General features: G+C 41.8%; 1 protein-coding gene and 1 pseudogene across 2 annotated transcripts; one reads left to right on the forward strand and one right to left on the reverse strand.

Moving 5' to 3' along the window:
- Nucleotides 1–1,544: 1,544 nt before the first annotated feature.
- Nucleotides 1,545–84,335, reverse strand: LOC124526282 (ubiquitin-conjugating enzyme E2 E1). 2 transcript variants are annotated; one of them, XM_047099175.1, is made up of 6 exons: nucleotides 84,203–84,334; nucleotides 82,883–83,067; nucleotides 78,735–78,785; nucleotides 4,917–5,049; nucleotides 3,690–3,837; nucleotides 1,545–2,330 (listed from the first exon to the last, which is right to left on the reverse strand). In XM_047099175.1, exons 2-6 carry the CDS (start codon nucleotides 83,032–83,034, stop codon nucleotides 2,233–2,235), a joined length of 582 nt encoding a protein of 193 aa, XP_046955131.1. In that variant the 5' UTR covers nucleotides 83,035–83,067; nucleotides 84,203–84,334; the 3' UTR covers nucleotides 1,545–2,232. The 2 variants fall into 2 exon arrangements, with proteins under 2 accessions (XP_046955131.1, XP_046955132.1); XM_047099176.1 differs by lacking the exon at nucleotides 78,735–78,785 and having other exon boundaries at nucleotides 84,203–84,335.
- Nucleotides 65,575–66,636, forward strand: LOC124526485 (cell division cycle-associated protein 3-like; annotated as a pseudogene).
- Nucleotides 84,336–144,179: the final 59,844 nt, after the last annotated feature.

The following is a 144,179-nucleotide window of genomic DNA, read 5'->3' on the forward strand; positions in this document are numbered from 1 at the left end:
TTGAGGTAGGGGGTGGTGTAAGTATTTTTAAAGTGTTTGCTCTTTCTTTAGAAAACTGCTAATAAGCACTTAAGGACACTCAAGCTTCCATTTTCCACAAGTAATGCTGTCCCTTCTGCAGTCATGCCCTGGATACTTAGTCATGTGGAATAGAATGTATCATAAAAATATTGGACTGCAGGTAGTCTTCTGGTTAGATAGCTGAATGTGTGCTGTGTTATTCTTTGAAAATTCTGGCAATATCCGAGCATTGGGACTAACTGTATTTTGCAAGTTGGCAATATTGTAACTAATTTTAAAAGTAGGAAGCAAGCTATTGTTTTGACTGGGAAAGCAGCTATTTGATTTCAATGTAAAATATGAGGGGCGCACCTGAGTGGTTCAGTGGGTTGAGGGTCCAACTCTTGATTTTGGCTCAGGTCATGATGTCATGGTTTTTGAGTTCAAGCCCTGCGTGGGGTTCCACCCTGGCAGCGCAGAGCCTGCTTGGAATTCCCTTTCCTTCTCTTTCTGCCCCTCCCATGCTCCCTTGTTCTTCTAAGTAAACTTAAAAAACAAAAACAAAAAAAATGTAAAATATGAAATAAGCTGTTCAGCATTAACACATCTAGTAAACTGTAACTTAAAAAAAAAAAAAAAAAACTATCCCCACTGTGGGGCTTGAACTCACAAGCCAAAGACCCCAAGATCAAGTCTCATGCTCTACTGACAGCCAGCCAGATACCCATGAACTGTAACTTCTTAAGTGGAATACTTCTAAGGCTGGGCTCAGTGAATTTAAAGTCAGTTGGTTCATTTCTGTGAGTTCAAGCCAAGAACTGCATATAAAAGATACAAAACTTGTAAATCAGCTAGTGTTGCTACTTAGTTAAAATTCCTTATCACAAATGTGTTTTGTTTTTTTTTTGCCAAAAAATTATTCAGATAATGGTTTAGTCATTGCCTGTTTTCTTTCCCAGTAAAGCTGATTTTCTCGTTTTCCTATGTATTTTTACATAGATGGATACTTTTACAATGACTTAAAAATAGCATTTCTCTGCAGTAGATGCAGAGAAACAACTGCTGGATGTATGTACACTTCGGTACCAAACTGCCCTCTAAGGGAGCCGCATTAAGTTAGCCATGAGGATCCATCTTCAAAAGATGGGGGGGGGTTCAATTAACCTTTTCTAAAACACCACCCCCCTTCCCCCCGCCCACGCAAAAATCTATCTCGCAAGGCTGACAGCATACCAATCCTAACCTAGGTCCTTGGTAATGATGCAGTCTGTGTTCCTTGTAGGTTGTTTAGTAGCAAAGCTCTTGAATCTGCGTGGGGTGCCTGAGTAGCTCAGTTGGTTAAGTGTCCGACTCTTGATCTTGGCTCAAATCGCGATCTCACAGTCCTTGAGATGAAGCACCACTTTGGGTGCTGCTCTGACAACATGGAGCCTGCTTGGGATTCTCTCTCCCACCCCTACCCCTCTTCGAGATAAACAAACTTACAAAGTCTGCAAACCACAGACAGACAAGATAAAGTAAATGAATACAGCAGTGTTAGGTGGTGGTTTTAATATTGTTTATTAGCACAGTAACAAATGCAGACTTAAGCAGTCCACAACATATAACCAATCCACTGAGCAACTCCTATTCCACACCTTACAGTTAACAGCTTAAGGTATTTTACTACAGGTTTTCACAAGTCGTGATTCAAACCTCTCATCTTGTCACAATAAAGTAGATTGGTATATAAAATAAAATACATAACTACTCATTTCCTATATGGTGTCTTATAGCCACATATCCATTTTATATATATGAGATGACAGTCTCTAAAAACTGTTAAATATCGATGTTCCCTCCCAAGAAGGAAAAACAAATTCCAATTTTTTTGAACAAAAAATGTGTAGTCTTGGAAGGACTTTACATAAATGGCCATGTGTATAACCTGTACAAAATTAAGCTATTTTAAATTTACAGACTACAAGCAACTGAACCCAAATGTCTATTCTCTGTACTACATTTCAGCTAATATTGCAGAACTAATGACAGTTTTAGAAGTTGCTATTACCAATTCTGTCTACTGTAGCAAGATACCTTAAGTTACAACAAAATCTTAGGAAATAAGACTGAATAATATCTGTTATAGAAATACCCTACTCTTTACCAACTCCCACCCTCCCCCACCCCTTCAAAATCATAAGCAGCTCTCTCTGTGACAGACAAATAATGTAAGAATTGTGAAGACCCAATTTATGTAGCGTATCTCTTGGTCCACTGTCTGGCCATTCTGTCATGTTCTGCTCTGTTGGTCATATACTGAGTGGCAATACTTCCCACCAAAGGGTCAGCTGGAAGAAAAGAATGTAGATTACTTTGGAGAAAGGGAAAGAAAGTTTTAAAATTTAGCAAATAAATTAGTGACAGCTTGGAAACAAATACACAGTTTTGAAATGCCATTCCATCATCCTGGGTACTTCTTCTAAAAGCCGTTATTGCGGGGGTGGAGCGGGGGGAGGGGACTTCTTAACAAAACAGAATGCTCAGGCTTTTAGTACCGGTGTGGCTTTACCTTCTTAGTTCCTTGTATTTTTCTCCCAACAACCACCACCTAATTGGAAGTGCTTTTGCTCTTATGTGTTAGGGGAAGGTCAATAAAAACTGGAAAGTTCAAGGTTAAGACGAACATCCAGCTGTGTTCACTTGACTGTTCCTTCAGGGCAATACTGTGGTCCTCTGGGCTGTTGCAGTGTAACACTAGTTACCCAGAAAAAACCAGGGTGCCAGGTCACAACCTGGACCTCAACAAGTAAGTGTAATGTTGCTCTGAAACCTAAATAGAATCTTTAATAATAGAAGGAAATTAAGCCCCTCCCCCCACCCACCCAAATCAGTCTGATAAGAATTATTTAAGCAAAGTATCACTTTCAAAATCGAACACCAGCTATGGAGCAAGTGAACTCAGTGAACCAAAAGGCACAGGAGAGGTGAGGCAGGTGACTCAACATTTAAAAGTATGTAGTTTAAGAGAACTGTATGAAAAATGTGAAAATCAAAGGCAAACTTATATAAATCTTAATTTTAAAATGCCTCATTCCTACAGCATAGAAGGGTTGCCTTTTTCCACTATTAGACTGAACTTTTTTTTTTTTTTAATTTTTTTAACGTTTATTTATTATTGAGAGACAGGAGACGCACAGAGTGTGAGCAGGGGAGGGGACAGAGAGAGGGAGAGACACAGAATCCAAAGCAGGCTCCAGGCTCTGAGCTGTAAGCACAGAACCTGACGCGGGGCTCGAACTCACAAACTGTGAGATCATGACCTGAGCTGAAGTCGGTGGCCTAACCAACTGAACCACCCAGGGGCCCCTAGACTGAACTTCTCTTGATTAAAACTTTCTTTGAAAAAACAAATCAGGGGTGCCTGAGTGGCTCAGCAGGTTAAGCTTTTGATTTTGGCTTGGGCTCTCACAGTTTGTGAGTTCGAGCCCCGCATGGGGTTATATGCTGACAGCCTACTTTGGATTCAGTGTCTCCCTCTCTCTCTGCCCCTCCCCTGCTCATGCTGTCTCTCTCAAAAATAAATAAACATTAAACATTTTTTGAAAAAAGATCAGTTTTTGTCCCTTGAAAGCTCTTTAAACTTTATCAAAAACAAGTATTTTTCAGGTGAGGAAGAAAAACAATAAAAAAATAATTATTAACCTTACCAGGATTACAGTCTGTAAGAAGGGAGCAGATAGAAAGAAGAACTTTAGAAATGGTTAGTGCTGGACTCCAATTATCTTTTAATATGTCCAAGCAAATAACTCCTTGGCTGTTAATATTACAGTGATAGATTCTTGTCCGAAATGTGACCTAAAAAATAAAACCGTGTTAAAATTTAAACAGCAAAGAATGAAAATTTTTACTAAATTACTTTTTCAGTTGAGTGGCCCTAATTAAAAATTTTTTAAAGAAACAGACATTTAGTTTTTAAAAAGATGAATAAAGAGTTTAAAGCTGAGAAGATACATTAAAAGACTAATAAATCTGAGATTAGAGTGTTCACTGATACAATCACAGTCAGGTCAAAAGTTAATCAACAAAAAGGTAATTTCAGTATTTTTCAAATTCATCTTCAGCAGTTTCACTGTTTTAAATATTTTCCTAACTTTTCAAGTTTGAAATAGCTGTTTGCTGACCTCTTGTGTTAGCTGGTAGTACTACATGGCCTCAAAGTAAGCTTTGTATAATAAATTCAAACTGAGGGACAACATAGTGGGAACATAAACAAAATTCTTCGCTGTAAAGGCTGTTAAGAAAACTGAAGATGAGATTTACTTCTGTTTTTTCTGACTTTTACATTATATCCTGCAGATAGCCTGTCTACCTAGGTCACAGAATTCACTATAATGGAGTCTCAACAGGTGAGGAGCCAGAATTGGGCAAGGATCACAGCAGTAGACAAATCAACACAAGCCATGGGAGCCTGGATTGCTTTTTTTTTTGGTTTCCTAATTCCAAAGTAAAAATTATCATTTAGTAAATGAGAATCATAGATTATAGAGTGTCACGGGAGATAGGATCCTAGATGAGAAAACTGAAGCCTGGAGATTAAGAATGTGACGAGACCAAAAAAGGACGAGAAACATGGATACTTTGACAGTAACTTCTTTTCTGTTGAGTGGAAAACGGGATTAATTCTGAGTTGCTATGTCACTATAAACAGCAGGATTTTAAGCACCATCAAAACAAAGCACATACTTCTAGAAATGGTCTCTGCCAAGTGGCGAAGCTGCCCCCCACCCCTGCAGTGTTTTGTGTCCACCCTAATGTACTTAGAGATTCATTAAGATACAACAGAAATCTCTTTTGTGATTAAAACTCAATTTTAAACACTTCAATAGTTTCTCATGGGAATATGTAAACGTGAATATAAATCAGGAAATTCTTACCTTTGGAGGCTTGAAGGGGTATTCAGGTGTAAAAGTGATATCAAGGAAGAATACACCCCCCTCATACACGGATCCTGGAGGCCCTAGAATGGTTGATCTCCATTCATAGATGTTATCGCCTTTGGGACCAGCACTGTGAAATAATACATCAAAAGGTAAGCAGATAGTATGGCACCATCCAAATTTTAGAGGATATTTAAGGAAAAAAGATGACCTCTTCTCTTCCTTTTTGTTTTAATGTGTGGATTCCCTCCACCAAACAGAAGTGTCTTTCAGACAGTCTGATTCTGGACTGCAACAAACCCATCAGCCTTAGGTCAAGTAAATGGAATGATAAAGAATGTTTAAACCATTCTAAGCCTACTTAGGCTGTGGATAAACAAGAAATTCCTCAATTCTCAACCCTCTCCTCAATACATCATAAAAAATGTAAATGATACTTTAAAAAGAAACACTTTTCAGCACACAGAATTAAATTAGTGAAATATTACTTGTTTTTGTTCATAGCTAGTAATTTCTGATGACCATTTTAAGCGCAAAGTTTCATTTCTGACCCACTGACGGGGGTTCTTGTTCCTTGCTCTATTTCCATAATCTTACCCTAAAAGGAGTCCGATGGATTGCAGTCCTTTTTACATTATAAACCATGTTGAGTGGGAGGAGCACAAGAATGACAATGTATCCAATGACAAGTTACTCAATTTGCATTTCAATATATAAAATTCTATAATCAGGTTCTCTAAATATTACAGTTGAGATGTTAATTTATCCCTTTCCCCATATTTACTTATACCATAAAATGGTAAAGCATGCAACAGGAACCCTGGAGAAGACTAAACAAGTATGGATCCCTAACCTCTAGGTCCTCAACCAGGGGACTTGGTGGGTCTAGTGAAGGATCTGAGCATCCACTGGAAGGACGAAGCATTGCTGCCTAAATAAACACCTTAGATACTTACTTTAAAGCTGTTACTGGAGGCATTCATGTAACTTTTTGTCATAAGCATTTTATTAACCATAGAATGAAACAAAAATTACAGGGGCCTGCAAGTCCTTTGCCTTTTTTTTTCCCCTCCAGGTTCTCACTTGAAAAGTTAGGCCTGCTGGTCTGGAAGGTGGGTAGAGAGACCTACATACAGTAGAGAGAGTGGTTTACAACTCTCAGAGGGCCACTGTGAAGGAGAACTGGGAGCAAGAGAATGCGTGAGACACGTGTACAGGGAAAGGTCTGTTCCAGCACCCCACCCTTTTCTCTATAAAATGACTAACTAGCTTTACCCTCAGGTCAGTATATTCTTTTATCAACCTTGTGTCCCCACCCTTGTAAGATACTATTTAGTTCCACAATAAGAAATAGGACTTCAGTTTCTAACACTGGTTGAACTGCCCTTGAGAATGGCACGTGATTTAAATTATTAATCAATTTAAGTAATTAGAAAGTATGGGAGATGGAGTTGAAATTAAGGTGAGATGGAAACAAAAAATACAGGTCCCTGTCTGAACATGTTGCAACATAACTGTGATTAGAATCTTGGCATGAGGCTGAGACTGAGAAGGTGAAAGGAGACCATGCCTTTCAGATTGTTAGAAAATTAATGTTCATTTGTAACAGAAACACTTTTATATGAGGCAAAAAGAAAAAAAAATTCTGCCCTTGATTCAGTCTTTTTTTCCTTCTAGTCAAAATAAATAGAGCTGTTGCAAACATTTTGAGGAATATAATCGGGGTGCCTGGCTGGCTCAGTCGGTAGAGCTCACGACCCTTGATCTCAGGGTTGTGAGTTCAAGCTCCATATTGGGTATAGAGCTTACTTTAAAAAAAGAAAAATAGTCGTTTCTACTCTTGACACAGTATTTTCTTATTTCTGTAATGGTTTCTGACGTCAGACACATTCATGTTAGTGGCAGGGATTGTCATGAATCATAACACTCTTGTGACAGTACAGGTGCCTGCTGACTGATGGGCACCATACCCCTTGAGTAAGTAACTCAATGACAAGGACTCTCATCTCCACCGGCCTTTCCCTTGATCCTTGAAACCCATGTTCCCTCTAGTGACCATGGGACAAGGCAGCTACAGATCATAGTTCTTGTGCCTTATAAAGACTAAATTGGTAATTTAACAGAATTTGAACAGCATAAAATGGAATCAATCAATACAAGCCATTTAACCTTAAAAAATAAACCCAATTAGAAAAAAATGTCATTAGAGCGGTCTTATGTATAATTTGATGTGCTCTCTGGACTGACTTAAGGCAATCACATAAGCTAATGTTTAAGCTTCATTTTTTTTTTCTTTGATGTGTATTTATTTTGAGAGAGAGAGTGGGGAAGGGGCAAGGACAGAATCCCAAGCAGACTCCACACCGAAGGCAAAGCCTAATGGCGGGGCTCAATCTCAAGACCACGAAATTATGACCTGACCTGAAATCAAGAGTCAGACGCTTAACTAACTGAGCCACCCAAGCTCCCCTTGTTTTGTTTTAAAATCATGTTTTTTATGTCCTCCCCCATTCCCATCCTCAATACTAACTTACTATATAGACTACTGCTCTTCCATTTCAACAGCAACTGAAGATGCATTTCAATTTTTAAAGAACATCCTGGAAGCAAGGTGAAATTATAATCAGTGCTTTTCACAGTGCTGATCAGTTTTTCACATTATTATTGGGAGAGATGACCCTTGTTTACAAACACAGAAGCCATAATTCAGGTCTTATTTTAGGCTTAATTCTAAAAACCTTGGTTATCTGCTCTCATATCCTAGGGGAAAATGTTGAGAGTAAGAGGTTGGGAAGATGAAAAGATAAGAAGTACACTACAAACACTTGAATGGCAACAGCATGAAGTAAAAATGGGACAAGTTAGCAAACGTGCCAGCATATTTCAAAAAAAGTAGGAACTCATGATGAATTCAGTTAGAAGCTCATTCTACCCACCTAAAAATCCCAAGTAATCTCTGACAGTTTCCCACGGTACAATGACTAATGCTTCCTAAAAATAAAGCACTGGCAAATACAGTTGATTGGCTAGTCCATGTCTTGTCTTTGTAGAAGCTTCACAATAAAGCAAACCGGTTGCTTATAGAAGGTGTATTAATAGCCTAAAATCCCCGCAATTCACACATTATAATTGTAGCCTTAGAGCAGTTCTCAACAGAGGATGATTTTGTCCCCCAGGGAGACATCTGGCAATGTCTGGAGATCTTTTTAGATGTCACAACTCGGAGGGAGTGTGCTACTGGTACCTAGGGGGTCGAGGCCAGGAGTGCTGCTAAGTAAACATTACCCAAAGTACCAGACAGCCTTCTACACCAAAGAATTCCCTCAACCCCAAAATGTCATTAATTCCAAGGATGAGAATTCTGCCTTAGAGAAATTGGCTCAAGGTTGGTTGAGCTAGTAAAGGTAAGAGAGCTTCACAGTTTTAATCCCTGTTGTCAGACTCTATCTAGTGCCAATCCTCTTATCTTTCTTTTACTGCTCTGTGCCTGGTACAGAAAAAACATTCAATATACAGGGTTATTGTTATTAAAAGTTACATTTGCATATGCCCTAACTGTTCTATACTCTTGTTACTCAAAGTATGGTCCCTGGACAGAATAAAAATAACATCAGCATCCTCTGGAAGTTTGTTAGAAAAGTAGATAGACTTAGACTCCCCCCCACACCTAATACATCAGAATTTGCAAAGCTAGCTATAGAAGACATTAAGTGGCAAATGAATACCAACTCTACCTTTTAAACTTCTAGATTTAAATTACCATTTACATTATCTAGCTCTCTCCTTCACTGCCTATAATTCTTTGCAGTAAGATACAAGTATCAACCCTGGTAAAGCTTAGTTGTGTTAAGACTATAAAAACAGTAACCAGAGAACTTAGGAAATGCTTATAGGAAGGGACCCACAATCAAATCTATATTCCCTACAACATACTATTCAAAATCCATTCTTAATTCTGCTAATAAATTCAAAGAGAGTATGAGAAAATACTATGAATGCTGCAATCTACCTGAAGGAATCCTCCTCTCCCACAATCATCACCCAACAGACACGCTCTCCAGGGAACGAAAGCTGTCTTCGCCAAGACATCTACATAGCACATAGAGAGGACATTTTATAAAAAGTAAAAAGCTTCTTGTCCTCCCATCCCTTCAGAAAACGGTAGCCATCTGTCACCTAGAAGTGAGTAGCAGGAGCAACTTGAAAAATCAGAAAACCTCAGTAAGGTGACTAACAGATTAGTTACATGGCTTGGTGAAGTGACATGGCTACTGAAAAGTGAGTCAGCCACTCTAATAACAAAGAGAGGCCTCCTCCTACAAGGTGGTACTGCTAGGGAGGTACCATTCAGGTAGGTCACCATTCTGTGGAAAGGACTTACAGTTCAAGGGCCGACCTAAAGGACTCCCCAAAACAGCTGGTGCCTAGATAAGAATTCACATCAGTGGTATCCAGTGTATCTAAACAGTTACTTTGGAACAGAGTGGGCCCAAATTAGGGGGTTACATTTCCCTACAAATGGGAGGAAAACTGGCTCAGACACTCTAGACCTAAAACAACATGATCCGTGTTCACAAACAGTGGCATTCCCACAAAGTCCCTCCAAATCGTATTATAACAACATTAAGGAAATGGTGTGTGCTGTCTTCCTCCAGAAGAAAGGGGATATACCTTCAAAGGGATTTGATGCAACTTTTCAAGAAACACAAGGCTGATTTTCGGCCTATGGAAGACCTAGAGTGCATTTTTGAAATGTGTTCCAAACCAGAAAGAACATAGTTGTAGGTATTTTACACAAACTGCTACAGCCATGTGGATATATCATCTCTCTTAGATCAGATTTTAAGTCTCTAGAGAACAGTAATTTTCTACACATACTATATGGGACTATTTTTTTTTTTTAATTTGTTTTTAATGTTTATTTTTGAGACAATGCGAGAGACAGAGTGCAATCAGTGGAGAAGGAGACAGAAGGAGACACACAGAATCTGAAGTGGGCTCTAGGCTCTGAGCAGTCAGCCCAGAGCCTGACGTGGGGCTCGAACTCACAAACCGTGAGATCATGACCTGAGCCAACGTCAGATGCTTAACCAACTGAGCCACTCAGGCGCCCCAGTAATTAACATTATTTAATTAGCTGGCCAAAATATGTACCACTGTTTAGAATTACACAACAGTGTTTCCAATTAGGTAAAATAACAAAACACCACAAAAGCTCTTACTCAGCTAGCCATTCAATTGTAGTTTTACCTTATATGTTGTTGCTTTAGAAAATAATCCAGCCTTCTGGAAATCTACAATCCAATCTTTAAAAAAAAAAAATTAGATGTGCACAGAGTAAGGACACAATTTTAAAATGAAAACTACTTTCAAGAGACAACAATAGGGATAGTGAAACAGCAGGCCTAGAAAACTGGACATCAATGGGTCCTTACTAGTAAGGAGGGATGGCTGAGTAATGAGAGTGTTTGGTAACTAAGCTAAGAATCCCACTTTAACTTCTGGACTATTGATATACAAGATATACAAGTGGGGGGTAAGGTACCAAGCAAGTGAAATGCAAACTAGTCAAATGTCAAGGGCCTAAAAGAAACAGGGGCAGGGAAGGGTAGAGAAAGGCCCATAGAAATGATTAGAGAGAATTAACTAAGAGATCGGTATCTCTTTTGTCTCAAAAATTATTTTTCCTATACTAGGTTATATAGAAGCTACACAAGCTTAAGAACAATTCCTTTTTTTTTTTTTTAAAGTAGGCTTCACACCCAGCATGGAGCCCAATATGAGGCTTGAACTCATGACCCTGGAATTAAGACCTGAGCTGAGATCAAGAGTTGGATGCTTAACTGACTGAGCCACCCAGGCATCCCCTAAGAACAATTCTAATTTGCTCTTTCCCCAGAGAAGTTAGAAAAAGAGGGTCGGAATAGAGTCAAGTGTAAGGCTATGGTGATTACTCCTCTACTGCCACTAACATAATCCAGAGCAGGTTATCTGCCTTAGAGTCAAGCGGCAGAGTCCTGATTTTTTAGCACAATGCTTATATTAGTGAATATAAAACTGGTATCTAAATGAGTAAATAGAAATCAATTATTAGTGTCTGGTTCTTACACTAATCAGTTCACAGGGCCTACAAAGCACAACCAACTCTTCTATTGGAATGATCGTTGGTTGTACTGTGGTAAGTGAGTAATGGGGGAAAACAGAATCTCTTGTGTAGACTTTTGGAGGGAATATGGTACAGGTGGTAACACTTAAATAAACACTGCACACATTTAGTGCTGATTCTCAAAAGCAACAGTGTCCCAAGGAAAGCTATTTAAGGGATACCAAAATTCTCAAAAATGAATTTATCAGGTTTTAACTCAATTCTAAGATGATTCTAGAACGTGTCTTTGACCATGAAATGACCATCGAAGGTTTCCTAGTCACTGACACTCACCTGCACAGCCTCCATACTGCAACTGCTACCAATCTCAGACTGCAGGTGAGGCAAGCAGAGGGTGGTGTGTGTGGTTAGGCAGAAAGGTGAGAAGTGACAAATGTAAATGCACAAGAAACAGAGGTTCAACATCCTGCCATAGAGCAGAGAAAGCTGCTTGCACTACCTTGCTGCGGTGATTTTTGGGGTCATTTAATATGTGGTATGAATTCCCTATTTTGTTATTTGATAAAGCTTTTATTTAATACAAAAAATTAAGGTTTTTTTACTGCCCCATTTTGCTCCTAAAAATATTCCAATTTGGATGTTATATGGTTAACCTGTTTATGAGGGCATCTCAGAACACCTTCTTGCACTGCCCAATCAGCTTGGAACCTCCCTGCCAATCTCTCAATTCTAGCAATTTTACAGATTCTTCGTCCTCAAGCTGCATCGTCCTTCCAGGGATTTGAGTAGACACCCCAAGCAAGGGTCTCTCATCCTAGGTTCAGCTCCCTACAACTTCCCTCAGTACAGAACTCACATGGATTTGGAGGATAAAGACGTTTTGTGCTAGAGCTGGTATTCACATCCAGGAAAGGTGACATCAGCAATTCTAAGACCCTTTCAGCAAGCCCACAGGTCAAAACTATTTTCATAATTCTAAACAGTACTTGCCTTTTTAACTCCTTCTCTCACATTTGTACTGCGAAGTTTTCTTGAGACTATATGAGATATGAGAGCAGATAATGCAGAAGCAGATAAGAAAATCCAGCTGTCTTAAGTCAGACATTAGAGCAATTTGCAAATATGTGAAATAGTGCCACTCTTCTAAGTGTTTTAGTTTTGGAAAACAAGCTATTTTCATTAAAAAATGTTAACATGCTTATTTTTTTTTAAGTTTCTTTATTTTGAGAGAGCCAGTGAGTGCCGTGTGCAAGGGGCAGGGAGGGAGGGAGGGAGGGAGGGAATGAATGAATGAATGAATGAATGAATATCCCAAGCAGGCTTGGTGCTGTTTGTGCAGAGCCTGATGCTGGAACCCACTAAGTGTGAGATTATGACCTGAGCCAAAATCAAGAGTTGGACGCTTAATCGACTGAACCACCCAGGCGCCCTTGTTTTTGTTATTTTAAAATGAAATATATATATATTTTAGAGAGACCCTGCTAGCGGGGGAGAGGGGCGGGGTGGGGAGAGAGAATCCCAAGCAGGATCCACGCTCAGTGCATAGCCCGATGTGGGGCTCAATCCCACGACCATGAATCATGACCAGAGTCAAAATCGAGTTGGATGCTCGACCAACTGAGCCACCCAGGTGCCCCAAATTATAAATCTTTTTAATGTTTCAGCTTTCATTTTGAATACAGTAAAAATCCATAATAATTAACAGTATCAACAAAAGCTCTTAGGCGCCCATCATTTTTAAGAGTACACGATGGGGTCCTGAAACAAAAAAGGTTTGAGAATGGCTGGGCAGGTTATTTTAAAACAATATTAGCATAACTAGCCAACGATTTTAAAAAGTGTTCTACTCTTATTCCCATCAGATATTAAAAAACAAAACAAAGTTTTAAACAGGAACTAGAAGCTATTCATCACCCTGTCCCCCCAAGTCCCCACACCTTGGAAACCCTAAATACCATGTAAGAAGTCGGACTACCCTGAAGACTACCTATATGAGAGACCATGTGGAAAGACTAAATGAAAAGTGAGAGATGAATGAGAAGCCCCAGGTGTTCTAGCCCTTAGTCATTTAAGTCTTCTCCACCCAAGGTACCAGAAATGGGAGTAAAGAAGCTTTCAGATAATTCCGGGCCCAGCCTGTGTAAATGCATGAGAGCCCAGCCCTAGTCAGCCCTCAAATATACCAGAGGTTATGATAAATGGTGGTTGCTATTTTACACCACTTAGTTTAGGGCGTTCTGTAAGGCAGCAATAAAGAATGGGAACACTCCCCAAGAAGAGCCTTCAACCAACAGCTGATGGTGGGGTGGGACAATTCTGAGGCAAGGGCTTTATCCAGTTCCCCAGAGTTCACCTTAGGCAACTTTCACTGTGGGAACCTGGCTTAATAAAAGGCATCCTTTGGGGCGCCTGGGTGGCGCAGTCGGTTAAGCGTCCGACTTCAGCCAGGTCACGATCTTGCGGTCTGTGAGTTCGAGCCCCGCGTCGGGCTCTGTGCTGACGGCTCAGAGCCTGGAGCCTGTTTCCGATTCTGTGTCTCCCTCTCTCTCTGCCCCTCCCCCGTTCATGCTCTGTCTCTCTCTGTCCCAAAAATAAATAAACGTTGAAAAAAAAAATTAAAAAAAAAAATAAAATAAAAGGCATCCTTTACTGACCGTCTTTCCTACCTTGTTTTATTTCCCATCACTACTTCTGTTCCTTATACCACTAAAAACCTACTTGTATTAGAATTCTCAACTTAAGGGTCTCCTTCTGGGGAAAGCAAAGCTGAGACACCACTGAAGTGAAACACACACAAAGGAAAAGATGAACAGATATGATTACATAAAAACTGAAAATCTGTAAGAGGAAGACAAAGAGATTACAAAAGGGTAGAGAAAAGACAACTGCAGTACATGATTAAAGGTTAATATCTTGACTATGAAAAAACTTTAAACAGACTAACAAAAATAGATAAAGGACGTGGGCATTCCTCAAAAGAAACTTGTATGGCCAGTTAGCAAATTCTCAATCTTACTCAGACTCAAAGAAATGCAAATTAAACACAGAGGCACATTTACCTATCAGACTGGCAAAAATGTAAAAGACTGAAAATCTTTGGTGTCTAACTGTGTGATGAAATAGGCATTCTCTTCCACTGGTGGTGGGAGAGTAAATTAGTAATCTTAGATTGTGATTAGGTATAATGTATTCAAATATAAAACATATAAATATAAATACCCTTTGACACAGAAATTCTGCTTCTCAAAACTTACTCCAAAGAAATAAGTAGACACTTGCACAAGGCTATAAGGATATTTATAAGAACCTTACATATAATGCAAAAATCTCTGCAATGAGCTAAATTATCAATAGGAGATAGGTTAAACTGTGGTACAACCATACAATAGTATACAATGCAATACTGCTCCCGTCCCCAACTTACAGCCCTGTGAAAGCCACTAGTAACTATATGGGGTTTAAGGTGTCCTGTGGCCACATTAAAGGACAGTTTGGGCCCTACTACCATATAAAAGCTTCTACTGACTATCGCCCTGTCCTGCCACTTCCTCCTGTCTCTCTTCAATTCAGATTCTCTTTCCTAACCTCCTTTTCTACCATGCTCCCAGATATGGTGCTGAGAGACAGACTGAATCCAGGAAGAGACTGCAAATCCTCCAACAGTGTAAATCAAGGGGGCTCAAGTTTACTCCAACGACAGCATACAAACAAGGCAGAGGGATCTGAAAGCCTACTCAGCAGACAGAATACCAACTGTTTGCTAAGATGATCTGTTCAATTTATCTAAATAGTCTAGATATCTAATAGTCAATTTATCTAATAGTTAAAACATGAAAAGATTTGATGTGGGTGAATTTAACTGTAGGTAAATTGTGCCTTAAAAGTAGATAAAGCAGAGGTGCCTGGGTGACTCACGTCAGTTTAAACATCCAACTCTTGATTTCAGCTCAGGTCATGATCTCATGGTTCGTGAGTTCCAGCCCCATGATGACAGCATGGAGTCTGCTTAGGATTTCCTCTCTCTCTACTCTTCCTCCACTTGTGCGCACACTCACCTCCTCTCTGTCTCAAAATAAACTTTTTTTTTTTTTAATGTTTATTTATTTTTGAGACAGAGAGAGACAGAGCATGAACGGGGGAAGGTCAGAGAGAGGGAGACACAGAATCTGAAACAGGCTCCAGGCTCTGAGCGGTCAGCACAGAGCCCGACGCGGGGCTCGAACTCACGGACCGCGAGATCATGACCTGAGCCAAAGTCAGCCGCCCAACCGACTGAGCCACCCAGGCGCCCCTCAAAATAAACTTTTTAAAAAAGTAGATAAAGCAGAGAAATTTGCAGAGAAATCAATCTTTTTTTTTTTTTATAACATTTATTCATTTTTGAGAGACAGAGAGAGACAGAGTGTGAGTGGGGGAAGGGCAGAGGAGAGGAGGACAGAGAATCCGAAGCAAGCTCCAGGCTCTGAGCTGTCAGCAGAGTCCTGCACGGGGCTCAAACTTGTGAACGGCGAGATCATGCCCCTGAACTGAAGTTGGATGCTTAACCGACTGAGCCACTGAGGCACCCCAGAGAAATAAATCATTTTTAATAGTTGTTTCATAAATGAATTTTTTAGGGGTGCCTGGGTGGCTCAGTTAGTTGAGCGTCCGGCTCAGGTCATGATCTCACGGTTCGTGGGTTCAAGCCCCACATCAGGCTCTGTGCTGACGGCTCAGAGCCTGGAGCCGGCTTCGGATTCTGTGTCTCCCTCTCTCTCTGCCCCTCCCCCACTCGTGCTGTCTCCCTCTGTCTCAAAGATAGATAAACATCAAAAAAACTATTTTTTTTTAATTATTTTTTTAACGTTTATTTATTTTTGAGACAGAGAGAGACAGAGCATGAACGGGGGAGGGGCAGAGAGAGAGGGAGACACAGAACCGGAAGCAGGCTCCAGGCTCTGAGCCATCAGCCCAGAGCCCGACGTGGAGCTCGAACTCACGGACCGCGAGATAGTGACCTGAGCTGAAGTCGGATGTTTAACCGACTGAGCCACCCAGGCGCCCCGAAAAAAAAAACAACTATTTTTTTTAAACAAATGAATTTTTTAATCTTTACCCAAATCCTTTATATCAGGAGAGGTAACAATATTTCAATTTTAAAGATGAGGAAACATTCAGGAGGTTGTGATATGTTTGTACAAAGTCCTAAAGCTAGGAAATCACACTTCTAGCCAATACAATCCAGGCTTTCCTATAGTGAGATTTTTTTCCAATACATCCATAGAGCTTCCAATAATATTATCTGCCTTTGGACTCCCCACCAATTTTGTTTAATCACATTTACTATTCCGCCTTTCCCACCTCATTATTCCATTTCTCTTTTACATTTGGATGGAAGCTGGGATTAAACAGGAACAAGAAAATCTTGTGACCTGCTAAGAGGTGTTATTAAAACTTCTTAAAAATTGATTCAGTTTTTTTTGTAGAAATGAATTAACTGAAAATACATACCACACAGAGTACGACTTAGTGTGGAAGAGAGGGGATTTAATTATAATGTGATAACTGCAAAAATGATGAGAACCCCAAGCTTAATGAAAACCAAAGATGGGTTTTGGGAAACAAGCATCAGTTCAACTGAGTAAGAGCCCAAATGTTATGCTCTTAAACTGCAAAAAGAACAAGAAACACGATTAAAAAAAGAACAAACTTTTTAAAAAAGGGGCTCGTTTACTCCAACAACAGCATACAAATATTTTTCAAAACAAGGCAGAGGAATCTGATTAGCCTACTCGGCAGACATATCCACCGAATACCAAGTGTTTGCTAAGAGAAAAAAAACAGGCTAAAAAAGGAGGTATAAAACAGGACACCAACTTCCCCAGCTAGTAAGTCACGGTGGTCCACTCCACTCCATTCCGTTCTAGTCCACAGTGGCACTGGGAGGTCCAGCCATCACTGGAATGACCTGCACTGAAATGGAGGTCAACCCCTGCGTGAGGATACAATATCACCCACTGCTCAATGCTCTGTGAAGCCGAGGCCTCTGCAACCTCTTGGTTCCCTCCCTCTCCATCGCAGGATCTACAGCTCAGAACCACCAGGAAATCACAGGGTCAGGAGGTGAGGAGAGCTATTTACTGCACTTGGAGAGTCACTGCCTTCTTTCTTGGCCCCAGCTGGCCAGGAGAGAAAAGAGAAGGCTGTTTATATTTGCAAAGGGCTGAGAGTGTGAATGAGGGAGGCTATGCCCTGTGTGTCAAATGCAGGCTACGCTTGGAGGGGAGGGTCTGCCCTGGCCCCTTGTTCCCTGCTAAATCTCCTCACCAAATCTCCGTCCTGCTGTCTACACACACCCTTCTAGCTGAGGAGTGGAGACAGCGGTTTTTTTTTTTTTTTCAACGTTTATTTATTTTTGGGACAGAGAGAGACAGAGCATGAACGGGGGAGGGGCAGAGAGAGAGGGAGCCACAGAATCGGAAACAGGCTCCAGGCTCTGAGCCATCAGCCCAGAGCCTGACGCGGGGCTCGAACTCCCGGACCGCGAGATCGTGACCTGGCTGAAGTCGGACGCTTAACCGACTGCGCCACCCAGGCGCCCCAAGAGATAGCGGTTTTAACAAAGCTAGGTGCTGCAGCAGCTGCTAAAGAGGCCCAAGGTGGAGCACCCCCATGTGACATCTCCCGGCTGCCCAAGTCTAACAAGTCTACTCCTAGCACTGGTAAGCAGACACACATGACGTTCTCCAGTGGCCACTGACCAGCTATCATTCTGGCTTGTAAAACATGAAAAACGCTCGCCAAGAACAGCTAAGGTATACACCTATTCAGGGTAAGGTTTATGGGAAAAGCCAAAAGGCAAGAAAAGTTCTGATGAAGAGAGGAGGGGGCAGTTGTTCCCAGCCTCAGGTGAGGAGTCTGGCTGAGGGGTACAAAATGTGGCTAACAGCCCACAGGCATGCTTGGAAAATAAGGTTAAAAAAGAGGATACGAATAATGAAGTAAGTGGGGAAACTTTAATCTCTGATTTTTCCCCCTTCTTAGAACAACAACAACAACAACAACAACAACAACAAAACCCAACCCTGATTTAAGTATTGGACCAGAGGGGAAAGACAACTATCTCCAAACACATACATAAACATGACAGATTGAATACATATGCCAACTTTTTTTTTTTTTTACTCCTTCTGCAAACTCTGACACGACATTGAAGATATTTTCTTTAAGGCATAAACCCACAAAGATGAGAAGAAAAGGAAAGGAGACAATATCAACACGAGTTCAGAAGCTAGGAGGCAAACGAGCAAATGGTTAAAGGACACAACATCCAACACACTGAAGACACCGAGACATAAACTGGTGGTGAAGAAAGCCAAAATCAAGCCAGATACACCATAGAACCCTCCCAAAGACAGGAATTTATGGTGCTGTGGGAGCTGAGAATCAGGAAGGGGAAGGTTCTAAAATAAGGACTGGTGAAAAGTCCAATTCCAAGACCCTGTGTGACAGGCAGAATTTTTGGATGGGCAGCATGATGATCTCCCCCCTAAATCATCCCCATGTGAGCGTGGGCGGAAGCTGTAACTTGCTTCTCACCAACAGAAAAAGGCAAAGTTGATAGGACCCCACACCCTGAATCAGGTTACGTTTTCTGTAAACTGTTATGTTCTAGAAGACTCAGTCGTAGCTGACCACAGAGTGAGAGAGAAGGGAGCAAGCGGCTATGATACACATTGCCCGTGGAGAGGGCCAGAGAACTGCCAGGGCCCCTAAGAGCAACTGACTTCAGTCCTACAGCTGCAGGGAAAGCAACTCTATGTCACAACTACATTAGCTCAGAAGAGAACCCTGAGCGACAGATGAGCACACAGGCTAGCTGGTTCCTTCACTTTGGCCCTGAAAAGACGCTGAACAGAGGTCTAAGCTGTACCCCAACTCCTAGCCCATGTGAACTGTACATTCTAAATGTGGGTATTGTTTTGAACTGCTAAAGTTGTGGCGGGTTGTTACACAGCAATAGAAATCCTGCCAGACTGGGGTTTATTTTCTGGAGAGGTTTAAAACCGGGGTCTCTGAACCAGGGGACATTAATATGGATGAGGGCAGAGGTGCTGTACTGACAATGAGCTTACGCATGCCCAACAATAAGATCCCCAGTTTTCTTCCTCAGCGCCCAGAACAAAGCCTGGCCTTCACCCTCTAGGCAGTCAGTCTCCTTTAGGGAATGTTAACAGCTCAGAGGAAAGATCTCAATAAACTTATATTAAAGGCCCCCTATGTAACAGATAACCAAGAAACATGGTTCTTCTCTAAAACAGCAAAGATCAAAACAAACTACAAGACAGTCAATTAGAGAAAACAAATTACAAAGAAGATTTTAAAATAAACTGAATTACTAATATCCAGAGAGACAGAAGATACTGCACTAATGAAACAAGAATATGGCCAAAACAAAACAGTATTCAGAAAAGAAGAGGAGGTGGGGGTGAAGTGGGATGAAGGGGGGTGGGTGAAGGTGGCCAAAAGGTACAAACTTCCAGGTGTAAGATAAAGAAGTTCCAGGGATATAATACACAGCATGGTGGCAACAGTTAACACTGTATCACATATTTGAAAGCTGCTACCAGAGTAGATCTTAAAAGTTCTCTTGACACACACAAAAATTCAATGTCTGGTGATAGATGTTAACTAAATTTATTGTGGTAAAGTCATTATGCAATATATACATAAATCATTATGTTCTACACCTTAAACGAATACAATGTTATAATTATATCTCAATAGAATGGGGGGGGGGGGAGAGGAACTTTTAGCAACTAAAAATGAAAGCAAACATATTTCAACATAATAAAGGCCACGTGTGACAAACCTACAGCTAACATCATACTGAATGGTGAACAACTGAAAGCTTTTTCTCTAAGATCAGGAAAAAGATGAGGGTCTCGATATCCACTCTCACCATTTTATTCAACATAGTACTAAAGTCCTCGCCACAGAAATTAGAGAAGAAAAAGAAATAAAAAGAATCCAATTGTTAAGAAAGAAGTAAAACGGACTACCCACAGATGGCATAATACTATATATACAATACCCTACGGACTCCACCAAAAAACCGTCACAGAATAAATGAATTTAGTAAAGCTGCAGGATACAAAATTAGTAAATACATAAAAATCTACTGCACGTCTATACACTAATAATGAAGTAGCAGAAAAAGAACTTAGGAAAAAATCTCTTTTACAATTATACCAAAAATAATGAAATATCAGGAGTAAATTTAACCGATGAGGTGAAAAGACCTATACTCTGAAAACTATAAGACACTGATGAAAGAAATTGAAGATGACACAAATAGAAAAACACACAATGCTCCTGGACTGGAAGAATACTGCTAAAATGCCCATACTACCCAAAGCAATATACAGATTCAATGCAATCCCTATCAACATATCAAGAGTATTTTTCACAGAGCTAGAACAAATAATCCTAAAATTTGTACGAGAACACAAAAGATTGTGGATAGCCAAAGCAATCTTGAGAAAGAAGAACAAAGCTGGAGGTATCATAGTCCCAGATTTCAAACTATATTCCAAAGCTGTAGTAACAAAAACAATATGGTACCGGGACAAAAATATACACATAGATCAATGGAACAGAATAGAGAACCCCGAAATAAACCCACGGGTGAATTAATCTACAACAAAGGAGGCAAGCATATACAATGGGGAAAGAAAGTCTTGTCAATAAATGGTGTTGGGAAAACTGGACAGCTACATGCAAAAGAATGAAACTGGACCACTTTCTTACACCATACACAAAAATAAACTCAAAATGGATTAAAGACCTAACTGTAAGGATCAGAAACAAACCATAAAACTCCTCAAAGAAAACATAGGCAGTAATCTCTTGGACGTCAGCCTTAGCAACATTTTTCTGGATATGTCTCCCCAGGCAAAGGAAACAAATGCAAAAATTAATAAAAATAAATAATAATAAAAAATATATATGTGTATGTATATACATATATATATACATATACATATATGTATATATACATGTATATACATACACATATATGTATATATATGTGTATGTACATATATGTATATATATATATAACTACACCAAAATACAAAGCTTCTACACAGCGAAGGAAACTATCAAAATGAAAAGGCAAACTGCAGAATGAGAAGACATTTGCAAATGATTATCCAAAGGGGTTAATAGCCAAATTACTTACGAATGCATACAAATCAATACCAAAAAAATGAATAATCTGATTTGAAAATGAGCGGAGGACCTGAATAGATATTTCTCCAAAGACGGAGAGATGGGCTAACAGAGACATGAAAAGATGCTCAGTATCACTCATCATCAGGGAAATGCAAATCAAAAGCACAATGAGATACAACCTCACCCCAGTCAAATGTCTATCATCAAAAAGACAAGAAATAACAAGTGTTGGCAAGGATGTAGAAAAGGAAACTCTTCTGCACTGTAAGTGAGAATGTACACTGGTGTGACCGCTGTGGAAAACAGTATGGAGGTTCCTCAAAAATTAGAAATACTCAATGATCCAGTAATTCCCCTTCTGGGTATCTACCAGAGAAAAAGAAAGCACTAATTTGAAAAGATACATGTACCCCAATGTTTACTGAAGCATTATTTACAACAGCCAAGAAACAGAAAGAACCTAAGTGTCCACTGACAGATGAACGGATAAAGAAGTGGTATATATATAAAAGAGTGTGTGTGTACGTACACACACACACACATACACACACACACACACCGGAATATTACTCGGCCATAAAAAAGAATGCAATCTTGCCATCTGTGGCAACACAGATGGACCTAGGGGGTATTACACCAAGTGAAATAAGTCAGACTGAGAAAGACAATTATTGTATGATTTTACTTATATGTGAAATCTTTAAAAACAAAGCAAATGAGTGAACCAACAGAAAACAGACTCATAGATACAGAAGAAAAGAAAAAAAAACTGGTAGTTGCCACAGGGAGGGGAGTAGAGGATAGGCAAAATAGGCAAAGGGGATTAAAAGGTACAAACTTCCAGTTATAAGACAAGTAACAGAGATAAGTGCAGCAAAGGGAATATATTCAATAATATTTTAATAACTTCGTATGGTAACTACATTTACAGTAAACACTACATAATGTATAGAACTGGAATCACTAATCTACATCTGCAATTAACATTTTATCAACAATACTTCAATTACACCATGAACAAAAAATTTTTCAAAAATACAATGAAGGGTAAAGTTGAAATCTCCCCCAAAAAAGTAGAAAAAAGGTTAAAAAAATAGAGAAAACACACAATTTTTCTGTTACAGACATGGGTGTCTTCTGCAAGAATGTAGCTGAAAATGGAACTGGAAAGACTAAATGGGAATAAATCACAAAGGGCCTTAAATGCCTACCAAACCATTTAGATTTTAGCAGCTTTGCACCTACAGGAGTGAAGCGAAGAAACAGTCACTGTTTTAAGAAGTAGACAACTTTAGGGGCGCCTGAGTGGCTCAGTCAGTTAAGCATCCGACCAGCTCAGATAATGATCTCACAGTACGTGGGTTTGAGCCCTATGTCGGGCAGCTCTGTGCTGACAGCTCAGAGGATGGAGCCTGCTTCGGATACTGTGTCTCCCTCTCCCTCTGCCCTTCCCCTGCTCACACTCTATGCCTCTCAAAAGTAAATGTAAAAAAAAGTAGACAACTCTAAACACCAAAAACATCAACCTATTCAGAAATAGGAAACTACAAACGCAATCTTCAATGCCTGAGGCAGAGAGCCTAATTAGGGTACTATAGAAATCCAACAACCTGGATTATTAGAGCAGGGACAGTAAAAACAAAATTATCCAGGAGGAAATCATAAGTACTTCACGGTAACAATCCTCCAGGGTTATCAATAAAGATCTTCTGACATCAATACATACACAAATAAGATGCCTACATCCAATTCTCGATGCGCAGGAAGAGACCAGAGGGGTCTCTCCGTGGCCTGGCTAATCTCCCAGCAGTATCGTCAACCAGATATGCCAAACAGCACCATACATGTAGCACTTAGTTTTCATTTGCTAAATAAACAAAATGTGAGCTTATGTACATAATCTTGCACGTTTAACATAGTATTAACATGACAAAAAACTATCAAACTGACTACCCCAATTTTAGTCCAGAAAATATTTATCATTAGTTATATGCTTAACTGGTATTTGTTGTTATATGCAGTAGTTAAAAAATATAATGTACATGCTATTTTAGGTACTGTCTAGGTTTCTTTAAGAGGTTAAAAATATTAGGCTTAATATTCTTTTGAAAAACACCATTTAAATAGGTTTATGGCTTTATTTAAATGGATTTAGGCCTTATAGCAAATAAAGATGGAAGTATTTTGGAAAGAAACATATCTCCCAATCGGTTTATCTGTCAGCTTGGTTGAGTGGTGCTGTTTCTTTCTTTTCTTTCTCTTTCTTTCTTTCTTTCTTTTTTTTTTTTTTGTTGTTTATTTTTGAGAGAGTGTGCGTGCACATGAGTGGGGGAGGGGCAAAGAGAGAGGGAGACACAAAATCTGAAGCGGGGCTCAAACCCATGAACTGTGGAATCATGAAGTAAGCCGAAGTCAGATGCTTAACCTCCTGAGCCACCCAGGTGTCCCTGGGATTGTGCTTCTTTTAAGAACCAGGGCTGAAAAGGAAAAGAGAAGAGGAGAGGGGAGAGGGGGGAGAGGGGGGAGGGGGGGGAGGGGGGGAGGGGGGAGAGAAGAGAAGAGAAGAGAAGAGAAGAGAAGAGAAAAGGAAAAAAAAGAACCAAGGGGAGAGAGGGGAGAGAAGAGAAGAGAGAAGAGAGAAGAGAGAAGAGAGAAGAGAAGAGAAGAGAAGAGAAGAGAAGAGAAGAGAAGAGAAGAGAAGAGAAGAGAAGAGAAAAGAAAAGGAAAAAAAAGAACCAAGGGGAGAGAGGGGAGAGAGGGGAGAGAGGGGAGAGAGGGGAGTGAGGGGAGAGAAGAGAAGAGAGAAGAGAGAAGAGAGAAGAGAGAAGAGAGAAGAGAAGAGAAGAGAAGAGAAGAGAAGAGAAGAGAAGAGAAAAGGAAAAAAAAGAACCAAGGGGAGAGAGGGGAGAGAGGGGAGAGAAGAGAGAAGAGAGAAGAGAGAAGAGAGAAGAGAAGAGAAGAGAAGAGAAGAGAAGAGAAGAGAAAAGAAAAGAAAAGAAAAGAAAAGAAAAGGAAAAAAAAGAACCAGGGCTCACAGTTTATAAAGACTCACAAACAAGCACATTCAACGACACATAAGCATGAGGTAAAATGAATTCCAATATAAACTCAGGCGAGCCACTAAAATCCAGTGGATTTTTAACCACTAATTACACCTCTACCAGAATTTAGTTAACTAAAAGCATTGTCAATATTTAGCCATTTTAGTGTTTTGTTAACGTGCGCTTACACTGTGCACCACACAGAGCCACGAGGAGGCGTACTAACTAAGACAGGGCCAAAGTGATAAAACAAAATCAGAGCGGTCAAGATTTGTTTAGCAAAACAACACCGTCGGTGAGGCACAGTCACCAGCACGGAGGAGGAGCAGCTGCAGCACCAACCCCCCAGAAACCTGATCAGAGGACAGAACGTTCATCCGCGCGGCCAAGGTGAAAGCACCCGGAAGCCAAGGAGCAGACAGCTGCTAGAGCGGGCAGGCTGACACAGGAATGCGCCTGAGTTCCAGTCTGGTAGAGCAAAAAGCCTTCGTCCGTCAGCAAGAATAATGTTAGAGCCATCCTTCACTTCAAGGGACACTTACACATCTGCTTTGTACAAAATGTACACACAGGACATGGTTCTGGAGAAGAATCACCTCCTCGAAGGAAAGTAAAGGAAAATTTCAGTGGCTCTGGCGGTTGTGGCTGATGGACACGGAAGAGTGAAAGTAGCATATAAAATAAATCTACACGTGTTTTATGATACTACAATAAGCCAATTAAAAAAATCCACTTACACTTCTGTTCAACATTACGCTATGTAGAAAATTCTTACAAGATTCACAAACACGGTACAAGTTACTAACTATCCTCCTAAAACTCCCCTCTAAGATGAGGGTCAACAACAATTGATTAGAATACAAGGCGGATTGTTAGAAGGATAAAAGGGAAGTGGAACAGGTGTGAACTCCAGTGAGGGTGGCTTCAAAATGGGCCAAAATGAACATATGGGAAATCCTCTTTCTTCCCTTCCCTCTTGCACACGCGTGCAAACATGCCAGCTTTCAACCACAAGAGCTCCCTTTCTTTCACTTGTGAGGTGAAGTGGGAGAAAAGAGGACAAGTATTTAGAACACATTTCCCAAAATGAACAGCCTTAGTGAAGTAGGTCAGTGATTCTTACAAGTCCAAAACCAAGCTTCCACCAAAATGTAAAGAATCAGGGGAAAAGGGTACAGTATTTGCTTTTCATAAACTTTAATTTATTTAATAAAAAGTCCTGTCTGTTTTGATGATCAAGGTCTTCCTATTTTGTGATAAAATTATCCTTCCTTTTGTGAACTGCTGATGACAGTAGATGGTGATTTTGTTTTCAACGTCCTTGCAAGACAAAATAAAATTAGCAACCCTGTATCAGCCCCCTGTGGGTTGAGATTCCAAATTTATTACTGTACTAACAGCTTTTGCCTGTAGCCCTGGGTGATATCTGCCCCAGCATTTCCACAGAGAAAAAGACTGGTCCCAAGTCTGGGGCTCAGCTAGCCCAGCACCTCTCAAGTGTCCTCAGGCTCCCAGCCTCTCTCCAGAGAACCCAGGCAAGGCTGCTGCCACCCTCCCACATCCCACTGGCCCCTCTAGCACGCAGACCCGTCCCTGAGAGGAACACACACTAGCGGCAGCTTCCATGTGCAGAGAAGGGTCACAAGTTGCTTCCAAACCACAAGTGGGTCCTGACTCTCTCACCAGACACCGCACTGATGAGAGACAAGTTCCTCCCAAGTGGCAGGTGCAGTGAAACCTCTTTGTGCCAAACTATTTCCTAAATAAATCCGGTGTAACTTTGTCTTGGCTGGTACACATCTCCAGTCTGATGGGCAACCAACAAGGTACACGTTTTGGAAAGAACGTCTTAAAACACAGAATGTGTCATTTTATTTACCTTGGCATCCCTTCCTCCCTCAAACTTCAATTCTCCCACATGAAAATTTCTATCTTCAATTCCTTTTTCCTTCTTTCCCCCCTTCATTTTAGATGTACATCTTTCCAAGACAAATGTGGTCCACCAAAGTCCTCTCCCACTTTATCAATGAATCAAACATTTGGTTATAAAAAGTTCAAACTCTGCCATGCAAAGAGAAACAAAACTAAACACAGTCTCCTCCTAAATACACTCCCAAATACCTCTACCCCTTCAAGCTGCCAGTCCAGCTTTCTCCTGCCTTTTAGACGTAACTTTCTGCTTCTATCTACATACAAACCCTTGCACCTGAGATTCAATCCTGCTTTACCTCAATATTCCAATCAACTGTTCTCTTAAAGGTACCAATGACCTTCCAATCTCAAAATCAAATGGCACTTCTGACTTCCTTCATCAGCCTTTTTATCAAGAACACTTCCTAAAACTTGCCAATCATGACCTTAATTCTCTGATTTTCAGCTTAATTCCCCTTGTACCTCTGAACTTCCCTCTCCCCTTTTTAAAGCCTCTCCCTATTAATCTGTCAGAGCACAGGGACAAATCCCTGCCCCTTCTGCTCAGGCCATGATCTCACAGTTTGTGGGATCGAGTCCTGCATCGAGCTCTGCGCTGACAGCACAAAGCCTGTTTGGGATTCTTTCCCTCTCTCACTGCGCTTCCCCTTCTCACGTTTTCTCTCCCTTGCTTTAAAAAAAAAAAAAAAAATTAATAAAAAGAGAGAGCTGCATTTCATGGGAGGGTTTGGATATGTGTGAGGTCCAGAGTGGCCTTAAGGGACAATGGAAGGAGAAAGGGAGAAGGCAAAGTCAGAATCTGATACAAGTTTAGTAGGTAATCTTAGCTTACCATCTAAACAGTTATTAGACCTTGACAATGCACTAGAAAAATAATGTCTGCTACAAAGCAGTGACTTTCAAACCATACTCCAGATGGAGGAATAAGGCTGTGACGTTTTAAATGCTTCATTTCCCTGAAATCTGTTTTAAGAAAGGGTCATAATGCTTTCAAAACCTTTCAAAGTACACTTAATAGTATGATAAAACTAAACACACAAGGAACCTAAAAATAAGAACAGCGTACAAATAAATTCCAGTTCAGCCCTCAGTTTCCTCATGTGGAAAGTGTAGCCAGTAATATCCTCACACCACCTCACTGAACTGTGAAAAAGCAAAGCAAGTAAAGTGGCTTTGAGCCCTACAGCACTATTTAACCCACGCAATTATTTTTAAAGCAATAAGTGCTAAATGTTCCAGAGAAGTAATGATGGCTTGAGTATTAATAACAGCTATCACAGAAATCTAAAGCTACATTTTGGCTTTCTAATAATCAAGTTAATCTTTTCATTTTAAAGATCAAATTAATATGGCAAAATTCCAGAAAGCTAACGAAGGTATTATACGGACATCAAATAAAAACATTAAAATCATATCAATTACTAAGGTATGTACTGATTTAATAAAATTTAAAATTTAAAAACATAAACTTGTAAGAATCGTAGAAGTGCTTCCTACAGAAGACTGCAAATTTGTAACCCTTACTAAGAGACATTTTAGAGATCTACCTTTTTAAGCCCAGACTGTTTTAAGAATGCTTTAATTTCACCACTACACAGTGAATTCTATATTTCTGTATTAGATACATACCTGCTCTGTGAATCTGTGAGTTGAAAAAATATTCCTCAATTTAATTTCACAGCTATAGTCTCACAAATAATTACTCTAAAGTAATAAAAATTATACTTGAAAATCCTAACCTGTTCAGAGAACAATTTGCTTTCATAAATGTGAAGCCTCTATCATGCATTTAACTCTCCCATAAAATAACACCAAGAAGTTAGAGGAGTAATTAATCCACATATTCATTAAAAGGAGGCATTTAAAAATTTACTTCTTAGTAAATCTCATTTAAAAGCAGTATCATGATCCTAGGTATTTAACAGAATTTCCTAGCTTTTGTAAAAGCCACAAGGTGCTGCTTCCTTCCACAGAACACACATAAAAGTTATTATTCTTTTACTAGCTATTAATGAAATAGATCCTAACTTACTTGAAATTCCTATGTAGACCTTTAATTGAGAAGGTTAATAACTTACTAGTTAGGATCTTTTCAGTTAGAAGCGCAGATACCTACCATAAATAAGCCTGAGCCCAAAGAAGGATTTATTGGCCCACATAATTTAAAAAACACCAAGGGAGGGCCGAAAGGAATAAATAGTGTCATTAAGAGCTCACCATCTCAACTATGGGTTGGCTATCCATACATGATGGCTTAGAAAAGACAGACATGAGGAATTTAAGACTCATACACAACGCACAGCTACCTCAGGAAAAGGGTAGCTTTTCCTTCCCTTTTTGAAGAGCCCTCCTCAATACTACTGCCATTAGGTTAAATACACTGCTTGAAAATGATCACTGTTGTTAGAAGCTCTGGTGGGCTGGGCTTGAGTCATGTACCACTCTTGGAGTCAGGAGAGACTTTTTTTTTTTTTTTTTTTTTTTAGAGAGAGGCACATTGAGTGGGGGTGGGGGAAAGACGGAGGCGAAAAGAGAGAGAATCTCAAGCAAGCTCCATGCTCGGTGCAGAGCCTGACATGGGGCTCGAACTCACAATGCTGGGATCATGACCTGAGCTGAAATCAAGAGGTGGACGCTCAACTGACTGAGCCACCCAGGCACCCCAGGGGAGACTCTTGATGGAATGAAAGGGTCATTATAAAATGAGGGGTGTTGATACCCTAATGGGATGTTAGGTGAACAAATAACTATGTTGGCCATGGGGTAGTGTTCCTCAAAAACTACCACCAGAGATTTCTGAGGAGCACTGACAGACTATCAAATGCAAAACTTATACAAAGCAGGACTACTACAGGTTTACATGCAGTTTTTCTCAATAACTTACTCCTTATCAAGAAACAAGTAGTTACACTGACAAATGCTTCCTTTCCCCTGCCAACTCTACTCTACCCATTTAATCTTAAAAGCAGAATCATGAACACAAATGTGTAACAGACTGAAATTTAATAGTTAACATTGTAAAACTTCAAGAAGAAAGCACAGGGGAAAATCTTTATAATCATGAGGTAGGAAAAGAATTCCTAGGACAAGAAAAGTATGAACTATACAAGAAAAAAGCCAACAAACTGAACTTCATAAAAATGGAAAAGTTTAGGGGCACCTGGGTGGCTCAGTAGGTTAAGTGGCCGACTTCGGCTCAGGTCATGATCTCACAGTTTGTGAGTTCAAGCCCCGTGTCGGGCTCTGTGCGGACAGCTTGGAGCCTGAAGCCCACTCTAGATCCTGCGTCTCCGTCTCTCTCTGCCCCTCTCCTGCTTGCATTCAGTCTCTCTCAAAAAAAGAATAAATATTAAAAAAATTAGATTAGCTCTTAAAAAGACAGTATTGAGAAACCCACATCTGACATCGTATGTTATGGGTGAGACACTGAGTGCTCTCCCCCCAAGATCAAGACGAACATGTCCACTGTTGCTACTTCTCTTCAAAACTGTACTGGAAGTTCTAGCCAATACAATTAGACAAGAAAATGAAGTAAAAAGCATTCAGATCGGAAAAGAAGTAAAGCCATCTCTATTTACAGATAACATGATCTTGTAGAGAGAAAATCCTAAGTGATCCACTAAAAAACTATTAGACTAATAAAGGAGCTGAGAAAGGTTTTAGGGTACAAATCAAAATATATAAAAGCTGACTATAGAGGCACCTGGATGGCTCAGTTGGTTAAGCCTCTGACTCTTGGTTTTGGCTCAGGTCATGATCTCATGAATTCATGAGTTCAAGCCTTGAGTCAGGCTCTGTGCTAACAGCATGTAGGCTTCTTGGCATTACTGGTCTCCCTCTCTGCCCCTCACCAACTCGCATTCTTTCTCTCTTTCAAAAATGAATAAACATTAGAAAAGAAAAAGGCTGATTTTACCACATTTACCATTTTACCAATGAATAATGGCAAAATAAAAAAAATTTTAATTCCATTTATAATTCCATCACAAAGAACAAAGAAGTGCAAAATGTGTACACTGGAAACTACAAAACAGCAGTGAAAGAAATTAAACAAGATCTAAATAGAACTGAAATGACATCTCAGGTTTTCAGATCAAAATTCAGTATGAAGATAGAAGTAGCTCCCAAATTGTTCCACAGACTCAATGCAATCCCTATAAAAATTCCAGCTGGATTTTTTTTTTACAGAAATTGATGAGCAGATGCTAAAGTTTATATGAAAATGCAGGGACCCAGAATTGCCAAAACGATCTCAAAAAAGAGTTAAGTTTGAAGACTCATATGTCTCAGTTTCAAAACTTACTACAAAGCTACAGACACTAAGGCAGTGTGGTACTAGCCTAAGGCTATACATACAGTTCAATGGGAGAGAACTGAGAGAAATAAACCCCCACACTCATTTACTTACTTTTTTTTATTTTTATTTTTTTTTAATTTACATCCAAATTAGCTAGCATACAGTGCAACAGTGATTTCAGGAGTAGATTCCTTAGTGCCCCTTACCCATTTAGCCCATGCCCCCCTCCCACAGCCTGTTTGTTCTCCATATTTAAGAGTCTCTTATGTTTTGTCCCCCTCCCTGTTTTTATATTATTTTTGTTTCCCTTCCCTTATGTTCATCTGTTTTGTAACTTAAAGTCCTCATATGAGTGAAGTCATATGATATTTGTCTTTCTCTAATTTCACTTAGCATAATACCCTCTGGTTCCATCCACATAGTTGCAAATGGCAAGATTTCATTCTTTTTGATTGCCAAGTAAAACTCCATTGTATATATATATCACATCTTCTTTATCCATTCACCCATTGATGGAAATTTGGGCTCTTTGCATACTTTGGCTATTGATAGTGCTGCTATAAACATTGGGGTGTATATGTCCCTTCAAAACAGCGCACCTGTATCCCTTGGATACATACCTAGTAGTGCAATTACTGGGTTGTAGGGTAGTTCTATTTTTAATTTTTTAATTTTTTTTTTTAAACGTTTATTCGTTTCTGAGACAGAGACAGAACATGAACGGGGGAGGGTCAGAGAGAGAGGGAGACACAGAATCTGAAACAGGCTCCAGGCTCTGAGCTGTCAGCACAGAGCCTGACGCGGGGTTCGAACTCATGGACTGTGAGATCATGACCTGAGCCAAAGTCGGACGCCTAACTGACTGAGCCACCCAGGCGGCCTTGTATTTTTAATTTTTTGAGGAACCTCCATACTGTTTTCCAGAGTGGCTGCACCAGCTTGCATTCTCACCAACAATGCAAAAGAGATCCTCTTTCTCTGCATCCTCGCCAACATCTGAGGATGTTGCCTGAGTTGTTAATGTTAGCCATTCTGACAGATGTAAGGTGGTATCTCATTGTGGGTTTGATTTGTATTTCCCTGATGATGCGTGATGTTAAGCATTTTTTCATGTGTCGGTTGGCCATCTGGATGTCTTTGGAGAAGTGTCTATTCATGTCTTTTGCCCATTTCTTCACTAGATTATTTGTTTTTTGGGTGTTGAGTTTGATAAGTTCTTTATAGATTTTGGACACTAACCCTTTATCTGATATGTCCATTGCAAATATCTTCTCCCATTCTGTCGGTTGCCTTTTAGTTTTGCTGTTTCCTTCACTGTGCACAAGCTTTTTATTTTGATGAGGTCCCAGTAGTTCATTTTTGCTTTTGATAAACCCCCACACTTAAGGTAAACTGACTGTCAACAAGACTGCCAAGGCAACTGAGTGGGGAAACCAAATGGTGCTGGCCCAGGAAGCCACATGCTAAAGAATGAAGGGAAGCTGGATCCATTCCTCATACCACGCACAAAAACTAACTCAAAGTAGATCACTGACTTAAATGTAAGAACTAAAAGTATAAAACTCTTAGAAGAAAACAGGAGCAAATATTTGTGATTTGGGGTCAGATAATGGTATCTCAGCTACAACTCCAAAAAAGCACATGCAACAGAAGAAAAAATAGATAAATTGGGACTTCATCAAAATCACAAACTTTTGGGCTGCAAACAATACCGTCAAAAAAAATGAAGAGACAGGGGCGCCTGGGTGGCTCAGTCAATTACATGACTGACTTTGGCTCAGGTCATGACCTCACGGTTCGTGAGTTCAAGTCCCGTGTCGGGCTCCGTACAGACAGCACAGAGCCTGGAGCCTGCTTCAGATTCTGTGTCTCCCTCTCTCTTTCAAAAACAAACATTAAAAAAAATTTTTTTTTAAATGACAACACACAGAATGGTAGAAAATATTTGCAAATCATGTTCCTGAAAGGGACTTTTATATGGAATATAAAGAATTTTTCAATCTCAGTCATAAAAAGACAAAGCAAAATTTCAAATGGGCAAAGGATACAGACATTCCTGCGAAGAAGATATACAATAGCTAATAAGCACATAAAAAGATGCTCAACATCATAGCTATTAGAAAAACGCAAATCAAAGCTATAATGAGACACCACTTTGCACTCACTAGCTGGCTATAATCAAACACAGATAATAACAAGTGTTGGCTAGATGGAAACACAAAATAGTGTATCCACTATGGAAAACAGTTTTGCAGTTCCTCAAAATGTCATCCCCTTTTGGCCTTCCATTTAAATCCTTCCCCAATCTTCCTAAAGGTCTATAAAATTTTCTCTGACTGCACTTTTATTTCTCTCATGTGTGACCTGACAGGGCAGTTAGTGATCTTGTCACATATTTGGGCATTTAATTAACTGTCCTGTTATTTTTCTTGAAGATGTGTTGTGATTACCCTCCTCTGAGCTCTGTAAGGATAAAGATATACTTGGGCAAGAGAACATGATGAGACCTAACATTTTATTAAGTATCTGCTTGGCTAAATACTTAATATACATTATCTTAAAACAAGTTTTTTTTAAATAATTTTTTAAGTTTATTTATTATTGAGAGAGAGAGAGAACACGAGCTGGGGAGGGGCACAGAGAGAGAGAGACACAGAATCCGAAACAGGCTCCAGACTCTGAGCTGTCAACACAGATCCTGATGCAGGGCTTGAACTCACAAACCGTGAGATCATGGCTGAGCTGAAGTCAGATACTTTAACTGACTGAGCCACCCAGGTGCCCCTTAAAACAAATTTTAAAGTCTGAGCTTGAGTTTCTTCACGTATAAATCATGATACTACTATAAAGGCCTGTTGTAAAAAAACAGAAGGAAAAGTTCAAGATACCTTAAGTTAAAAAAGCAAGGTGTGGAACAGTGTCTCTAACATATTACAAACTGTGTTGATAGAAAAATGGAGGTAGGGGAGGATGGGGTGTGTGTCTGTGTTTCTACAGATTAAATATACCTAAAGTAACTTGCACAGCAAATTGACAACAGCAATTGCCTTTCAGGCTGGAAACAGGAAAACTTATTTTTCTCTTTACCCTTTTCTTTTTTTTTTTTTTTTTTTTTTAATTTTTTTTTAACGTTTATTTATTTTTGGGACAGAGAGAGACAGAGCATGAACTGGGAAGGGGCAGAGAGAGAGAGGGAGACACAGAATCGGAAGCAGGCTCCAGGCTCTGAGCCATCAGCCCAGAGCCCGACGCGGGGCTCGAACTCACGGACCGTGAGATCGTGACCTGAGCCGAAGTAGGACGCTTAACCGACTGAGCCACCCAGGCGCCCCTCTCTTTACCCTTTTCTACTGTTTGAATTGTCTATCATGTGCCATCACTAGTTCTAAAAATTTATTTTTTTAATTTTTTTTTTTTAGCGTTTATTTTTATTTTTGAGAGCGAGAGAGAGAGAGCGAGAGAGAGAGAGCGAGAGAGAGAGAGGGCGCACAAGCAGGAAATGGGAAGAGAGAGAAGGAGACATAGAATCCGAAGTAAGGTCCAGGCTCTGAGCTGTCAGCACTGAGCCTGACGCGGGGCTCAAACTCACCAATAAGAACACCATGACCCAAGCCCAAGTCAGATGCTTAACTGACTGAGCCACCCAGGAGCCCCTTTAGTTTTTATTTTAGAGAGAGAGAGAGAGAGAGAGCGTGTGAGCAGGGGAGAGGGGAAGAGGGGAGAATCTTAAGCAGGTTCCACACTCACTCAGCAAGGAGCCCGACACAGGGCTTGTGACCTGAGACAAGATCAAGAGGATGCTCAACTGACTGAGCCACCTGGGTGCCCCCAAAATAAAACTTTAAAAAATTACATGTACACATACCCAAACACATACAGATGTATGAAATACATTTTTAAAATATTAAGGTAGGGGCGCCTTGGTGGCTCAGTCGGTTGAGCGTCCGACTTCAGCTCAGGTCATGATCTCACAGTTCGTGAGTTCGAGCCCCGCGTCGGGCTCTGGGCTGATGGCTCAGAGCCTGGAGCCTGCTTCCGATTCTGTGTCTCCCTCACTCTCTGCCCCTCCCCCATTCATGCTGTCTCTCTCTGTCTCAAAAATAAATAAACATGAAAAAAAATTAAAAAAATAAAATATTAAGGTAAAAACAAACTTCATTTCAGTTGTAATCATCCTACTAATATTTATCACCACCCTTACTTTCTTTGAAAGTGCTTATTTTGACATCATGTTCTACTGAAACATGACACTAATTTACTGGATGTCTTCTTTTCATGTAGGAAATTAAAAGACTCACCAACCTTTATGTTAATTAGTATTGTATGTGCTTGGTGAACGAAGTGACTACACATCCTGGTCTGCCCAAAATCCTGCTTTATGCCTACGGTCCTGGCATAATTACCAATGATAATTATATGGTCCCTCTACTAATGGACCAAAGGGAAAAGAACTTTACGCTTCTTGGAACATCAATCAGGAGAACCATTCCATCAACTTAGGGAAAAAAAGTATGACAATCTTTTATAGCAAATTCCTCCTTTGGAAGTACCAAGAAGGGTATAAAACATGACTAACATTTTGACCTCACACAGCACACCTGGCCCCTGCCCTCAGAGTATTTCAAATTGGTAGTTATTTGTTCATCCCGATAAATCAATGTAAAAGAAAAAAACAAAACAACAGCAGCAGCAACAAGCAGACACTGCACTACTGTTACCTTAAATAGAAAAAAAAAGGCCACTTCTATCTTTCAACTCTAACAATTCCATCTTAAGTGGTATTTTTCAGGATATAGTAAATATAACTTAAATACTCCAGCTTCCCTTTTCATTATCCATTCTTGAACATATTTAAGCAATTAAAAAGTCAAATGTTACATTAGACCGTAAGACATTTATTTAATCATTCTTCTTGATCATCGAGAACTACTTTCTCTTGTAAGTACTGGAAGTTTTTTATTATAAATCAAGAAATTTCCCAAAATTACACAGAGAACAATTATATCAGATAATCTGGAGCACTGATTTTCAAACTTCACTTAACTAAGGGACATTCTGGAGCAGGGCTGGTAAACTATGACTCACATGGGGCAAATCAGGCCCACTGCTTGTTTTGTTCAGGCAACAAGCCAAGGATGGCAAATTTTACATTTCTTCAGTAACTGGTAAAGTTGAAAGAAAACAGTATTTTCTTTTTTTTTTGTTTTAATGTTTATTTTTGAGAGAGAGAGAGAGAGACAGAGGGTAAGTGGGGGAGGGGCAGAGAGAGAGGGAGACACAGAATCTGAAGCAGGCTCCAGGCTCTGAGCGGTCAGCACAGAGCCCGACGCGGGGCTCGAACTCACAGACCGCGAGATCATGACCTGAGCCTAAGTCAGACACTTAACCAACTGAGCCACCCAGGCACCGCAGAACACTTTAATTTCATGTGATAAATTAATTTCATTTTACCTTAAGATTTGTGTTTTTGAAGATATGCTTAAAAAGTCCTTCCTAGCCTATGGGTCACATTTTCTTTTTTACCATCAAACCTCCCCTACCAAAGACACCGTTTTCTTTTTTAACTTTGTAGTTTACCTTTCACATGGAGACCTTTAATCTATCTAGAACTTTCTTCATATATGGTCATTAGAGTAGGAATCCTCCACATAGGGTAGGAATACCTCCACATTAGTGAGTCAGTTTCCCTACACCATCTATTAAACAATGTATCCTTTCCCCCACTGTTTTACTGGTACCATGGTAATATATTAAAATCCAAATTAACATGTGTGTATCTCTGAGCACTTGAAATCTACCTCATTTGTCTATCTCACTACAAGGCCAGGGCAATAAAAAGTGTACTACTGGGACACAACTTCTCATCTGGTAATGCAACAATCACTCCCTCTTAACTTACTCTTCTTTTTTTAAGACTGACCTAGCTGTTCCCGAACACATTCTCCAGACCTAGATTTGGAAATGGTTTATAGAGTTGCCTCAAAAAATAAAACCCAACTGGAATTTAGATTGGAATTGAATTAAATTTATAACAAAGAATTAATACCATCTACCTATACACTATAAGCTTAGCAGATAGTGGTCAGAGAGGGAGAAGATATATGCAAAATCTAAAACAAACATGTAACATATCCAAATAGAACTTTGGTAGAAACAGTAGGCAAATGATCTGATTAGGCAATATACAGAATAGGATACATAAGAATCTAACAAGTATAAGAGACTACCATAACAAGCGGTATAATCCAAGAAATACAAATCAAATTATAAGATACCACTTTATACCTACAGAATGATAAAAAGTTGAACATGAGACCGTGCTAAGGAGATAGAGGGATACAAGAACTCTCATGCCCTGCAACTAGTAGGCACAGAGAAGAATACAACCATTCTGGAGAAGTATGTGGCACAACTTAAATAAAATTAAACTTAGGTGCACTCTATGACTCCCTAAAATCTGGCTAAATTCTTAGAGGTCCATAAAAGAATATATGCTAGAATACTCCCTGTTGCTTTGCCAGTGGTGATGGAGAGCTGGAAGCAGCCCAGACTTCTGCAGACAGAATAGATGTATACCTCATGGAATATTGTGTAGCAGTTCACAGCAATGAATTAGACTTTTGCAGAGCAACAGGGAGAGCTTAAAACACAGTGTTGAGTAAAAAAGTGGGAAACAAAATGAGATAACATCACTTCTAGAAGTTAAAAATACAAATACACTAAATACACTGGAAAGAATACATATAAATAACGTATAGAAACACATTAGAATGAGTGCTTTGGGGGTTAATTGGAATGGAAAATGAGGATAAAATGGAATAAGTAGGAAAAAGGAGAAAAAGGAAGCTGGTTTACACAGTCTCAATTTTTATTTTTTGGTAGAGGTACCACTAACAAACACCAAGCTAGCCACTGTAGCCTTGGAGAGACCCCCCTCCTTTCAGCCACACACACACACACACACACACACACACACACAGCTCTACCACTGATTATTTTTATATACTCCAGTTTTACATCTAACATTAAAAGAGCCCTAAGCATAAAAAAATTATAAACAGTGAAAGAAATATCAAGAAGACATCTTGAATTGGTACAACCAGAAACCATGCTAAAGATGGCATTACGATAACCATTAAAGAGATAAACACAAGAAAAGCATTTGGGTGAGGGAACTAGGCTTTAGACATGTTTTGTTGTTAAGTTCCAGTGTTTGGTTGACAACACTGACTCCAGAGAGCAGTGGAGGATGGTTGGAGATAGATATGAGAGTCATCCAGATTGTCCACCGTTGTAAATGCCACATATTTATTAAAGGTGACTGTGGCATGGAAGATGTACAAGGTGCTAATGACATGAATGCTCTAGGGAAAGTGGAAAGATGCTGATTTAAGACCAAATAACCTAACAGGAAGCAGAGGTAAAAATGACTGTGGAAGGGAAGAGCGGAGAAGATACGCAGTAAATCATTATAGCTCTCATTTATTGAAAGGAGACTATGCGTTGGGGTGCCTGGTGGCTCAGTCGGTTAAGTGTCCAACTTCAGCTCAGGTCACGTTCGTGAGTTCGGGATCCGCATCGGGCTCCGTGCTGAGAGTGTAGAGCCTGCTTGGGATTCTCTCTCCCCCTCTCTCTGTCCCTCCCCGGCTCACTTTCTTTCTCTCAAAATAAATAAACTTAAAAAAAAAAAAAAAACTGAGAAAATTTATAGGGTCATTATGTGAATGGTGCTCCAGAGAGTTGTGCAATTCAGTGGCCCTCTCATTTTTTTATTAACGGCACAATGCTGTGCACAGTTCAGAATGTCCATAAATAAATATTTAGCAGAATTGCATATCCTGTAGTTAACAAGACTGGTATCAACCTCATAATTACACAGACCAAATCAAGGTATTATGGTAACCTCCCCTGTCCCTCTCTTTACCCCCAAACAAAAACCTAGTCTGACGCGATAGATGGCTTCCCAAAGTCAATTTTAATCTTAGAAATCTGGGGGCACCTGGGTGGCTCAGTCGGTTAAGCGGCCGACTTCGGCTCAGGTCATGATCTCGCGGTCCGTGAGTTCAAGCCCCACGTCGGGCTCTGTGCTGACAGCTCAGAGCCTGGAGCCTGTTTCAGATTCTGTGTCGCCCTCTCTCTGACCCTCCCCTGCCTGTTCATGCTCTGTCTCTCCCTGTCTCAAAAATAAATAAAACGTTAAAAAAAAATTTTTAATCTTAGAAATCTGAAGGAAGTTGTCTTCAAACTATGTTCTTGCCAGAAAAACAGCTTTAGATCATACTATATACTACTATAAGATATATTTCTAAATATTCATTTATATAGAATATATAGTGTATATACTGTGGTATATTACGCTAGTAAATGGTATTATATATGCTATTTAAAAAATTTTTTTAATGTTTATTTTTGAGAGAGAGAGAGAGAGAGTACGTGAGCAGGGGAGGGACAGAGAGGGAGTCACAGAATTCGAAGCAGTCTCCAGGCTCTGAGCTGTCAGCACAGCCCCAACACAGGGCTCGAACTCATGAACCGTGAGATCATGACCTGAGCCAAAGTTAGATGTTTAACCGACTGAGCCACCCAGGTGCCCCTATATATATGTACTTTTATATGAACAGTATATAAACAATACAATAACAGTAGATAGTAAACTTATACCATAACTATACTTTTATATGGTTCTCACTTAAATAAAATAAGGCACTGCTCTCCTCAGAGGTCAAAGTTAGATATCAAATAAGGAAATATGAGCATGTGAGTATCTATTCCAGAAGAGTCGAAGTTATAAAATGTCTATCCCATTTAGTGCTCTAAAATGAGGAATTTCCATTCTCTCAAAAAGTGTAACATCTTATGTATAACCTAAAAGGTCAGAATTTTAAAAATCTAAAAATACAATTGTAACTCATGGTAATGAGATTTCATATCACAAATCTGCTATTAGATTTTGATACAGAACTATATATAAGAATAGACTCACATTTATTTCCTCAAGCTCTGAATTCAGTTTATGTAACAAAAGGTGGCCTAAAACATCATTTGCCCGTCTCAAATTATTATAAAAGAATTTGGGAATATTTAAAGGAGATATAAGACAATTGAAATGAAAAGATCTATTCTAAAAAAGCACCGCAAGACCAAAAAAACCTCAGTGGGCCATGAAACAGTTCAAATGTACCTTCTTACCTGATCCTAACATAAAGCCTATGAAATGTGAGATTTACCACCCATTTAACTAAGTCAAACTAAAAGTTACATTGTTTTTTACTTTCCACCAGCACCCCCTCACCACACACCTCACTCCTCTCCTACCAGAACTCCAAACCACTATCACCCAAACCCATTTTCACAAACCAAAAAGATCCAGGACAATGACAGAAAACTGGGACTTGCAGCTGCATGTGGTATTTTCACTCACCAACCCGTAAGATTTCAAATTTGTGTCAGAATGGTACAGGGCAACACTGTGTTCAAAAGTCTCAGTCATATGGCTTTTTTGGTTAATGGTGACTACAAATGGTGGCTCCAGAATCCCAGAACTGAATGGCATTGGTTTAGAAAAGGCAATTTTTAGAAATGAAAAAATTATTAGATTTAAAATAGATGTCCAAATCCAACAGAAATTTGAAGTAGAAATGTAATCTGTAGCAATGTAGCCATTTAAACCCTACTATAATCAACAAACACAATATATTCTTTTAATGTGGCTTGACCTCTATCATATTAGAATATGTACTCAACACACACCTAATCCTAAACCAGTATGAGTAGAGGGATTAAAAAAAAAAAATCAAGACTAAAACGATTAAAAATTCTAACTACAAAGTGCAGTTGATATGGCCACAAATAGTTATCAGTCACCAAATGTCAACACGAATTTTAAATAAAATCTTATTTATAGCACATAAAATGTGAAACATAAACATTTGAGTTTAATTCCTGCCCACACTCATTATAGCAAGAATCCAGTAACTCCTTATATCCTTTCAATCTTTTCAGTTTGCCAACATTTCTAAAAGTAAATATTATCATTATAAATGTATAAAAGCTAGAATAACACAAAAATACTGTTTGCTAATGACTGATTTTTATTTACAAAAAAATGTCATGGGTCTTTTTAGTTATTTCAGCTTCTGGCCAAGATGGAATAACGGGGAACAAATTTACCTTACTACCTTAAAACAACAAAATAAAAAGAAACCATAAAAACTCAAAACGTAGGGGCGCCTGGGTGGCTCAGTCGGTTGAGCGTCCGACTTCGGCTCAGGTCATGATCTCGAGGCCTGTGAGTTCGAGCCCCACGTCGGGCTCTGTGCTGGCAGCTCAGAGCCTGGAACCTGCTTCGGATTCTATGTCTCCCTCTCTCTCTGCCCCTCCCCCCCTCATGCTCTGTCTCTCTCTCTCTCTCTCTGTCAAGGATACATAAACATTAAAAAAAAAGTTTAAAAACCCAAAATACATAAAACAATAGTCTGTAGACAGTGGCCATGAAGAAGCTCAACTCGGGCCAGTGATTACTGAGAAAGAAAACCAAAACACAGGGAGACCTACAATTGCCCCTGCAGTACAGGGAAGGGCGACCACAGTGCCTAGAGCTCACAAGTACTGGAAAAGCAAGAGTTGCATAAGGGTGCCTGGGTGGCACAGTCAGTTGTGCAGCTGCTCCCACTCTAGATCTCATGCTCAGGTCTTGAGCTCAGGGCCGTGAGATCAAGCCCACTGGTGGGCTCTGCGCTGGGCATGAAGTCTGCTTAAAAAAATAAATTTTAAAAATAAATAAATAAATAAATAAATAAATAAATAAATAACATTAAAATGGCAGCACAACAAGAGGACTCCAGAGATCTTAAAGGGTCCCCCCCCAAAGTATCTGGCTAAGTACTGATCAGTACATGCATGAGAAGACACAACACTATCCAATGCCAGGGAAAGAATACCCAGCAGGAAGAGAGAGAACAAGTTCCAGGGCTACCTCAGGGTTAAGAATAGTTTGTGTTCTTACTTGTTAGAGAAGAAAAATCTAACTATTCCCAGGGCATCGGGTAAAATACTCAGATTGGTACTGCCTCAGGAGACGTGAAAAGTTAACTTTCATTACTGTTCTGATCACTCTTAACAAAGCTTAAAAGCAGGTCTCAAAAGAATCAGACTATTTCCAAGTAACTTAAATCCATCTGAACTTAACTGCAAAGCTCAAGAATATATGTAAAAATACAGGGGCACCTGGGCAGCTCAGCTGCTTAAGCTTCCAACTCTTGGTTTTGGCTCAGGTCACGGGTTTCACAGTTCATGGGTTCGGGCCTTGTGTCAGGCTCCATGCTGACAGCACAGAGCCTGCTTGGGATTTTCTCTCTCCCTCTCTCTCTGCCCCTCCACTGCTCGCTCTTTCAGAATACTTTTTTTTTAAAAAATCAGCTAAATTCCTCTAAAAAAAAAAAAACCCCATAAAATAAAAATTCAAACATTAGTCAACACCAAGATTCACAAGGTATGGTATTCAATAAAAAATTCCCAGATATAGAAAGGAATTTAAAAATGTGAGGAGAAAAACCGATCAACATAAAAAGATCCAGAAACAATAAAGTAAACTGCTGTTGTAACTATTAGTTAAGTTCAAAATGATAAACGCCTGAGTGTGTTAGGTATAGTCACGGATATTATAAAAACACCCAAATCAAACCTTTAGATGAAAAATACAACATCTGAGGTGAAAAATACACTGGATGGGATTAACAGTATGTTACACACTGCAAAAAAAAGATGAATAAACATGAAATACAGAACAGAAATTACTCAAAATAAAACAGACAAAAAAAAAAGGTTGGAACTGAGCATCAGTGAGCTGTGGAACAACTTCAAACAGCCTAAACATACAAAGGGAGAAGGACAGAAAAAATACATGAAGGAGGCGCCTGGGTGGCTCAGATGGTTAAGTGTGCGACTTTGGTTCAGGTCATGATCTCACAGTTTTAGAGTTCAAATCCCACATCAGGTGAACATGAGTAAAACATGAGCCCCGCTTCTCTCTCTTTCTTACACACACAGTTTGTGAGTTCAAGTCCCACAACAGGTGAGCACAAGTAAAACACGAGACCTCCTTCTCCCTCCCTCTCTCTGCCCTTCACTCACTTGCACCCTCTGTCTTCCTCCCTCCCCCCCCCCCACACACAGTCTTCTCCCAGCAAACAATCTAAGCCAGAGGACAGTTAAGCAACATCTTTAAGTACTGAAAGAAAAAAATTGTCATCCTAGAATTTTATACCCAGCAAAAATGTTTCAAAACCAAAAGTAAAATTAAAAAAAATTTTCAGGCATACAAAACTGAAAGAATTCATCACCAAACCTGATTATAAGAAATATCCAAGGCAGTCTCTCAAGTGGAACAAACTGAGGTGTGTATATATATATGGAATTACATAAAAGAATAAAGAACACCAGAAGTAGTATTAAATTTAAAGAAACATAAATTTTTATTTATTTCTTAAATCTCTTTAAAAGATAAATGTTTAAGGGGTGGATGGCTCAGTCAGTTAAGCATCAGAGTCTTGATTTAGGTTCAGGTCATGATCTGCTGGTTGGCAAGGTTGAGCCCTGCACTGGGCTCTGCGAGGGGCCAGCTTGGGGTTCTCTCTCTCTCCCTCTGCCCCTGCCCCACTTGTGCTCACTCGCTCTCTTAAATTAATAAAACTTAAAAAAAAAAAAAAGATTAAGTGTTTAAAACAAAAACAGTAACAAAATACTGTAGTGTTTAAAACACAGAAATAAAATTTATGACAACAAAAGCACCTTGGCTGAGAGAAAGAAATGTTGAAGGATCCTGTACTATAAGGAAGGGGCATAATATTACTTGAAGGTACGATAGGCCAAAGACGTATTCTATAAACTCTATACCAACTACTAAAAAAACAAAAGTTATAGTTACTAATCCAATAAAACAAAAAGGACTATACAAACCTGAACCCCAAAAAAAGTGTGAAAAAAGGAAACAGGGTATAAAGAACAGATGGAACAGACAGAAACAAATAGTAGAGACAGAAAATTTAAATCTAATCACATCAACAGTAACATTAAATGTAAATGACTGAAACATTCCAGTTTAAAGACCGACTGCCAGATTGGAAAAGAACAAGTCCCAACTACACGCTGCTTAAAAAAACAACAAAACCCATATTAAATATTTAAAAAGGCACGTACCAGCTATCACTTAACAAATCACTAATCAGTATGAAAAGCTTCTCCTACAGGAACTTAAAACTATCAACTTGAGGGGCACCTGGGTGGCTCATTCGGTTAATCGTCCAACTCCTGGTTTCAGCTCAGGTCATGATCTCACAGTTCGTGAGCTTGAGCCCCGTGAGCCTGCTTGGGATTCTCCCTCTCTCTCTCTGCCCCTTCCCTGCTCGTGCTGTCTCTCTCTCTCTCTCTCTCTCTCTCTCTCTCTCTCTCTCTCTCTCTCTCAAAATAAATAAACTTAAAAAAAAAATAAAAACAAAACAAAAGCTATCAACTTATAGAATAAATAACAAGGAAAGGGCAACTTAAAAAATTTTTTTAAATGTTTTATTTATTTTTAGGAGAGGGAGAGGGAAGGGGAGAGAATGAATGAGCAGGGGAGGGGCCGAGAGAGAGAGAGAGAGAGAGAGAGAGAGAGAGAGAGAATCCAAAGCAGGCTCCAGGCTCTGAGCTGTCAGTAGACAGCCCGACTCAGGGCTTGAACTCATGAACTGGGAGATCATGACCTGAGCTGAAGTCAGACGCTTAACTGACTGAGCCACCCAGGTGCCCCAGAAGGGGAAATTTCCAACAAAATCATAAAGATTTCCAATTCTCCAAATTACCAGAGTCTATCTTCTCTTTAAAGTATATAGTGGAGTGCCTGGGTGGCTCAGCTGGTTAAGCATCCAACTCCTGATGTCAGCTCAGGCACTGATCTCACAGTCTGGTCCTGGGATCAAGTCCCACGTTGGAGCTTGCATAAGATCCTCTCTCTCTTTCCCTCTGCCCCTCCCCTGCTTGCTCACACTCTCTCTCACTCTTTCATAAAAAAAGAAAAAAAAGGGGCACCTGGGTGGCTCAGTTGGTTAGGCGACTGACTTTGGCTCAGGTCATGATCTCATGGTTTGTGAGTTCGAGCCCCACATCAGGCTCTGCGCTGACAGCTCGGAGCCTGGAGCCTGCTTCAGATTCTGTGTCTCCCCGTCTCCCCACCCCTCCCCTGCTCATGCTCTGTGTCTCTCTGTCTCTCAATGATAAATAAATGTTAAAAAAATTTTTAAAAAAGAAAGAAAAAAAAGACAGTATACATCACATATTGCTTAATTCCCTCTATGCTCAAAGTTCTTCAAAAAATTAAGGTTGATAAAAATGGTGCTTATCAAACAATTTTCACTCAAATCATATTTAAGCTTTAAATTTCAAGGTAGGATCAGCCAATGCTAAAAACAAAAATACAGAGTAAGTTGGCCTTAGAGGTAGTGGGCAACATTCCAAAATTTAGTCCCTCCTTTCTTGAGAAGAAAGCAATATACCAACAAATATTTTATAATTAACATTTTACTATCTGTCTGACACCAATATCTTGGGATGCTTAGAATTTTGAGAGCTTTCCTAGAACTGGTAGTAGGTTTGAAATACACTCTCTGGCTCAGCCCCCTAAATCTAAACAGAGCACCTGCTTTTAAATCCTGGCTCCCAAACTTTCTAGCTGTGTGATCATGGACAAATTAATTTACTTCTTCATGCTTCAACCTCCTCATATGTAAAACAGAAGGAGAAAATAATAGTGTAATTTTTTTTTGAAGAATGCTTTTTACAGTAATAACAGTTATTAGGTATGGAGTACTTACAACGATGAGGGCATTGTTCCTCCAAGTTATTTTATTTATATATATGTATACACACACACACACACACATATTTTATAATGACGCTTTTTTTTTAAGCTTATGTACTTGAGACAGAGAGAGCATGCACATAAATAGAGGGGTGGATGGGGAGGGAGAGAATCCCAAGCAAACTCTGCACTGTAAGAGTTCGAACATGGGGTTCAAACCCACAAACTGTGAGATCATGACCTGAGCTGAAATCAAGAGCTGGGGGCTTAACCAACTGAGCCACTCAGGCTCCCCAAGGTAAGCATTCTTAACCCCGTTTACAGATAAGAAAACTGAGGTAAAGATTTGTGGTCCTCTCAAATTTACTTATCTATTAAGGAGAGAGCTGTGACTCTTAACTCCATCTGATTCCAGGACGTGTTATCACTTTTTTTAATGTTTATTTATTGTTGAGAAAGAGAGAGAGCATGAGATGGGGAAGGGGACCGACAGAGGATGTGAAGCAGGCTCTGCACTGACAGCAACGAGCCCAACGTGGGGCTCAAACTCACTAACCAGGAGATCATGACCTGAAGTCAGATGCTCAACTGACTGAGTCACCCTAGGCGTCCCCAGGACCTGTCATCTTAATCCATACACTAAACAAGTAACAAACAAGTAACTCCCTCACAGATGTTTTTCTTTCCAAAACTGCCTTTTACTCTAGAATGTGAACTACTTAATTATAAAACTTTATCTTCTTCATTTTGAGTAATCTCAGCAATCTAGCGCAAAGACAACATAAAGCAGATCAATGAATAGATTCTGTGCATGATCTTGTTTGTCACATGTCACTTACTCTTGCATGGGCAGTAATCAGAAGACTGGTGTTCTATCCCCAACCATACCAGTCTTCAGCTGTGCCATTTTATGAAAGTCACGTCACCTCCCTAAATCTGAGTGTTCTCATCTATAAAATGAAGAAGTGAAGTAAATCTAAGTTCCCTTTCAGCTCTAAAATTTCCAAGAAAAGCCAATACTGCTCTTTTGGAGAAAGAACCAGAGAACTGCCTTTGACCAGAACAGAAGCACTTTGTAGTTTTCAGAGTAACATGTAGAGTCCCTTTATTTGTTTAAAATCTCTTGCTCTCCCAGACTAAGAGCTCCAATAAGGACTGGACATAGTCTGTCTTGTTTTTGGAGTTTGTTTTGTTTTTAACATTTATTCATTTTTGAGAGAGAGAGGGGGAGGGAGGGAGAACACGTGCACGCAGGTGGGGGTGAGGCAGAGAGGGAGACAGAATCCACAACAGGCTCCAGGCTCGACGTGGGGGCTGGACCCATGAACCGTGAGATCATGACCTGAGCCGAAGTCGGATGCTTAACCGACTGAGCCATCCAGGCACCCCTAGTCTGTCTTGTTTACACATATCCCCCAGTACAGTTCCTGACATGTGAAAGATATCTGATGTTAAACGAGTGAATGCATTATAGTTGAAAACTTGTAAGCAATAAGTGAAACGAGAACCTATTTTTTATGTAGTACTCTAAATCAGCTGTTGCCTAAATTCCATGAATGAATTGCTAATTTTATTACCTGAATATTCATTTTGGATATTCCTATTTACTTTAGGTATAAAAATTGTGCTTGAAACACTTGTGAATTCACAAGACTTTGAAATGCTTTAGTTCTTGACTGTTTCCACGTATTTCACCTATATCCTAAATAGCTCTTATTCCAGAAGGCCCATGTAACGTAAAAAGTAACCTCAGCATCTGTAGTAAAAGCTCAAAAGTTTTTTCTGAGATATCTATCTGGTATTTCCTACACAACTAAATCATAAAAGCAGCAGCTGAAAAGAGGTATTAGAAATAGCTTAAAACTCAGAAGAAACAGATGCTGAGCCCTTCCCTCCCTTTCTTCCTAATGCCTTTAAGTATAAAGCCATTACATGTTGAAATGAACCTTTTATTTTGAGGATTTCTGAAGATTATGCACAGAACACACTGAAATTTAATGCAGTCGCAATTCACCAAAGTTCTTCAAAACTATACTTATTTTGACCCTGAGATTTTCCTTCTAAAAATCTGGAAAATTAAAGTTTCTAAAATTGAATGACTGTTTTGTCTTCTTTAATAATTTATGATGATGTCATAAAAAACAGCAATTGACCAGAAGTATACAATATGCAAAACACGCATTACTTCCCTGGCCTCTGCATTTTATTTTAATGCAGATGCCGGAGATTCCCCTGCAGATGATTCAATGGGGTGGGCTCTGGCATCTGTTATTTTTTTTAAACTACATATAATTGAAACAGCAATCAAGGTCTAGAACCACTGCACTAAACATAAAACACGTATTGCAAGACTGCTGTAAGTGATTATTTCAACTAAATAACTCAATATGCAAAACCTTAAAAAGGCTAAGACACTGTACAACCAGTCCAGTCTTCTGTTCTTTTTCTGAATTTTAAATATGATCAGTTGGTGCAGTGATTCCTCACTCTGATTTGTATACATTACAGGGAATACCCCAAGTCTTAAAATTCAATATAAAGTCCTTTTAATTTTAAAAAGAAATTCCATTAACTTAAGAGAAGAGAAAAGGGACCGTACATTACTTTTTTAAAGACTTTAAGAGACTGGGCAGCAATCAAAGATGACTTTATAAAGAAATGTAAAACCAATAACTGTATCTAAACATTATTGCCTGCTCCCAAACTGAGTTTATCATATTTAAAGAAATCTTCCCCTAAGTGGAAGCTCCCATTATATATTTTAATCTAAAAAACATTTACAGAGTAAACCTGTAGGAAAACAAAGATCCAATTTCTAATCTCAAAGGGAACAGGACACTGTGGTAAACAAAGAAGAGCTATGGGGAGGGTAGGTGATGGGCATTGAGGAGGGCACCTGTTGGAATGAGCACTGGGTGTTGTGTGGAAACCAATTTGACAATAAATTTCATATTAAAAAAAATAAAAATTAAAAAATTAAAAAATAAAATTAAAATAAAATAAAATAAAATAAAATAAAATAAAATAAAATAAAAAAGAAGAGCTATGGGAAGATGGGACCTGCTGCAGAGGATCTGGACATAGACAGGAAGAATAGGGGGTGAGAAACAATAATTTAATGTGTTTCAGAAAAATTGCCCTAAATGGTGACAAATACTAGACTGCTGGAAGAATCTGATGAGGGTTATTATCCCTAATCAGATGAGGAAATACAGGGAGTGGTGAAGGGATCTGCCCAAGGTCGCAGCAGCAGCAGCCACAGTAGCAGTAGGAGTCAGAATGAGAGTTAAGATCTGAATTCACATTTGTGATACTCAAAATCGAGCTTTTATTATAGCAAAGATAACTGCACAACTACGTAATAATGAAGGTTGTGGGGCTCATGAAGAAGTTGTAAAGGCCTTACCCTAGGACATTTCAAAAAATGTCTGCATGTGGACCAAGAGTTAATTTGTTAAGTCATCTATCAAAAGTTAAGTTTTTGGATATAAAACTTCTGGCATCTTAAACAACTTCTTTCTTCTTGTCATGCCTATAATTTTCTTTATACAAACAACAAAATCTGCTGAAAATACAATAAATTACTCTCCCTCCTGCTTTGCTAATGTTGTCATTGCTTTCCAACATACTCTCTAATGCATTAAATTTAATCCTTTGTTAAGTACTGCTTCAGGATGGCTTTCAGACCTCATGTGGCTTTCTGAATCACTGTTTATTTGTATCTTCCAACCTAACTCTATATTAATATTCTAAAAATGGGGGAAAACAATTTATTATCTAAAATAATAAACCAAATTAAATTCATTAATGTAGCTGCTTCCAAAGGTGTCTAGGAAACAAATCTTCCCCAGTGGGATAGTCTATTAAATTCTCACTTTCTTATATATGACTATTGAATGGTTCACATTCAAGGAAGGCACACACCATATACCATTCATTTTTCTAGGTTAGGAACAAGAAGCACAGAACTTATATTTTAAAAATACAAAATAGGGGCACCTGGGTGGCTCAGTCAGCTGAGTGTCCATCCAACTTTGGCTCAGGTCATGATCTCATGGTTCATGAGTTCAAAGCCCCTACCCCGCTTGTTCTCTTCTCTCTCGCTCTCTCTCAAAATAAATAAACTTTAAAAAAAAAAAAACTTAAAAAAACCTACATTTTATACTCTGCTGATAAAGGAGTTATACATAAAGGAAGTTCTGAAAGACAAACATAAGACATTGAGGAAAAAGGGGAGGAAAGAAAGCAAAACAACAAAAGGAGATGTCGTACTATATGGTTAAAATTAACTTTAATATTTTATATTTTCCCTTATAGGTTTCCACACCACAGGAAAAATACAGTCCCTTCTCCTTGCTAAAAAATGTAGGTTTTATTCCAACAGACTATTTGTATCTATGCTATTTCTTGGACAATGACCAGAAAACTGAATTCTACTTTTCTAAGTATTCCTTCTTGAGGAAAATTATTCATTTATTCCTTCATTTATTCGGTAAACATTTGAGCAGCTGCCATTTTCCAAGCACTGTGCTAGGTGGCTGGCATGGTGTATACTCTCACACAGCTTAAAGTACTGAAGAAAATCAAACAGCCAGTAATTAAAAGCTAAGTGAATAGGTTTCTTCTATCAGAAACCAATATCTATTTTGTTAAAGTAACTATCAACACTAGTATCATTTGGACCCTTTTACTTTAGTTACCAAACTAGCTGGGGTTGGTCTAGAAATCTATCAAGGTGTACTAACTTACTAACTGGCCCCATACCCAGAAATTTTAGAACCGGCAAAAAAAAAAAAAAAAGTTGGTTGTCCCTCTCCGGTAACTGCCTTTTCCTCCAGTCAGGCTGTGGGGCACAGCTAGCAGCAGTCTGCATTGTGAGAAAAATAATACATACTTGCAGATAGAAACAGGAGAGAGAAATCCCTGGCTTCTGCTGTTTCTGGTACCCAGAACATTTCAGTTCTGAGTGATCAGTCACATCCTTGGATACCCTTATAATGATCTCCTCTTCTTATTTAAATGAGTTAGAATTACAGTTCTGTTACTTGCAACATCGTCTTACTTAATAACAAAAGTGCTATCAGACTATAAACTCCCTAACTCTCCCCATAGCAGGGGGTTGAGAGCCACAGGCCCTCGAAGAGCAAGACTGGCTGGGATCCTCTCTGAATTCTTCCATTTACTAGCTATATATCTCACCTATGACCGGATTTCATCACTGTAAAATGGTGAGAGTACTACCCACTAATAGGAATGGTTTAAATTTTACATCAGTTTCTACATTTAAAGCCCTTATAACAAAGCCTGACCCACAGGAACAGCCCAGAAGTTGGGAGTTCGCTATTACTGCTTTTGTGGTTCCATGACCAACACCTCCGCGGGGGATCTAACGCTGGGACTTAGGTGCTCCAACTGTGAGCAGTCATCTGGCTCCACCCATTCCCTACTGCAGGACACAGGGAGAGAGAGCAACCATCACTGGCAGGCAGCGAGTGAATGGAGAAGATAAGCTCGCAGGCATCTCGGTGAATGGAGAAGAGGTCACAAGTAAGGGCACGAGAAAAAGCAGCAGCTAACCCACTGCTCCAAGCACTGCGCTGGTCTCTCAGGAAGAGCTTCCGTATGTCCAAAACCCAAAGCTGCCCCACTCCAAAATTCACTCACAGTGCTCCTTACTCTGTTCTGCTTTTCTAAACCGAAAGATTTTTGCATGTTTTTAGATTCAACAGATTTCAGCTTGTCAAGAAAAACTGCTGTTATAAACATTACAATTCTCCATTATTTGTGATTTTGATTTTTATGTATAATGGGGATTGGACAAAGAAGGCCGACATTTGCGAATCCTAAACTTATTAAAAAAATTTTTTTTCTTACTTTTTGGAGAGAGACAGTGAGACAGAGTGCGAGTGGGGGAGGAACAGACAGAGAGGGAGACAGAGAATCCGAAGCGGGATCCAGGCTCTGAGCTGTCAGCACAGAGCCCAACGTGGCGCTTGAACTCGCAAACCACGAGATCATGACCTGAGCCAAAGTTGGACACTTAACCCACTGAACCACCCAGGCACCCAATCCTAAACCTATTTATATGATAATGACCAAGACTCTCTATACCTATCAATGGTCCTATCAAGGAGATATTAGGAGACTTCATATAAAGGATTTAGAATAGATTTGAACATCATCCTGAAAGGCTTATTACTGAATGAGGACCAAGCGTGGCCCAGAGATCCAGCACTTAAGATCAAGCATTTAAGAAATAGAGGCTTCTACCTTGTACACTGTGGGTGGGAATGCAAACTGGTGCACCACCGTGGAAAACAGTATGGAGGTTTCTTAAAATATTAAAATTAAAGAATCATATGATCCAGGAATTCCACTTCTGCGTATTTATCCAAAGAAAATGAAAACACCACTCTGAAAAGACGTATGTTCACCGTAGCATTGTTTACAATAGCCAACACATGGAAGATTTATGCAAAGAAAACGGAAACACTACCTCAAAAAAGATATCTGTACCACGTGTTCACTGCAGTGCTATTTGTAACAGCCAAGACACAGAAACACGGTGTCCATCACAGGACAAACGGATAAAGAAAATGGTGTGTGTGTGTGTGTGTGTGTGTGTGTGTGTGTGTACAATGAAGTATTATCCGGGGGACCTAGATGGCTCAGTCGGTTAAGCGTCCCACTTTTGATTTCAGCTCAGGTCTCACCGTTCATGGGATCAAGCCCCGTGCTGAGCTCTGTGCTAACAGCACAGAGCCTGCTGTGAATTCTGTCTCTGTCCCTGCCTGGCAAGCTCTCTCTCAAATTAAATAAATGTTAAAAAAAAAAAAAAAAAGAAATATTATTCAATTATAATAAAGAATGAAATCTTGCCATGGGCAACAACAATTAGTGGACCTTAAGGGCATTATATACTGAGAGAACTAAGTCAGAGAAAGACAAGTACCATTTGATCTTACTTACATGTGGAATTAAAAAAAACAAAATTGAACTCACTAGTGGTTGCCAGAGGCAGGGGGTGGGAAGTTAAAAGGTACAAACTTCAGTTATAAAATAAGTCAGCCCTGGTAATGTAATAGCACAGTGACTCAGTTAACAATACCATGTTATGTAAACAAAAGTTGCTAAAAAAGCAGATCTTAGAAGTTCCAATCACACACAAAAATATTTATAACCAAGTGGTGATGGATGCTACTAGATTTATGTGATCATTCCACAATGTAATACAAATATTGAATCATTATGCTATACATCTGAAACTAATGTTACATCAATTATATCTCATTATTTTTTATTTTTATTTTTTTTAAAGAATTTTTTTTTTCAACGTTTATTTATTTTTGGGACAGAGAGAGACAGAGCATGAACGGGGGAGGGGCAGAGAGAGAGGGAGACACAGAATCGGAAACAGGCTCCAGGCTCTGAGCCATCAGCCCAGAGCCTGACGCAGGGCTCGAACTCACGGACCGCGAGTTCGTGACCTGGCTGAAGTAGGACGCTTAACTGACTGCGCCACCCAGGCGCCCCAATTATATCTCATTATTAAAAAAAAATGTCTGGAGCTTCAAGAGAGCAATTTTTCTCACTTCAACAGCATCTCCATCACCTACCTTGGGACCAGGCATGGGGTAGAGAGGAATATTGATTGCTGTTTTTATTATTCAAGGAATGGCATTTCTTGTAGGTGCTAATTTAATGATTTTCTGTTCCATAAGAAATTATAGATATCATGTTGTATTCTGAGGTAATGGGCTAAGATGTTCTAAAACAAAAACCCTATAAATTCAGCTGCTTGATAAAGATCTATGTTTATCTCCAGGAAGGCACACGTGGCTCAGAACAGGGAGGACATCCAGAGATGCTCTGCCAAGGTGGTCCTCAATTCTCATCATATGGCCTCTACCTCTGTTCACACTGTCACAAACTCTCAGCAGTGGGAAAGGAAATTTCAGTATACAGAGCTTCCTTTTGAAGGACATGACCTGGAAGTTACATGCATCATTTCTCTTCACATCTTTTTAACTCAAACTTAGTCATGTAACAACATCCACTGCACAGAAGACTGGGATATGTGTCCATCTCTATGGGTTCTGCTCTTAAAGGGGTTAAAGACAGTGACACCAAGAGACAATAATATATAAACACACACACACACACACACACACACACACACAGATATTGTAAAAATAAACATTTCTTAAAATATAGTCATTGTATCATTCAAAGTATATGCAAAGTATACTAACACACACACAACTAAAATCAGTGTATGAAGATTCAGTAATTTATTAATTCCCTTACAGGTGGATGTTTCATTGTAATTTATGCTTTTTGAAAGTTCTCAGGCAATTCTTAAATACACTAACTTAACATCTTTCCATGAAATAGCAACTGAGATGAATTTAGGACAACTGAGAATAGGAAACGGTAAAGAAAGATGCAAGAGCAATTAAAGGATCAGATGTAAGGTGATTTCGTTATATCTCATATCTTTGTAGATTGCAGAACAGCATAAAAGCACTGTCAACACATGCTTGAGGTGCTGTCTGTCGAGCCCAGCGGTACTAGGTGTAATAGAAACTGAATAAAGTAGAGATGACGTCTCCTTGGAGCAAAGAGTTTTTTTGGTTCTGCTGACTTCCCAGTAGGGTAGTCAATGTAGGTATTTTTATGGCTACCAAACAGATAAACTAACAAATAGTAGGTGAGCAAGTTTTGAACATAGCCCTCAAAGAGGTACCTGGAAAAAAAATTCTGTAATGAATTGTCATGGTGGGAAGATGGTAACTACCTACGGTGGTGATCATTTAACAGAGTTGACCCTTAAACATAAGGGTGAGGGATATCTACCTCCCCACTCCCACACACAACTGAAAATCCACATATAAATTTTCACTTTCCCAAAACTTAACTACTAATAGCCTACTGTTAACTGGAAGCCTTGCTGATAACCTCAACAGTTGCTTAACACCTATTTTGTACATTTCCATGTATTATATACTGTAGTCTCACAAATAAAGTAATCTAGAGAAAAGAACATGTTATTAAGAATCTCATAAGGAAGGGGCGCCTGGGTGACTCAGTCAGTTAAGTGTCTGACTTCGGCTCAGGTCATCATCTCACTGTTCATGGGTTCAAGCCTTGTGTTAGACTGTGCTGATGGCTCAGAGCCTCGAGCCTGCTTCGGTCTCTGTCTCCCTCTCTGCCTGTCCCCCACTCATGCTCTCTCTCTCAAAAGTAAACATAAAAGAGTATCATAAGAACAAGAAAATACATTTACCAGTACAGTAAACACACACACACACACACACACACACACACACACACACATTTGAGTGGACCCACAACAGTTCAGACCTGTGTTTTTCAAGGGTCAACTACATGAACGCTGAATCACTATGTTGTACACCTGACTAACAGAATATACCAATTATACCTCAATTAAAAAAAAAAAAAAGAGGGGTGCCTGCGTGGCTCAGTCAGTTGAGTGTCCAACTCTTGATTTTGGCTCAGATCACAATCTCACGGTTTGTGAGACCAAGCCCCAAGTCAGGCCCTGATCTGACAGCATGGATGGAGCCTGCTTGGGATTCATTCTCATTCTCATTCTCTCTCTCTCTCCCCCCGCCCCTCCTCACATGCGCACGCACTCCCTCTCTCTCAAAATAAATAAACACTAAAAAAAAAAGAAGGGTACCTGGGTGGCTCAGTCAGTTGAGCATCTGACTTTGGCTCAGGTCATGATCTCCTGGTTCGCAAGTTTGAGCCCCTCATCAGGCTCTGTGCTGATAGCTCAGAGCCTGAAGCCTGCTTCAGACTTGGTGTCTCCCTCTCTCTCAAAAATAAACATTAAAAAAAAATAATAATTAAAAAAAAATTTAAAAAGAAGAAATAGAGGGTCCTCCAAAGGCCCAGGGAGTAGTTTTAAAAGAATTTACAGGCATGATTTTTTTCCAAAGATATTTTCTTGGCAAAATTATCTTTTAAATTATTCTGGAGCCAAAATTCCAGGTGTGTAGCAAGCTAAGTAATAAAAAGGAAATGAGAAAGAAGGAGAACATGTAGCATGTTAATATTCTAACAAACGCCAGGGCCTCTCTACAGACATTTTGAAACAATGGCAAACTCTGGGGGGCTGCTGTCTTAGGAACCCAGGACCAGCAGAGCCAACCAATCCACGCTAACGGTCTCAAACTCTCTGGAGGAGAGGTATCTCCTTTCCTTTTCTGTTTCTCTTTCAGATACTTCTTATCTGTACAAGGTACCAAATTAAGCCTGCCTGGGGGGAGAAACACACACACAACCCCATTTCTAACCTCAAGAAATATGTAAGCTCTCTCTAGACCCTTTTCCTCTCTTCAGTTCTTTTTCCTTTGCCTTCTCTCATTAGCTCAGTTCAGATCTTCCAAAGGCCTCTAACCTTTCCCTTTTGCTCCCTCAATCTGTATAAACCCTCCCCCATTTTACTTCTTTCCCACATTTCACCTCAAGGAAAAGAGGCAGGGGCTGCTACTCCCAAACCCTTTCTTGGGCTTGCCATAATTGCTGGAGGGTTTTTATTCTCCCACCCCAACCCACCCCCAGGCAAATTCACTAACCTCTCTTCCCCTCCCTCCAACCACTAGTAAACCCCAGTTATAAGTGGGCTTTTCTCTCTTCACATGAGTGCTGGGACAGGGACAGGACTGGAAGTCATAGCAATCACATGACAAAAAGTTTAGATGAAAGAAAATAATAAAAATCATAAATTTGTATCTTAGTCACTAATAAGCTTTAATGTACAGTGTCTTGTTCACTCTTTGACATTCTATGTTGAGAGCATCTATGACACTTTTCTATCTCCACACATTCTAATTCAGTACTATGCACGCAGATACATAAATGTTCAACTTACAATTTCGGTCAAAAATTTTCAAGTCTTTTTTCCTGATGGTAGCTATTACTCTAATATTTTATTGCAAAAGTAACTTATGTCTATCTATAACACAGCAATTCCATTGCCTTTACTAGCAAATGTTTCAACTAACATAAGCAAATATCTAAATAAAGATCCCATTTTCTCATTTTGTAAAGCTGATCTAAATTTTAAATCACTAGGTATACATACTGTATTTTCTTAAAAATTAAACCTATATTTAAAATCTTAAGGATAAATATTATATTTAACATAAAAGAACAGAAATGGTTTTGGTTTTTTTTTACCAACAAGAAATTAAAACTGACTCTATGGTTTAGTCACTTCAACTTGACTATACCTTCTCAGTGACTGACGTTAACATCTAAAGAACTGCCCTGATAACATTTACACAACTACTGTACTAATCAAATACTGTAATTTGTTTCAGTAATCCTTCAAATTTTTTAGGTTATCTCCTGATGTTGGGTGCAAGAAATAGAACAATCACGTTTTAAAGAACTTAATCTGTTGCAGTGACAGACACAAATGACTATAAATGAATAGGTAAATGTTATAAAGAAGTACATGTCATGAGACACAGATGAGAGACAGTTTGGAGAGAATCAGTTTCATCTGAGTCTTGAAGAATAATAAGGATAGAAACTGGGAGACGGAATATTCCAAGGAGTAGACGGAATATAGTATATAATGGGAGGTTAAACAATAAGATAGGAATACAGTAGACTAGAATCAGGTTGTTAAGAAGTTTATATCTCATAAAAGGAAATTTCAGACACTTCATTCTAAAGGCAACTGGAGGCCTGAAATTTTTTAAAGAGGAATACCATGATGATCAAACCTACGCCGGAGAACATGTAGAAGTAAATGGCCAGCCTGATGAAACAGCATCAGCAACTCAGTAGCTACGTTGTGAAATAAGCCTACCTTTTTAAAGAGTTTTTTTGTTTGTTTTGTTTTGTTTTTTGTAGAGAGCGTGCTCTCGAGCTGGGGAGAGGGGCAGAGGGAGGGAAAGGGAGAGGAAGAGAGAGAGGGAGGGAGGGAGGGAGAGAGGGAGAGAGAGAGGGAGGGAGAGAGGGGGAGAGGATGGGAGAGGGGGAGAAAGAATGAATGAATATCTTAAACAGGCTCCATGCTCAGTGAGGAGCCTGACAGGGCTCAACCCCACAATCCTGGGATTACGGACCTGAGCCAAAATCAAAAGTTGCCTGTTCAACCGACTGAGCCACCTAGGTGCCCCTTACTTTTTAAAATTTACATACATTTCTGCTGAATAAAATTTAACAAGCAATAAACAACTCATGTAAGGCCTACAATTCACAGAGGTACTATAAGAGGCAGTAGAGTATCATGGTTAGGCATAAAGGCTTTGAAGGCCAGGATCTAAGTACCAGCTTCACCACTCAAGAGCAGAGTGCCCTTAGGCAAGCTACTTAATTAACCATTTTAAGCTTCTCTTTTCCTTATCTGTAAAATGAGAACAATCATATTCACATAAGGTTAGCTGCTATCATTTTTATTAAAGTTTTATTCTATTTTTAGAATCTCTACAACACAGAATATGAAGCAAAAAGAAGCTAAGATTTGTACTGTAAGTCTAAAGAGTTGTCCAAAATATCACAAATCAGGCTTTCCATTATTCAGCATTTTGTATAAAGTGAATACCCAGAGTACTGAACATATTCATATCATTTTACAATATAATTACCAAAATTCATTTCAAAGTCTAATTCAAATTAAAGTTTTTTTGCATTTTGATTATTTTGTATTATTGGTGCTGTTTCCCTTTAAGTAAACTCCTACATCATGTTTGCACTGAAATTTCGTCCCCTCAAGAATTCTGAGAATGACATGTGTAATTTTTTTCTATAATGGATAAGTGAAAAACAATTTTCCTAGGGGCCTCTCTCTTAGCTGTTTATTATTAGCTCAGGGGAAAAAATAATCACAAAAAAACGGGTCTTTCAGTAAGAAAAATTACCTTCATCATGAAATGATTGAATTTCTTATCATTGTAACCCCAAACCCCCTGTAATTGTTTATTAAGATACCGTGGAATTACATTTCATTTTATAAGTCATTTTATAGCATAAAAACTAATCAAAAGAGTTGCAGTAACAGAATTTGTTTTTTGTTTTGGTTTTTTCTAACTGAAATTTCAAATACACATCTAAAAATGTTTATATCACTATCAATCTGTTTTATAGCCTTAACCTGTGTCTGGCCTACATGTCCCCTTTACTCCAAATATCTCGGCTACTGTAACTAAAAATTATGACAAAATTATTATTCCATAAAAGCATTTACCAAATCAAAGAAACTGGAAAGCATTCTCTCTATATGGTCATATCACAAAGATTTGGGACTTCCCAATGCACAGATAAAGCTTTTCAGTATCACAGATAACCATGTGGGGACTAGAAGAAATCTGGCAAGCTGCCTCCCAGACTGAGGGTTCTTCATTGCTTCCTCAAGCTCTCATTTGCTGTTCCTGCTTTTAAAGAGATACAAGGCCTAACTCTTGATGCTTCCACACTGGCCTACTGAGGCTATCTGCATGTCAAATGGACAATGAGGAAGCCAGGTGGAGATTACAAAAACGACTGACAAGCTGCTTTTCTTGGCTCTGAACGCTATGTGTGCATTACAGAGCATTAGTACTTTCACCCATCCATTATGCGCTAAGTACTGTTCTACTTCCCTTCACTGGTTTAGACACAAATTTGGGGTAGCAGGTCTCTAAATTTTATACAATTTCTAGATATAATAGATACAGATATCTAGACATAATGGGTATGAAGACATATCAATTATATCCAGACGTAAAAGAAACTCTACGTAAGAAAATGTCAGTAAATCTGTCCATTAAAAAAAGACATTTACAGGGGCGCCTGGGTGGCTCAGTCGGTTAAGCAGCCGACTTCAGCTCAGGGGATGATCTCGCGGTCCTTGAGTTCAAGCCCCGCGTCGGGCTCTGTGCTGACAGCTCAGAGCTCAGAGCCTGTTTCAGATTCTGTGTCTCCCTCTCTCTGACCCTCCCCCGTTCATGCTCTGTCTCTCTCTGTCTCAAAAATAAATAAACGTTAAAAAAAAAAAAGATATTTACAAAGAATATCTCCAAAAGCTTTTTACAAGTTGGAAGTTTTATGTGAAATATTCAAGTACAGGCTAAGTGTGGTGGTATATCATTCCTTTACTTAAAACTCTCCAATGGCTTTCTACTGAAATTAATATCATCTGACTCTTGCCTACCTCATCTCCTACCACTTTCATCCTTATGCACAACATCCAGCCACGCTGGCCTTCCCCCATGCAGCACCTATTTTCTGTCTTTCTGCCTAAAATGTTTTTCTCATGCCTACGTCCTGGTCATCATTCATGGCCATCTCCCTAAAACAGTGACCCAATCAGCTTAGTCGCTCACTATGCCATTACCCTGTTTTAATTCCTTAGTACTGAAATTACTTTCGTACATTTTTAAATCGTCCCTCCCTCCATATGAATGTAAGGGCCATTAGGAAAGGGACATTGTCTTTTTTACTGCTCTATCTTCAGGACCTGGCACAACCGGAAATGCTCAGTAAATGTTAGAATGAACTGAATATGGTGAGGAGCAGCTGGTTACAGCTATATCTTAAGTCAAAGGGCTCTACGATGGAACAGGCCAGGTCAGGCAGAGACCTAAGTATTGGCAGTCCGCTCAATGATGGGTACTACTCAGCCTGGCTCACAGTTAAACAGGCAGAGAACACAGATGGAGCCGGTAGGAGACTGCCCCGCCCACCCCGGCTGAGTCACAGATAACCCTGCCAGGCCTCAATACACTTGCAAAACTAGTACGAAGACTTAGCTGGAACAAACAAAAATCTGTTGTTATTAATAAGTACAGACAATTCTCATGATGCAAATAATGTGTGTTCAGTAGGTTATATATTTTAAAAACTCATTCGAGGAACATAATTAGTGCCCTACTAGACTCCATATAAATACCTGTTACAGAATGAATCATACCTTCAAAGTTAGGCCAGTAACAATTCATAGATACAGTCTGGATGTACCCAATTGTATCTCTCCCTCAAAAAGTCAAGTGTCTATAAACTATCTGGTTTTTTTTGACTCAAGTGAGTATGTCCAGAAGAAATTTCTGAGAAAACTTCACCCAAGTGGTTAATCCTTTTTTTCTAGAAGGGGCAGTAAGGGAAGGGGGCACACCTGGGTGTAAGAAAGCCAAAAATGCAAGAGTGAACTGACAAAGATTTTATCCAGAAAGGAAAATGCAAATTAAGCCTGCAGTAATGTCATTAGGTATCCTGAGATTTGACTTACCCCCTTAAACAAGACAGCATCTTTTTTGTTTTTTAATTTTTAATGTTTATTTATTTTTGAGAGAGACAGAGACAGAGCATGGGGGGGAGGGGCAGAGAGAGAGGGAGACACAGAATCTGAAACAGGCTCCAGGCTCTGAGCTGTCAGCACAGAGCCCGACGGGGGTCTCAAACTCACCGACCGTGAGATCACGACCTGAGCTGAAGTCAGACATCCAACCGACTAAGCCACCCAAGCGCCTCAAGATAGGATTTCTTTTTATGAATCTCCAGGTCAAAGACAATGTGTATATGTTATCATCCTCCAACCACACACTACAGTAGACAGAGGCTTGCCAGAGATCAGAGAAGCTTCAGAACTGAAGACAACGGTTTTGGAGGGGCTTACTGAAAAGGCTGGGGAGTCTAAGTCTTTGGAAAGCAGTGAGAGTTGGACTGTAACAAACACCCATGTAGAAAGGTTTCAAGAACGGCTCTGGAAAAAGAAGAACATAGCAGTAATCTAGCAACAGAATGGAGAATGGATAAAAATTTGTTTATCAATACACACCACGTAATAATTAGGACACAAGAGAAGAGTACAGAGAAGGGAGCAGCCAATCCATTTAGCTATAAAATTTCCATCACAAACATTAATTTGGACTCCAAGATCTTAATAGCTTCCCCCACCCCCCCCCCCCCACAGTCACAGTGTTTTAACTTGCAGGTACTACAATATAGAATTTCCTCCCAATATACATAAATGTAAAATTGCTGCAGTAAAAGTAGTAGTAAAACCCCCTGCATCTACATAGAATCTAGCAGTATTGCCAGAGAAAACAGAAACCAATTTCAAATTTCAGTTCTAACAAGAATTGTGTCCTCAGCATATGGTTTATTTTAGGACTGGTCCATATCACTTGACAGTGTTTACTATGTAATAAACATTTCAGATGTGAAAACATCTCAGGATACTGAACTACAGAGAAGAAACATTTTCTGGGAAGGCTACCAGTCTAGCTGAAAAATGAATCTATGCATCCTGAGGACTCTCATAGAAACAATCGCTCAGAAAAAGGACCAAAGCCAAAGAAGTATCACATACTATTAAGTAATGTATGATATTGCTATCTTTACTGCTAGTCTCTGCTCACACATTACTATAATCACTTAACATACATTTGGTTTGAAATATTTACTTAGGTTAGAGGAAAGTTATCTTTCATGTTTAGAAGAATATCCTCCTGGGTGCTTGTTATAAAACAAATGTTTTCTTTTACAGTCTTTGATGTATACCAATTCAACATCTCTTTCTTTAGGATAAATGTGCTCCAGCAAAGTCTACTAAGAAATAAAATTTTATAAAGCCAATTCCAATAAGTTACCTTGAAAAGCTGAGATGTATTCCCATAGAGGAGGAAGGAGAAACTTACGTTTTTGGCGGAACAAACTCCCTATGTAGCCAAACACTTGTGGCTCCACACGTTATCATCTGATTCCCTCTGGCAGTGCCTACTAACGCTTGTGTGATCCCAACTAACAATCTGAACTTTAAGAATGTCTTCCAATCCCGAAAACTTCTGAAGTCTACCCTCAATGCTCCCAGAACTCTGTATCCCTCTGTAAGACAGTCCGAGTCACTGACCTCACCAAGCAGCACAATCAGGCTGCCTTCATCTTGCCCAGCGACCTCCAGTACCAGGAATTGAGCCTGAAGCTTCATGTTATACAAATAAAAACCATTTCTCTAGGTCATCGATTTTAATTTAGAAATTTGTCAAAGTTATCTGAATAAGACACACCACAAATAATTTCTCCTCCAAATACTCATTTACTGTACAAGCACACTAGAAGAGAACGTCTAATGGTTAGAAAATGTGAAAAGTATCAATCATAACGCTAAGAACCCACTTTTAAACAAAGCTAACGTCAATGAGATATACTATGTTTTTAAGACTAAAAGTGTAGTAAAGTACTTGACTGGTAATTTTTGTGATGACATGAGTAAAAGGACACCACAACTAGACCACTTAGAATGTCTACCGTTATCACTTCCCCCAAACCCCTCACACCCAAATTTGAATGGGAATCTGGCATCTGAATTTTTACACACAAGCTACTTTGTACACATACTGTTCTAATGAGAAGTCCTAAGATAAACATTTCCATCATGACATTTTCTTATATGAAACTATTACCACCCACATTTAACAATGACTCTAGTTGTCCTACTGTTCCCTGGCTTCCTATGTGTACTTTACAAGTATGTGTCTTAGAAGACCATTCTCAGAAAAAGGGACAACTTTAATTATCATGTTACACAGGACCAAGACTACCTGGATAATATAAAACAAAATAAGAAATAAAATGTGGTTGGTAAATGATTGGAATGAGGATGCTTATACGATGATGCTTTAAGAATTCCAGGTAAGTTCAATGTAAAGCTTGAACAAAACAGCCAATCTTAAAAGGATGAAAAAATTGAGTATGATGAACAATTTACACTGTGTTAAAAGTATACACATGTACCCACTCGTTCTCATGCATCCACAAGTATACAAAAGGTCGACACAAATCAAAGCGTGTAAAAAAAATTTAAGGATGGCAGCAGCAATTTACTGATTTTCCAATTAATCCACTCCCTAGTAGTTTCAAAATAAGCCCTGCCAAAGGTATTCATCAACATGTGATATACGGACCCAGCACTACTTACATATGATATCCATACTACAATGGAAGCCATAAAGATCACAAAGAACTTGAATCTACTAAAATAGGAAGTTAACTTTTTTCTAGTGGGGTGGGGAGAGGAACCTTCCCCGCCCCAAACCTCAAAAATCATTTGAGAATACACCAAAAATGAGAAGCACTCTCCCAAGGAAAATAATTACATGATGTTAAAAAAAGTTCTGCCCTAAAGTATAAAAATCTGATAATACTAATGTACCTCCCCTGAATAAACACCATGAAATCTTCTAACTGGAAAGAAAAACACAGACATCTTTTCCTTCTTGAAAATCATCCCCTCTTTTGTGTCACATCTCTTACATTAGATCTGTCTTGTAAAGGTCACCAAAAATTTGAAATTGTGAAATCCAGGTTACTTGCTCATCTTTCCTGACCTCACAGTGTTATTTCAGAGCTGATGACCACTCTACCTCAAAATGCTTTCCACTCACTACGCTCTCGATTTTCCTGCTCTCAGTCCCCTTTGCTCGCTTCTCCTTCAGGCCATACAACCTCTAAATGCTACAGGTTTAAGTCTGCATCCCGGGCCCTCTTCCCACTACACCTTTCTTCTCTAGGTGAGCTTGAGGCATTCCCCAGATAAGAGCTTCTATATATTGAACGTCTCCCAAATGTACATGTAGCTCAAGCTTATGTGTCTATCTTGAGTTCAAAATATTCCTCTAAGTTCCAATTACTTATATCTAACTTTTTAAAATTTTTTTAATATTTATTTATTTTTGACAGAGAGAGAGAGAGAGAGGGAGAGAGAGAGAGAGCATGAGCAGGGGAGGGGCAGAGAGAGAGGGAGACACAGAATCCTAAGCAGGTTCCAGGCTCTGAGCTGCCAGCACAGAGCCCGATGTGGGGCTCGAACTCACAGACCGCGGATCATGACCTGAACCGAAGTCAGTCGCTCAACCGACTGAGCCATCCAGGTGCCCCTCTTATATCTAACTTCTATTTGACACCTTCATTTGGATGCCTCATTAGTATCTACCTGAAACCTAACATATCCACAAAGAAGGACTCATTTTTTCTTCCCCCCCCCCCAGAAATGTTAGAACACTTTTTTTTTTTAAGTTTATTTACTTATTTTGAGAGAAAGAGACAGAGAGAAGTTGAGTGGGGAAGGGGCAGAGAGGGAGAGACAGAATCCCAAGCAGGCTCTGTGTTGTCAGAACAGAGCCCAACGTGGGGCTCGAGCCCACAAACTGTGAGATCATGACCTGAGTGGAGATCAAGAGTCAGACATTTAACTGACCGAGCCACCCAGGCGCCCCAAAGACTCATTTTCTATGCTGTCCTCATCCCCAAACACATAGAGATCCTATTCCAGTCTTGTTCCTCTCAGTAAAATGAGGCCATCATCGAAGACCACAGAAACTTGGAGCCATTCTTGGTCCTTTCTCTCATCTCCCACATGCAATCCATCCATCAACAGGTCCAGGTGATCTAATCCCATCTTCACTGCCACCATCTTAATACGAACTGCCATCACCAGTTGCCTAGAATACACTAATACCCTCCTTTCTGCTCTCCTTTCTTCCACTTGTGCCTTCCTCCCCAGTGATCTTCCACACAGCAAGTAGGGTAGGAAAATCACTACTGAAATAATGTCACTTTCTTGCTTCACAACCTTGAATGGCTTCCCACTCTTCTTTTTTTTTTTTTTATTTTATTTTATTATTTTTTTTTTTTAATTTTTTTTTTTTCAACGTTTTATTTATTTTTGGGACAGAGAGAGACAGAGCATGAACGGGGGAGGGGCAGAGAGAGAGGGAGACACAGAATCGGAAACAGGCTCCAGGCTCTGAGCCATCAGCCCAGAGCCCGATGCGGGGCTCGAACTCATGGACCGCGAGATCGTGACCTGGCTGAAGTCGGACGCTTAACCGACTGCGCCACCCAGGCGCCCCCTTCCCACTCTTCTTAAAATGAAAATCCAAACTCTCTATCTTGGTCTACATGATCCTGCATCACATGGTTCTCCCCATCTCAGGGCCTCCGTGTTTGTGTTTCAGTCTGGGATGTTCTTCCTGTACTTTTCACAAGGACTCCTCCTTCCTTCTCATTTTTCAGATCTTTGCCTAAATATGTTTTTAAAACCTTCTCCAAGTAACCTCCCTACCCCAATTATTCTCCACCAATGCACTGTTAATTTCTCTTACAAGCTGACTCAACTTGTAGTTATCTATCCTTCTGCCGGTTACTGTCTGTACTGCCTACTAAAATTCAAGTTTCAGGGAAGTTTGAAACAGCATGGGCTGTGTCAGATGAGGCTCCAGCTGCTGGGCACCCAAAAGAGGGGTAGGGGCCCAGCATCCCTTCCTTGCCCCAGGCGGGGCTCTGCAAAGAGCACCCCAGTCACTCCAGCACGACCTCCACTGCACAAGCTTCTGGCCCTGGAGGCAGATTCCCATTTACCTAGTGTCAGCATCCTACACACTCCCATCCAGGCGGAGAGCTCTCCACAGCCAAACCTACCAACAGGGGAGCAGTTGGAAGGTTCTGATCAGATCCCTGCTCTCCTATCCTCAGCCTTGCAGACACCTTGAAGACCAGCAGCAGAGAGACCCCAAGCCCAGTGGTGAAACAGCTGAGTGAAGTATTTGAGACTGAAGCCCCCAAATCAAATCTTCCCCCAGAGCCTGTTCTGCCCTTAGAGGCAATTTCATCTTCTGAACTGGACATGCCTCTGGGTACCCAGTTTTCCCTTGAGAACCAGATGCCATCCTAGAGCCAGAGGGAGAGGAGGTGTGCTCCAAGGAGGAAGCAGGACAGCCCTCAGAAATCCCCATGGCCAGCCAGGGCTCAGACGAGCCCTTGAGAGACCCTGAGACTCCTCGACCATTAAGTTTTTTTTTTTCTTTCTAATGTTTATTTACTTAGAGAGCTTGCGCACTCACACATGCATGCGCATGCGCGAGCACAAGTCAGGGAGGGGCAGAGAGCGGGAGAAAGAATACCAAGGAGGCTTCACAGGTCAGGAGGAAGCCCAAAAAAGGATTATATCTCATGAACTGCGAGATCATGACCTAAGCCAAAATCAAGAGATGGATACTCAACCAACTGAGCCACCCAGGTGCCCCGATCTTGAGGTTCTAAGTACCACAGGTGGAAAGCAAATGGCAAGGTACTAACGAGATCTCCCTTCATCATCCTATTAGATGACAAGTCCTCCAGAACTCTGACACCACAACAGGGTAAGCAGTCTTCTCCCAAGTGAAAATGCCACAGAACTAAAGGAAGAGGCCATTCTGGAAGCTGGAGGCCACGTGTAGGAGTAGGAGCAGGACCAGGACAATTAGTACTTTCCAAACTTGGTGAAGAACTAGGCCATGTGTGGCCGCAGCACTGAGTTCACCAGAGGCCTAGTGATAATTGTGTCCTCTCAACCCCTTCTTTTCCTGGGAGACTGGAAAGGCTCGTTGTCATGAATTTCCCCTAAACTACCAACTCGGGGACTGAGTGCTTTCTTGCTTTCGAGCCTCATGTATTTACATACGTATTGACATATTACAGAAAGTGATTTTAAAAATAAGTAAGTAGGGGTGCCTGGGTGTCTCAGTCAGTTGAGCCTCCGACTTCAGCTCAGGTCACGATCTCACAGTTCATGGGTTTGAGCCGCACATCAGGCTCTGTGCGGACAGCTCAGAGCCTGGAGCCTGCTTCACATTCTGGGTCTCCCTCTCTCTCTCCACCCTCCCCCCCTCAAAAAAAAACCACTAAATAAAAACAGTAATACCGGACTTCAAGCTGTAATCATCAAGACAATATGGTACTGGCACAAAAACACTCAGATCAATGGAACAGAATAGAGAACCCAGAAATGGACCCACAAATGTATCCCCTACAAAGCAGGAAAGAATATCTAATGGAATACAGTCTCTTCAGCAAGTGGTGCTGGGAAAACTGGACAGCGACATGCAGAAGAATGAACCTGGACCACTTTCTTACACCATACACAAAAATAAATTCAAAATGGATGAAGGACCTAAATGTAAGACAGGAAGCCATCAAAATGCTTGAGGAGAAAGCAGGCAAAAACCTCTTTGATCTTGGCCGCAGCAACTTCTTACTCAACATGTCTCCAGAAGCAAGGGAAACAAAAGCAAACATAAACTATTGGGACCTCATCAAAATAAGAAGCTTCTGCACAGTGAAGGAAACAATCAGCAAAACTAAAAGGCAACCGACAGAATGGGAGAAGATATTTGCAAACGACATATCAGATAAAGGGTTAGTATCCGAAATCTATAAAGAAGTTATCAAACTCAATACCCAAAAAACAAATACAGTGAAGAAATGAGCAAAAGACATGAACAGACACTTCTCCAAAGAAGACATCCAGATGGCCAACCGACACATGAAAAAATATTCAATATCACTCATCATCCAGGAAATACAAATCAAAGCCACAATGAGATACCACCTCACACCTGTCAGAATGGCTAACATTAACAACTCAGGCAACATCCTCAGATGTTGGCGAGGATGCGGAGAAAGAGGATCTCTTTCGCACTGCTGGTGGGAACACAAACTGGTGCAGCCACTCTGTAAAAACAGTATGGAGGTTCCTCAAAAAATTAAAAATAGAACTACCCTACGACTCAGCAACTGCACTACTAGGTATTTATCCAAGGGATACAGGTGTGCTGTTTTGAAGGGGCACATGCACCCCAATGTTTATAGCAGCACTATCAACAATAGCCAAAGTATGGAAAGAGCCCAAATGTCCATCGATGGATGAATGGATAAAGATGTGGTCTTCGCATCTTCCACACACACACACACACACATATTCCACACACACAATGGAATATTACTCGGCAATCAAAAAGAATGAAATGTTGCCATTTGCAACCATGTGGATGAAACCAGAGGGCATTATGCTAAGTGAAATTAGTCAGAGAAAGACAAATATCATATGACTTCACTCATATGAGGACTTGAAGACACAGGACAGATGAACAAAAGGGACGGGAAGCAAAAATAAAATAAAAACAGGGAGGGGGACAAAACATAAGAAACTCATAAATATGGAGAACAGAGGGTTACTGGAGGGGTTGTGGGGGGGGGGGAATGGGCTAAATGGGTAAGGGGCATTAAGGAATCTACTCCAGAAATCATGGTTGCGGTATATGCTAACTTGGATGTAAATTAAAAAAAAATTTTTTTACGTATATAAGAAAAATAAATAAATAAAAATAAAAATAAGTAAATAAAATAAAATGAAACTCAAATTCCACAAATCAGAGGCCAGGTCTGTTTTAGTCACCTACATAGCACAGAGGACTCTAATATCTTAAATGAATATGACCTGATTTACTCAGGCTGTTGTCACTCTTGTACAACACTGCTTCCTGATTATAATCTTGACTTTTTTTTATTTCAGGGAGAGAGAGCGTAAGTAGGGGAGAGGGACAGAGGGAGAGATAAAGAAACTTAAGCAGGCTCCACACTCAGTGAGGAACTCAATGTAGGGTTCGATCCCACAACCCTGGGATCACGACCTGAGCCAAAATCCAGAGTCAGACACTCTACCACCTAAGCCACCCTGGCACCCCAATCCTGACCTTTTGACCTGTATCCTATCTAAAACTTCTAAGTAAAATCATTCTAAACTGCTCTGTTCCTATCTGAAAATGTGCTTCTATGTCTTTTCTTACAGAACTTATTAAGATCTATCCCACATCAATTTTCCATGAATTAAAATAGATACAAATACCCAGTGTCCTGGTATTACACATAATGATCATCATTTCAATACTGGTCAACCCTACTGAGCCGCCATCAATTATTACTATTTAAAACTTAGGGGCGCCTGGGTGGCTCATTTGCTTAAGCGTCCAGCTTCGGCTCAGGTCATGATCTCTATGGTTCGTGGATTCGAGCCTTGCATTGGGCTCCATGCTGACAGTAAGGAGCCTGCTTGGGATTTTCTCTCTCTGCCCCTCCCCCACTCATGCTTTCTCTCTCAAAAATAAATAAACTTAAAAAATAAAAAGGGCACCTGGGTGGCCCAGTCAGTTGAGCACTTGACTTCGGCTCAGGTCATGATCTCATTGTTCTGGAGTTCGAGCTCCACATCAGGCTCTGGGCTGACGGCTCAGAGACTAGAGCCTGCTTCCGATTCTGTGTCTCCTTCTCTCTCTGCGTCACCCTTGCTTGCTTGCGCGCGCACTCTCTCTCTCTCTCTAAAACATGTTAAAAACTTTTAATAAAAAAATAATAAAAAATAAAATTTAATGCTGACACAAGTCAGTACTAGAGATAAGTCAGATGTGACACCTGTAGCAAATGCAATGTTGAGTGCTATTTAAGAATTTCATACTACAGTCCCTTTATTGTGGCCTGGCATTTCCCTCTGTCCTATTCAGGTTCTTTAGAAAGCAGACAGGAAAAAAAAGAAGAAAGCAGACAGAATTGTTTCTGACTACTTTGTTAATTGACATATTAGTGAATAGTATGCTACCCCAAGTAACAAAACCCAGTGACAACTTTCAATTACGTTCTGCATACGAAAACTGTTGGCTTCCTAAGCCTTTACTGACTGGGCTGAGACACCACCTTGCCTTCCACAGGTTTATCATCTATGCAGTGCAGTGCAGCACAGACTCTACAAAGTAATCCATAATCACTTGCATGTATGTTACAAGAAAAAAAACCACGAGCATACAGCAATTCCTGGATTACAATTTTCAAGCAAAGAGCTTTGATGAGCTTCTCAACCCATAGAATAGGAAGTTTCCCAGAGGATTAGAGCCATATTCTGACACTAGTTACTAGGTCTTTTGTTTCACTTTACAGCATGGCTGCATTAAGAGAGGCTGAATAAGAATGGGCTTATTATGAAACCCTGTTTCACTCCACTGATGATGGGGAATGTGTCAGATGTCTCAGGCGGGTGCCAGCATCTCTAACGTAACTATCTGGAATAGCTTTAGGATTTGGGGGAACATCACTAGGAAGTCCAATTTACTTAGCACCCCTAAACCCACGCTCACTTGTTGGCAAACACTAATCTTATCAAGTCAAAACATGGTAATCGAAGGTACTGGTATTTTCTTTATACGTCTTCTCAATCTAGCCCACAGCACTGATCCTGTCTTTTGTAGAACACTGTGGTCCAGAGCTCCTCCGTGATTCCGAGAAGGTGAAAATTGCCAAAACTGCTCGAGTGCCAACTCAGAAAGACTGCCAGCAACAGACAGCTGTAAAATGTGACAGCAATTTCCACAGCTCTTTCCATTATTTTCTGAAGAGGGTAATGAAGACATTCCATTAAGCCTTCAGACTCAAATTAGGTTTTTGTGTCGGTGTTTTAATTTAACAAATATGTACTGTTTATCTACTCTTTCTTGGACAAGGTAGGGATGACAAAGACAGAATTCCTGCTCTCAAGGAACTTAAAGTCTATCCAGAAAGAACCAAAGAACACTGGGGACAGACGTTGCTTCCTTCTGTTCTATGCAAGTAGCTGGAGTGTTATTCAAGGACGAAAAAATGCTTCCAATCCTCTAGAAACTGTCACTCTATCATAAAGTTCCAGGCTTCCGACCTTTCTAAATATATGCTTTCCACTTATGATCTCAGTTCTATATTCTATCACATGTCACATATCTATCACATATCTATCACATATCACATCTTCTCTACAATCATGTTTTAAAAACATTACAGTATCTCCCTCCTTGCCATTTTCATTTTTTTTTTCTACTTCTTCTTCTCAGCCTAGAGAGCACACTCTTAACTCTACACTTTAAAGGCTAATGAAAAAATTTCCTTGACCTCCCCTAGAGCTTGCAGCTCACTTCCTACATTGCTTCTTTTTTCTCCAGGTCCTTGTTATTTCCCCTCATCCTTCCTTTGTAGACATCCCACACGGCACAATTCTCAATTCTCTTCCCCTTGGCCATCAGGCATACTTCAACCATCATCCAAACTTTCAAATCTAACATGTACTCCCCCAAAGCCAGTTCCAGCCTCAGCATCCCTGCCAGCCCACCTCAGGTTCAATGCATGTACCCTAAACACATGGATGTGTCATGATGCCTGCAGCACACTTCCAAAAGGTTCTGCAAAATAAATATTTAGACATTTTTAAAAGAGAGACAAAGCAAATGTGGTGAAATTTTAACAGATGATGGCTTAGATGGGTGTTCCTGTATTATTCTTTCAGCTTTTCTATAAGCTTTGAAATTCTGTAAACTAAGAAAGTTGGGGGAAAAAAACACATAAGATCAGAATCAAAGAGAAAAATCATGCTTCCTGCCTTTTCAGAAGTTTATAATCCATCTGTCTAATCTAATCTAATCTTAGACCAGGTAGATGTGAGAGTTCAAAGACCAATTAATAATAAACTTAAATATATGATCAAATTGCAAATATTTACTGAGCCTACTAAGTGGCAGCAATACACTGAGCATTGTGTTCGGTCAACGAGACAAATATTTAAACCCTGGAAGGAGGATCTATCTAATCCCTCTGTTTTCTCAAACCAGTTCATCTTCAGCCTTACTGATTTCTGTTAATGGCACCACAATTTCCCCCAATACCCAGAGAAGCTCTGACTCCTTTCAAGTCCTGCATCTCTAAAATCAGTGACGGAGTTCTCCAGATCCTACTGCTTTGCATCTCTCTTTCCTCTCCACTTCGATGCTGCTGCCTGCCTCCCTGCTAACCTGGTCTCCCTCCTGGACTACTGCAGCTCTCCCAAGTCTTTCGGTTCCCACCCAACTCCACTCAATCCTTGCTTTGTGTCTTTCCAGACACTCAGCTCTAACTGGATTATACTTCCAGCTCAAGAGTTTCAAAGATTCTCCAGTAACTGTATAATGATATTCAAAGCCTCAGCCTGACCCTGAGGAACATAAACTTTATCTCTTACTGCTTATTCTCCCACTCTTTCCTCTCTAGTCGTAGGTTTCACTATTGCCCAACGGCGCCCTCTTGGCCTTTCCTCTGCTACAGATGCCTCTTACTCTTCTACCCCACTTTTCATTTCCTCCATGAAGCTTTCCCAGATCTCGAAGTGCTGCAGACACTACTTCTCACACCCAGGTCAAAGCAATCTCTCGCTGCTCTGAACCTTCATAACACATACTGTGCATTTACTACTTCCCAAATAATATTCATGTTTCCAAGTACTATCCAAAATCTGTACATGCATTTCTTACCACCTTTACTAGACAATGAACTCCTTGAAGGCAGCTTTCATGTGTAACAGGGACTCAAGGTAAGTGACAAGTATTTAATACTAGTATCTTTCACAAGAATCCCTAAAAACTGAAATGTGCCTTGTAAGCTATAAGCATTTTTAACACTCAAGATACATTTTAACACTGGTACAGGGGTTTTCCTAACTCTTTTGTGGTAAAATGTGTAAAATTTGCCATCTTAGGGGTGCCTGGCTGGCTCAGTTGGTTAAGCATCCAACTTCAGCCCAGGTAATGATCTCACAGTTTGTGATTTTGAGTCCACACTGGGCTCTCTGCCATCAGCCCAGAACCTGCTTCAGACCCTCTATCTCCCTCTCTGCCGCTCTTCTGCTTGCTCTCTCTCTCTCCCTCTCAAAAATAAACACTTTAAAAAACTATGCCATTTTAACCATTTTTAAGGGTAAGACTCGAGGCCATTAATTATATTCACAATGTGGTACAATCATCACCACTATTTCCAAAATTTTCATCACCCCAAAAAGAAATTCTATGCCAATTAAGAAATAATTCCTCATTTTCCCCTTCCCCCACACCAGCCCTGAAAACCTCTCATCTTCTGTCTCTATGAAGTTATCTATTCTAGGTATTTTATGTAACTGCAATCACAGTATTTGTCCTTTTGTGTCTGGCTTATTTTATTTAGTGTAACATTTTCAAGGTTCATTCATACTGTAGCACATAGCAGAACTTCATTCTCTTTTATGTCTGAATAATATTCCATTGCAAATGCCCCATTCTGTTTATGTATTCATCTATTGATGGATACTTGGGTTGTTTCCCCTTTGGGGCTATTATGAACAGCTATAAACACTGACTGACAAGAATCTGCGTGACTCCCTGTTTTCAATCCTGTTTCAATCAGGTATATACCTAGGAGTGTAACTGCTGGGTCATATGATAATTCTGGTTAGCTTTCTGAGGAACAACAGCAGTATAGTTTTACAATCCAGACACAGGGTCTTTTGGTAAACACAACAGCCACAAAAGTTCCTACTCCCTTAGTAAGCAATTCACTTCTGGATAGACTTCCTTCCTTCCTACCTTCTCAAGGCCCCAGCTAATGATCTTAATTTCCAGGAACCTGACCCTGGTTCAGAGGCTATTTTGATTGTCTTGACACTCCAGTCTCCTGGTTCTCACTATTTTTCAATACTGCCTTTATGCACTTAAAGGCAAGCACACTTAACTGGTAACTCTCCAAATGAAAACTTGTTCAGATGCTGGTCACATTTAGCTTTAATGCATTTAGTAACACCAAATGAATGAAAGATACATAAAAAGAGTTTTTTCAGGTGAGATACAGGATTTTGTAAAGGATGACTTCTGCTGAAACCATTTCTTACACCCAAACAACCATTTAAAGCATGCTGAACTTGGACAAGATGTAGAGGCCTTGACTATTGCAAGAAAAAGATCTCTTCATTCCAAGGTTAGCAGCCTGGGATTTCTAAATTGACATCTCATTATTACCACCAAACCCAGATTTTGTAAAACCAGAGAAATACCACAATATTCAGTAAATTCTCTGAAACTATCCAGAAGGATACACACAAAGTGCAAGCTAGCTTGGAGTACGGAGCATCTCTGTGCAAAGGGGTAGCATCAGAACAGATCATGAGGAGAATTTTTCACGTTTTACTACACAACTTCTACATCTCAACTTTCCAAAAACATTCACTCTTATGTTGTTGTATAATGGCTTAAAACTGTACTTAAAATGCAAGCAATAAAAGGCAATGTTAGTAAAGAGAAAAATATGAGCTATTAAAAGGAGCTAAATGGGCAACTCTAACAATACATACAGACAACTCTAATCTCATTTGAACTTTACAATACTAGGAGTTAGGCAAGTCAGATGGTCGGCCGTTTTAGTAAATGAGAAAAAAGGTTAAAAAAATGTTAACCTCTTCCAACAACTGCATTATATTTTTTACATGCTCTTCACTTTAACTTTAAAATTATCTTTTAAAAGGTAAGGTTTAGCTGTAAAACTTCAAAATCAACTGTATCTGGGGGCCCCTAAGGTGGCTCAGCCAGTTAAGCATCAGACTTCGGCTCAGGTCATGATCTCACCTTTCCAGAGTTTGAGCCCCTCGATGGGCCCCGCCCTGTACTGACAGCCCAGAGCCTGGAGCCTGCTTCAGGTTCTGTCTCTCTCTCTCTCTCTCTGCCCCTCTCCCTGCCTCCCTCCCTCCCTCAAAAATAAACATTAAAAAAAATTAAAAAATAAAATAAAATCAACTGTATCTGATTACATAGTTCTCTCAAAAATAAAAATATCTACTTAGTTGGGCTTACATATTTAAGAAACACAAAAATAATCATCAAAATGCAATAAAGTTATATAAAACAAAAACCTATTTTTTTATTCTTCACCATGCTTGAAATGCTTAATGACTTCTTGAAGACATTTTATCTTAACATACTGGCTCTAAAAGAATCTGAATTTTTAAGTTTCAAGTCGCTGTATGAATAGTTTACTCAAAACACCAGTATTTTCTTAAAATAAAATCTGAAGTTTAAAGGACTTGGACAAAATTTCATTTATTATATGTAACCATACTGTTTACAGACATTAATGTCTACAGATTATATAGCTGTAACTAGTCAATTCAGCAAAGCTTGAGACCTAGGCTATGAACAGCAGGTGCAAAACTGACTCTAGTGGCCCAGAGTTCACCAGCTATCTGAAAGGCATAATTTCATTTAAAACTCAAAAAAATAAAAGGCATAATTTTACAATCCAAAATAGGGCATGCTTTAAGAAATCATTACAGTACTTAAGACAGTATTTTTTCCTAAACAGACAGACAAACTGCAGGGGAAAAAAATCCAACCAAATGCACAATACATGAGTTCGGAGACCATTACTTCATCTGTATATATAAAAACAACCAAGGGGCGCCTGGGTGGCGCAGTCGGTTAAGCGTCCGACTTCAGCCAGGTCACGATCTCGCGGTCCGTGAGTTCGAGCCCCGCGTCGGGCTCTGGGCTGACGGCTCAGAGCCTGGAGCCTGTTTCCGTTTCTGTGTCTCCCTCTCTCTCTGCCCCTCCCCCGTTCATGCTCTGTCTCTCTCTGTCCCAAAAATAAATAAACTTTGAAAAAAAAAAAAATTTAAAAAAAAAAAATAAATAAAAAAAAAACAACCAAATAGTTCAGAAATACCAAAGAATTTGATTTATACAGCAACATAGAGAAATTTTTAAATATTCAGTTAAAATACTTCTCACCTGGACACTGAATATAATCTGCAGTGTTGTAAAAAAAAAAAAAAATCTACTTGACACAATATACAACATTGAGGATTTAACTTTATGTGCTCACACATTACAACATATTTAGCAATTGCATTTCACACAAGTTTAAGTTCAGTAACTTTGAAGTTTGCCAAGTAAAGTGCTAAAAATTACTGGAATGCAAGCAGTGCACCTTCAAGGGAAGCAATTCTTCCACTGATCTCAATACACAGTTGATTATTGCAGAGATTACTTTCTGCCACTGCTATATTTTAATAAATATGGTTTAAATTTAAAACCACAGGCTGAATACTGACTGAAGAAAGGGAGTCCTATAAAGGATTAATATACAAGATACATCAATTGAGGAGCGCCTGGGTGGCTCGGTCAGTTAAGCATCTGGTTAAGATCTGATTCTTGATTTCGGCTCAGATCACGATCTCACAGTTTGTGAGTTCCAGCCCCGCATCAGGCTCTGCTGTCAGCACAAAGCCTGCTTCGGATCCTCTGCCCCTCTGTCTTCTCTGCCCCTCACTCACACATTAATTGAAAGTCAATTGTTTAACTCACTCAAAATATAATTTATAGTTGATGAAACCACAATTTCAGAAGAACCAAGCTATTGAGCTCTCATGCTGAGAGTAATTATTGGAAAAATTTATTAAAAATAAACACATGCATTCAAGGTCATTTAATTCACGTATTTTTAACTTCAAAAAGTATCCCCAAACTAAATTATCATTTTCCATCTCAAATAATGTACATTAAAATATTAAATACTTCAATCCCATAAGGTACCAACACAAAAACAAAACCAAATTCATTTCAAGTAGCTGAATATTGAGACTACTGTGTAACATTTAGTCACTAACTCTAGTAAGCCAAGACAAAGGAAAAACCGTAATTCATATAACAGAAGCAGCCACTCTAAAAAAGTTTTTCAGGAAATAAAGCCACCTTTATTCTTAAAAGTCAACATAATATACATTCTCTCACAAATTAAAGTTGCCGGCGTTTTCTATGAAATTCAGCAAATTTTTTTTCATAAAATAGTCATCCTGTTTGGTGCTTCACCAGAGTACCCGCAACACTCACAGGTTTCACCGTAAAGGGGTAATTAGGATGGATTTCTACATGTTCAGCAGCACAAATCACACAGGAACTCAGCTAAAATGGTGTGAAACTAAAGTATATCTATGTTTTAAAAGTTATTAATCCCACAAAAACCCTCAAATTGCTTACAAAGCCATTATGTTTGTTTGGTTTTTTTTTTTAAACAATTTTAATCTTTATTTTTGAGAGACAGGCCACTAGCAGGGGAGGAACAGAAAGAGAGGGACACACAGAATCCAAAGCAGTCTCTAGGCTCCAAGCTGTCAGCACAGAGCCCGACACGACTCTCGAACCCACGAACCGTGAGATCACGACCTGGGTCTCAGCTTAACCGACTAGGCCACCCAGGCGCCCCAGAAATCCATTATGTTTTGATAAATGTTATTAGTTTTGAAATCATGCTTTAAAAACCTTGTAATTTCATCAGCTAAAGTCGTCTGAACTCACAAGAAACACACACACTTGGAAGAGACATGATACCAAACAGGAGCAGTAACCACAACAGCACACATCTACCATGGGGAATGCCCAAGGATTCAACACAACCAACCAAAGGGAACTTTAGGCTTCAATCTGAACAATGGTTCCACTAAAATAAAAAGATGTCACAGCCCTAACCCTTACCCATTTCTCCACTTTCTCAACAGTGTGAAAAGATTCTTAAAAGCCGTGAGAGAAAGTGTTAAGAATAAATAAGTAGTTCAGTTACAAACAGTTTAAGAGTCACGACTTTCTTTACTAACAGGACAAAATTTTACCAAATATCCCACACCTGACCAACATTAAGAACATATACAACCAAAATGCCAATATTAAAGTTTCCATTAACCATACATTAGAAAGTTCAGCATTAATAAGCAAAATATTCCATTTAGTTTTTCAACTTGAATATCTCCACATACTTCTTTTAAACTGTGTGTGGCCACTGAATATTTTCTTGTTGGTAATTTCTACTTCTACCTTTAAGTTGAGAACACTACTGAAATGTCACATCCTATTCCAGTACTAATCCTGAGAGCTGAGAATTAGATTGTTATACTTAATTTTTTAAACTATGGGAATAATAGAATTGAATTAATCCCCCTTAAATACATGACTCTACTACAAGATATAATAAGTCCTTCCTCAAGTCACTGTTGATTTAATAAAATTCAAGTCTTCCACCTTACCTCAACAGTATCACAACGGCTATTCTAAATAACATGAAGTGACTAACAAGGCTCTGAAAAGCTGATATCAAATTGTTTTGAAACTAAAACACACATACGTATATAGTCTGAAGCAATTTTGAGAAAAAACACCCCTACCAAAGAGTTAAATCTATCAAATTTTTTAAAAAAACCTTTTTAATCAAAGCCGCAAATTATTTCCTGGCCTGCCAAAGTCCAACACAAAATTTGTATATACAATGAAATAAGTTTGAGGATCCACTGTGAGATTTAACTCTATGCTATATTAGCTTAATAGAGAGCTTGAATAACAGATTGCGACAGCAAAGCAATTTTCTAAAACAAAATGTACCTGAGTATCTAAAAAGGTTTTACATCATCCTTAATGACATATCCAAAATCCACCATTAGGCAAATGTACATCTTTAAATTCATTTTACAGTTCTGTTTTATATACGTAAAAGCGTTCACGCCAGATAAATCCATTACTTCTCTTCAGCATAGCACTGAAACTGTCAGAGACTCATCAAAACATTACTCTCAGGTTAATCAATTGCAGCGGTTACTTGATGGTAGCACCAAAATAAGCATTAACCAAAAAATAAAAGCAGAAATTTTTAATAACAAAAAGAAAACTCCCAAGATAAAGATTAGAAGAATTTTAAAAAGAAAAAAATGTGAAAGGAAGCTCACCTGCAGTTAGGTGGAGGGTCTAAAGTGATGTCTGCCAGTTCCTTCTGAATCCTGGAGTCAGGGAAGTGAGAGAGAAACACAAGAAACATGAAGGCGTTGGTAGCCTCCCACCGGTAATGCACAGGTCTGGCAGATAACTGGGTTGTGTTCTAACTGCCTGCCATGATAACTGGGTTCTACTGAGGGAGGAGGAAAGTACACATCAAAAGCTTCAGGTCCGTAGTTTAGAAAAAACTTTTTTCCCACCGCAGTGAGCTGGCGGTCCGGGGTCTCTTGTGATCATCTAAAATGTTTCGGTTCCAGTCTTGCCTCGCACAGTAAAGCAGTTATTTTTCTCGGGGTTTTCCATTTAGGAAATAATTGTAAAGCTTCTCACTCGCCGACTCGTTTTCTAAGTTGCATTAGAATGTGCCGGGACACATTCACTTCTGCGCTGCACGTCTTCTCCCCTGGACCGACAAACGCAAGCCGCCGCGCGGGTGGGAAGGGCTCGCCCCCGCCCGCCCGTCTCCCCCCACCCGCCCTCCCCGGTCTCTGCCCGGGTCACCCGGGCACCTCGAGCGCCCTCCGGCCCGCCCTGGCAGGGCGCCCCCGCCAGGCCGCCCCGCGTTCTCAGTGACGAAGCCAACATGGCCGCTCCCCGCGAGGCCCCTCGGGCCCTGACTGACCTGCCCCGCGTCGCGGGGGTGCCGGCGCGACGCAGGCCGTGCGCCACAAGGCCGCCCTCTCCGCTGGGCCGCCCCGGGCCGCCGCCCCCCCGGGCTTCCCGCCCCTAGTCCCCGCGCGCCCGACGACTCGGGCGGCGCACCCCAGCCCAGCGGGTGAAGTTGCGGGCCAGGGGTGGGGAGAGCCCGCGCCGGGGCTCTCCGCGACTCCCTGGCTCGCCTCCACCGCGTCCCGGGATCTCCAGCCCCGACGCCGCGCGCGCAGCCTAGGGCGCTAACACCCCCGCCGACCCCTCCAGCTAGGCCAGACACCAGCAGGCGGCCCGCACAGGTGCACCCGGCCTCTGTCCCGCACACCGCTCGCACTCTCGGCTCCCCCTTTCCGGACCTGCTTTTTCCCGGACATCCTCTAATTTTCCTTAGGTCTGTCCCCTTCCTTCTCCATCCCACCACGGACACGGAACCCGGGACCCCTCCGCCCCCGCCCCCCCCCCTTCTATCTCCTCACCAACGCACGACTTCACAAAGAGCCCCATCCCCCACTCCTAGGCCGACGCCACCAGGCAGTTCACACCAAGCCCTGGCCTTTGTCTTCTGCTTACCTAGGTGCTTAGAGCATCAATTAATACGACAAAGTTTGAGGCCTTTAAGTGTCTTCCATCTACTAAATGGTGCCTTCTATTTTTATAACCTTTCCTGCTCCTATCACATAAAACCCTAAAGAGCTATGTTACAACTTAAGAATCACACGGAGGCAGCACAGTAATAAAAAACTAAACACACATTCTAAAGGCGATCAGAAATCACAATGAATAACTTTTCTCTTTCCAAAGGTTTTCTGAGCTGGCTAGATGCAATGGAGAATAGGTTTTAGAAGGTAGTGTTTTTTCCAAGTGTGAGTAAAGAGAAATTAAGGGTGGTGATTGGGGAAGTTCTTTAAACCTTCCTATTGGAGGACATTTCCTGTCCCCTACAAATCTGGTCAGTTTTAGGAAGCTGTTTGCTCACTGTCTTTAGGGACAGCTACTTATCTGCGTCCTGCTAAGTTCTTTTGCTACCAATAAGCATTTCAGTTCTGAGACCTTCCCTAACACCCCTACTGTTTGACTCGTTGTATGTTAGACTAAAACTTTGAAATTCCAGCTTCCTGATTCTTTATCTGTGTCTATTGAAATGACTGTATGTTAAGACCTAGGTATATACGCAAAAATAACCTCCACCTGAGCACAACTTGTATAAAAATACCTACTGACCTCACTTCTCCTTGTCAATACCAACTCTACCATAAAATATTTACTGAATAGTTACTTCTTTAATACCTAAAAAGCATAATACCAACAGCTTTACCAATTCACCCCCACAACAAACATTTGCACCATTTCCAGAATTACTGGCACAAGATTTGTGAAGTAACTCATATATATGTTCCACAGAATAATTCTTGTCCAGACCACTCTCAGTGGGGGCATTTCCTCTACCTGTGGACTAGAAACGAAACCACTTTCCATCAAATATGTAGTTAAGTAACTTTACGTCTGCCAATTCAGGCTTCTTTTTTATTCTCTCTCCTGCTATAGTGCCCCTTCCAAGTCCACGGGCAACACTCACCTTCCAAGTCAATGTATTTCACAGAGCAGCTTCTACAGGGTCCTACTAACATTAATTTCCCCCTTATTTTTTCCTGAATACACTGTTCCTCTCCATTTTTTGCCTCTACTATTAATCTTAGCTCTGCTTTAACACTCCCTCAGCAAGATGTCCAGGGAGCTAAAATTGATGTTAACTTTACAGGTAAAATAACCCTTTGTAGCTTTTCACCTTTTTTTTTTTTTAAATACCTACTATCTCTTTCCCAGGCAATTCCAAAAAACTTAACTTACTTAGAATAAATGGACAAGTTGTGTCTAATGAAAAATACACCTCAGTAATTTGCTGACACAAAGGAGGCTATTTTTTATCTGACACCTGTGCTTTTACCCCCAAATATATTCATGTGTGCCAGGGATATCCTGGTGCACAAAAAATACTAATGACCTAAAGCAAATATCCTGCCTTAGGTCAGGTCAAAAGCTGCTCCAGCATGGATCAGGGAGCACAGCTACTGCAGATGGGGGTGGAAAGGGGTAGGAAGTTGGGGAGATTAAGGAAAGCCCCATCTAAAGTGGGCAGGGTAGATGACAGGTTCTGGGAGAACCAGCACGGGCTCATCAGTGAGGGCCAGTTAGGACTCCTGGGAAGCTGACCTGCACTCAAACCACCACTCTGAAAGTAAGAACAATCTTGCTAAGGCAATTTTGCCATTTAACCCTAGACCTCTACACTATTTAAGCTAAAATCACTCTTTCGCCCTCCCCCCCATGATTAGGTCACCAAAGCACTTCACCAACTTTTCAGATTTCTGGGAGAAAGAACAAACTTTCAAACTCTGAGTTCCACAGGCTCACTACTCAGTGGAGAGATCTAAAGACTCATATTCCATTTTATTTTACATTCCTTTAAGAAAGATACCCCTATTTAACCCACCATTTGTATTCCTTACTATCTTTCTGGTTTGCCACTTTAAAGTTTAATGACTGTCCACCTGAGAGCAGCAGGATTTATGAAAGGGCACACGGGTTCCCAGGAATATGCTATAGATTATTTTAAGGGTCATGGGGATCAGAGAATATTATTGAAGGATGCTCGAGGTAAAAAAAAAGTAGCTTCTTCTAGAGACATTAAGAGGAAAAGAGTAAAGAAGAGTCACTGGTTGGCTTCAGCTTGGAAAAAGAACCAAAGATTTTTACAGCATAAGAGAGAAAATAGCATGGAAAAAAATGAGTCTCCCTAAAATCTGGCAAATTGGAAGTTTTAGAAGAGAAAAAAAAAGTCCCCCAAATAACCTAGAATACCCATTTTACATTATTTATTGCCTCAACTCTCCCAATCAGAAGAACCTCTTTAAATTCCATCTGAAAACATCTGTCTCCACCTATTAAATTTTTTACTCCATTAATAGGAATTATTTATTCCTTATGCAGTTTGTGAAGAAAGCTCTACTCAAAAAAAGATCATACGTGCAACAGGTGAGGAGACAAGATGGTAATAGAATTCATTTTGATAGAATCGTCCGGGCAGGTATTAGTAATTAAGTAGGATGACAGCCTTGACAAGGGTCACAAGCTAGTGATTAACAGGACAAGTAATCTGAAATCAGATTTGGGGGTCACTAATAAAAGTAACAAGGATTCTTACAAACTTCAGCCAGAAATGGGAGAGGCAAGCCACAACAGCTGCACGTGGACAACGATTAAAAGAAAAAAAAAAAAAAAACAGAAGCAATAGAGTAAAATAATTAAAACTTCCAAGACCCTTTTTTCATTTTTAAGAACACACAAACCATGAGGAGCATTCAAGCGACCCCTCATTGGGAGACAGACCAATTGCAGCAAGAGGCAGTTCGGAAAATAGGAAGCCTAGGGGGATGGGGGTGGAGTACGGTACCTCTTGGCGCTGGTAGAGAGGAGTTTGGAGTTTTTGCTCATGCTGACTTTACTCTCCTTCTTCTTGGGGGTGTTTGTTTCTTTCTCGGTTTGCTGGTTAGAGGACGAAGATGAGGAGGAGCTGGTGCTGGCCCTCGAATCGTCATCCGACATAGCGAACCCCCCACCCCACCCCGCAAACAGCCCCTGCAAGGGGAGGGAAACAAAACAGAAACACACAAACCATGCAGTCAGTATAAATAAGGAAATCGGGTGCTGTCAGGAGGGCTTCGGCCAGGGGTGCACCCGGCTGCCCCCCGCCCTCCACTCGTTTCTCAAAGTCTACAGGCCCATTAAGGCTTTTGCAAATCGGACGCTGCTTGTTTATTTTTGGCCCCAAGTGGGGGACGCGGTGGGAAAACGGTCCGGAGCAAGGCGAGCGGCCCCTCCCGCGCCCCCCGGGGCTCCCCTCGGGGCTGGGAGGGGAGATGCCGAGCAGCCGGAGGAGGGCAGGGCGGGGGCGCGGAGAGCCTCGGCGGGGCAAGGAGGGAAGGTCCCGGCGGTGTGCCGGCCTCGGGGCTGTTTCTGTCGGCTTTTCGGGGGTCGCGGAGGGCGGGTGGCCAAAGCGAGACAGCGGGGGCCAAGAGTGGAGTTCGGCGAGATCGGGAAGAGAGGAGGGGCGGAGAAGAGTAAGAGAGGAAGCCGAAACGGGGGGACGGAGGCGGGGAGCGGGTGCCCGGTGGGGGAAGGGAGAGGCCGGCGGGGGGGGCAGGGACGACGAGGCCCGAGGCCCCCCGGCGCCGCGCCCCGACGCCTCTCCCCGAAGGCCGGTGTCTCGGCCGCCCGGCTCGGGCTGAGGGGCTGGGGCGGGGGTCCCGAGCACACGCCCGACTGCCACCCCTGGTGGGGGTGGGGCGAGGGTGCGAGGGGGGGGGCTCGGCCTCCACAGCGAAGGAATAACAATGAGCCCTTCCGCCCCGGAGGGGTTAATCCCCGCGGGCCCCCGCCCCTGGGGAAAACGGGGCTCCCCCGCCTCCCCCTCCCCCGCTCCCGGCCCCCTCAGCGGCCAGTGGGGGGCTCCCAGGGCAGCGCTGACAGTTCGAGCCACAATGCCCCCCCCACCCCCGACGCGGGCGGCCCCCGCACCCCACGCGGCCCGGGGTCCCTACCCATCCCCCGCGGGCGGGCCCCGGACCCCTGGGGCTCCTCGGCCCCTCTCCGCCCCCCCTCAGCCCCGTGCCCGGCGGTCCGGGCGGAGCGGGTCCGGGGAGGCGGCGAGGGGTGTCCCCGAGGCCCGGCGACGCGGCCGGGGGGCGGCGGGAGGCGGGGGGGATCCCCGTACCTCTCTTTGTGTCTGGCTCCTCCGTGCCGCCGCGGCGGCTGCTGCTGCGGCTGCGGCTGGGCCTGGCCACTCGTGTCTCTCTCTCGCTGGGAGAGAAGCGGAAGTGCAGCAACAGCAACTATTAAACAGGCAATGGCTTCCCCCAGCCACACACGCTCGCACACACTCCTCCTCCTCCTTCTCCTCCTCCTCCTCCTCGCCCTTACCCCTCCCCCACCCGGCCCGGTCCCACCCACCCGCGCTCCCCTCCCCCTGCACACCTCCGGGGGGGCGCGAGGAGGACACAGGGGACCCCGGGAAACCCTGCCCCTCCCCACCCACTCCCCCACACCGCCGCCGCCTCGGGACGCCAAGGAAGGGGGCGAGAGGTGGGAATTTTCTCTCAAGTGGCTTGGGGACCTGGATCCTGGGTTGGAGAGGGGAAGCCGTTCCGAGATGGGGGGCGCTGGGAACTGTATGGAATAGGGTGGCCACGAGAGGAAGTTCTTTCCAATAAGGGCTTTGGGAAAGGGGGGGGGGGTGACAAATTGGTGGGGAAAGTAGTAATTTGGTGGGAAGGACTTTGGACTAGAGAATGCAGTGGAAACGCCCCCTAAAAAGTGATCGGTTTAAGGGGAAAAAAGAAATCCCACAACAGGGTTTTCCTTTGAGCTGACACTGGCTTCTCCCTCTGGCAATTTACCTGCTGAGAGCACAGGTCGGTTTAGGCACGCCTGTGAAAAAAAATCTCAAAAGTAGGAGTTTTCTGCTCAGGCACGTGCAATTTTACAATTTTATATTCTTCTGGTCACTTTTTATAAAAAGTGGTGGTGTTTTATAAAAGTGATGGAAAGGATTCATGACAGGGAAAACCAACGTGTAACAGGCTTACAAATGTGAGAAATCACTGGGAATAAACCCTTTACTACTGAATTAAACTGGATTTAGAATTTTTGGTGTCAGCTTACTTTAAATAGAAAGTTTGATTTTTTTGGAAATTTTAAATCAAAAGTTTTGGGACTCCAGTACCTGCTTCAACAATACAAATGCTATTCAGCTAATCTTTGTATCTTTAGAATAAGCACTCAGTAATTCTTAACTATTCCTGTTTAGTATTTTTACCAAGATTAATTTTTTTAAGGTTAAGCCACCCCTCCAAAAAAAAGATTAAGCCCTCAAATTATGATTCGTTTCTGTCATTTCAGTTGAAGGAAACTGAAGATGTATATGCAATGCCACATATATAAGGTCTGGTACTTTAAGGAGACCACCATGTCAGATTTCCAGGAGCCATTCTAAAAGATCTCATTCAAATTGCCGTCCTTTATCATGGCAACAGTGACTTCAGTTACCACAGGGAAACACAAGAAGGTGATAAAGCTTATGGCATATCCACTAACCTGGAAAACAAGCCTTCTTACCACCCACCTAAAGCCTTTCTAGTCCTCAACTTTAAAACTCCAACTTTATCATGATTCATAAAGTAATATGTGCATGCTTCTTAACCCTTACCAGGAAACCTGTATGTACCAGGAATTGTCATAGAATCAAGAAGTCCAAAATGTGGGAAAAATTTGTAAGTCATCATTTCAGCCTCCAGCCTCCTACCTTCAGACAGAGCTATCCCTCAGTCACTCAAATACATAGAAATTTTGAAAGATCCCCACACATGTGTTTGGTTTCAGGAGTCCTGGTAGAATAGATATAGTTTTTGAAATGACATTCCCTGTTCTGTGTTATTTGAAAACGGCAACCAAAAAAAATCTTTCTAAAACCAGGTTGTATATATTTCGTGCTTCTGATGAAAAATACATAAATTCAGAGGAAAACAATAAGCAAACGTGAAATTTTCATCCCAACCGAGTTGGGATGAAGGAAATAATCTAAAAACAGTTATTAAAATTGAGACTTACTCTTACAAAAACTTGAGTTTCTGATACTTTAAAATCCATGTACACACTATGAGTACAACCAGTAAAAAATCATATATGTATAAAGAAGAGAGGGGTGCCTGGGTGGCTCAGTCAGTTGAGCGTCCCGCTTTGGCTCAGGTCATGATCTCAGGGTTTGTGAGTTCGAGCCCCTCATCGGGCTCTGTGCTGACAGCTCAGAGCCTGGAGCCTGTTTCCGATTCTGTGTCTCCCTCTCTCTCTTGCTCCTTCCCCGCTTGTGCTGTGTCTCTGTCTTTCTCAAAAATAAACATTAAAAAAAATTTTTTTAAAGAAGAGAGCTGGCAGAGAAGACAGGAAAATAAAATGTTTGATTCATTGATATGGCTAGGACAGTGGGTGAATTTTTTCTTTATTTTTTGTTTGCATATATCATATACTTGGATACTAAATATAATAATATTTAAAGAAAAAAACCAAAAAACCTGAAAACGATAGTTGGTGTTTCACTGTTGATGCTTGGGTTGGACCCTGGGGAAATAAATCATGTAATTGAAGGGCTCCTTCTCTATAAGTGTTTTCCCAACCACCAGTCTAGAGGGATACTAGCCCTCTTTTGTGTTACTAGTCCTTATCTCTAACCCTGGCTAGTGCTTTATGGTTTGAGAATGACCTACTGAGGGGGAATTAAAAACCCCAAAATGTTTAGAAAAGAATTCACTGCTCTCAAAGACTAATCATTACATCAGCTCATTTTAAATATACAGTTGTCTGAATCATAAAAAAACTAAAAGTTCATTTGCAACCTTCCAGTTTTACATATTAACTACAAGGCCTAAGGAGTTAAATTGACCTCTGTGAGCCTCAGTTACATCATCTATAAAGAGAAAGACTACCTGTGCTGTACCCACTGGCAGAGTTGTTAGAAAAAACAATGTGTATTTAAAATAAGGATGGTTTGTTAGCTGTTATGCAAAGTAAATTATTAATAATCCCACCCTGATACTAATTCTCAGGAATTTGTTAGGACATTGAGTCTTTAGGACTTAGAATTGATGACAAATATAAAAAACCTCCTAAGAGAAAGAAAGAGTCAAGGAATAATAGAATTTTGTTTACTAGAAGGGGCCTAAGATATAATCAAGTTCAAATTCCTCATGTTCTAGGTGAAGAAATTAAGACAAAGCCTATAGGTCTTGTTCAAGGTCATGCAGCAAGTCGGTGGCAAAATTGTGCTTTATGGCTCATGCTGACTGCAGATGATTTTGTCACTTTTGGCAATTTGGGGGCGGGGGGTGGTTGGCGGCGGTAGAGGGGGAAGCCTCAGTTAAAAAATGTGTACTGGGGCACCTGGGTGGCTCAGTTGGTTAAGCATCCAACTTCGTCTCAGGTCATGACCTCACCGGTTCGGGAGTTCGAGCCTCCTGTTGGGCTCTGTGCTGAAAGCTCAGAGCCTGGAGCCTGCTTTGGATTCTGTGTCTCCCTCTCTCTCTCTGCCCCTCCCCTACTTGTGCCCTGTCTCTCATTCTCTCTTTCAAATATAAATAAACATTAAAAAAATTTTAAACAAACATTAAAGTATATATTAACATATGTATTAAATATAATGTATACATTATATATTAATATATATATTAATATACAATATATGTATTAAATATAAAAGAACTCTATGGGCTCCTGGCTGGCTCAGTTGGTGGAGTATGTGACTCCTGATCTCAGGGTTGTAGGTTTAAGCCCCACGTTGGGAGTAGAGATTACTTAAAAATAAAATCTTAAAAAAAGTCAGATAATATTTTCAAGACCATATTAACAATCAAGACAATTGGGAAAGCGAAAAAATGGGAACAAGTTAAAGAATCACTGCTTTTAGAACATTTACTTAAGCCAAATAATGACCACCACCAAAGTTCCCATCTTCCGTTCTGAGAAAAATCCTTCTTGTTTGTTTATTTCATATTTATGGATGCATCTTAAACAGGTAATACATTCTCATGCTGTATTATTCTAAAGAAATCAAAAGGTACACCTGGAAAATATCCCTCTGCCCTCCCCTCCCCCCACCCCAGCTCTGTGGTTGGCTATGCTAACACAAGCAAATGCATACATATACATTGGATGCTTTGATAGGAATGCTCAATTTACATTTAAAAGATGCATCCAGTTACCGAAGCCCAAGTGGTGCAACACTGTGATATCCCCGAGCTTTGAGAAAGTAGGCTTCAGTTTTTACTAATGCCTATTCCTGATTCTCAGAATAATCCAACTCTCTTCTTCAAGCCATCTTTAGAGTATTAAGTACTTTTAAGTAGAAGCACTTGAAGATCAAGGTGCTGACTGATCCCTAGTAGGTGAAATGATATCATTGATTCAAAAGAAAGAGACCCTGTCTAACTTTTGAGCACTCCTATTTTTGGCTTGTTGCTTAAATTGAACTTCAAGTCTTTCATAAAGCTGACCATTCTCTTTGGCCAATTTCATATCTAAAGAATCGTCAAACAAATTAACACTTGTTAATAAGGGGTTTTCAACTTACCTTGTGGCTGGATAGAAAGGATTTCCTTTTTCTGTCAAAAGAAAAAAAAACCTTATGTTTGGAATTTAAAAAGAATTTCTATAAAGACTTTCTGAAAAGATGGACTCACTGCAGATTTCAGGCCACTTGTTTTCTTTTATGACGCTCCTTTGCCTGAAAAATGCCATTTCTTATACAGAAAGATAAGGAAGGTTCGAAAAGAAGGGTCAATTCCATGAAGCCTAATGAGATCTGGGGCTTTTATCTTCAATTTGGGCCATTTTTCTGCAGGCCTTTTTTTAAAAAAACACTGATCCCTTTGAAGGACCCTAAGCATTGTTAGACTTTACTGGTCTTAAAGGTTGCTATCACAGGAAGCTGGAAAGAGCTAAATTATTTTTTTCTACCACATGGAGGCATTGAACAACCATGTGATTTTCAAAACTTACCAAGACTTGATAAGAGTCTAGTGCTTTCTCAGGCAAGGGCAAAAAGTTTGTATGATGTTGACAAATAGATAGCGCTTAGTAGGAAAGCATTCTCTCAATTTATGATTTATAATCTCCTCTGTACAGCCTATTCTCTAAATAAACCAGCCTTCTTCAACCTCCTATACATTGATACCATAAGGACAGACTATATTGAAATATACTGGATTACAATTCAACCAGTTTTGGTTCATTGATTTATGAAACCTTTTTTAAAACTTACCACTTTTTCATGGAGCACCTGGATGGCTCAGTCGTTAAGCATCCAACTTCGGCTCAGGTCATGATCTCACAGTTCGTGGGTTTGAGTCCCTCATCGGGCTCTATGCTGACAGCTCAGAGCCTGGAGCCTGCTTTGGATTCTGTGTCTCCCTCTCTCTCTGCCCCTCCCCTACTCGCGCACGTGCGCGCGCACACGCGCGCTCTCTCTCGCTCGCTCGCTCGCTCTCTCTCAAAAATAACCATTAAAAACATTTTTTAACTTACCACTTTTTCAGTTTACTAAAATTTGGGAGGAATGAAATAGTCGGGAAAATTACTTTTATTTCATGCTGTTAATTATCTATTGAGAAACTTTTTAAACATCATTTCCCCCCTCAGTTCCATGGTGTAGCCAAATCTATAGCCAAGGATCCAGTTTTGAATCCAAAACTTACCTCAATAATTGCAAAACCCCAGAAGCAAGAGGCAGCAAAGATACCAATCTTGACTTGCTAAGCCTACATGAAAAGTTCTGTCTTTGCAGAGGACAGTACTCATGTCTCAGCCACAAATCAATTAATCAACAAATATTTATTAATTGCCCTGTGTGTACTAAGAACAGTGCTGGGTGTCTTGGCAGATGTAAAGAAGTCTAAGAGGTACTCTCTGGCCTCCAGCAAGGGCCAGGGGAAAAGGAATTATAACTAAGCCTTGAAGGACAAGTAGGACTTGGGTGGATAAAGAGGCATTCACAGGGATGGAAATGACATTTAAAAAGTTAGAGAGAAGGGCCCCGGGTGGTTCAGTTGGTTAAGCCAGGTCAGACTTTGGCTCATGTCATGATCTTAGGGTTCGTGAGTCCCAGCCCTCCATGGATCCTCTGTCCCCCTCTCTCTGCCCCTCCCCCCACTCTGTTGCACCCATGCTCTCTCTCTGTCTCAAAAATAAATAAACTTTAAAAAAATAATAAAAATAAAAAGAGAGAGAAAACACCAGACTCCAAATACTTTATTATTAAAATATAAATATATATAAATCATAGAGTAGAAAATATTTTATTATTAAAAACTTATAAAATAATGAAATTGGACTTCATTCTTCAGAAATGTCACTGGCATGAAGGACAAAGAAAAACAAGATTCCAGATTAAAGGAGACTAAAGAAGCATGAGAGTTAAATGTAATATGTGATCCTGGACCAGATCCTGTACAGGATGGGGCAAAAAAAATTTGTGAAAGACAGAATTGAATCCATTGAAAAAAATAGAGTATGGAATTTAGATAAAAGTGTTGTATCAACATTAAATTTCCTGAAACTGATAATTATACTGAGGATATTTTTGTTTTTAGGAAACACACTGGGACATTAAGGGGTAAAGAGGCATGATGTGTGTAAACTATTTAAATAACTCAGAAAAAAATTAATAATGTGTGTTGGGGTGGAGGTGGAGAGAGAGAGGGAGGGAGGGAACAGAATCAATGTGCCAAAATGTTACAAATTAGTGAATCTGGGTAAAGGGTGTATGGATGTTTTCTTTATTACTTGTATGATTTTCTTTAAATTTAGAGAAACAATAATGTGCTTCTGTCAGAGGGAATGAAATGGAGGGGGATGAAGAAATTACTAACACATTTCATATCTGTATTGTTTTATTTCTTAAAATTAAGTGTGCATTACTTTAGTACATTTTAATTTTTTTTTTTAACGTTTATTTATTTTTGAGACAGAAAGAGACAGAGCATGAGCGGGGGAGGGTCAGAGAGAGACAGAGACACAGAATCAGAAGCAGGCTCCAGGTTCTGAGCCATCAGCCCAGAGCCCGACGCGGGGCTCGAACTCACGGACCGTGAGATCGTGACCTGAGCTGAAGTCGGATGCTTAACCAACTGAGCCACCCAGGCACCCCAAGTACATTTTAAATCTAACCACTAAATCTTTAAAAATTTTTTTAAATATTTATTTATTTTTGAGAGAAAGACACAGAGTGTGAGCGGAAGAGGGGCAGAGAGAGAGAGGGAGACGCAGAATCAGAAGCAGGCTACAGGCTCTGAGCTGTCAGCACAGTGCCTGACGCGGGGCTCGAACTCATGAACGGCGAACTCATGACCTGAGCTGAAGCTGGACGCTTAACTGACTGAGCCACCCAGGCACGCCTACCCACTAAATCTTTAAAAGAACAAAAATATATGGGGAAGCAGAAAACCCCAAGAAGTGATTGGGGAGCCCACAAATAAGCTAGTTTGGTTGAAGGACTCAGAAAAGTTGATTGGATGACAGAAGAATGAAAAGTGGGTACCTTGACTTTGCAGAGGGGCTTCATGGGGAGCTAAGAAGCCTGGATTTCATTACAGGATAAAAAGGTACCAGGGAAAGACATTAGAGACATTTTAGCCTAAGGGGTATTTTAAGAAGATTAGTTTGATAGAAAAGCCAGAAAGGAGAGAAAGGAGTCAGGGAAACCGGGAGGAAGCTATTGAAGAGTACAGGCGTAAGGAAGCAGCTCCAAATTCCTAATTCTCTGAGCTTACTTTAATTAATCACTGTTTAAAACTCTGTGAATGTAAGTCCCGTGATAGCAGAAACTATGTCTGCTTAGAACTATGTAGTACAATGCTTAGCACTTAGTAGACACACAATAAAAAATTAACTGAGGTATGGAAAGAAAACCATCCTTGTCTCTAATAGTACTATTTTCCCTTTTCCCACCTCCTGTGATGTTCCATCATTCACATATGTATGATTACACTACCCAGCGGTCTATTGAGGCATGTGGAGTCTGTGTGGCTGTTCCCAGGGGAAGTGACCCGAGGGTGAGGCCTAAAGTGACTCCCAGGCCCCAAGGGTGGAAAGGAATACAGTGTTGACATCAGAGTTACAGAATTCCAAATTGGAAGAGCTCTGAGATCATGAGATGTGCCCTGTTCTATTGACAGATGAGGCAACTGAACACCAGAGATGCAAGATGAGTTTTTGGAAATCAGGCAACTAATTAGCAGCAGAATGAAGCCCTTTTCCTTGGAAGAATCCAAGTGGACTGTGGAAACTTATAGAATCTACATGTCTACCCCTCAAACATGGAGCAACTGACAGAGGCCACAGAAGCCAGAGGTAACGCCTATGAAGGCAAGCATGCTCATGTTCTGTCTACACAGCACTGCTTTCTGTGGCTCTGGGCTGTGTCAGAATCTTTGATATCCATTCCACATTGTATATTAGACTGGATCCAGATTTACTACACACACACACACACACACACATACACACCCCTCTTGCTTCCTAAATTACTCACTGAATTGAAAGCAATCCTGAATCTTACAGTGCAATGGTGACAGATATTTGCCCAATGTGATTGTAAGAATAGAAGTGGAGATTCCTATATCCCCTTCTTTATCCCTGACTTTACTCACCTTGAGAAGTCTTTTTAGATCTTGGTGAAGAGGAAAAACAGGAAAATGGTGGGGCATGACCACTTTGGCTTTGTGGCTGAGGTTACACCCATCAGCACTGGGTTCCCACAGGTTGTCTCCCAACCTGGGCTGAAAGTTGGAGAACATCCTTGCCCCATTTTCCCACTGCTTCATTCTTCCCTACTTCCCCATCTAAGGGACGAGCATGGTTCAGGGCAGTTAAGAGATTGAACAGACCTGTTTCTATACCTGCACTGCCACTTACTAGCATGACCTCTGGAAAATTCCTCAATCTGCTGAACCTTTGTTGTTGCGTATGTAAAACTGAAATAATAAAGCTCACTTCATAGGATCTTTTGAAGGTTAAGTGAGAAATGTCTGTAAAATGCTTAGTCCAGGTGCCTGGCATGGCCCACGTGCCCAATAAATGGTAGCTATCATCAGTTGAATCTAATGTATTTTTCGAGGCTCAATTCAGCGACCGCAGACTTTCTTTGGCTGTTCCAGAGTTAATAAACTAGACGAAAAAATAAATAAATAAACTAGAAGAGTAGATGCAGATAAACCTCAGTTATATACTATTTTGTATTGTTTTCTTTCAGTTAAGAAAGCGTAAGCAAAGGGAGGGGAGGACCCTTGCCCTATTCCAGCTCCAGCCCAATGCCAAGCTCTTGGAGCTGAGTAACCACCTGTTGATTGATCGTTACCGTGGCAAGAGCCTCCAAAAGAGCATGAACAAACAAGTAAGTCAGAAAACATCTGGGTTTTGCCCAGAAATGTTCCTCTCTAAATGAGTGAGTCAGAATGGCCCAAGTATGTGACACTTTCACTTAAATTGTTTGGAAAACTGTCAGGTGAAGGGTCGTTTCAGAGGATTTGTGTCTATTACACGGAATTCCCTTTCTCTTTAGATGGATGGTTAGTCCAACCTCTTAAAAGTGTTAAATGAAGAGATCTAAAAGAAAACTGGCTGTGGACAGGTTGGGATTTCCAAAGAAGTTTAAAACACGAAGAACCTCTCTGGGAAATCTGTCAATCACAGTGTGGGCAAGTGTGGAAAATGTTGGTGAAAATGTTTAGGCTCCTTAACATGATTATTTTCCCCTATAAGATTTGCACACTGGACTCCCAGAAGCAACAAAACTATCACAATCACTTCTTGTTTGAAAAAGTCATTTTCTGCAACATCGGCTCAGGTTTTTAGGTCCATTCTAGGGGCAAGATTTAGAACTGCACGATTTGAGGGGATATTTGTCCTTTTCTTAGAGATCTAAATTTTTATTATATTCAGGGATTGAGAGCCATAACTTGTCTATGAAAACAATTTTTTCATATAATTACATAAAGATTTATAGTCAGAAACCCTCGAATATTGCCACTTATGCACAGCTCTGGGTCACTCCTTGGCACCACTGTGTCCTTGAGCAATATAGGTGGGGAGATTAGGAGTTTTACATTCCAATATTTAGAGTTTATTCTGTTCCAGTTGTGTCTTAGCTTAAAATAAATCCTTGGGTTAGTGGGTTGGTCTAAGAGGTATATATTTAAGATGTTATTTTTGGAAACTGCTAGAGAATGAAATGAAAACTTGTGATATTCCTTTGAACTTGGTTTGAAAATAAAATACAGATTTTATGAACTTGGAGGTGAATACATTTACTCTCCTCAAACTGTCTCATTTGTAAATGAGTGACTTAGAAAGCCCAGAGCCCAGAATATGGAATTCCAATTCTATAGGTTTTTCTTAGCTCTGTCCCTGTGTATGGATTGATCTTTCCCCAAATCACCAACCATCCTCTTCTTAAAAAGAAAATCTGCATACAGCTCCAGTGTGTTTATATTATAAACACACTATTATTGAAGGCATCCCGTTGTTTATTTATTGCACATCTAAATGTTATATAGGGCCCAAACTAGATAATTCAGGTTTGACCCTCTATAGGAATGGCTAGCAAGGATTTCCTTACGAGTGTAAGGTGGTTTTGTTTTGTTTTGTTTTGTTTTGTTTTGTTTTGTTTTGTTTTTAATAGAGGATTTTTGGATGTTTCCTTATGAAACATACATGAAATTCCCAGTTGTGTAAGATGTGAAGGCAAAGCTGTGCCGTATGTTACTGTCCCTGAGAGGACATTTGGATGTGGTACTGTACTGTCTCTGAAACAACTTTGATTGTTTGTTTGTTTGTTTGTTTGTTTAACTCCACCCCTGATGTGGGGCTTGAAGTCACCACCACAAACCAAGAGTTACATGCTCTGTCCACTGAGCCAGCCAGGCACTCCAGAACAACTTTAATACTTTAATACTTCTGCTTTTTTTTTTTTTTTTTTTACACGTTTAGTTATTTATTTTGAGAAAGAGAGAGAGAGTGTGTGTGGGAGAGGGGCTGAGAAGAGGCAGAAAGACAGAGGGAGAGAATCCCAAGCAGACTCCATGCTGTCAGCATGGAACCCACCATGGGGCTGGAACCCACAAACCGTGAGATCATGACCTGAGCCCAAATCAAGAGGTGGAAGCTCAACTGACTGAGCCTCTCAGGTGCCCCTACAGCTTCTGCTTTCTAAAGTCTCCTTCTGTTTTATTTGTTTACTTTTTATTAGGAAAAATTTCAAACATTCATAAAAAGAGAAAGAGTAGTGCAAAGATCCCCATATACCCACCATACCACTCACATTCAAGAATTGATAATATTTGTCATATTTACTTTATCTTTTTTTTTTTTGCTATATCATTTACAATGACAGACAGCAAGACAATTTGCCCCTAAATCCTTCAACATGCTTCTTCAAAAAATAACCATATACCACTATCACACCTGACAAAACTAGCAATAGTTCCCCGCTATTGTCTAAATATTCCATACATATTCAATGCTCCAATTTCCTTTTAGGTTCAAATCAGTATTCTATTAAAGACCATTAAATTGCTTTTGTTTCTTCTGTCTCTTTTATTTATTTATTTTATTTTATTTTTATAGATTTCATTTCATTTTTTTTAATGTTTATTTATTTTTGAGAAAGAGAGAGAGAAAACATGCAAGCAGGGGAGGGGCAGAGAAAGAGGAGGAGTACAGAGGATCTGAACCAGGCTCTGTGCTGAGAGCAGAGTCCCATGCGGGGCTCGAACTCATGGACCGTGAGATCATGACCTGAGCTGAAGTCAGAGGCTTAACTGACTGAGCCACCCAGGCACCCCTGCTTTGTCTCTTTTTAATTTAGAACAATCCCCCAACTGTTGCACCTCTTTTCCCCTTTTTTTCCTTGTGGCATTTTCATTGAGTCATTGAAAAGACATGCCAGTTTGTATTGTAGAATGTTCCACATTATGCATTTGCTTGACTGTTTTTCTTCATAATACCATTTAATATAACCCCTCTACCCTTTCTATGCCTGGTAAATTTGAGGTGTCATAGGAAGGTGTGATTCATTTCAGTTAAACCTTTTTGGCAAGATAGTCGAGGAAGTCACAGGTGACACTGTACCTCCCGTTGCATCACATCAGGAGGCAGCGAACTCGTCCCTTAAAAGGAATCTCTTGAGAAGCAGAAACATGTACCATTTCACATTTGTCTTAAAAAACACCACTGGACCAGAACTGTGAATGTCATTTACCCTCTCAGATCCTCAGTTCTCTTATGAGAGATAACACCAATACTGACTCTCTAACTTCACAGGGTTATGGTAAGGACCACAGGAGAAAATAATGGTAACAGCACGAATAACTACCATTTATTGAGCAATCACTACGTCAAGCCCCATGCAAGAGTTTTCCATTTACTGTTCCGGTTAATCCTCATGCTAACCACAAGAGGTAGGCATTATTATTAGCATTTCTATTGTGCAGGTGAGGAGACTGAGCACAGAGAGTGAAGCGATTTGGCACAGGTCAAACCACTGTTACGAGGAGGAGGAGGAGGGACGCAAGCTCCACCCCCCTGACCGCAGAGCCTGGGCAGGAAATCACCGAGAGTACTACACAGAAGTATCAACACAGAAATACCAGTCGTTGTGTTAGGAGACTGAGAGGATGTTTTCTGGTTTTGTTTTTTTCTTTTTCTTTTTTCAGACTTTCACTGATGTTATTCTGTCACTTTCATATCCACGAAATGAATAGGCATTTACAGGGGAAGATGTACAATATGGATATAAAACAACAATCAGAATCATTTATTACTTACCTGCTCTGGTGGTACTGACAACAGAATAAAAGGAATCACATCAACAATAATAAAAAACTTTGCCTAGAGGGAAATAGACATATGAAGTAACACCATAAACAGATATTCTGTATTTTCTTTTTTACGATTCTACTCCTTTTGTCCCATTTTACTTGACATATGGCTCACTTCATACGAACGTTTAAATATTGATTTCCAAATAGCTTCACTTACTTGGTCCTAAAACAATATTAACAGACCATGTAGCTTCCGGAAGGATCTGTTCTGCTGTTTCTGTAAAAAAAAAAAAAAAAAGAAAGAAAAAAAGAAAGAAAAGAAAAGAAAAGAAATGTTTTGGTTTTCTCAGCATTTTTGAATCAAGAGAGTTAGTTGGTCCCAAATATACCCAAACATACCCAAACATAATGACCATATGATCTCTTTTTTAAAGGCTATGATTAAGGCTACCTTTAAGAGGCACGGCCATCAGTGAGTCCTCTGAGTGAAACCTTTCAGATGAGCATCTGTCCTCTCCAAGGTGTGAAATCACATTTGGCAAACAGCCTTCTAACCCCCAGAACGCTCAACATGAGACCCATCATGTTTTATGTCTGCACACAATAAAGATAGCTGTATAAACTGCGTGTACTCCTCAAAACTTCTTTGCCACTCAAGTCACTAGGAGGTTTTTCCCCTGCCTTTCCATTCTGCTTCAAATATCAGATATAACAAAGTGTTTTTTTTTTAAGTTTATTTATTTTTAGTAATCTCTACACCCAACATGGGGCTCAAACCAACAACGCCGAGATCAAGAGTCACACACTCCTCTGACTGAGCCAGTCAGGCACCCCAGAGATACAAAATGTTTAATTTGGTAGCTGCGATAATTTTCACCCTGGAAATATTTATTATATTTACATAAAAGCCAGTAAGATCTTTGAAATAGATTTAAAAATATATACATGAACCCAATGTGGGGGAGGGACACCAAAATTATAGCAAACAGTGGTAAGGTAACTATATCAAAAAATCAAAAAGGTATAATTGTCTTTTAACATACCTGGATGGTACTAAAAAGAAAAAGATGATTTCGGGGCGCCTCAGTCAGTTGAGCGTCCGACTTCGGCTCAGGTCATGATCTTGCGGTCTGTGAGTTCGAGCCCCGAGTCGGGCTTTGTGCTGACAGCTCAGAGCCTGGAGCCTGCTTCGAATTCTGTGTCTCCCTCTCTCTCTGCCCCTCCCCTACTCATGCTCTGTCTCTCTCTGTCTCAGAAATAAATAAATATTTTAAAAAATTTAAAAAGAAAAAGATGATCTCTCAAAAACCTCACATAACCTATTTCCACTCCAAAGTTCCTAAAGATGATCTTTTGTGGGGGGGGGGGAATGTATGGATTGCTTACTATGTCTTAAGCGCTTTACTTGCATGATTCCATTTAATATCTGCAACAGCTCTTTAAGGTAGCTGCATTTATTATCACCCACTTACAGATGAGAAAACGTAGTCTTACAAAGAGGTAAGTAACTGTGAGCAGTTACACAGATGTTAGGTGGCCGAGCCAGAATTTAAACTCAGGACTGACTCCAGAGCCCAACCTCCCCAGCTATCCCTAGATGACAAGAAATAATGACTGCAATTTTCCTCAGCTGAATTTCAAGCCCTAAGAACGTGCAAACTCGTAACCGAGTAGAATGCTTTGCGCTGAACCTCGAACAATCCAACAAGAGAAACGGGATCGCAAAACGCAGCTTTCGAAGCGGGGACCCAGAGTCACATGTCCCCACCAGCAGCAGCAGAAGATTCTCACCACTCCCCGGTGGGGGGAGGGGTGGGGGGAAGGCTGTCCTCCCCACCCTCCTGAACAGCCTGTGGACATTCTTCTCAAAGACTCTCACAGCCTCTCTGGAATCCCTCCCCTTTCTGCCTCCCCTTCAAAGCTCTGGTGGTCAGTGCGTCTTCTTTCCCATCCTCTGGGGTTTCACCCAGCAGCCAATCAATAAATATTTGTCGAATGAATAAATGAATGAATGAGTGAATGAACAAACAGCTGTCAAACCAGTCACAGATGGAAAAGTACACAGAGGTGCATAAATAGTAAGCTGTTTGCCCAAAATAGCCTCAGCTTGACCAGAAGGTAAATCTCACCAAACTTCACCGTTCAGTTGGGGAACATTTATGTATTCTGTGTTAGATATATATTATTTACTTCCCATTTCGTACTTGGTTGCCTCACTATTAGTCAACACTTCACATTGTGTGGGATTGGGTCCAGTCACCTAATCTTTGATCCTTGTTTTCTCAATTATAAAATGATGCTCTTGGGGCGCCTGGGTGGCGCAGTCGGTTAAGCGTCCGACTTCAGCCAGGTCACGATCTCGCGGTCCGGGAGTTCGAGCCCCGCGTCAGGCTCTGGGCTGATGGCTCGGAGCCTGGAGCCTGTTTCCGATTCTGTGTCTCCCTCTCTCTCTGCCCCTCCCCCGTTCATGCTCTGTCTCTCTCTGTCCCAAAAATAAATAAAAAGCGTTGAAAAAAAAAATTAAAAAAAAAAAATAAAATGATGCTCTTAAGTCATACCTCACGGGTTGTCCTAAGGATCAAACAAGGTCACATGGGGTGGGGCTCTGTGAACTGTACAGTGCTTTCTGGTGCTGTCATCATGGGGCATTTATGGGCCCCTGCTATGTATTGTGTTCATCTAGTCGGTGGGGGGACCTAAATGTGCTGTACGAGAAGGGTGGTGTTGTGGAAAGAATTCAGGGGTCCCTGATGCCCCCCACCAGAACAAAACAAACTATAGCCAGAGAAGGACTTTCCTGAAGCCAGGCTCCCATGGGTGGACCTATGGAGCAAGGAAGGCCAGCAGCCACATCCCACCCTCAGGGAATCCAAGAAAAGGCCCCTGGAAGCCCCCGGAAACCTTGGGAATCTCCTTGCTCTTCTTTATCTCCATCGCAGCCATTGCCACGCTTTGGCCAAGACTCTGTCTAGACTGACAGCCAACAGCCAGATAATAGAATTAAGCCATTCAGTCACCCTGGAGACAGTCATCACTTACAAAAGAGCTGGGCTTGAGCACGTGGCCAGGTGGGCACGTTCCAGTAACCATCAGGAGGCAGTGTCCCACCTTTCCCTCCTCATCCATCCTTTATGGGGGCAAAGAAGAGGAAAACAAAATTCAGGTGACTTGTCTCTGATCCACCCTAATTAGTCTCTTCCTCTTTGTTGATCTTTACCTGAGCAAGTGAGACAATCAGCATTCGCCTAGGAAGCTCTGCTCCTCTGACGCTGGGGGATCTCAGAGAATTAACATAATGAGGCAGAAAGTGCGTCAATGGAACAGGGCTTCTTTCGTGGGTCTTCTTTACTTCCCCCTACTCTCTCCTCCCCCTTTGCTCTTTGCTCCCTGTCACCACCCTCTCCTTCCATCTGTGTTAAGAGGAAACCGTTTGAAGTATCTGTGAAACAAACAAACCGACCCCCCCCCCCCTTTTCTTCCTTCAAGGTTCTTTGCACTAATTTTTAAAACTGAAATTTTCACAGAAAATTGTTTTGGTGGGTTCAGGAACATAAATTTTAATACTCAGCCCCCAAGCAAACATTTCAACCAAAGATCGCTTACCTTTTAAAAAAAAAGTGCAAAGTAAATTTCTGTAGCAAAGAAAGACCTAGTATTTTCTTGGGCCTTCTTGCAAACAGAGGCCCCTTAGACAATATTTACATCTATGTGTGGGTGAGTTGAGACTGTGCTTGGGGCAGTTGGAATAAGAGAGGCATTGATAGATTCCAGTAAGGCTGGCGGATATTGAAGTAAGGATGGTGTAACTCGGGGAACGAGGACTGGGTTTGTGAAAAATGTCTAACATTTACTCAGCACTCGTGTGGACCAGGCACCGTGCTAAATGCTCCACAGATAACATCTTTTCATTTTACTTTCATAACCACCTGTCAAAGTAGACGCTAGCGTTCGTGACTCACTGACAGATGAGGAAACGGAGACACTGAGAGGTAAGGCACCTCCCAGCTAATCAGTCATAGAGCCAGGAACCTAACACAGGCCTCGGACTCCAGACCCTGCCTCCTCCTGTGTGGCCTGTGGACCAGCAGCACCAGGCACGTGTGCTAATCTGCACCTTAGCAAGGGTGATGGGTGCATGCATTCTAGTCCTGCTCAGGGTTTACCACTGATATTGCTGCCCCGAGCATGCGTTCTCATTCTGAGCCTCCTGGGACCTGATGTTTACCTTCCTGAGGCTCAGTTGCTCATCAGTAAAATGAAGATGGGCTGAAGATCATCGCTGAGCATTCAAGGAACTTTACCAGCCGCTTTACAAAGGTCTCTAGAGGCTTTTTGAAGTTTGAGTAAACGACACTCCATAAGCGGTAGCAATAATTAAAAACTAATTTACAAAAAGTTCCTTTTGAATAATAATACTCAGTTTGGGAAATTTGGGGAATGAAGAAAAGGTAAAGGAAACACAAAAATTCTCCCGTGAATCCACTATCCTGAGGTAACCCAAGAAACATTCAGTTGTGTTTCCTTTCCGTATTTTCTCTTCACATGTGTGTGTATGTATAAATATACTTTTTTTTTTTCCAAATAGGGATCATTCTATCTGTATGTATTTGCATGCTGAATTTTTTCTCTTCATATTTACGTGGTGGGCCTATTTAAAATACTTTAAACCAGTGAATACACAAGCTGCTTTCCAGGGCGCAGTCTCTGGATCAGAAAGTTCTTTCCATCTAGTTTTGATTCCTTCCACTGGAACTTAAGAATTAAGATTAAAACTGCCCTGTGAAGCTGAAGCTTCACACTATGCACTGTGCACTGTGCCCTGTGCACTGAAGCTGATTTCAGTGGTAGACCCATGTGTTGGAGAGAAAGCCTTGTTGGGGGGGGTGAAGACAGATGAAGGAGACCGCCAGGGTTCAGTGGCTTTGGGGCCCTGCAGAGGACGCACATCCATGCTGGGACACAGAATAACAGGTGACATCCCAGCTGTGCAAACTCCTTCACAGTTGGAATTATCTGGTTTTGTTTTGCTTTTTTTTTTTTTAAGTCTCTGTACCCTGGTGCTCAGAACTATGCCTGGCACATAGTAGGTATCCAGTAAATCTGATGGATGAATGAATGGATCAATTAATGAGTTAACGAATGAATAAATGAATCAGCGGAGAAGGTGGACGGCTGCCTAATGATATAAATCGAATATCTCCTTTCACTCCCACCTTGGCCCCAAACATGTCCTCTCTATGCTTCAGGTTCTACCATGAGATTATTTCTTTACAGCAGTCTTCAGAGGGTGTATTTTTTTTTTGCATTTATTTATTCATTCATTCATTCATTCATTCATTCAGAGAGGGGGGAAGGGGCAGAGAGAGGAAGAGAGAGAATCTCAAGCAGGCTCCGCTTTGCCAGCACAGAGCACAGAGCAGGGCTCAAACTCACGAACCGTGGGATCTTGACCTGAGCCGCAATCAGGAGTCAAACGCTTAACAGACTGAGCCACCCAGGTGCCCCAGGGGATGTATTCGCTAAAACAAGCATCCCTGGGAGGACTACCTGTTTCATTTAACAGCCTTTGCAAATATGCTGACGCTGGGATTTTAGGAAAGAGTTTTCCTACAGTTTGCCACAGTCAATAATATTCTAGGTAAATCAGCTGTCTGAACTGAGTTCTCTGTCCTTTCATATACTCAAATATCATGTCTTCATCAAGGCTCTTTTCTCAAGGAGATTTTGCCTTTACAAGCCCAAGGAATAGAGAGTAGAAGAGTCAATGGAGTCTTCCCAGTGAAAGGTCTTTGGAGGTGACATTGTTTCCCTTGGCAAGAATGGTTGGGAATGAGCATGATTCTCTACCCAGAGACTTCTCTTGGAAGGACTAGTGAAGAGCTAAATCGGACAGGGCAGAGGGCACACCTGACCAGAAGGGGGCTCAGTAAACATGGGCTTGCTCCAGGTCATGTGTTTACAGAGAAATCTTTTCCCAGTCAGCTCTTCTGTTGACAACCAAGAGGAAGCACGTCTCACCACCTTCACAGCTACCTTCCCAGTCAACTGTCCTCACCTCTCACCTGGATTCCTGCTGTGGCCTCCTAATTAGCCTCTCTGCTTCCACCTGTGACCTCTTAGCATTCTGCATCTACAAATCATAAATCACATCAGGTCACTTCTCTGCTTCAAACCCTCCAATGGCTTTCCAGCTCTGATCAAAATCTAAATCAAAATAAATCTACAAGGTCCTATGTGAGCTGACATTCCCAGTCACCTTTCTGATTTCACCCCGTGTTACTTTTCCCCTCGCTTCCTCTACTCTGGCCACACTGGCCTCCTCGCTGTTCCTTAAATGTACCCAGCACACTTCTGCCTCAGGGCCTTTGCTCTTGCTGTTCTCTCTGCCAGAACATATCCACATGCTCCCACCTCCAGCCTCCCCGCCCTGCTCCCTGTCTAGCTGCTTGTCTTATTCCCTCTCTTCAGGTTTCTGCTTAAACATCACCTTGGCCTCCCTTGACTGCATCTAAATTAGTTATACCCTCCCCCCTGCGAAAAAGAAACCCCCAAAACCCTCTCCCACTTTGTACCCTCTAGCCCTGCCTTAATCGTCTTCACAGCATCTCTCACCACAAGATGCTCTCTATATTTATTTATTTGTCTCCTTCCCAACCAGAATAAAAACTCCACAAGAACAAACATGCCTGTTTGGTTTCATTCACTGCTTGTTGTTGAGTGTCTAGAACGTTGGCTGGATCCTAAATTTTGTTTTTTAGTGACTATTGAGTGAATCTTAAAGAACAGCAATGGTACAATTTATTTTTCTTTTTTACAGTTCCATTACTAGTTTTCCAATACAGTATCCCTCTCTATTATTTTTTATTACAGGGCTTTTCATTTCAAAGAAAAATCTAAACTCAGAATGACTAGGCAGTTGTAAATAGATTCTGAGGTGCAATAAAACATGTAATGATTTTTTTCATTTGCTCCACAAACAAGGCTGTGTAATTGCTGAGATCTGATTCTGCCTCGTATGCCTCAAGTTTCTTGGCTTATTTTAAGGAGGGACGAATATCGTAAGTGAGTATACCGGAGAACATCTGGCATTGTTTTTTCAGGTTTCAACTGGACTTCGAGACAGGTTACAGGGTATAAAGATTAAATGTCAGAGTTCAGAACATTCAAAGATTTGAGAGATGACTCTTCTCGACTTCAAAAAAGAATTGAAAATCCATTATTTCACGTAAAACTCAACATAATAGATGTGCCGTGTTTCAGTTTAGCTTACTTTAAAAAAAAAAAAAAGTGTAACTTCGATGCAACAAGTTTGGCCTGACAGTTTCTTTTACATCTTTATACTTATTAACTGCATAACTCAATTTCATGAATGGCATGTGTCAGGCTACATGACCAAGAAGAAGGAGGGAAGGTATTTCATGACCTGCAAGTGTGTTGATGGTTATGCCTCTGGAATGACCCTTCATTACTTCAGTCAAGCCCCTACATCAATATTTGTCAAACTTCACTAAGCAGAAAAGAAACACCTTGGTGGGGGGGGTGCCTGGATGGCTCAGTCGGTTGGCCCCCGACTTTTGATTTCAGCTCAGGTCTTGATCTCAGGGTCATGAGTTTAAGCCTTGTGTTGGGTTCCACACTGGACATGAAGCCTACTTAAAAAAAAAAAAAAATCACCTGGAAAATCTTGTTAAAAGTCTGTAGATTTCCAGGCCCCACCCCCAAAGATCCTAATTCATTACATTTGGGGAGAAGCTGAGAGTGGCCTTGTAACTCTGGAAGCAGGTGAGTTAGCCTCCTCCTGAGGGACATTGCTAGACTGTAAACCACCTGCAGGCAAGAACCATCCCCATTTAAAACCCACAAATGCTGCCATGACACAGCATCTCCTCAAAGACTGTGGCTTCAGACAGTTCTTACAATGTTCTGGGAAGCAAGAAAGGAATCTCACCAGAAAGGAGGGCAGATAGGGGATTGAGGAGGAGCAAACACCCAAAGAAATTGCACTTAAAAAAAATTTTTTTTTTAATGTTTATTTATTGTTAAGAGACAGAGCGTGAACAGGGGAGGGGGAGAGAGAGGGGGAGACACAGAATCGGAAGCACAGAGCCCGACACGGGGCTTGAACTCACAAACCGCCAGACCATGACCTGAGCCGAAGTCAGACACTTAACCAGCTGAGCCACCCAGGTGCCCCCCAAAGAAGTTGCACTTTAAATAGAGACTGACTGGGAAGAACCCAACATTTCACAAACTCTCCTGTTTTTGATGATCAGCTTTAAGAGATCATTCTTTTTACTCTTGTCAAGATAAGTTTTAGGATGATAAATTCATAATGACACCTCCTTTTAAAATTTGAGAATATCTTGGACTATCCAATCAATTATAATGGCCCCTCTGGACCCATTATGGTTTCTTATTGCTCATTTCTGGTATTAGAACAGTGATAGGAAGGTGAGCATAACTCCTCCATCAGAGAAGTCTAGTGGCTGATTTTATAGGATCTGGGGGAGCCCTGTAATGCCAACCTGTATACCCCGAGACACATTGTCTGTGAAAATTATTCTGTTAATAGCTGTGCTGGGGATTGTATAATGTTTATGTTGGCTCCCCCTCCCCCCCACCATTAATCCCACCCTTCATTTTCACTACTTAAAAACCTCACAAATGCATTTTTTAAGGTTTACTTTTATTTATTTTGAGAGGGAGATAGAGAGCAAGGAGGAGAGGGGCAGAGCAATTGGGAGACAGAATCCTAAGCAGGGCTCGAACTCATGAACTGTGATATCGTGACCTGAGCCGAAGTCAGGAGACGGATGCTTAACCCACTGAGGCACCCAGGCGCCCCTAAAACACCCACAAATGAATTTTTGTGTGCATAGACACTCATTATTAAAAACAAACCAACCAACTAAACAGAAGCGCATGAGTCAAAAGAGAAAGTTCCACACCCAAAGCAGCCACATTTCTAGGTCGGTGGATATCATTCCAGACCATTCTCTATGCATCCCAAAACATGTCCATGAGGGCGGGAAGGGGACTGGAGGTCCACTTTGCCTGCCAGAGCTCTTGCCAAACCATTCTACCTTCCTTCTCTCTCAAAGACCTAAATGACTTTGGAAGGTCTTGACAGCTCTCTCTACCCCTTGGCATCGCTCCATGCAGCCATCAACTAGCCGCCTTCTTGCTGCACTTTATTCATTGAGGATTTAATCTCCCCACTTACTGTCTTCCTCTCCATTTGACTCCTGTTCTCTTTCTTGCTACTGGCAGCACGCACCTCAGGGGTCTTTCAGTACCCCGGCTCATCAGTGACTTGTCATCCCTCCCCGCCATCCACTCCCCTGCTTGCGGCTTTCAGCTGACAGCACCATCACTGCTCCGAAGGCTGATTCCAAACCCTCTGCTCTTGGACCAGTGTCTCACATCCTCTCCAACCTCCTCTCTCTCACACCATGATTCCTTTCCCTCTGCAACTTCTGTCTCCTGCCTGAGTATACTAAGCCCTTCCCCTCTGCCAGGTCTTTGCACTTATTTTCCCCTCTGCCCAAGAGGAAGTCCTCTAACTGAGCTGGGTCATTCCCATCCTTCAGTGTCTCTTAATGTCAACTCTTCAGGGCGCCTGGGTGACTCAGTGGGTTAAGCATCTGACTCTTGATTTCAACTCCGGTCATGATCTCACAGTTCGTGAGATAGAGCCCCACCTCAGGCTCTGCCCTGACAGCACAGAACCTGCTTGGGATTCTCTCTCTCTCTCTCTCTCTCTCTCTCTCTGTCTCTCTCTCTCTCTCTCTCCATCACATTGAAGATCTCCTGCCATTCCTTTCTGGCCTGCCAAGTTTCAGAAGAGAGATTGGTCAAGAGTCTTATAGGTCTCCCTTTATATGTTAGAGCACGTTTATCCCTCGCTGCTTTCAGAATTTTCTCTTTATCCTTGTATTTTGCCAGTTTCACTATGATATGTCGTGCAGAAGATCGATTCAAGTTACGTCTGAAGGGAGTTCTCTGTGCCTCTTGGATTTCAATGCCTTTTTCCTTCCCCAGTTCAGGGAAGTTCTCAGCTATTATTTCTTCAAGTACACCTTCAGGACTCTCTCTCTCTCTCTCTCTCTGTTCCCGTTTACTCCATCTCTCTCATCCTCTGTCTCAAAATAAATAAACATTTTTAAAAAATGTCACCTCTTCTGAGAAACCTCTTCCCCAATCACTCTTTCATCCCCCACTTTATTCTTTCATGGGGCTCATCACAATCTGAATTGTCTTGTTATGTATGTATGTATGTATTTATTGTCTAGCATGCCCACTAGAAGGTTACCTTCCATGTGGAATCCCCAGCGTCTATTCCAGGGCCCATCACATAGACATTGCTAAACACATTTGCTGAATGAATGAAAGAAATGCGGCCACACTAGATATATTTAGTTGTGACGTTTTTGTTTTCTACTACATACATACAGTGTAGAAATCTTTCTGTGTCAGAACATATAGACTAGCCACTCAAAAAAGAATATGACAGCATTGTGTCTACCATTGTGTCCGCTTAAACGCGCCTGTCTTGTAGGACATTCGGGTTTCTATTCTTTTGTTTTTTACTCCTGAAAAGACTGAGACCAGAAACTTTCTTCTACGTGTACCTCTGTGCATACACGCAAATATTTCTGCAGGTTGGATTACTTAAGGTAGAATTGCTAGGTCAGAGGCCAGGCGCATTTACAATTTTCATAGGTATTGCCAAATTGCCTTCCAAAGAGAGCTTTGCCGCCCACATCATGTGAGTTCCTGCTTTTGCACATCTCCACCAAAAACGTATGTGACCAACCTTCTAAATTTGCCACTTTGGTAAACAAAAATATATCTCATTTAATTTGTCTTTCCTTAGTTAACAATGAAACTGAGCATTTCCATTTAGAGACCACTTGTAATTTTTCAATGAATGGCCCATTATTATCCTTTGTCTATTTTTGTATCAGGATGTTTGTTTTTTCATTTATTGATTTATAGAATCTCCTTGCATATCACGGAAAATAAGCCTTTCATTACATGACTTTCAAATATTTTCTCCTTGTCTGTTATTGGTCTGCGAACTTTGACTCTCTGAGGAGACTCACGATACATAATTAAGGCTTTCTTCTGCTTCTTGTATCAATTTAGATTCTATTCTCTCATGCTTGTGATTTTCCTCAAGCATCTGGCAATGTTTGGCATTTTGCTTATATTTGTAGATGGTGGCCTAGATTGGACAGGACACTCCCCGTATCCCTGCCAGCCAGTGCACGTTCCGACAAGGTGAGTTCTCGCTCCAGTCATCGTGAGAGGGGCAGGAGGTAGCACATGCAGCCAGGTGGCCTTTTCTTTCCAATGTCTCCTAGACATGGAGTTCCCTGTTCCTCGTGGAAACAGAGCTTACCTGAGGCATTACCCAAGAAGCAGTGGGTCCTGTACCTTCTCAGGTAGTTTCCCGCAGGGAACCTTGCTTTTTACAACCAGGTTCCGACAGGCTTTCCTGAGGGGAAAACCAGAGTCAGCCTCTGACAAGCAAAGCCTAGTTTTTCTGCCTTTTAATAAATGATCAAGTTGATCACCCACTGCTCAGTCCTTGCCCTGGCTCTTGCTGCCTTCTTTTCTTGGGGATTTTCCATGATTCTTTTGGGAAATTTCACTTTTGGGGAAGACATTTTGTTTGGGTTATATAGGGTTGAGTCCTTCAGTTTTGTAGGATTTTGCGATTCATCTCATCTCAAGATTCCTCTCTGCTCTCATCTCTTGGTGGCACCCCATCCAGCTCCCAACACTGCACAAGGTTCATATGACTGTTACATGTCTTCCGCCACTTAAGTGGGATTTAGGTAGGGGTGAGATATAAACACATGTTTAGTCAGCAATCATGAACCAAAAGCCCCTAAAGGATGTTGGACTTTGCAAATTTAACTGTTTTTCCTTAAAGTGGAATACAGAATATTTAAAAGTACAATTACAGGGGCGCCTGGGTGGCTCAGTCCATTGGTTTCGGCTCAGGTCATAATCTCACAGTTCATGAGATGGAGCCCCACGTGGGGCTCTGTGATGACAGCCCAGAGCCTGCTTGGGATTCTCTCTCCCTCCCTCTCTCTCAGCTCCTCCCCTGCTCACGCTCTCTCTCAAAATAAATAAGTAAACTTTTTTTTTTAAGTACAATTTTAGAGAAAAATAACCGCAGTGAAGTTTTTCTAAGTTAAAAAAAAAAAATCCACCTTCAGAATTGAAATGAAATTACGTAGTGGGAATTCCTTTTGGCCACTTCCAAAACAGATGTCCCACCCAAACCCTTATCTACATTATAGTCTTCCCTGCCTTAGGAAGGGAAAGGGAAAGCCCCTAAAGGTGAAGGGGTTTGAAAGCCCCTAAAGGTGAAGACGCTCATGCTACCTGGATTCAAAATCACACTCCACAAATTGACACGGAACTCCCGAGGCATGATCTCCCTGAGTAGAATGGCTGATAGAGAAAGAGTAGGCAGGCACCTCTCTAAGACTCTACCAGATTCTTGGCTCCCTGAGAGGCAGGGACTCAATCACATTCATTTCTGTGTCCTCAGAATCTGCGTAGCGCCTGGCACCCAGTAGGCACACAAAACGCCTCTCAAATCTGGCGGTTTAATTTATGCCCAAGTTGTAGATTTGTGAGCAAAAGAAATGTTGTGATAAGCCCCTGTGTTTTACGGTCATTTTTATGCAGTAATAGATAGCTAGCACAGACATATGGAGATCCCATCAGCTTAAGGATCACCCAGTAGAAAGCAAAACTCACAGGGAAAAAGACAGGGAGGGGAGAGAGATTCCTGGCTCCGGAGGGAGGAATGTGGTGGGCTGGGCAGTCTGGGTCTGTGACAGCCAACCGGATGCATGAGGGTGCAAGGTGCAGGGGAAAGACTGGTAAGAGGAGGAAGTGCCCATTTTCGGCTCACAGACCCAAGGAAGCAGTGATCACTTCTTCTGAGCACAGAGACATCTGCCTGGTCCTTTGTACCAGAATAACCAGTATTTATTAAGCTTTTTTGATGTGCCAGCCACTTGGTAGGCCTCCACATACCTGATCTCTAATCCTTCCAGCCACTCTAATAGTAGGTATGATTTCATCTTTTATTCTAGTTATGGGGAAATTGAGGCTGGGAGACTTTAAGCAAGCTGCCAGAGGTCCTGGAAGTTGGAAGGGGCAAAGCCAGGATTCAAGTGGGATTCTGTTTAATAATGAAACCTCTATTCATTGCTAACCAATGCCGGCACTCGATCCCACAGCCCCCTGGGATCATGACCTGAGCTGAAATCAAGAGTCGCTTAAATGACTGAACCACGCAGACTTCCCTCACAGAGTTCCTTTAAAAAAAAAAAAAAAAAAGATTGCAAACCATCTCATTAGCTTTTTACATTGATTACATGTTGAAATGATAATGTGGTTTAAAAATGTTATTAAGATGAAGCTCACCTCTTCCCTTTCACTTTTTTTTAAATTTATTTTTATTTTATTTTTATTTTTTGAGAGACAGAGAGAGCAAGCTGGGGAGGGGCAGAGAGAGAGAGAGGGAGACACAGGATCTGAAGCAGGCTCCAGGCTCCAAGCTGTTAGCACAGAGCCTGATGCGGGGCTCAAACTCACAAACTGCGAGATCATGACTTGAGCCGCAGTCGTACCGACCGAACCACCCAGGCGCCCCTTTTACTTTTTTAAAATTACGACTGCTAGAAATTTTGTTATTACACATACGGTTTGCACTGCATTTCCACTGGACAGTTCTGAGTTAGACCCTTAGTGTGAGAACATTAAGGAGTTGCTGTTATTACTGAGATAGCTCAGCTTAGCATGTCCCATGTTTATAAGTCTACCATTTCTTTCTCTTCCTTGGGCTGGATACTTTTTCTTTTTTTTTTATTTAAAAAAAAATTTTTTTTTTTTTAACATTTATTTATTTTTGAGACAGAGAGAGAGCATGAATGGGGAGGGTCAGAGAAAGAGGGAGACACAGAACCTGAAACAGGCTCTAGGCTCTGAGCTGTCAGCACAGAGCCCGACGCGGGGCCCGAACCCACGGACCACGAGATCATGACCTGAGCCGAAGTCGGATGCCTAACCGACTGAGCCACCCAGGCGCCCCATGGATACTTTTTCTGTATGACCTCGTTTAATCCACACAATAGCCATTCAGCAATGTTGTGATTGTCAAAAAAGACTTCTTTCCCATATTTGCTGATATTCTTTCTTCTAGTCAGTCTCCCTGCTATTAGTGGTAAAAGCGATCTGTGAAAAGGGTGCATGGGCTTGTCTACAAGAACAATAGGGAGGGTCACCTGGCTGACTCAGTAGGTGGAGCATGCAACTCTAAATCTTGTGGTGGTGAGTTTGAGCCCCATGTTGGGGGTAGAGTTCACTAAATAAATACATGACTAGAATAGAATAGAATTAGAATAGAATAGAATAGAATTAGAATACAATACAATACATGAGCAATCAGGAGGGGCATCTGGTGGGCTCAGTCAGTAGAGCATGTGACTCTTGACCTTGGGGTCATGAATCTGAGCCCCACATTGGGGGTAGAGTTTACTAAATTAATTAATTAATTAAAATATAAGAGCGCTAAGGAAAGGGGAGCTGAGAAGACAGTTCCAGGCTTGAGAGGCAGGGAGTGGAGACTAGGGTGCTGGAAGGAAAGGAAAGTGTCTAGGTGCTGGGCCCTGAGGACAAAGTAAAGGAGACAAGGCCTCTTTGCAGGAGGAAGGCCTGGGTACCTTTCCCCTAGAGGTTATCCTGAAGAGGGTCGGGGTCAGGACCTCCCAGGCAGCACGTGGGCTCTGAGAGGGCTGATGCCCCATGCAGACCTGGGGCCTTCCCGCAAATCCAGATGAGCCCCCGTGAAAAAGAGATGAAGCCAATGTCTGTTCGCATCAGGCTCCTGGCTGCCACAAGGGTCCAGGTAATGGTCCGTGGGTTCCGGATGAGGGCTACGGTAGATATTAACATAAAACAGAGATGTTTACATAAAATTGTTCTTCCCAGAATCTGAGGTTGTAATGTTCAGAAAACCCTGAACGCCATCATTCCTCCTACTTTGCAGCCTTACAAAATTGAATTCTTTTTGTTGTGTGAGCATAGAGGATGTTCCTCGGTTTGTACGTTCAAGATGCTGATTCTAATTGTCTGTCACCGGGCGAACAAAGTGGACTTTTCTGGAATGAATCATGCTCTGCAGAGAGGAATCACATGCTTTCCTTGGGAAATATGCAACCTCACACTCGGTCCCAGAGGGACAAAGGATAATGGTTTCATGTTGTCTGGCTACTTACTCCCTAGTGGTTCCGAAACATGGGTTTTCCTTTGAAAGGAAAGACGCCTTGTCCTTTCTAAAAGGACATCACACGGCTCTCTGTGGCACGGTTCAGCCCTGGCATCCACCACAAAGACATTTGTGTGTCCTCTGGGGCTTTGTGCCAGGCGTGCAGACTGCCCAAACTTTCTGCCCATCTGCCGCGCGGAGGGCAAAGCCCCGGCTTCTGCCGGCCTAAGGCAACAGAACGCTGTTCACGAACAAAGACAAGCCATTGCGCCTGTCTCAAGCAGCCAGTGCGCTGCCTAGGCGTGCGCCTCAGGTCGCCAAACGCCCTCTGACTGCCTGACTCCGGGCATTCCGGTACAGTAGAATGAGGTTAACCCCATGTGAGGTCTGACCAGCAGGACCTGGGGCCGATAAGGAGTGCCTTCTTTGCTGGGGTGGCCGGGACATGGTAGCAAATCGGTGGGCTGAGCCGTGGGGCCTTTGTAACGGTGCCTGAGAAAGCTACCTTCTCCCTGTACCTCTTTGATTCCCACCGGCCCAAAGCTGACGATCCCCGTGGGCATCCCCAAGCTCCGTCCGCGGGCGGTTCATCTAAAAGTGATGAGAGTTGGCTCTGGTGAGACTTGCATTTCCAATCTTGGCTCTGTTACTACGCCACGTAGCCTCTGGCAAGTTGCTCAAACTTTCTTTTCTTTCTGCCCCCACAGAAGCCTACCCTCAGGGGAAAAGTCAGGGCAGTTAGGGCTTCGGAGAGGTACAGGGACAGGCCTGAGAAAGGGGAGGGCAGGCAGCTTTCTTGGTCCATTCAGGCTGCTATCACAGGATACCATTTTTCTCGGTGGCTTATACACAACAGAAACTTATTTTTCACAGTTTCTGGAGGCTGAAAAGTCTAAGATCAAGGTGCTTGAAGATTCGGTGTCTGGTGAGAGCCTGCTTTTGGCTCATAGATGGCTGGCTGTCTTCTCACTGTGGACTCACATGGCAGAAGGGGTGAAGAAGTTCTTTGGGGCTTTTTTTTTTTAAGCTGAGACATAAATGGTATATAACATTCTGTTACTTTTAGTTGTAGAACATGATTTTTGTTTTTTTTTTAAGAGAGGAAGAATGCGAGTGGGAGAGAGGGGTAGAGGGGAGAGACAGAATCTTAAGGAGGCTCCACGGTCAGTGCAGAGCCAAGCAAGGGGCTCTATCCCATGACCCTGGGATCAGGACCTGAGCCAAAATCAAGAGCTGGACACTTAACCAACTGAGCCATGCAGGCGTCCCTGATAAGATTTGATAAATATTGCAAAAATGATTACCACAATCATTTTAGTTAACATCCATCACCATACATAGTAACACATTTTTTTTTCTTGTGGTGAGAACTTTTAAGTCTACTCTGTTAGCAACTCTTAAATATACAACACAGTATTGTTGACTATGTTGTTAACCGTGCCGCACACTACATGCCTAGGACTGATTTCTCTTATCCCTGGATGTTTGTATCTATGTCCTCTTTTATACGGACACTGATCCCATTCATGAGAGCTTCATCCTCATGACCTAATGCCTCCAAAGGCCCCACCTCAAAATGTCATCACATTGGGCATGAGGTTTCAACATATAAATTTGGGGGGAAGGGGCACCAATATTTAGTCTGTGGCAGCAGCCAATAAAGGTGCATTAATATTACGTTTTTAATGTTTATTTTTGTTTCAGAGAGCACGAGCAGGGGAGGTACAGAGAGAGAGGGTGACTTAGGATCCAAAGCGGGCTCTGCACTGACAGCAGAGAGCCCAATGCAGGGCTCGAACCCACGAGCTGTGCACTCATGACCTGAGCCGAAGTCAGTGCTCTGCTGACTGAGCCACCCAGGTGCCCCTAAAGGTGCATTATTAAGCCAGCTACCACAGTGGGCAACCGAAGCTCCAACCTGCAGGGAAAGTCCAGAAAGCGGTATAGTGCACACAGCTCAAAATCATCCTGGCCAAGAGGTGGAGGGAGCTGCGTGATTTATAACCCACACATGTCAGGCACATGTTAAGAGCCTCCCAAGGGGGCAGTTAATTCTCAGGTGTCTCTGGCCCGTCATGTCGACGGGCAAAGTAGATTTTCACACCCAAAGGCTCACAAAGATACGAAGATACTGGCCTTTGGGAGCCAGTCTGGGGTGCACCAAAATGTTCAGGGGATATGGGCGGCACAACGGCAGCATTTGCTGCACCCTCTGAGCACCGTGTTTTATTTTGAAAAGTGAGTGTAATCATAGCTTTTATCTTGAAAGGATGGACGACATAAAATGTTGGGCCGCTAGTAGAGCGAGCATCCTGTAGCAGCACTTGTGAAATGTTGGCCGTTTTTATTGGGGCCACTCAGCTTAGCAGTTTTCGCCCTAGGATTCTGTTTACAGTTCTATCATTTCTTTTATTTCCTTGGGAGTCCCCGAGGCTTTGTACCTCAGCACAAATACGCAGGTCTAAAGGGAAGAACCTTGCACCTTGTTTTTATTTGTCCCCAAGTATAAAGATATCACTGTCACCTTGTTGAATTGAGATGCAGCAAGTCAAAAATCCAGGTAGTGACCAGCAAGCGGTGGCTTCTGCCTGACAGCCTTCTGCCTGCCCAGGGTTCGAGATGGGGGAGGTGCTGCTAACAGGCCTGTGGGAACAGCCCACATACTGGGAAATCAAAGGGTGGAAAAGCTTCCTTGCTTCCCAACAACAGACCGTGTCATTGGTTTGGCCTTAGAGAACCCACACAGGGGTTTGGCCAGGGAAAGGGGAGAAGCAGGGTAGAGGTGGGCTTTACTTTCCTCTGTGTATCACTATGTCTTTCTTTCTTTCTTTCTTTCTTTCTTTCTTTCTTTCTTCTTTCTTTCTTTTAAATGTTTCTTAATTTTGAGAGAGAGCAAGCAGGGGAGGGGCAGAGAGTGGGGGATAGAGGATCAGAAGTGGACTCTTCGCTGACAGCAGCTAGCCATATATGGGCTTGAACTCATGAACCACGAGATCATGACCAGAGGCGAAGTTGAACACTCAACTGACTGAGCCACCCAGGTGCCCCTGTATCACTAGTTTCTTCACAGCACAGTTACAAAACCTTGGCTTAAATATCAACTGTGTGTATGTATTTTTTATGTATATATATATATATGTATATATATGTATATGTATATATGTATATGTATGTATATATATGTGTGTGTGTATATGTATATATATGTGTGTGTATATGCATGTATATATGTATACACACACATATATACACACACATATATACATATATATACACACATATATATACATATATATTTATAATTTACATATATATAAATTTCACCATATAAAAGGGAACTCAACATGCCTTAAAATTTCATACACACAATTATTTATATATAATTATTTCTGCATTGGATTTTGCTTTTACTGTGCTATATTCTACCTTCTTTAGGGTGAACATGTATGACTTAAATAGTATAAAATAATAACTGTTTTTAAAACTACATCACAGCAGGCAGATCTAGAAATGTAACCAGACCTAAGAGAAGGCAGGTTGAGAGCAAATACGCTTTACTTCTTTTTTAATTTGCAAAGCAATGACCTAAAACACCCATTGACCACCCTTCTCAGGCTGCCTACTCATGTGTTTTTGTCAGGTACATGGTGGCCTGTCTTTTCTAGAAAAGGGCACTGAAAACATGATTGGGTCAGTGCACTTGTTCCAAGCTGCTGTGAACCTGTGAGAAACTGAGCCTACATTCTGTTGGGTAATTAAAAATTTTTTTCTGGTAGTAAAATAGGTAATTTTAATAGTGAAATCAATCTGAAATTATGAAAATCAAATAAATAATGGATGGAAATTATCCTTTCAAATATTCGAGCCATAAACATGTTATTCTTTAACTGTATATTTTATCATTTTTCTAGCACTCAAAATTAATAAAGTGACAGTGTGATAAATACTTGGAAGCTACACAAGAAGTATATTTTTGTCCGTGTGTCTTTTTTCCCCCCTCTTTTTGACAATTCACACTGGGGACAATAAAGCTTAATCACATAAGGGAAAGCGAATGAGTGGAAACAAGTAAGTTCACAGTCACATAGCACAGTTTATGCCTCCAGGATGGGTACTTACTTGTCATTACTCTCCCAGTTTCTTTTTTTAAAAAAAAAGTATTTAAAATATTGATTGATTGACTGAGAGAGAGAGAGACAGAGTGTGAGCGGGGGATGGGCAGAGAGAGAAGGAGACACACAGAATTCAAAGCAGGCTCCAGGCTCTGAGCTGTCAGCACAGAGCCCAATTCGGGGTTGGAACCCATGAACCTCGAGATCATGATATGAGCCGAAATCAGACGCTTAATCAACTGAGCCACCCAGGCACCCTCTCTCGGTTCCTTTTAATTCAAGTTTTATTCCGACAATCCAAAGAATCAGTCCATTAAAAATATTCAACTAAAGAAAAAGCAATTATTATTTTATTCCTCTCTCTTTTAAGTTTGTTTGAGAGAGAGAGAACACACACACACACGTGAGGGAGGGGCAGAGGTAGAGGGAGAGAGAGAATCCGAAGCAGGCTCTGCCATTGTCAGTGCAGAGCTGGACTCGGGGCTCGAACTCAGGGACTGTGAGATCATGGCCTGAGCCGAAACCAAGAGTTGGACGCTTAACTGACTCAGCCACCCAGGTGCCACACAATTATCATTTTAAAAGCACAAAATATTGAAACAGATTTTCTAACAAAAACCTGTGCATTAGCCTGTATATCATTTTAGCTCTCTGCAGTTGAATAGTCTAGATTCATTAGCTCTACTGTTTGTAAGAGTTTAACAACTGCTTGGTTTCCATAGTCAAAATGATCATATTCTATCCTTGATTCTCATATCGCTCTCTCTTGCATTCAGCTTACAAAACTGATGAAAGAAGTAGCTAATATAATGGACAGAATCAGCATTCCAGAATTTGGGGACTTTGAAACCTGTCACCCCAAAAAAGCAATGAGCTCTTTGGGAAAAAATACCGTAAATTATATATATGTATATATATATGATACCATAAATTATATATATAATATACATATTAATGTATATTAATATATATGTGTGTATATATATATATACATATATATATGTATATATATATATATATATATATATATATCTCCATCCTCCCTGGGCTAAGTAGAGATTGAATGAATGGGTGACAAAAATAGCAACGGGCACCAAAAAATGATTTTATGAATTAGTTTTGCTAGACCTTAAAAACACCATATGCTATTATTAAATACAAAGAGAAAAATGGTAGTTTAACAGTGGAGAAACCTGGCAGACGCTGCCTGAACCAGGTGATTAATGTGGACATCAGCAGTAATGGGACAAATTGATACGATGCATCTGGAAGGACAGCATCACTCGTGGGCTATTCCTGCCAGAAATGCATAACCTGAATCACGAGGAAACATCAGACAGATCCAAACTGAGAGTCCAAAAAACAGCAGGCCTATACTCTTCGAAAATGGCAATGTCAGGAAAGACCAAAAAGAAAAAAAAAAAAAAAGAAAAGAAAAAGGAAAAGAAATTTAAAGGCTGAAAGACGGTTCCAGATTAAAGGAGAATAAAGAGACTTAACAACTAAATGCATTGCACAATCCTAGATCTTCAATTGAGAGGAAAATTGCTGTAAATGACATTGTTGGCAAATTGGCAAAAATTGAATGTGGACTGTAGCTTAGATAATAGTATTGCATTAACGTTAAATTTCCTCAATTTGATAATTTTACCAGAGTTATGTAAGATGTCTTTGTTCTGAGGGGACACATGCTGAGATATTTGGTTGGCATAAATGGTTCAGAAAAAGAAGTATATAGATGTATTTAAATATAGATTTCCATAAGCCTTAGTGCAATTTTTAAGAATTGAGGTAAAATTCACGTAACATAAAATTAACCATTTAAAAGTGTACAATGCAGTGACATGTAATACATTCACAATGTTGTGCGACTCCTACCTCCATCTAGCTCCAAAACATTTTCATCATCTCAAAAGAAAACCTCATACCCATTAAGCATTACATCTCATTTCCATTCTCCCCTGAGTCCCTGGCAAGTACCAATTTTCTTTCTGTATCTACAGATTTACCTATTGTGAATATTTCATGTAAATGGAATCATATGCCACGTGACTTAAAAACATTTTTTTTTTTTTTGTTTTGAGAGAGAGAGAGCGCATGGGGAAGGGGCAGAGAGAGAGATGGGGACAGAAGATCCAAGAGGGGCTCTGTGCTGACAGAAGACAGCCCGACTCGGGGCTCGAACTCACAAATTGTGAGATCATGACCAGAGCTAAAGTCAGACACTTAACTGACTGAGCTCCCAGGCACCCCTTAAAAAAAATTAAAAAAAAATTTTTTTTAATATTTATTTATTTTTGAGAGAGACAGAGCATGGGTGGGGGAGGGGCAGAGAGAGAGGGGAAACAGAATCTGAAGCAGGCTCCAGGCTCTGAGCTGTGAGCACAGAGCCTGATGAGGGGCTCAAATCCATGAACCATGAGATCAGGATCTGAGCTGAAGTCAGACGCTCAACCAGGGAGCCACCCAGGCACCCCTACCATGTGGTCTTTTATGTTCGGCTTCTTTTACTTAGCATAGTGTTTTTGAAGTTCATCCACATTGTAGCATGTATCAGAACTTCGTTCCATTTTATGTCTGAATAATATTCCATTATATGTATATACCACAGTTTGCTTATCCACGTACCCATTGATGGATGTTTGGGTTGTTTCCCCCTTTTGGCTCTTGTGAATTGTTCAGTTCTTCTCGGCACGTACCTAGGAGTGGAATTGCTAGGTCATATGGTAAATTCACGTCTAACTTTTTAAGAAACTGCCAAATTGTTTTTCAAAGTGTCTGCATCATTTTACTGTTTATATTGTTCTTACAACTCTTCTCAAAGCTTGAAACTATTTCAAAGGAAAAAGCTTAAAAAGAGAGAGAGAGTGAGAGAGAGAGAGAGATTGTGTGTGTGTGTGTGTGTGTGTGTGTGTGTAGCCAGGCAGAAGGGAAAGGAAACATAAAATTACAAAAGTGGAGGAGTGGTGACAGATTCATCCAACCAGGCAGACCTGCCTGTGGACTGGTTCAGGTGATAGGCAGGAGCTACTTGAGGGGAGATGCCAGTGTGGAAATTTCTTTAAGGGATGACACAGTTTATTTTTTATTTATTTTTTATTTTTTTTTCAACGTTTATTTATTTTTGGGACAGAGAGAGACAGAGCATGAACGAGGGAGGGGCAGAGAGAGAGGGACACAGAATCGGAAACAGGCTCCAGGCTCTGAGCCATCAGCCCAGAGCCTGACGCGGGGCTCGAACTCACGGACCGCGAGATCGTGACCTGGCTGAAGTCAGACGCTTAACCGACTGCGCCACCCAGGCGCCCCGGGATGACACAGTTTAAAAGTGCATCCAAAGCACTTCCATGGCCAGAAACCCAGCCATAGGCAGGTGGAGAAAACCACAGTGTGCCCAGACTCTCTCTCCTCCTTTGGGGCGTCATTAGCAGCTCTATGTGGGCACAATGGCTTTGAATGCATGTGTGAGCATGCTCTTGGAACCTGGCTTTTGTAAATGGTCATCCATGGGAAACCCTTACAGAAATGTGCCTGACTACCATGCTACTGGGACCCTCATAAGTAAAAAGAGGATATGACCCATCTCATATGATTGTTCTGATGGTGAAAGAACACAAATGTGGCAAAAGTCTACCAAAGACTGTAAAGCACAGACAGACCTTGAGGATCATAACTAAGGCCTCTAAATTCAGTTCACATCAGCCTTGTTGGTTACTCCTGCTGCTCAGAGCTGGCTCCCCAACCGGCCACTCAGGGGCCCCCTGGGAGACTGTGAGAAATGCAGACTGTCCAGCCCAAGCACTGGCTGGACCAGAGTCTTGCATTTCAACAAGATCCCCAGGTATATGGCATGCCCATTAAAGCGTGTGTGTGTGTGTGTGTGTGTGTGTGTTTATTTTGAGCCAGAGATACAGACAGAGGATGTGTGTGCATGCATGCACAGGGGAGGGGCAGAGAGAGGGAGAGAGAATCCCAAGCAGGCCCCACGCTGTCTGCGCGGAGCCCGACGCAGCAGTGAGATGATGACCCGAGCTGAAACCAAGAGTTGGATGCTTAATCCGCTGAGCCACCTTGGCGTGCCTGGCATGACCATTAAAGTTTAAGAAGAGCTGCTTTAATGCACTCTCCTAAACTTTTCTAACTTTTTAAAAATGTTTTTAAAGTTTATTTATTTTTAAGAGAGACAGAGAGACGGAGCGTGAGTGGGGGAGGGGCAGAGAGGGAGCCACAGAATCCGAAGCAGGTTCCAGGCTCTGAACTGTCAGCACAGAGCCCGACGTGGGGCTTGAACTCACGAACCGTGGGATCATGACCTGAGCTGAAGTTGGATGCTTAACCGACTGAGCCACCCAGGTGCCCCTAAACTTTTCTAATTTGAACAACCATCTGTGGCTGGTTATTAAAGAATCCACTTTCCCCTGCCCCCCACAGTAAAGATTAATTCAGTGAGTCTAGGGTGAGTCTGGAATGCGAATTTTTAACAAGCCTCCAGGTGAGTCTCCTGGTCAGATAACTGTCGAATGCAATACTTTAAAGGCATAGTTTTACAGACAAAGGGGGAACTGGATCGGCTGGAGAGAGACAGAGATTGTAAGCATCTTTTAGGAGGACTGAGTATTAATTAGCTCAAGGAATTCCGAAACGCCTGGGGGCTTCAGGAAGGACTATCAGCCTCAGGGTCTGACACTTTCTCTAAAGCGAAGCTAAAGCTTTCCTGAGACTCTGCCGCCTGCTGAACGCAATGTTCTTCTACTTTAATCCTAATGCTAGAAAGGACCATACTGATCTCTATGGCTGGGGAAAGGAAACTGAGGCTCTGAGAGGGTAAATAGCGGCCCAGCGGCCCTCAGCTAGGAACTAGTTTTAGGACTGGAATTCAGGCCAGTTTCTTTCGGCCTGCCATGATGCCACGCGGCCTGGACCCTTCGTGCACATACCTAATCCAGCCTGAGCCTGCCGAGACCTCTCCCACCTGGCTTCCTTCCACCCTTCCTTCTCTTCTGCCTCTGCCACTGGGGACGTGGAAGCAGAGAACATTCCTGCTCTTCTGGGCTGGAGGGCTTGGTCTGGCTCCCTGTCCCGGCTATCTCCCTTTCCTGAACTTGAGTTTCCTTCACTGCAAAATGGGAATGATTTTAGGGCAGTCTTAAAGGAAAGGATGTTCTGTGAGGATTAAAGAAAAGACTGTGAGGGTTCAAGTATAAAGCACAATAAATTTCCTGGCACATAGTACGCGCTCACTTGGTGGTAGCTATTTCTGTTATTATTTTATTGTAGGGGCAGAAGTAAAAAAAAAAAAATTTAAAGATGAGAACTAAGCAGCTATTAGCCTGTGGTACTGACTTGTTTAGAGTAGGCGTCATCCCTCAAAGAGAAACTTGCCCGTAATTTTGATATGTCTGTCGTCAGGCAGTTTTGGTTTGCAAGACGTGTTCGTTTCCTGTAGCTTCTGTTACAAATTGCCACAAACCTGGTGACTTAAAACAACAGGAATTAATTGACTCACAGCTCTAGAAGCCCGAAGTCCACAACTGAAGTGGGGGCGGGCCTGTGCTCCCCGCAGAGGCTCTAGGGGAACAACCTTCCTTGACTCTTCCAGCTTCTGGTGGCTCCGGGCGTTCCTTGACGCAAGGCCGCATAATTGCAATCTCTGCCACCATCCTCCTCCTCCTATGCCTTCCTCCCCATGTCTCTCTGTGTCTCTTAGAAGGATGCTTGTCATTGGATGTAGCCCCCCCCCCCCAGATAATCTAAGATGATATCATCTTAAGATCCTTAACTACATCTGCAAAGACCCTTTTCCAAACGAGGTCCTATTCACAGGTTCCAGGGGTCAAGATGTGCACATGTCTTCTTCCGGAGTCACAGTTCGGCCCACTACACAAGGCATAGAGTGCCTCTCATTTCTTCTGTCCCGGGAGAAAAGTCCTTTGTGGTAAGGAGACATGTGGACAGGAAAGGGAACCAGAGGACAGGTCAGCTCCGTGGTTCTTGTTCAAGGTGCCCCTGCTTTTCACGGTCTCCCTTCTCCCAACTTCACGCCCTCACGATTCCATTACCACGGCCTAGGTCCTTCCAGGTTTCCCAATCAAATTTCCAAGTAATGAAAGGTTGTTGGCCAGCCTGGGCGCAGGCTGATCTCAGGTTAGGTGTCTTTCTCCGGTTCAGTCACTGGAGACCCTGAGGCGGTGGGGAAGGGGCACAGCACGGCCACATGAGTCAGAACACAGCCTCCCACGTCTACTCCTTCGGTCCTCTCCAGTGGATCTAGCGGAGCAACAGCTTCTCTTAGAAGGAGGATATTTGAGCAGACATCTCTTGTGCGAGCCCTTGGAGAAGAATGTGGTGGAATCTCAGGTGCCATGCTGTACCTGAGATTCTGCTCCATTTATCGAAGTGTCCTGCTCCTTTTTGTAAGGCAGCCACATTTCTGGGGAGACGTACAGCAGGAATCCTGGGGTTGTGTTATAAGGGAGGCTCTGGTGATGATATAATCATAATAGCAGTCCCATTCATTGGGCACCACTTGCATTTCTCATTAATCTTTGTAACAACGAGGCAAGGAGTCCTTAGCTCTGCCAGCCTGCCATGGAGGAGGAAATCAAGGCTGATAGCAGCTAAATTACTCGCCCAAGGTCACCTGGCTTCTAAGTACAGCACCAGAATGAGTCCACAGCCTTCTTTACTGCGATTTCTCCGTAATGGCTGTTTTCATTAATGCCACACATTAGTCACTCCCTTTGGAAATCAGGTTGGAATTAATTTAAAGCCAAGGACACCATATTAGAAAAGAGAGCAGCTCTGATTTGGAACGAGAATAAATGTAAGGAAGGAGAGATGGGTGTGTGAATATAATAAGTGCTGGGGAATGTTGCCCACTCCAGCAAAAATATCTCATATTCATTCAATCATTTTTTTTTTCTCTCTTCGGGTATTATCACTGAGGGCTTGTTGCCTATACAACATATGAAGGACATTCATTAATGTTATTTATCTTCCCCAACTGAGGATTAACTGTGGGGGGCTCCAGCAGGGAGTGGGAAAGACCCCCAGGGAGTTATGGGATCCCTGTAAATAACGGGAAATGCAATTACACAGCTTCAGAGCCAGGAAGGGGAAGGAGAATCCCTGCGCTAGGGGAGCAGTGAACCACCAACCTCCTTTTCCCCAGGAGATGAGAAAGTGATGAGCTGGCTACCAGGAACTGGGGCTGAAGGAGCCGCTTTGAGTTTTTACAGAAGAGCCTGCCTTCCGCTCATTCCCATTTCCCAGGTTTGGCTCAACACCATGATTCACGGCACCCGGGCCTTCCAGAAACGGCCGCTCTGGGAACCTTCTCTTTTCCCAGTTCACCATATACACTCTTGCTTTTCAAGGAAAAAAATTAATTTTGAAAATAACGAGATAATCTTTAAATGAAGTGTATTTCCAGTGGGCAACCCCGGCTCCATCCAGAAGGCTCAGGACCACGCAGCCTGGCTTCTGTATCATTATCTTCTTTGGGTCTGCACTATTTTTTTTTTTTTCTTTCTTTCTTCCTTTTTTTTCTCTTTCTTTCTTCCTTTTTTTTTTTTTTTTTGCATGCTTCAAATGCACCTTTGCGGAAGGAGATTCTAACTCCACCCGCCCAACTCTGGGACGTCATTAAGACCTCCATGGGCCTGCTGGGCGCTGTTGGCTGGGTGTGCTAAAAATAACCGGGTAGGTTAAAAAAAAATGTTGAAGCAGATTTAGGGGCTCTTGTGGAAAATGAAACACAGAAGCTGGGCCCTGGGTGGTTCTATTTAAAGATGATCACCATCTCATCCCTTCCCGTGGATTTCCATGTGGAGACTTTATTCCCCTGCTGAGCCAGCTGAGGGCGGGGGTGGGGTCTCATCTGAATCAGGACCCACTCCTCCCCCGACCCCCTGCGCCGGGGCTGCGGCAGCTGCGGGGAGAGAAAGGAGCTCGCGGGTCCGACCCGCAGCTCGGTTCTTTAGCACCACGATTGTCCCTTTGAATTGAGGAAAGCGAAAATAAAGTTTTCAAGGCCAATTTCACAATTTTATCTTCTGTGAAAAGCAAAATCAACGAGGCTATGAAAACTTACAAGCAGTTAAAACACTTTTATGTCCTCCTCCCCTTAGAGAGGGAGAGAGGAAATCAGACTGCTTTGTTCAAAGCAACGGCCAACATAAGCCTTTTCTTCTTTCTTTCTTTTCCTTTTTTTTTTTTTTTAAACACATCTGGTCTCAATCTTTATACACCAGTGGACAAAAGCAATTAGACAGCTCTGCTTTCCATGTCATAATAATGAAAGTCATATATTTTCCATGGCTGTCTCATTTGGTTACCCAGCTCTGCAGAAAGAGCTTAAATGGAATTTAAAATGCAGGTCTTTGCTTGACAGTACTATTAGTGACCTGAGGGATAAGTGCTTCAGCTCTCCCAGAACCAGGAGAAGGGAAGGGGTAGGTATTACAGGTGTGTGTTAATATACGCCCCCCGCCCCCCAGTCTTTCTAACACGCCCTGGGTGGGGTGGGGACGGACGATTAGAACTGGCTCAGATACAGCAAGTTCTGTTGACCAGTCTGGTAAAGTTGCTTTCATGTAAACGATGAAGCTCTGACTTTCTCCCTGTGGTGGTCAGGATTCTTTTGGTCACAAGGGACAGAACTCAACACAACCCAGCCCAAGCAAAAAGGAGAACTGGTTCCTGTAAGTGGGAAATGTGCTGGGGGGGGGGGGGGGGTGGGGGTGAATCAGGTCACACGACAGATTCCAAAGCTTCAAACAATGTCATGCTCTTGTCCTCTCCTTCTCCCTCTCCCAAGATTGACAACCCCAGGGAAAGTGTTGCCTTCATAACTAATAGTTGCAGCAATAATTTCGAAGTGAATTCTCACTGAGTAAGGTGCTCATCCTTAAACTGATTATGGCTTGAGTCACTGGTCCACCTGAAGACGCGAGTGGGGTCAGCTCCACCAAACACAGGACTCAGATTAGGTCAGGATTGGCTCCACAAAAGAAAATTGCGTTTTAGCTTCAGAAAAAGGGGCAATGGATGCAGAAAGTGGTAGTTCGCCCATATGGGACCTTTGTGAGTTGGACACAGGCATCCCCTCCTGGCTGATGCAGCCTTGTGTGCCCACTGCTTGGGGAGCGGATGGCACCCACCTTCCAGCCTCTGTGGGGCAAAAGTAGCCCCACACTCAAGACACACGGTTGAGCGAGTAGAGCTAAAGTCGGATTTTAGCCCGCTCTCCCCCTTGGCAGGATGCTGTTATGCAGTGTGACACCTGAACAACTGTAAATAAGTGGCACTCGTGGTGGGCAAAACCGGCAGATGTCCCGGACACCCACCCCAAATCATCTTAAAAGAGACCCATCGTCCCAAGTTTTCTTGCCTGATATGCTTAAGCTAAGGCTTCCGCACAAGGGCATATGCATTAGCTGTTTTACAAGTTAATGTTTATTCACATGGTTTGTGTGATGTTTCCTCGTAGAGGGTGTGCGGGAGCGGAAGAGTCCAGACGTGGTTTGATGACCAGCTCTGTCCTTTACCATCTGGGCAGACTTACTCTAGTCCTGACGCTTTTTTGGGTCTCAGCTTCCTCATGTGTAGGACAAGAGGACCAGTGGCCTGCCCTCCCACCAGAAGTCTAGACTGGGAAGACACTCTGGTGTCTGGGGGGATCTTTGCTTTCCTCCCAGTCTTCCACTGCCTTTGTCAACAAATACAGTTCTTCCTTCCCCCTCCCCTCAGCAGGTCTCCTCGGCTGTGTGAAATTGGTGGTTTTACTGCCTCGTCAGAGCCATCACCTCCGGGGTATGCTCAGATTGTAATTTCCTTCCCCTGCAGCACTGGTGACCCACAAACCCCTTCTATGCCTGTTAGGCAAATTAGCACCCACTCACTGACCTGAGCCCCTGCAGAAGCCGGCTGGAAGAACCAAAAGCAAAGCCCAGCAGTGGGACTTCTATCCCAAGGGGTGGGTTGCTCACAGCTTGAGCAGAAGGAGGACCATTAAACGGAGGTATCTGTAGGGGAGAAACGACCCTGGATTGTAAATCCTACCTGGGGGTACTGAGAACTGACTGGTGTGCGTAGATTCTTTCTCATGCCTATTTGCATTTGCCAACAGCAAATTCTGGTGCCCAGCACAGAACCCCACGCATACCTTGATACCTCTGTTATCGAAGAGAAACCAAACGTCCTTTTAGGTCCTTGTGCCTGGTACCAAACCCCCCTCTCCCCCCAGGCCGAGGAAAGCTAGGGCAGAGTGACCAAGGTTAGCCTTTGCCACAGCTGCTGGTAGGGGGGAGGGGGTTGGCAATGTCCTTTGGGATGAGTTGGTCTGCTTCTATTTTGCGACTCAGAGGCAAATTGTTCTTCCAAGGCATATAGATTAGGCTCGTGGGTCTGTGTGGGGTTAGGCAATGCCAATGGATGCCACTGGGTGCCAGTAGTGAAGTATTTTGGGGCCCAAACTACCAGGCACACACAAAAGGAATGCTTTCTGGTAATATCTCCTCTATCATTCAAAGCCTTCCAGAGTCCAGAGCATACACAGGAAACATAATAATAATGATGTCTATATTCACGGAGCACCATTCAGTCCTCAAAGCAGGATAGTCTAGCAGTTAAGAGCTTGAACTACTGGACCCAAATCTTCAGTCCTTTAATAACTAAGGAAGCTTCAGTAAATCACTTAACCTCCTGGAGCCTCGGTTTGCTTATCTGTAAAATGCAAGATAATAATGTCCTCTACCTTCACAAGTTTGGGGAGAGTTCATTGTAATAATAGACGTTAAGCTCTTAGCACATGGTCAGACATAGAATAAACATGTTGAAGACATGTTGTGACTGCTATTATTATCTGTGAACTCATTGACTATAAGAACAACCCTTTGTGAAGTTGATGAGGCTGAGATATTTTCTTCTTTTCTAGATGAGGAAAGTGAGGGCACCTGGGGAGCTCAGTTGGTTAAGCATCCGACTCTTGATTTAGGCTCGGGTCATGATCTCGTGGTCCATGGGATTAAGCCACACGTCAGGCTCTGTGCTGCCAGCATGGAGCCTGCTTGGGATTCTCTGTCTCCCTCTCTCCTTGCCCCTCCCCTGCTCTCTCTCCTTCACTCTCTCTCAAAATATACAAATCTAAAAAAAAAAAAAAATAGTGGTAGGGGCACCTGGGTGGCTCAGTTGGTTAAGCACCTGACTTCTGCTCAGGTCATGACCTCACAGGTTGAAGCCCTCCATCAGGCTCTCTGCTGTCAGCCCAGAGCCTGTTTCAGATCCTCTCTAACCCCTCTCTCTGCCCCTCCCCTGCTCACACACTCTCTCTCTCTGTCTCTCTCTCTTTAAAAAATAAACATAAAATTTAAAAAATAGTGGGATAGGGGCGCCTGGGTGGCTCAGTTGGTTGAGTATCCAACCTTGGCTCAGGTCATGATCTCACAGTTGGTGGGTTCAAGCCCCGCATCGGGCTCTGTGCTGACAGCTCAGAGCCTGGAGCCTGCTTTGGATTCTGTGTCTCCCTCTCGCTCTGCCCCTACCCCAACTCATGCTCTGTTTCTCTCTGTCTCAAAAATAAATAAACATAAAAAATTTTTTTTTAAAGAATTAAAAAAATAGTGGTATAAATGAAGAGAGTGAGACCAGAGAGTAAAAAAACAAACATGGGGGCAGGGGAGACAAGGGGGGGAGAGAAAGAGGAGATGTTCATAGGACGGGGAAACAAGGTGACACTTGTAAGAGGCATCGAAACGGACAGAGGCTCACTCTTGCCACAGCAGCTTTGAGTTTCCTTTGTGTGTGCAGGAGGGGCTGTGACCTGCAAGTAACTGGCACCAAGACAAGGCCATTTAAAGGGGACCCATTTACGGAAGGGATGGGAACATTACAGGAAATAAAGAGCAAAATACTTGATTAGCATCTTATCCTGAAAAAAAAGAAGACACCGAAATTACGAAAATAAGTTTATCCCTCTAATGAAATTTAGATTATGGCTTCAGCCATGTGCTAATTCTGAGAATAACAATAACAAAAATCTAAACTTTGTTTTCTGATAAAACCTTACGGTATTCTCTACTTCAGTTTTGACTTTCACATCACCTTCATAAAGAGGGTTACAAAATATTTGATGACTTCATCCAACTAAAAAAAAATTTCTTAATGTTCATTTATTTTTGAGAGAGAGAGAGAGAGAGACAGAGTGCGAGTAGGGGAGGGGCAGAGAGAGAGGGAGACACAGAATCCGAAGCAGGCTCCAAGCTCTGAGCTGTCAGCACAGAGCCTGACAGGGGGCTCGAACCCACGAACCTAAGATCATGACCTCAGCCGCAGTCAGATGCTTAACCAACTGAGCCACCCAGGTGCCTCCATCCAATCTTTTTAAGGTCTTTTCTAAATCCTCGTTATTCACATTGTCTCGCCCTTCTCTGTTTTTGGTGGCTGCTAAGTGGCCTCACTCAAGGCTTTGAGCAGTCCTGCTAAGTTATTTTCACAGACTTCAGGAAACCCTGCAGCTCTGTAAGATTTGCAGTTTCACCTTATGAACTTATTTGCATTGAATTTGCATTATAATTTTGGATGTTGCTGCAAACCACAAAGGTGTTGATGGGTAGGGATGTCTGCTAGTGTGAAACAGGGAGAGACTTTATTTGAGTGTAGACAGTGTTATGGTCCATTAGCACGTGGGTTTCATGTTATGACAACTTTGCTTCATAAGCAAGTCATAACTGTAGGCATTTGGGTAACAAATACTCAGATAAAAACCATCCTCTGTTAGGAATGAAGCATGCAGTTTGGATAAACACAGGGCTCCGTGGCCAAAAACATGGCTAAAAACCTCTTTATGTAGGCAGTTGTAGTAGGATGAGAGAGAGTAAGAAAATAAGGACGGTAACAGATTATATAGAACACATTGAACAAGATAGAAAACCACTGGTCCATTCTGATATTCATAAAGAAATGACTCAATTGAAAGTCTGATGAGGGATGAAATATTTACATAGTTTCAATGGTTTCCGCACAATACTTACGAGAGGGAAAAGAGTCACTGTCACTGTTGATGAGGAAGCTGGCAGACACCTTTCTAGTCAAGGGACCCACATGAACATCACCAGGACTGGGGCAAACGGAAATCGTGCACCATGCAGTTAGATGCAGTGGGCAGAACTCAGCATCCCTTCTGCACTATTCCTGACCAAGATGCACTCTTTCTACCTGAATATAATCAAGTCAAAACAAAATCGAGGGACACTCCACACTCCAGTCTGGACCGTAGTCCTCAAAAATGTCAAAGGCATAAAAACCAAGGAAAGAATGAGAAGTTGCTCGGACGGAAGTCGCCCAAAGAGACACCACAACTGACGCACGTGTGATTCTGGACTTTTGCCACGAAAATGGTGTTACGGGGATAGTTGGCAAACCTTGAGTGGGGCTTGGGGATTAGATGGTAGCCAGGGATCGATGTTAATTTCCTAACTTTTCAAAGTGTACTCTGTATGTAGGAGGATGTCCCTGTTTGGGGGGAAGTAAATACTAAAATTTTTAGGGCATCATGTCTGCAATTTACTCTCAAATGGTTCAGGAACAAAGGTGCTGTTTGTACTATATTTGCACCTTTTCTGTAAGGTTGAGATTGCTATTGAAAAGCGCAAAGAAGGAGGTTGTTTTTGCGGAGCGGTCGGCAAATTTCCCCCATCCCTCCAGGGATGGAGTCAAAGGGCAGTACCAAGATGTGGCGCACACTGAGCTGTGCTCTGGGAAGCTGCCGTCAGCTGTGTGCAGGGTGGGGTCCTGGGAGCAGGGCAGAGGGGGCTAGGGAGACTGGAGGCAGATGTCCGGGCTTGAGCTCTGACGGTGACAACATGCAAAGCGGAAGACAGACTTGAGACCTATTGAGGAGGGAGACTCCTTACGTTTTGGGGAAGAGGAGGAGAAGATGAGCAAGGTTTCAAGCTTCTTAGAGAGAGTGATGTGGGGCCAGCAGTGAGTTGGGAGCCTGGGGGAATGCTCTGGGGCAGCGAGATGATGGGTGCTGTTTGGAGATGTTGCTATGAGAGCAGTCTGCCTGTGACATCGGGCTCCTCACTGATCTCCAAGCTGTCAATCAATGTGGCTCATCTTCCCAGACGTGGAGTTGGAGATCTTGGTGTGACATTCTCACTGAGCCACGGCAAAGCAGTGAAATACGATCTGGAACCAGGAAGAAAGATCACAGTAGGCAACATGGATTTGGGCGTCATGTGCTTGCAAGCTAAGAGGGCAATTGAGATTGGTGAGGGAGAGCATGTGGGAGGGGAAGGAGACTGTGTAGGAGGCACGGAAAGGGTGGCTAGGGTGGTAGGAGGGGAGCCAGTCTGAGTGTTTAGTAATGTGAACGTGAACCACAAATTTTCTTCTGCCCTAATGAGAAAAAAATCCACCAACTCGCAAGGGTTTCCTACTAACTTTCAGACATCCTAGCATCTGCTGGCTTTTTTCTTATATATAAACTAACCCCTGTGGCTAACGTAGACCCCTCCCCACAACACACCCACAATCTGTATAATCCCCTCTTGCTCAGTTTTGACAGAAGACTCAGCCAAACCACTACAAGGGAGGAGGCATAGTGTAGTCATCAAGGTCCTGGAGTCTTACTTCTACGGTTCAAACCCCAACTTCACCATTTTCCAGTCATAGGACCTTGGAAAGTTACTTAACCAGTCTGTGCCTTAGTTTCCCCACATGTAAAATGGGGATAATAGTAGTTCCTACTCCTAGAATTGTTATGAGGGCTAAACATTTGTTTGTTTGTTTGTTTGTTTGTTTAGGGAGCAAGTAGGGTAGGGGCAGAGACAGACGGAGAAATTGAGACGGAGAGAAAATCCCAAGCAGGCTCTTCACTGTCAGCGCAGAGCATGACATGGGGCTCAAACTCACAAACCGTGAGATCATGACCTGAGCTGAAATTAAGAGTTGACGCTTCATTGACTGAGCCACCCAAGCACCCTGAGGGTTAAAGGTATTAATATATTTTTTTTTAGCGTTTATTTATTTATTTTGAGAGAGAGGGAGAGACAGAATCTCAGGCAGGCTCTGTGCTGTCAGTGCAGAGCCTGATGTGGGGCTCAATCCCCACAGACCACGAGATCATGCCCTGAGCCAAAATCAAGAGTTGGACGCTCAACCGAGGCACCCAGGCGCCCTAACGGTATTAATATTTGATCACTACTTGGAATAGTGGCTGGCACTATATAAGTGTATGTGTTATTACATAAATGTGAATCTAAGTGGGCTGGTAACTCTGTGCAGTCCAGCCACAGACATCTAATTGCCCTTGCTATTTTGTGAGTGATATACAAGTTATACTTCCACAAGCCTACTCCCCGTAGGCCAGAAACTTCTGATGCCCAGAGGCCGGCTTAGCCATCCATTTATTGACCGATTGGAGCCCAATTGGTTGATCTTAGGAATCCGAAGTTGCCCTCAGACACGTGACTATGAAGATGATCCCTCCTGGCTGGAGGAGGAGTAAGGAAAGCTGAATCCCAACGAGGCCAGTCCTCTTGGACCTTCTTTCCTCCCCTGTCTCAGCTGCCAGCAATCCAGTAGAGGAGGACTTCTCCAACCTTCACGTGCACGCACATGACCTGAAGATCTTGACAAAATGCAGATTCTGCTACAGCATGGGTAGAACTTGAGGATATTATGCTTAGTGAAATAAGCCAGTTGCACAAGGACAAATACTGCATGATTCTACTTACATGAGGCACCTGGTGTATTCAAATTCATAGAGACAGGAGTGGGGGGAGGGGATGGGGAGCTGCTCTTTAATGGGTACAGAGTTTCAGTTTTGCAAGATGTAGAGTTCTTTGGACAGATGGTGGTGACGGCTCATAGCAGTGTGAAAGTACTCAATGTGACTATACCGTGGTCTTAAAAACGCTTGAGATGAGGGACGCCTGGGTGGCTCAGTCAGAAGAACGTGACTCGCGATCTTGGGGGGTCATGGGCTCAAGCCCCATGACGGGTGTCGAGATTGCTTAAAAAAAAAACTTTAAAAAAAGTGGTCAAGGGGCGCTTGGGCGGCTCAGTCAGTTAAATGTCAGACTTTGGCTCAGGTCATGATCTCACAGTTCGTGAGTTCGAGCCCCTCGTCGGGCTCTGTGCTGACAGTGCAGAACCTGTTTGGCATTCTCTCTCTGTCTGCCTCTGTCTCTGCTCCTCCCTCCTCTCTATCTCTAAATAAATAAATAAATAAACTTAAAAAAATGGTTAAGATGATAAATTTTACACGCGTATTTTACCACAGTTTTTAAAAATGCAGATTCTGATTCAGAAGTTCAGGGGCAGGGCCTGAGAGGGCCATACAGCTCCCAGGTGAGGCCCATGCAATTGGAGGACGCTTTGTGCCGAGATCAGACTTTGAGCTGCAAGCTACTACAAAGCTGAGCCAGGTGCCTTTAGTTCCTTTTTTTTTTTTAACAAGCCCAACACCTGCTTTGCATTAAAGCTATAGTAACTGCTTGAATGAAATGGAATCGGACTCTAAGCCCTTTGAGAACTTTGGCCTCTGCATTCTACACTCAGAGAAGCTGCCAGGAAAGGCTCCGTCACAGCAGACACAGTCAGGCAAAATGCATCTATAGCCAGGATAATTTTTCTGGTCCTCTGGGGCTGGCCTACTCACTAGAAAATTATCTCCAGCTCAACAGCTCATCTGGTCAGTTACCAGGGGGGTCTTATAATGGGTTTCAGCCTGCAGCTTTTCTTTGGGTAGCCTGTGAACACAGGGACCACCTCTGAGGTGTTCACTGCTCGTCTCCAGGTTGTAGCAGGGTAGCTGGTACGTAGTAGGTGTTCAGTAAATATTGGTTGAATGAAAATAGCTAACACGTATACAGTGCTCATAAAGCAACGTTCTGAGAATCTTAGATGGTTAGAGTCTATCTTCCGAAGAAGGCCATAAATTATTTCCCATCCTACATGTTCTTTTTATAATGTGATATTCTTCCCACTGAGGTTTATGTCCCCTCCCCTTGAACCTGGGCGGACCCAGTATGGATCAAATGGGCACTTGAAGAGAAAAGTAGAGGACTATCTGCGCAAGTCTGTGTATGCTTTATCACCGGAGAAAAGAGCTTTCTAGCATTGGACTGTAGCTTCTTCCTGTATCAGTCGACGATTGCCACAAAACGCCCATCAGTGGATTCTCCATACTCCATTCTCTTGGATCCGAGGGGTCACCGGGGTTGGCTGAACCAGACTGCACCCAGCTGGAATGGCTGGGTTTGGCTGTGCACGTCTGTCATCCTTCTCTAGAACCAGTGGGCTAGCTTAAGTATGTTCTCATGGCAGTGGGAGAGGCCCAAGAGAGCAAGCCAAATCACACAATTGCTTTTCAGTCCTCCCCTAGGATCACGTCTGCTTATATCCCGGCAGTTACAACAAATCTCACAGGAACCCCAGTCAAGGGCTGGGGAAGAGAGTAAGTGTTTTTTATTAATAGTTACACCCTTTTCCAAATGTTAACAACATACTTAGAGGTATTTAGAGGTCTTAGGAATATATATAACCAACCATTTCCTCATTCCCTTTAATACCCGAGAACATTCTTTTCAAAGGCTACCTGGTACCCCACCATATGAATATGTCAGAATGTCATTTCATCACTCCCCAGTGGGGGAACATTGAGCTTGCTCCCCATTATTGCTACTGTAATTAATATATTACAATAAACATCCACTTACCCAAGTCTTGGCTCATATCTCCTGATTCTTTTCTTACCGTAAATTCCTAGAAATGAAATTTCTTACCAGAGGGGCTCAAAACTTTAAGGCTGTGGACAGAATACTAATGGCAGAGAGCTGTGTTTGAATTCTCTCCTAGACAGATTACACACCGGCTGGTGTATATTAAGGGAAACTCATATGCTGCTTAAACTCTTCCTTGCAGGGGCACCTGGGTGGCTCAGTTGGTTAGGCATCCGACTCTTGATTTTGGCTCGGCTCGTGATCTCACTGTTCATGAATGTGAGCCCCGCATAAGGCTCTGCAATGACAGTGTGGAGCCTGCTTGGGATTCCCTCTCCGCCCCCCTCGCCCCCCCCCACCCTTCCTGTGTGCTATCAAAAATAAATAAATTAATTAAAAATCAAAACAAAACAAAAAAACATTTTCACTGCAAATCATGGAAGTGACTTTTAGCCTCAAACGAGTTTGAGTGACAAAAGCCAGTCTTGCCTATGACCCAGGAAAATGGGAAACTTAAGTTTTACCAGGAAGAGAAATTCTGTGCTAAGAACTGTAGTTTGAGTCAACAGATATTTATTTTGCAAAACACTATGGGAGGGGTATAGAAGAACAAAGCATGCTTTCTGTTCTTGAGAAAGTTATTTTTTGTAACGAAATTCAATCACTAAACCACACTTAGGAGTAAGACATATTACATTTGTTTAAAAAATTAAATTAGAAATGCCTGGCTGGCTCAGTCAGTGGAGCATTTGACTCTCGGTCTTGCGGTTGTGAGTTCAAGCCCCACGTTGGGTGTAGGGATTACTTAAAAAAATAATCAATCAATAAAAAATTAAATTAAAGTTCTGGGCTCTCACTGTCAAGGCTGGTGACAAGTCAAATGTCAATTTGAGAGGCTACCCGCCCCCCCCACCACACACACACACACACACACACACACACACACACTCGCTCAGGTTGTGCACTGAACAACCACAGGAGGAGTTACTCCATAGAAAATGTGTAGGGTTATGAAGGGTTGTTGTCACGTAGTGCAACGCCCTCCACCCCACCCCACCCCACCCCACTTAGGCTGCACAAGAACTGTGGGGGATCATGCTAGGCAGGAAAATCGAGATACGTCAGCTCTTTGGTTGATATGCTCCCTGATGCTGCTGCTCCTTGGGCAGGCCCACTGAAGGCAGGCATCTCTGTGGGTGGTTGTGAGGGTGGCTCTGGTTTCTCTAGGCCCAGCTCAGCCCTGGCAGTTTGTCTTGACATTGTCAAGGTGAAAATAATTTTTTTTTAAGTTTATTTATTTTGAGAAAGAGTGCCAGCAGGAGAGGGGCAGAGAGAGAGGGAGAGAGAAAATCCCAAGCAGACGCTGTGCTATCAGCACAGAGCCCTTTGTGGGGCTCCATTTCACGCGCCATAAAATCATGACCTGAGCCAGAATCAAGAGTCAGGCGTTTAACCGACTGGGCCACCCAGGCCCCCTCAAGGTGAAAACATTTAAAGCCCAGTCCTCAGAGGCACCCACTCAGCCAACTCTATCCCTCATCCTGCTCCTTCAAGAGAGTATGTTAGGGTGGGTGGGGGGATGGGTGAAATAAACGGTGGGAATTGAGAACACACTTACCAAGATGAGCACTCAGTCATGCATAGAATTGTTGAATGACTATATTGTACACCTGAAATTAATATAACTATACTGGAATTAACATTAAAAACGTGGTGCAAATTTTAAAAAGGAAGGTAGGTTAGCAGAGGCTAAAGGTTCTATAGGTTCTAAAGACCTGCAGAATGTCCGTGCTCTCTCTCACTTTTGAAGCTCATGGTCACCATCTCCTTTCCCTTAATGCTTCAGATGAATACCCTTGTTGGGTCTAAGCAGGGGCCGAGAACTCAGATGCTCACAAAAACAGGCAGGTACATAAAGGAACGATGTGAGTCGTGTAAGATCTTGGGGAGTGGTGGAGATTGTGGTAAATTGGAAAGTACATGAGCTGTCGAAAAGGAACCAGCAATACTTGGATCCTGCCAACTTTTGCCAAGTAAAAATAGGGACCCAGAGATGCTAAATCTGAGGTGGTGGTTGTTGTCGTTGCTTTAAAGAACCCAGAAATTTAGGTTTTCGTGGGAAATCTCCTACTTTTTGAAAATTGCAACTCATATTTAAAATTCATGTGAAAATACTTCCAGGCCAAATAAAAGATATCCCAAGCCACCGATTTTAACCCGTGGCCTAGACCTCAGAAAACAAAGGGGGAGGCCATCCCACCAGGCCGCTTCCCTTTTTCCCACAGAAAACACACAAAAAGGCTGTTAACTCTCCCTGGGGCTGAGGGAAGTCAGGCTTCCAGGACACAAAGGCCCAGCTACCTTCTCTCAGGGGAGGGAGACAGAAGGGGGTGGGGGAAATACTTTTCATTCTTTCTGGAGGAACCAAGGAGAAACAAATCCTTTCTCAACCAATGTGGTTAATGGAGTGCGTTACAGTCTTGATAATTTGGCTGGCTATTAGTTGGAGAGTCAGACATAAATAACTACGTGTAATAATTACATGGTGGCATTCAGACAGGCCCAGAGCATGAGCCCGCCAGACTAGGGGCACGGAACGCACAGATGCCAGGAGGTGGGAACGCTGGCCGTGGTGGAGGGTCACAGGATGCAGCTGGATGGGAGGCTGGGGGCCAGACTGGGCATGGAGGGCCTGACCTAAGCATGCGGCTACAGCACATTTGGGTTTTATTCTTTAGGAACGAAGGGCCCGTTGAGACTTTCTCTCAGGGGTGTGGCATGACCCAGGCTGCAGTTTTGAGAGTCACCTTGCAGACCAATGCTTGTGTCAGGGTGGATTAGGAGGGAAAAGAAGGGGAGGGAGGCGGGGAGCCAGTTCAGAAGCTGTGGAAACTGTCCAGGTATGAGCTAAGGGCTGATGCGGGTGTGGGCAGGGAGAAAGGAAGGGGCAGTCACGGACAGTGTTACAGAAGGAGAACTGGCAGGAAGTGAGGCACCAGGGAGGGGAAGCAATCAAGATCACAATCTGGATAGCTACGCGCTCCCTTCCTCTCCCGGGTCCCTCAGGAGGGTGGAGGGGAGATAGCGATGGTTTCAGAGGACGAGGTTTATAAATTTCCACACTCACACTAGCCGAAGCACACAGAATGGCTCTAGTCCCCCTTCCCGACCGACCGCATTTTAGAACCGTGTGGTTCTGACACGCACACTTGTTCACATGTTCGTATCTCTGACATCAAGATACATCTAACAACTAATGGCATGCCAGAATTCAGTTGCTGGGTGTGCTGGGCTGAATTGTGTTGAAGTCTTAACTTCAGTACCTCAGAATGTGTCTGTATTTGGAGATAAGGTATGTATGTATGTATGCGTGTATCTATTTATTTTTGAGAGAGAGACAAAATGTGCCTGGGGAGGGGCAGAGAGAGAGGGAGACACAGAATCCGAAGCAGGCTCCAGGCCCCGAGCTGCCAGCACAGAGCCCGACGCGGGGCTCGAACCCACAAACCGCGAGATCATGACCTGAGGCGAAGTCAGACACCTAACCAACGGAGCCACCCCTGGAGAGAGGGCCTTTAGGGAGGTGATGAGGTTAAACAGAATTTTCATCGTGGGCCCTAATTCAATCTGATTGGTGTCCTTAGAAGAAGAGGAGCTTAGGACACACACAAGCACAGAGAGAAGAGCTTGTGAAGACACAGAGAGAAAACAGCCACCTGCAAACCAAGGAGAGTGGGGGCACCTGGGTGGCTCAGTCGGTTAAGCGACTGACCCCTCATTGTGGCTCAGCTCATGATCTCACAGTTCGTGGGCTTGAGCCCCACATCTGGCTGTGTGCTGACAGTATGGAGCCCGCTTGGGATTCTCTCTCTCCCTCTCTCTCTGCCCCTCCCCTGTTTGCACTCTCTTCCCAACCGCCCTAAATAAATAAGTAAATAAACAAACAAATAAATAAATAAGCTTAAAAACCAAAACAAAACAAGGAGAGTGGCCTCTAGAAGGAACCAACCCAGCAGCCACCTTATTTTTGAACTTCTAGCTTCAGCTCGGTGAGACAATATATCTCTGTGGTTTAAGCCTCCCAGTCTGTGGTACTTTGTTATGGTGGTGCTAGAAAACTAACACAGTGGGCTTTTTTTCTTTGTTAACGGTACCCGACACGTTAGTGTGTCTTAAACTGATGTCATCTAGGGGCGCATGGGTGGCTCACTCAGGTAAGCGTCTGACTCTATTTCGGCCAGGGTCATGATCTCACAGTTTGTGGGTTCGAGCCCCATGTCAAGCTCCGTGCTGACAGTGTGGAGCCTACTTGGGATTCTCTCCCTCCCTCTCTCTCTCTGCCCCTCCCCAACTCACACGCATGCAGACTCTCTCTCTCTCAAAATAAATAAATAAACTTTAATGCCGTCTAAGCTTCTCAGAGTCTATGAATTAGTGTAGTACCTCATCATTTTCCCTTTTGTAATTTATTGTTCTTATCCACATACACTTCACTCTGATTAAGGTAGCCATCTAATTTGCCGTCCAAACTGGGATCATTTTAAGAGTGAAAAAGGGAGGAGGTGCTATTAATAATCACTCAGGGACAACAGGGGTGAACTAGCACTGTCCTAGACCAGTATTCATAACCCTCTGACCTATTTGTGAGAATGTTACAAGAAGGGCATGGCCTAGATCTCAGAGGCATCTCATCCCTAGATTTCTGAGTGCCATGACTCAGGCCACCATTTGCCCAAATGACAGCACAAATGATATTACCGACAGAAACAGAGAAACCAGTTGTTCTTTGGTCCGTATAGCCCTGGACACATATAGGATTATATCTTATAATATCTTGGTGACGTAATTGGGCACACATAAGCACACTCCCCAAAGGCCTGATGTCTCAAGTCTGTCTTTCCCAATTGATCTGCCACAACAGGGGAAATTCCCACAGGGCTCCCTCTTTTGAGTTAATGCCTAAGAAAGTCTTATAAAAATGTGAAAGCAAAAAAATTACATATGAAAAGTGACAACACATTGAACTATTAAACCTTAACTTACATGGGCTCACCAGAGAAAACCACTTACTGAGCAAGAACCATACGTCTTATATAAAAGACATTGTCTTATTTAATTCTTACCACAAACCCAATGTGACAAATAATACTATTCCATTTTCCAGATGGGATAATTTGGACTCGGAGAAATTAGAGGGCCTGTTCAAGGCCACACAGCCATTTAAATGCAGAGCGAGGATTCTCATGCAGGTTCACGGACTCCTGAAGCTGATTCTCTTCTCTGCTGCCTGATGTTATTTCCTCAACTAATTTTTATACGTTTAACCAGCTTGCAAATATTAAAAAAAAATTTTTTTTAATGTTTATTTATTTTTGAAGGAGAGAGAGATAGGAAACACATTTCCTGGTTTCACCTAATGTTGGCTCTATATTTCCAGGGCTGTAGTTCCTAGAACCTAGTTCTAATACTGTTATTTGGCACTGAATTGAATAAGACAGGCAAACAGTCCTCACATTTTCCTTTCCTTTCAGAAGGCAATTATCTTAATAGTTAATGGTTTAAATGTTATTAGGGTTACAAGAGGCCCAGAAAAAGACATGCAGAGTATTAATCAATCACTTTAATACAGCTTCAGCTTATAAAACTGGACAGGATTATTTATTTTTCTTATACCCATGCTCTAGTGAAGCAATGCTTTTATTCCATTTAAGCCAAAAAAAAAAAAAAAAAAAAAAAAAAAAAAAAACCAAAACCTCTAACACATTTTCAGAGTTACAGATGCTGATAATAAAATGCTAGGGTGGAAATCAAAATATTGCTGGAAATGCAGTATATGGGTTTTTCTACAGCAAGGCAAATCTCTCATAATCTTGCATATTAACTCTGGAACAAAATTGCCAAATGCCCCTTGTATCGTATGCCTTATATAATTCTGCACTTCCTAACTTAGGTTTAAGACTCCTTCAACTGGTGTCATCTGAAGAAATCTCCATTTAGTGTCCTCTCTCTCACTCACTGACCTTTGTTTTCAGGAAAACACTTATTGTGGGCACCTGGCTGCCTCAGGTGGTAGAGCATGTGGGGTTCATGAATTCGGGTCCCATGCTGGGCACAGAGTTTAGTTAAAAAAAATCTTTTTGAAAAAGCAGTCCTACTTTGCTCGTTCTTCAGTGACCATATTGAAAGAGACAAGATCAAGATTTGAGTGGAGACAATATAGGCTTTCTGGTTGTTAAAACCTGTGTATTAATAATAGTTACCAATAAAGGTAAATTATGCCAGTTTTGAGCTGTCTTTTCCTCCAGAAATCTAGTTTGAGCCCAGAGCTCTAATATGTAATGAAAATGGCGGCAATTTCCACTTTCAGACCCTTGGCATTCCAGCGTAAATCTGGCGGTATGATGGGCACTCTATAAATACTCAACAATGCTGCTGAACTAGAAGGAAAAGAGAGAGGAGGAAGGAAGGAAGGAAGGAAGGCAGGCAGGCTGGAAGGCTGGCTGGCCAGGAGATATTTTCTGGAGAGGTCTAATTTTCCTTTCTAATGATGAAGAAAACCTGGAGAAGTAAAACCCAAACCATATTTGCTTAAAAGTCCAGGCAACCTTGAGTCACCAAGGACTTGATTATAGCTCATGTAGAACTCGGGCCCCACTCCTACTTCCCCTAATTTCTTCCTTCCTGTGGGGCACATCATTGCTCATTAGCACCTTCACCAGATGGTAAGCTGTGAGAAGTGAAACTCAATTCAATAATTTATTTCTTGGTGTTTCAGCAGCTCTTGAGTCTCCTAGTTAGGGAGGGAGAAGGCTAAAATTAATGGCCAGAATTAGTTATTTGCATTATCTCAGGTTTCCACATACACATTTTTTTATTGGCTAGGTGGGTTATTGAGAGTTGGATCTTATGAAGAAAATTTTCCTTTTTTAAATGACCTGAGGGAAGTGGGACCTGGTGAACACAAGAGAAGGCTGACGTCAGGGTTGGAAACGGCAGAGAACCAGAATTGACGTTGGTGCACAATGAGGGAAACCATCAACAAAGGGAAAAGGCAACTTACAGAATGGGAGAAGACACTTACAAGTGATATACAGTATCTGATAAGAGGTTAATATCCAAAATACATACAGAACTCATAAACTCAATAATAAACAAACAACCTGATTAAAAACCGGGCAGAGTAGGGGCGCCTGGGTGGCGCAGTCGGTTAAGCGTCCGACTTCAGCCAGGTCACGATCTCGCGGTCCGTGAGTTCGAGCCCCGCGTCGGGCTCTGGGCTGATGGCTCAGAGCCTGGAGCCTGTTTCCGATTCTGTGTCTCCCTCTCTCTCTGCCCCTCCCCCGTTCATGCTCTGTCTCTCTCTGTCCCAAAAATAAATAAACGTTGAAAAAAAAAATTAAAAAAAAAAAAAAAAAACCGGGCAGAGGATCTGAATAGACATTTTCCCAAAGAAGACATAGATGGCCAACAGACATATGAAGGGTTACTCAACTTCGCTGATCATCAGGGAAATGCAAATCAAAACCACAATGAGATATCATCTCACACCTATCAGAAAGGCTAATATCTGCCCCCCCACCGCCCCAACCCCTGCCAAAAAAAGCTAAAGAAATAACCAGTGTTGGCAAGGTTGTAGAGAAAAGGGAATCCTCATGCACTGTAGGGAGAAATGTACATTGGTGCAGCCACTACGGAAAACAGTATGGAAGTATCTCAAAAAATTAAAATAGAAATACCATGTAATCCAGCAATTCCACTTCTCGGTAGTTATCTGAAGAAAAAGGAAAGACTAATTCTAAAAGATACGTGCACCCTTATGTTTATTGCAGCATTATTTACAGAAGCCAAGATATGGAAAGTAACCTAAGTGTCCATGGACAGATGAGTAGATAAAGAAGATGTGCTATACACACAATGGAATATTACTCAGATACACGCACAGAAAAAATGGAATCTTGCAATTTGCAACAGCATAGACAGACCTTGAGGATTTTATGCTGAGTGAAATAAATCAGACAGAGAAAGACAAATACTGTATGTTTTCACTCATATGTGAAATCTAAATAAATAAACCAATATACAAGTAAATAAAAATGAGCAAACAAGGGGTGCCTGGGTGACTCAGTCAGTTAAGCATCCAACTCTTGATTTTGGCTCAGGTCATGATCTCACGGTCGTGGGATTGAGCTTCAAGTCAGGCTCTGTGCTGGGTGTGGAGCCTACTTAAGATTCTCTTCCTCTCCCTCTACCGCTCCCTCACTTGCATGCAAGCATTCTCTCTCTCTCTCTCTCTCCAAAAAGAAAAGAAAGGAAAAGAAAAGAAAAGAAAAGAAAAGGAAAGGAAAGGAAAGGAAAGGAAAGGAAAGGAAAGGAAAGGAAAGGAAAGAAAAGGAAAGAAAAGGAAAGAAAAGGAAAGAACTGGGGCACCAGCATGGCTCAGTTGGTTAAGCTTCAGACTCTTAATTTCAGCTCAGGTCATGATCTCATGGACTGTGGGATGGAGCCCTGCATCGGGCTCTGCACTGACAGCTGGTAGCCTGCTTGGGATTCTCTCTTTCCCTCTCTCTCTGGCATCCCCCCCCCCCGCCAAAGTAAAAAAAAACATTAAAAACAAAACAAAATATAAACAGACCTTTAGATATAGAGAAAAAACTGGTGGTTGCTGGGTGTGGGGGGGGGCACCAGTGAAACAAGTGAAGGGGATTAAGAGGTACAAAGTTTCAGTTATAGAATAAATAAGTCACAGGGAATATACTCAATCATATTGTAATAACTTTGTGTAGTGACAGATGGTAACTAGACCTTTCAGAGTAATTGTTCAGTAATATATAAAAATATCGAGGGGCGCCTGGGTGGCTCAGTCGGTTGGGCGGCCGACTTCAGCTCAGGTCACGATCTCGCGGTCCGTGAATTCGAGCCCCGCGTCGGGCTCTGGGCTGATGGCTCAGAGCCTGGAGCCTGCTTCCAATTCTGTGTCTCCCTCTCTCTCTGCCCCTCCCCCGTTCATGCTCTGTCTCTCTCTGTCTCAAAAATAAATAAAACGTTAAAAAAAAATTAAAAAAAAATATCGAATCACTATGTTGTATACCTGAAACTAATACAATATTGTACGTTAATGGTAATTCAATAAAAAACCCAAAAGAATTGGTATCGGGTCCTCGTAGTCAACTTCTATTGCAAGGAGTTGGGTCAGTTTGACAATTTATGGCTTTGCACCAGAGCTATCAAATTTTACACCATTTTTCTTCATGTCTTCACTTTACTCTTTCAAGAATTGGTGGGTTTCACAGAGAGAGGATGGTAGGGAGGGGCTCTATAACCAATAGGGAATGATGCAGGCCAAATCTTAAATTTAAGACCTCTGGGCTTTATAAAGCATTCTCTCCTCTCCAAAGAAAAGTGGTCTGCCAAAACAGACCTGTTGAGTACTGGATTCTAGTGAAATTATAGTATTAATTTTTCCATTTCTGGAAAAAGATGAGCTTGGCCTCCTTGACTTTGAAATTTTATTAGGGTGTAGGTGTGTGTGCATAGTTTTTATTATCTTTGTAGGGGAAATGTGTGTGTGTGTGGGGGGGGATAATGTGTTCAAAGATGGGACAAATTAAACCTTTCTTCTTTGGTTACCTTCAATTTGTTGCCACGGGAAACTTGAAGAAAAGAAAAAAAGACTAGGAATCTGGGCAAATGGGAAAAGGCAGGCTCCCCCATTCACCTGTCCTCACCTTCAGTTATCCCTTTGTACACTCACATCCAAACAGCTTACTCCAGGCTTGGAGAACCCCTCCCTGTTGGTCTCCTTCATGGTCAATTTACCAATGGTCTTTAGAATTTAGTCCTTGGTGTCCGACTATCCTGCCTTCTTCCTAAGCCTCAGGTTGATGTTCACTCTGATCACTTGCGGGGTAGGTTCCTGCCTTCTGGAGAAGGAAGCATTTGGCTTCTCAGAGAGCAAGAGTTTCACCAAGTTGGGAAGACTGCTGAGGGGGTGGGTGGGAGGGGTGGGGAGAAGAGAGCAGGAAACTCAGAACAGGGGGCCTGTGCTTGGAGGGCTAGGTCACTTTTCCCTTATTCCCCAGGACAGGAGGTGGATAGAAATCTCAGCCCAGAACTCTGATAGAAAACACGGTTTGGTGCCTGAGTGGCTCAGTCCGTCAAGCGTCAGACTCTTGATGTCAGTTCAGGT

Source organism: Lynx rufus, unplaced genomic scaffold (assembly GCF_022079265.1).
Source record: "Lynx rufus isolate CCGP_SWC_20201006 ecotype Redwood Valley unplaced genomic scaffold, mLynRuf1.p SCAF_5, whole genome shotgun sequence".
Classification (NCBI taxonomy): Eukaryota; Metazoa; Chordata; class Mammalia; order Carnivora; family Felidae; genus Lynx; species Lynx rufus.

What these genes read in the sequence shown, in the direction of transcription:
- LOC124526282 (XM_047099175.1), bottom strand. Translation starts at nt 83,034, where the DNA reads ATGTCGGATGACGATTCGAGGGCCAGCACCAGCTCCTCCTCATCTTCG. An exon ending in CTCTCTACCAGCGCCAAGAG is followed by an intron (nt 78,786 to 82,882) that starts GTACCGTACTCC and finishes CCCTGACTCCAG; the next exon opens with GATTCAGAAGGAACTGGCAG. An exon ending in TCTTACAGACTGTAATCCTG is followed by an intron (nt 2,331 to 3,689) that starts GTAAGGTTAATA and finishes CTTTTCTTCCAG; the next exon opens with CTGACCCTTTGGTGGGAAGT.